The 144,179-nt window shown below is 43.0% G+C and overlaps 1 protein-coding gene and 1 long non-coding RNA gene across 4 annotated transcripts; one reads left to right on the top strand and one right to left on the bottom strand.

Moving 5' to 3' along the window:
- Positions 1–38,793: 38,793 nt before the first annotated feature.
- On the bottom strand, positions 38,794–137,419 carry TTC7B (tetratricopeptide repeat domain 7B). Of its 3 annotated transcripts, XM_083501587.1 has the most exons (22): positions 137,075–137,404; positions 125,180–125,334; positions 123,276–123,444; positions 120,240–120,370; positions 116,172–116,293; positions 99,145–99,223; positions 96,407–96,579; positions 91,918–91,981; positions 90,680–90,817; positions 85,873–85,956; positions 84,774–84,878; positions 83,654–83,771; positions 83,435–83,492; positions 81,380–81,452; positions 79,711–79,871; positions 75,637–75,753; positions 69,878–69,975; positions 65,873–66,040; positions 63,252–63,302; positions 59,078–59,218; positions 53,804–54,006; positions 38,794–39,864 (listed from the first exon to the last, which is right to left on the bottom strand). In XM_083501587.1, exons 1-22 carry the CDS (start codon positions 137,193–137,195, stop codon positions 39,643–39,645), a joined length of 2,751 nt encoding a protein of 916 aa, XP_083357713.1. In that variant the 5' UTR covers positions 137,196–137,404; the 3' UTR covers positions 38,794–39,642. The 3 variants fall into 3 exon arrangements, with proteins under 3 accessions (XP_083357713.1, XP_083357714.1, XP_083357715.1); XM_083501588.1 differs by lacking the exon at positions 63,252–63,302; XM_083501589.1 differs by lacking the exons at positions 63,252–63,302; positions 65,873–66,040 and having other exon boundaries at positions 137,075–137,419.
- Positions 54,013–65,862, top strand: LOC310707209. The gene is made up of 3 exons (XR_014526389.1): positions 54,013–55,335; positions 56,893–56,996; positions 63,435–65,862. It is a non-coding gene; the product is annotated as an uncharacterized lncRNA (long non-coding RNA).
- Positions 137,420–144,179: the final 6,760 nt, after the last annotated feature.

Genomic DNA, 144,179 nt, shown 5'->3' with positions numbered 1-144,179 from the left:
ATGATAGCAATAAAGGAGCATGACACACTCTTTAGACGCATTATGTTTTCGGAAAGGGAAATGGTGCCATGGGGGAGGGGAACAGAATTTGTCGTGGCAGATTCAGGGCTGATATAAGATAACCTTTCAGGTCAAGCCAAACTGGAAGATGATGTGTTTGGCGTAATGTTGGCTCAAGTTGATTGATGGCTATGTCGTTCCCATTCTCCGTTGGGTATAAATGGACACTTCTTGGTTTCATGAGGTGTTGTAAAAAAAATCTTCCCTTATCCCCTTATGGGGGACACAAGAGCCCTTATAGAATCCTTTGTAGGTTCTCCATCAGTAGGAGAAAATAACAGGGGCCAACCAGAGAATATTGAGAAGCAAAGCAGCTAGTAAGCCTGATCTTTATTGCAACAGGGTGCTCCCCTCACATGCAGGAGATAGGAGGAGGACCCAGAACCAAGGTGTGCCTGCCCTTATATAGACATTTTAAATTCCCTGCCCTGGAGCTCAAGACCACCCCTCCATACATCATACATACATCACAGAAGGGGTGTAACCCAAGACCACCACCCCACAAACATCATACCTACATCACAGAAAAGGCGGTCTACAACAGAAATTTGAATGTTGTTGTTTTTCCTGTCTGCCAGGTTATCTGATAATGCCTTATCTGATTGCCTTTCCTGGTAGTCTGGGCATTCCTTTGAGATGGTGAATTCCCGAGACAATGGGAAGGTTCCCTCACACCCTCCCTCCTTGCAGAGAAAACATTTGGTCAGTTTGGGAGTCAAAATGGTTTCAGGACGGTCTTCCTGTGCTGCTCCGGACATGTGGTCCACTTATCTATTTACGTGCTTGGTTGGTACATTTATGAACATTTATTATATATATAAGACCTTGATATTTTTTTATTTCAGAGGATATCTTTTTTTTATATTGTCGTCTGCACATCTGAGTGATGAGATCTCCAGGGAATTATAGTCACTGGAGATAATGTTGGTGTTCTGGGATATAAGTTATATTTACATACATTTACAGGTTGAGCATAAGGAGGAGATTCACAGGTGCTCCAGTTTTTGCTGCTCTCCAGCTCCTCCAGATTTCCTCCAGAGAGCAACTCAGCCTTCTACGTCTCCTTTTCTCAGCCTGGCTCAGTCCGGACTTGCCACTTCTTCATCCCTTTGCAGGGATGTGGAAGTTAGAGGAAGACAGGCATGTCCTCTTCAAGAAGGAACCTGTGATGGCCATCTCCTCAGTTATGCAAAGGCCAGCTATCGGGTGGATCAGTGCTGATCCTCCCAAGAAAAGGGAACCTGCCAAGCCATACTGGTCCAGCCAGTTTGACCCACTGCCTGTTTTTGCAACCAAATGACAGGTTGTGGGAAATCTTTGAGGAATCATTCAGACCAGCTCCCCATCTCATTTCAAAACGTTTTGACCAGGTTTGCACACATTTCCAAGTGTGAAAGCTTGTTGTTAAGCAAACACTATGGGCACATCCGGTCTGTCACCATTTTGGGGGATTTTACACACCATAAAAACTGGTTTGGAGCTCTTGCACAACAAACCCATTTTGCAACAAGGAAGGTGATTGGGAAATGCCCTGAGGACAACACTTGCCTTGGCACAACATCATCTAGTCTCCCCACAAACAAATCAGGCTGAAAGTTCATTTAATTGCCAACATCATCTAATCTCCCTGCAGACACATCAGGATGAATGCTCAATAAACAAGTCACCTGGAAATTACCTCTGTATCAAAATGCAAATACAGTACGGTTTTTCTGACTACAGTTGTCATTTCCTAGGATCCTTTGAACCACTTTTAAAGGTTTTTTCCCTCATTTCTAACTGTACCTGGAGGAGGCAGCCATACTAAGCAGTGCGGATGCTTAGCAGCCTGTGAAGAAGGCAGCTGTGTTATATGCTCAGAGAATTTTTATGAATTTCCCAGCTCAATGACAGATCAAAAAAGGCTGCAGTCACAGCACCTGAAACTCGGCTTGCAAAACGTTTTCTAAGCATATTGATGAGCTTACCACAGACCCTTCTCCCTGCTGCATTCTCTGTGGGAAATGCTACTATAATGAAAGCTATTGAAGCTTTCTTCTGAAATAGTACTGAACAGATTTAGTTTCCACTTGCATACTAGGTCTGCCATTATTTCAACAAGGTGCAAAATGGAGACCTTGTAAGGGTACCTGGGCTGGAAAAGAGAAGGGGCAGGTAGAGAAACTCGGTTTGTTTTCCTTTACTGTTCTCTTTTATCGCAAAGAGCCATGGCTTCTCTTTAAGACATGCACTCTCTCTCCTCAGGCCACAAACCTCAATAGCCCTCAACTGCACCCTCCTCGTGTTTTGAATGGTCTCCAAAGGTATAGTGTGATTTTAGTATGGCTGGAATATACAAAGGTAAGGGTCGCGTCTTTCTGCCTTGGGCCTCCAACCCCCACTCTCATGTGGTCCCCGGAACATTCTCATCTAGGGAATGTGGCCTCCAAGGCTGAAAAAGGGGCCCCAGAGTGAGGCCCCTGGTTTTAGGTGTCATGACAAGGTGCAGTTGGCTAGTCATTTAGCTGATTCTTCACAAACGTTTACTCCCAGGGAGAGGCACTTGTGGGATTTTGTGCCTCCGGTGTCAAAATGTATTGGCCAGCCCTGGGTATTCTGCACATTGACTTTGGGTGGGAGCTCCATTTGCTGCACTGCCTCAGGCAGCAAAATGCCTTGGGCCAGCCCGGAGCTCACAGTGAGTAAGCGAGCAGAATTAAACCACACCTTTGCAGGGTCCACAAGGTACCGTACTTTTCCATGTATAATCTCCCCCCTGCTATTTTTGGGGACTCAAAATTAAGAAAGTGGGGGGGGAGATTCCCCCAAAGTTGTTGAGCTTTTCGGGGAGGGGAATTGCACAGGATAGTTGAGCTTTCTGGGGGGTTAAAAGCAGCAAATTGACCACCCCATTGCTGCAGCGACAGCCAATCAACAACAGCCCTTGCAGCAGCCACCAATAACAATCTCCAACTCAAACCTGCAACCCATACCACGGCCCCACAATGCACTACCCATGTATAAGTTGACCCCTAATTTTGAACATGATTTTGGAATAAAAAAACATAGTCTTATACACGGGAAAGTACGATATAAAATTTTCCAGACTTACAGCACAATCCTAACCATGTCTACTCAAAGGGGCTTAATACCAGGTGAGAAGGGGTAAGATTGCACTATGTGGGTTTGGCATTGCTGGTGCAGCAGCAGTTTCCTGAGGTTACAGGAGGTGGCACAGGAACAAAAACATGGGGTTACCCAATGGGTTAGGAAGCTGATTCTCCCCACTTAACGTACCAAATGTTTTCCTCTCCTGTGTTTTGTTTCACAGTATGTGAAACAAAACACACAGCCTTCCTTTGAAATCTGCACTGGTGTAAATTGTGCAAGGCAGTTAAAAAAATATATGTACAAAAATTAATGCATATACAGTACTAGGGGGAAGTGTGCATAAATGCACATACAGTGGTACCTCGAGTTACAGACGCTTCAGCTTACAGACTCCGCTAACCCAGAAATAGTACCTCAGGTTAAGAACTTTGCTTCAGGATGAGAACAAAAATTGTGTGGCGGCAGCAGGAGGCCCCATTAGCTAAAGTGGTGCTTCAGGTTAAGAACAGTTTCAGGTTAAGAACGGACCTCCAGAACGAATTAAGTTCTTAACCCGAGGTACCACTGTATTAATGAAGATAACATACAAAAAAATGAAATACGTTAACAGAAAACTGCTTTGCAACAATATGCATATCAAGCAAAAATTGATATAAAATGTGCATATTGGGAGAAATACACACTAAAATGCTGGTTTAAAACTTTTTTAAAAAATCCAAGTGATGCAGAAATGGGGCGAGCTAAACTTAAAAGCTAGAAGAATCAGACACCTAGAGAAACTGAAACTGGCAGATTTGCCTGTCCCTAGTCTAATTGCACCACAGGCAGATGCTTCTATCAAATCTTGGGCTGGAATATATGGTTAGGACAACCACTGATGAAGAGCATAGTCCGCCCTGCCTGACACTCTCCACTCCAAATAGAATTTTCTTCCATTAACCCAGATGTCCGGGTTTGTTCAAATAATATGATCAAAGGCTAACACGATAATGATTCTGTGGAAATATAAAATGATTGTCTGGTGAGTTGATAGCAGCTTCAGATCATCTTTGAGCAGCAGGGTGGGATATGGCAACAACCTTTTCCATAGAGTAGCTGAGGTTCCCTGCCTTGGTTCCTAGCATGTTGGCTGTTATATGCTGGTTTCATGACAAAGGGATCCCTAGATTCTTGTCCAAGGACCATTGTCCTTAGTATGCAACATATTACAAAATCCTGTCTGGACTCAGATGTGTAACAGAGTCAACTATTTGGACCTGGTAGGCTTTTTATTATTATTAGTGGGTAATTTTTAAAAATCAAATATTCAAAAATATAGGAATACAAAACAAATCAACAATAATGAGAAAGCAAAACCTGTTAAGTCGTGGGTTGACATAGCAGCCGGCACAGCGATTTCTTCAAGTAGCTCTTTATTCTGGTAAGCTGGAGTAGAACTGACAGCGAACAGCTCAGCCGGCCTCTATTTATAGGGAGCCGGCTGTCAACATTGTAACCACAACAGCCCAGAGTTCCCGCCTAAAATAACTGCCGCGGACCTGAGTGAAAACTATCTACAGACCTGAGTGAAAACTATATACAGTATCCCCCTGTTGGCCCAGGGTGAAACTACACTACATAACACCCCTCCCCACCGAGATAAGGCGTTAGTTACAATCGTAATGGTTTCCTTATATACAGCACTACGCGTAATGGTTCAATTAAGCACAAAAGCATATCGGTTACATTTCCCATACTTAGACCAACAGTGGTACCTGTCCAACAACATAGTCCTTTAAATAAGTTGGGCGCTTGGAAACTCTGCCAGACCGCCGGGGACTGGTAGCCAAGTCCGGAGAGCCACACAGTTCTCGCTGAGGCTGTGGTGCGACCCTAGGTGGCGTTGGAACCAACTCCCCTGGATCTGCTGCTGTGGGTGGAGCCTCCGCAAGTGGAGTGGTTTGAGTCTTTTCTGAAACGACTTGGTTCGGCTCCACGCTGGCAGCTTGCGAGGGAGGTGTAGGTGGGGCCTCGCCATCTGTACGTGTCTCTTCTGGAGCCGCAAGCGCAGTTGGGGGCACCTCGGTAGTGTCCAAGTCCCCAACCCTGCGCCTAAGCTGGTCTATGTGCCGTCGCCACAAGCGTCCGTCTTCGAGTGCCACCAGGTACGAGCGAGGTCCAGTGACTCCCACTACTGTGGCTGGCACCCAAGGGATGTCCCCCACATAGTTCCGGGCAAAGACCTGGTTTCCTGGGACAAATGACCGTGGTGCGTTGGCACAGCCTGGGGGTTCAGCCACGGCAAAGTCTGGGTGTAGCCGGTCGAGCGGTGACCTGAGGCGGCGGCCCATAAGCAGTTCAGCAGGACTCCTCCCTGTGGCCGCATGAGGGGTGATGTGTTGCACGAACAAGTATTCGGTGACCCGCTCATGCCAGTCTCCCCGGTCCAGGCGCGCCAGTGCCTCTTTTGTCGAGCGCACCATTCTTTCCGCTTGCCCGTTGCTGGATGGATGAAAGGGTGCCGTTAGGGCATGGCGGATGCCCAGTCCCAAAAAGATACCGCTCAAACGTGCCTGACGTGAACTGCGGTCCGTTGTCTGTCAGAGACAAGGACATCAGGACACCCATGTGTTGCAAACAGGCCTCGCAGCACCCGGATGACAGCTTCGGTAGTGGTGGAGGGCATCAGGGCGACCTCCAGCCATTTGGAATAGGCGTCCACCACTACCATAAAGGTCCGGCCGTGAAAGGGGCCAGCCAGATCGATGTGCACCCTCGACCAGGGTGTCTTTGGCGTCTCCCAGGTGTGTCCCTTAGCTGCCGGTGGTGCAGGCCTCGACTCCTGGCACGCTTGACAGGCGGACACCCAGGCAGTGATGGCATCGTCCATATTAGGCCACCAGACGTAACACCGAGCCAACGCCTTCATTTTGACAATTCCCGGGTGGCCAACGTGCAGAGCCTCCAGGACGCGCTGACGGAGTCCCTGGGGAATCACGACGCGGTCTCCCCACAGCAGGCAGCCACGATGAGCTGAGAGTTCATGTTGTCTGGTTGCGAAGGGCTGGAACTCCGATGCAAAAGGCCCTTGTGGCCACCCCCTCCACACCCAGTTGAGCACCCGGCTGATGGTGCGATCCTGGGCAGATGCGGAGGCCACAGTGGCAGCCGATACAGGCGCTGCCGGAAGATCCTCAATCAGAAGGAGCGATGAAGCTGGAGCCGGGTCTTCCACAAATGCTGGAAGAGGGCAACGGCTGAGGGCGTCGGCATGGCCCATCGATTTCCCCGGGCGATGGATGAGCCGGTAGTGGTAGGCAGCCAGGAAAACAGTCCATCGCAGCATGCGTGGTGAGAGGACCGGTGGAGTTGGACGATCACCGGCGAGGAGGCCCAGGAGTGGCTTGTGGTCAGTGATGAGGTCAAAAGTCCTGCCATAGAGGTATTCATGGAACCTCTTCACTCCAGCCACAAGTGCCAATGCCTCCTTGTCGAGCTGGCTGTAATTCCGTTCCGTCGGAGATAGTGTCCTGGAAAAGTAGGCGAGCGGTGCTTCTCTTCCATCTGGAAAACGGTGACTAAGGACAGCACCGATGCCAAAAGGTGAGGCGTCGCAGGCAAGGACCAGCGGCCTGGATTCACTGTACTGTACCAGCACACTGTCTGAAGAAAGGAGAGCCTTGACCGCGTTGAAGGCCGCCGTCTCCCGATGACCCCAGGCCCAAGGCGTCTTAGTGCTAAGGAGTCGGTGAAGAGGCTCAGCCACTGTGGCTTTGTGGGGCAGGAACATGTTATAAAAGTTCAGCAGCCCCAGGAATGCCTGCAACTCCGTTTTGTTCTTTGGGGTGGGGGCCTGCTGGATAGCGCGGATCTTGGATGTGGTTGGATGAAGACCGGAGGCATCGATAAGATAGCCCAGGAACTCTACCTGTGGAACGGCGAGCTGGCACTTCTCCCTCTTTACCTTGAGCCCGGCCTCCTGGAACCTGGTCAGCACGGCACGGAGGCGCTCGAACAGCTGCTGGTGTGAGTCTGCAGACACCAAGACGTCATCAAAATATGGTACCACGCCCGGAAGCCCTTGCAGGAGACGCTCCATAAGGCTTTGGAAGATGCCAGGAGCCACACTCACCCCGAACTGCAACCGGCGGCAACGGAATGCCCCCCGGTGGGTGACGATCGTCTGGGCTTCAGCAGTGGCATCATCGACTGGCAGTTGTTGATAGGCTTGGGCAAGGTCCAGCTTAGCGAAGACCTTACCCTCACCCAGGGAATGCAGCAGGTGTTGGACAACAGGAACCGGATAAGCGTGCTGCTGAAGTGCCTTGTTGATCGTGCACTTGTAGTCAGCGCAGATTCTCACCGACCCATCTGGCTTGACAGGCGTGACGATGGGGGTTTCCCACTTTGCGTGGTCAACCGGCTCCAAAACTCCTTGGGCGATCAGTTTGTCCAGTTGTTCGTCCACCTTAGCCTTGAGAGCAAAGGGAACCCGGCGTGGCTTTAGCTTGATGGGGGCGACTTGTGGATCAAGGAGATGGGCGTACCTGTATATTGGCCCAAGGTGCCGTCAAAAACCTCGGCAAAGTCTTTGACCAGACCCTCAGTCTCTGCGTTAGAGATGCAGTTGATGCCGGTGACTTCCAGGCCGAGGGCATCAAACCAGTCTAGCCCTAGGAGCCTTGGCCGCTGACCTTCGACCACCACCAACCGGAGCAGGCCCGAAAAATCCTTGAAGGCCATCCGGAACCGGCCAACGCCTACCACGGGAATGTCGTTTCCCTGGTAGTCTCTCAGGTGTACGCGGTGAGAGTCGAGTTGCCTTTTGGACACTCTGGGTACCAGTCTTTTGATGGTGCTCCATGACACGATGGACAGGGCAGACCCGGTGTCGATCTCCATGTCACATGGAGCTCCTTCAATGAGCACCGTGACGTTCAGCTTGCGTCGCGTAGGCGAGTCGGTTTGGCCAATCGTGGTTCCAGACGGGCAGCGGCAGTTGGTGAGAGCGAAACAACTTTCCTTGGCAGACTGGAGTGAAGACTTGGACTTGCGAGTCGATGAAGGGGGGGTGTCAGACGGAGCCGATCGGCAGACCTTAGCGATGTGGCCCCTTCTGGAACACTTCCTACAGATGGCGTCTCTGAATCGACACTTGGCACGGGAATGGTTGCCTCCGCAGCCAGCACATTCCGGTTGGCCCTTGGACTTCTGTTGGAACTTCCTGCGCTCCCGCTTTGTCTGGTGCACGTCATCGTCTTCACTGGAGGATGCCTCCTCACTGCTGGCCTCTTCATGATGCACCGGAACTGGCTCCCTAGCCAGACGCGGGCTGCTGGACTTGCGGATCTCCTGGGCGGAGCGTTCAGCAGCTTCTGAGGCCACAGCCTCCTCAATGGCTTTCTGTAGCGTGAGGTCTGGCTTGGCTAGGAGGCGCCGTTGCAGATGGATGTCCCGGACCCCGCAGACGATTCGATCCATCAGGGCATCGTCTAAGTCTCGGAACTCACAGTGCATTGCAGCCTGTCGCAGGGCGGTGGTGTAGTTGTTGATTGACTCCCCCTCTGCCTGGTTCCGGTGGTAGAACGCATGGCGGGCAGCAATCTTGGACGGCTTTGGTGCGTAGTGGTTGCGGAGCTTCTCTTGGATCGTGTCCCATGGTGTTGCCTGGACTGCTTCAGGCGCAACCAACGCTCGGGCCGTCTCAAACACCTCAGGCCCACAGAGGCTGAGGAATAGGCCCCGCTTCCGATCCTTTGATACTGCTGTCAGCTCGTTGGCTTGGAGGTAGCAGTCGAACCGAGCGAGGTAGGAGTCCCATGATTCAGAGGCTGGCGCAAACGGCGGTAGAGGCACAAGTGAAGCCATGATTCCGATGCCGGCGTGAAGGGCGATGGATGGAACACAGTGCTCTAGCCAGAACAGTCAGCTCTGAATTGGTTCTGCCCAGTGATTTCGCTCAGTGATTTCGCTCTGTGATTCAGCTCAGTGATTCAGCTCAGTTCAGAGGCTGGCCGCATCTGGCTGTGCTCTGATGTCCATCAATCCCACCTTCGTCGCCAGTGTTAAGTCGTGGGTTGACATAGCAGCCGGCACAGCGATTTCTTCAAGTAGCTCTTTATTCTGGTAAGCTGGAGTAGAACTGACAGCGAACAGCTCAGCCGGCCTCTATTTATAGGGAGCCGGCTGTCAACATTGTAACCACAACAGCCCAGAGTTCCCGCCTAAAATAACTGCCGCGGACCTGAGTGAAAACTATCTACAGACCTGAGTGAAAACTATATACAGTATCCCCCTGTTGGCCCAGGGTGAAACTACACTACATAACAAAACCAGTAACCATTTATACAATTGTCTGGTCTGTCTACTGCACAGCATATTTATGCCTGCTTTTCTAACATATACTCCAGGATTAGGAACTGTCTCTCCCGTCTATTGGGCAAGAAAGCATGTCGCATTGGGACTTTTCAAAACTCTCCCCATTCCAATGTAAATTGAATAAGATTAAACCATACTGAACAGAGCCTGTCTTGTTTTGTCTGGCGCTAAGCAAGTGAAACTTTGGGTCAGTTTTTTTCTGATCTAGCGAGGAACTCAACCTTCTACTTGCGTCTCCCTTGAGATGAACGGGGGATTAGTTTCCCCAAAGCTGAATTTACATCCAGCTGGATCTTTATGTGAGTGAGACAAGCTCAAGTGTACAGACCACAAGAGCTACCTGTCTTTAACCTCTCCATTAGTAATACCCACTGCAATGGGGCGCAAACAATTTGCTCTCTCTGTAATTGGACAAATACAATCTGAAGCACATTTGCGCTTGCTGAGTGCAGGGTAAGAAGATTAGAAGTGGCAAGGTTACTTACAGCATAACATCCGGTTTTATGAGTAATAGCTTAATCTTCCAGAAATAATCAATGTGTGGTGCTGCTCTGATGTTGTGGGTCTATCCAAGGAAATTTTATCTAGAAAGGTTTCAGTTAGTCAGCAATCTCTGTACTATAGTCATCAGAAATTCAGGTTAATCTAAAACATGTGTGTGTGTGTGTGTACTTGCCTGCTTTGTAAAATATTGGTGCTCCTCCTTCCGTTTTTTTTTTTTTTGGGGGCGGTGGAGATTACTTTAAAATGCTTGCAGGACAGCTACTTAAAAATGAAGTCAATGCTTTTGGCCCTCTGAATTGTCATTGTGGCATTATCATGCAGCCAGATTGGCTATGTGGCATTGTGATAGTGAGACAGAGTGTTCACTATGTGGTTCATCCAGCGAAAGGTTATGGCACTTTTTGCAATAGCAGAAAATGGAAGCAAGCTACCACACACGATGGATAAAAAGGGGTCTGGGGATAGGAAACATTTGGGGCCTCTGAAAGTTCCCTTTTGACCCTGAAAATGAGAAAATATTCAGCTCTGCCCTACCCTAAAAGAAACTAACAGTTTTCCCACCTGTCACTCTGTATTCCACGACCCTGTCCTTCCTCAGTCCTCATTGTGGGAGTGGGTGGGGTTGTCCCCTTGACCTTGTTTTGCTTTTGCTTTTTTGTACTTCTACAAACTTCTGGGTTCTCTCAAGCATGGTAATATCTCTCTCTTCTTTCTCACTGGCCCAATTCTGCCACAACTCTATCAGCACTCTTTGTCGGTACAGTGGTACCTTGGTTTTCGAGCGTAATCCATTCCAGAAGACTGTTTGAGTTCAGAAACGGATTGTGTTCGAAAACCGAGACGCAAAGGGCAGTCTGCAAATTTAATAGAGAAAACTGAGAAAAATAACTCAGTGGAAGCCGTTCGACTTCCAAGGCATATTTGAAAATGGAAGCATTTACTTCTGGGTTTAAAGGTAAAGGGACCCCTGACCATTAGGTCCAGTCGTGACCGACTCTGGGGTTGCAGCACTCATCTCGCTTTACTGGCCGAGGGAGCCGGCGTACAGCTTCCGGGTCATGTGGCCAGCATTACTAAGCCACTTCTGGCAAACCAAAGCAGCGCACAGAAACACTGTTTACCTTCCTGCCGGAGCGGTAGCTATTTATCTACTTGCACCTTGACGTGCTTTCAAACTGCTAGGTTGGCAGGAGCAGAGACCGAACAACGGGCGCTCACCCCGTCGTGGAGATTCAAACCGCCGACCTTCTGATCGGCAAGTCCTAGGTTCTGTGGTTTAACCCACAGCGCCACCTGGGTTTATGGCATTCGAAAACCAAAACGTTCATCAACGGAAACGTTCGAAAACCGAGGTACCCCACTGTATTTGCTATTAGAAGGAGTGGTTGTTATAGGCTGCTGGGTAGACCCAGAAAGCCTATCAGATTGGACCACGGGTGTACCACAAATGTTGCAACCCCCATCCTATGGTAGAAAGAGGAATAACAAGGGGGAGGGATAAACAGGATTATCTTGGAGCTACTTACAGTGCTTATAGTATAATTCTGTGCACATTTCCTCACAGCTAAATCCAATCCCAGGAAAGTGTGACTAGGATAGCAGCCTAAATTATCTCCAGGTTACAGTAAAATGTCAGTCTGGCCTTGTTGTGTTCTACTGTGCTTTTTGTCAGTGAATTTATGAAATCAAGTCTTCTGGCCAAGCGACAGAGAGGAGGAGAGCAGTGATCATATCTATGAAAATAAAAAGAGATCAGGAGCACATGTTCAACTGGAAGATGGCAGTTGTTTATTCTTCTTCATGTTGTGGTTATGTTTTAATAACTGTAATTATAAGACACTGACATGGTAAAGCCACCGAGCTGCTAAGTTCCTCAACTGAATTTCATCACAACAATTAAAAGTTGGAGCATGTTCCTTAGTTCTAGGCTGCATGCTCTGTTCACCATGGAGACTTGGCATCTTCTTGGAGAGTATCCCACCCACCCTCACAGCTGCACGGCTCTGATTCCTGCTCCATGCCGATGGGGGTTACTAGGTGGGTGGTTGAGGAAATTATTTTCCAGGGAATTGGCTCTAGTTTATGCAGCAACTGGCATTGTGGCTGTGGGGAGGGAGGAACAAATCTGTCAACTGTGGGTTCTTCCAGGTTCTCACTTTTCCAATCATAAATGCAGTTTGCCACATTTCCACACAAAATAACAATCAGACATTCCTAGGGTGGGATTCATTTAATCACACAAGTCCTGGTGGAATGATCAGAAGAGTGTGACATTGAATTCCTCCCCTAATGAAAATTCCTCAGTATTTTAGTGCATATAACATACATCTTTTTGTATGCAGTATTGCCTCACATTCAATTTTTTGTAAACAATTTCCCCTGATATAATGTATTTTTATAAGCTATTTTCACAAATATAGATTGATTTTTAGGTATACTTTCCCCTAATATATACATTTATTGTGCAGATTTTTGAGCTGGAGGCGTGCTCTGAATAAATAGGAGAAGTGCAAATTTTGAAGGAGAGCTGCACTTCAGATTGTGTATTCTTTTGGGAAATATTCATCTTAAAATATGAACCAAACCAAATCTCTCCCCTATCCCTAGCTGTGTGTGTGTGTGTGTGTGTGTGTGTGTGTGTGTTGGAGGGGAAATTTGTCCCAGAAATGTAACATGTAGCCTGGTCCTAGCTAGCGGCTTTTGGAATTAGTAGCTTTTGCCCACAATTAATCCAGTTCTGTGTACACATTTTTGCACTGTTCCAGCAGAGCTGCTATATAAAGAAGAGTTCACAGTCTGACTGATGCAGAAGAAAGTTAAGCCATGTGTTTGGGACAGCGCAAATGGGTCTATTATTCACTGATACACTGAATGCGATTGTCCTTCGGAAAGCTCATTGTCCTTTGCCGCAGTTTACTGCTGCTCACTGCTGCCACCTCTGCCAGTCTCAAAGCGCAGCACGCTTATGTCTCTGTGTGTGGGAAGAAACTTACCTGAGGTAAAGAAAACCAGTGTGTTTGTCAACCACAACTGCAGCTTACAATGTCCAGCATTTGTTTGCTTCAGGACTTTGCAAAAAGTGGTTCAAAGCAATACCGTGGTGCCTTGGGTTACAAACACTTCGGGTTACAGACTCTGCTAATCTGAATTAGTACCTTGGGTTGAGAACTTTACCTCAGACCCACCTTGGAAGAATGGCAAATGAAGGTGATGGACTATATGGAACTGGCAGAAATGACTGGCAGAATCCGGGACCAGGGAGAAGAGTCGGTGGAAGAAGACTGGAAAAAGTTTAAAGACTATTTACAGAAATATTGTAAAATTAATGAATGTTAGAATGATGTTGGATAGAAACAAAGTGGTTTATAGCTGTAATGTTATAAGGGAATATGAGAAAATGGACTATTAACAGGTAAAGATCCAATGTTACAATATTTTAAGATTGAAGACTAGAATAAACAAAGAGGGAAGGGATGGAGGTCCAAGGGTGAGGAGGTCCGGGGAATAAGCAAATGAAAGATAAGTCATTGAAAGATTGAATTGTTTTTAACTATTTTTATTTTGTTTTTTTTGTTTTTTTCTTTTGTAATATTTTGAAAATCTTAATAAATATCTTTTTTTTAAAAAAGGGAACTTTACCTCAGGATGAGAACAGAAAACGTGCTCCAGCAGCGCTGTGGCAGCCGCTGGCCCCATTAGCTAAAGTGGTACCTCAGGTTAAGAACGGACCTCCGGAACGAATTAAGTTTGTAACCAGAGGTACCACTTTACGTCATTCAGAATGGCTAGAAGCGATGGGAGAGTGGTTTGCCAGTGCCACAAAAGGAGTCTATGATAGCAGCTGCTTTCCCAGCCAAGTAACACAGAGACAGGTGTGCATTGGGGACCCAACCTCACCATGATGCTGCAGCTCACCGCATTGTGCTTGCAGTCCAAACAGACTGCCTCCATGTTTCCAGCTGGTCTCCCTTCCAGGCACTGAAGAGACACAGGTCTGCTCAGTTTCAGAAAGGCTGATGCATTGCACGCCTTCTGGTTCTTCTCTCCTATATTGTGCTTATATATACTGTATACATAAAGCTATAAGCACAGCAAACAATCTTTGAATCCACTGCTTCCCTGGGACAATTTGAACAACTTCATGCATTTATATTTCACCTTTCTTCTCTCGTGGAACTCAAGCAGTTGGTCCCTTACCTTTCCCACCCCGACCTGGCCACAGTGATCCATGCGATGCTCATCTCCAGGCTTGACTACTGTAATTTGCTCTACGCGGGGCTGCCCTTGAAGCTGTCCCAGAAACTCCAGTGGGTGCAGAATGCTGCAGCGAGGCTCCTCACGGGGTCTCTGCCATGGGAGCATATTCACCCAGTGCTTTTCAAGCTGCACTGGCTCCCGGTAGAGTACAGGGTCAGATTTAAGGTGCTGGTTTTGACCTTTAAAGCCCTTCACGGCCTAGGACCTTCGTACCTACGGGACCGCCTCTCCCAGTATGCCCCACGGAGAGCCTCAAGGTCCATAAATAACAACACCCTAGTGGTCCCGGGCCCTAAGGAAGTTAATTAGTTTCAACCATAGCCAGGGCCTTTTCAACTCTGGCTCCGACCTGGTGGAACGCTCTGCCTCATGAGACCAGGGCCCTGCAGGATCTGATTTCTTTCCACAGGGCCTGTAAGACAGAGTTGTTCCGCCTGGCCTTTGGCTTGGAACCAATTTGATTCCCTCCCTCCCTCTCTTTCTTTTTTATTTTCCTTCTCCTCCTGCAATGAGGCTACATTTTAATATTTTAATGTTCCATTATTTTAATGTTGTATTTTATTTTTGTTTTTAAGTTGTAATCATTCATCTTGTTTTTATTATTGCTTGTAAGCCGCTCTGAGCCCGGCCTTGGCTGGGGAGGGCGGGGTATAAATTAAAAAATATTATTATTATTATTATTATTATTATTATTATTATTATTATTATGTGTCCCTAAATGGCCTCGGCCCCATATACCTGAAGGAGCATCTCCACCCCCATCGTTCTGCCCAGACGCTGAGGTCCAGCTCCAAGGGCCTTCTGGCAGTTCACTCGCTGCAAGAAGAAAGGTTACAGGGAACCAGGCAGAGGGCCTTCTCGGTGGTGGCGCCCACCCTGTGGAACGCCCTCACATCAGATGTCAAAGAAATAAACAACTATCTATTTGACTTTTAGAAGACATCTGAAGGCAGCCCTGTTTAGGGAAGTTTTTAATGTTTGATGTTTTATCGTGTTTTTAATATTCTGTTGGGAGCCATCCAGAGTGGCTGGGGAAACCCAGCCAGATGGGCAGCGTATAAATAATAAAATTATTATTATTATTATTATTATTATTCATGCCTCCAAAGTTGTTGGGCATTGCCATTCAAATGTTGTGTCTGCACCATGCCCTGTGATCAATTATGTTGGGTGAGGCTGGCCTCCACCCCATATTACCCCCCCCCACAATATTTTATTCAAGTTGGCACCCCTGGCAAGAGGGCTGTATTGCTGTTCCTTGGACTAGATTTTGGAATCAACATGAATATATTATTTGACCCTTCTTGTGCTTCTCAGCCTTTTCTTTATCAAAACCTTGGAATGATGCCCTAGTTTCTCATAGTATAGACAACTCCATGTGGAGAAACCAAACAGCTGCGCTTCCAACCCATCACTCTGCAGGTCCACACTATTCTGCTTTCACATCTCTCATCCTTTCATCCTTGTTTTGCTTACTGCATCTTTCTGCCAGTTTGTGCCCTCTAGGTGCGTTGGACCACAACTCCCATCAGCGCCAGCCCACATGGTCAAAGATGATGGGTACCAGTTTGAGGGAGGCTGTCCTGTTATCTGCAGTTTGGTTAATCCACAGTCTCTTGTCCTTCAATTGATTAGTTATGTGTCAGAGTCTATTAATAGATCTTCCATTGCCCTCAGCTGCTCAGCAAAACTACAGACTGGATAGTAGGTTATGGTAGTTCCGTTTTAATTTGCCAGTTGACACACAGCCATTTTTGACATGCAAACACTGCTCCTTTTATTCTCTTCCCCCCTCCCCCTCCTCCTGCACCTCCGTGGTTGGGAGCGCGGTGATGGTACAGGGAGAGAATAGAAATCAGGCGGAGCATGGTTCTGCTGGGATTTAAGAAATGGTGGATCTTGTTTGCTGGGGGGTTTCCTAGCCTGTGTGAAAAAGGATTATGTGGGTTTTACTGAGAGCAGAGACAAGAGAGGGAAAATGTGAGCTTACTGTTAATACCTTGCAAGATGTTGGCTTTGCTTCTTTCCGAAACAATGGAAACAACTTCAAAGAACTTAGCCCAGAGCTTTGCTGTGGAGGAGGAGCTGGGTTTGGCAGATTGTGCACTGATTCTGCTCCAGCTCTTTTACTTACTTACTCACTTACTTTCTTACTTCGAAAGGAATCCTTTAGTGTAAGCCCTTGAGACCTTTCTTGCTGGCCCTCAGCAACATTTGATGGCTACCCAATGGCTAAACAGGGTGCAGTGGCGTAGCATGGGTGGTGCAGGGGGGCCTGGCCGCACCGGGCGCAACATCTGGGGGTTAGGGTTAGGGGGCGCAAATCCACGGGTTAGGGGGCGCAAATTACTTGCCTTGCCCCGGGTGCTGACAACCCACGCTACGCCACTGACAGGGTGGTCCAGCTTTTCATACCAAGTGGCCACAAGAGTATTTCAACATGGAACAAGGATGTCTTCTGCTGCTCCAGAGTGCAGGATCTGAACCAGTGGATGATGATGATTAATTAATTAATTAATTAATTAAATTTGTTTACTGCCCTATACCCGCAAATCTCAGGGCAGTTACAACATAAAATCATAACAGAAAAACACGGAATACATAATAGAAACAAACAAACAAACAAACAAACCAATAACCTAATATTAAATTATTCAAATTACAAGAAAAGAGATTCCAGCTAAACATTAGGAAGATCTTTCTGACAGTAAGAGCTGTTCAGCAGTGGAACGGCCTCCCTTGCGAAGTTGTGGACTCTCCTTCCTTGGAGGTTTTTAAGCAGCGGTTGGATGGCCATCTGCCATGGGTGCTGTAGCTGAGATCCCTGCATTGCAGGGGGTTGGACTAGATGACCCGTGGGTCCCTTCAACTCTTCAATTCTATGATTCCATGAAAGCATTAGAAAGAATAAATAAAATAAACAATAAGCTAAAAACCAAATTAAAATGCATGTCAACATTCTACATGGCTGGATAGCCTTCCCTAAAGAAAAACCTTTTAAGAAGGCACTGAAAATAGTACCGTGAAGGCGCCTAGACCACAAGTGGTGCCAGTTCACACCAATGTCTTCTGACATGATCCCCACTTTTGATAGAAGCCACATGTGTGGTAATATCAGGAGGAGAAGTGTTTATATTAATGGTTAGCCAGTCCTATTTAGCATGCATGGAGCACGCAAACCAAACTGCTTGCAAGGATAAACGTATGGGATACTCCCCTCCCCTTTATGGAGATCTTTCAATACTTCTCAGTTCAGCAGCCAAAATCTTTTTTAGTCTTTTTTTGTTGTTGTTCCCTAGAACTGTTGGAGCCCTTTTCCTCAGCTAATTTGTAATCCAGTTCAGTAGCTGCTTCTCGTTTCTTGCGCTTTCAGAATTTGTAAATGGTGCTGCTTGCTTGACTTGCATTCCTGACAAACTGGCTGTGCTGTTTCACCCCAAGGTGGTGTGGATCTGGGAGCTGAACAGCTTTGATCTCGCTTCTCTGGAAACTTCAAGCTGATGCTCTCCATCTAATTCATTAGAGCCAAAATATCAGATAATGCAGCGTTTTCACTCCTACACTGACTAACGGAAAGAAAGGACATTTTATTTGAGGTTAAAAATTAAGAGTGGAGTCCAGTTGGTACTCTGGAACTCGCAAAGGAGTTTTTTATTTTATTTTAAATCCATTAGTAGAAGGAATGGTGGAATCACTGTCTTCCTGCAGCCCAGAGGAATTGGCTCCGGAGAATGGCAGGGCCCTCCAAAACAGAATGATGTCACACCCTTTACTGCCCCTGCTTCATATCGTTTTTCATTGTTTTTGCTTGGCTGGAATGTGTTCATCAACTCTGACAGTGCCTCCTGCTTCCCTGGGGTGGAGAATGGAGGAGTGTGTGTGTGTGTGTGGTACAAAGGTAAAGTGCAATAAAATTGGGGGAGGAAATTTCAATGTGTGCAATGGAACCTCCCCTGCCCACGCCATGACAACCCCAAATATTCCCAGAGGGTTGGGGGGTGTCCCCTAGAGCAGTTACAGGGTCCCATAGAAGGGAGGAGAAGGGGAAAACATTCAGTTGCACTAGGGTAAATCTTTGCACTGAGGGAATGCTTGTTATATTGAATTCCACCCAATATGTATATTAAGGACCGCTTTTGCCTCAGACTCCACCTACCTCTGGCATGTGGTCTTCAGAAGGTTGCTAAGAAGATGCTTCGGCCCTCAGACTGAGAAAGTTTCCACACTCCTGATAACTATGTTTGTGTGTGTTCACTAAATGGAGTTTTCCACAGTTCTTCGTGGTAGTTCAGTTTTCTCCCTCCTCTGAGCAACATTTATGTTAACCAAGAACGCTTCATTCAGTCTCCTTTGGGCCAGCTGATACCACAGGGGTTTGTTGCTGGGCCTCTTCTCTTCAGACGCCGTGTGATAGCAGCGGATCACTGGGGAATTTTCTTTCCCTCCTGTTTACAATACTCTCGGTTCCTGTCACAGCCTGGCATGTTTATATCTGCTGCTCATTCTTCCAAAGCTTCCAGCCATCCTGTTTCCACATCATTCCCTGTGTTGCCCCCACCCAGGAACACGCTTTGGGTGGGCACATGAGGAGCAGTCCATTCTTCAGGCAACGTTTCCTCTTAAATTCCAGCCAACCCTGGAATTTCCTTCTACACCTGTGATTTATACTATAATTATGGTTTGTGGGTTATTAATATTAATACAATTGAATTTATCAATAAACTGTTGGTTTATTAATTAGTTAGGCCCCTCAAAGAGTGAACAACATATCCATATAAATGAAAGATGCAATAAAAGTGAAATAAGTCAATCAAAACAATATAAAATAGCACACATGCCAGATACCCACAAATCTCATTGGTGAGCATCTGAAAGTAGCCCTGTTTAGGGAAGTTTTTAATGACTGATGTTTTAATGTATTTTTAATCTTTTGTTGGAAGCCACCCAGAGTGGCTGGGGAAACCCAGCCAGATGGGCGGGGTAGAAATAATAAATGATGATGATGATGATGATCTGCTCTCCAACATTCCACATTTTATTTGGAAACCAGGTTTTCTCTCCCTGGCCCTCCTTCCCTTCCTCTCTCCCTCTCTTTGTCTCATAGAATTGTAGAGTTGGAAGGGACCCCAAGTGTCATCTAGTCCAACCTCCTGCAATGCAGGTATCTCAACTAAAGTTTCCATGACAGATGGTTTCCTTGTCTCTCTCCCATCCACAACCAATTACCATGAAGGAACGTCCTTACCCACATTATGTCCCAAAGGAGCAATTCCCATTGACGTTGTTCCCTTTGGAGCCAACCCATCAGTGGCAACCCACTGATATATCTTGGTCTCCAGATATATAGTGTCCCCTCTCCCCAGAAAGCAGCCACAGTTGTGTCAAAGTTCTTACTCTACAGGGGTAGAGATAAATAGCCAACCCTTCTGATTCCTCCAACAGGCTGTTCTTCCACAGTTGCAAGAGAGAAGGGCTGAGGAGGCTAAGATGCTCTCCATCTGACAGCCAGCAATAGTCTTACTTGTTCCCTGCTTCCTCTGTAATGACCACAGTACAACCATGATAGCAGGTGGTCTCTATGCTGCCAAGTTCAGCAAACTACAGTTCCCAGGATTCTTTGGGGGGGGAGCCACATGCTTTGAATGTTTGGTATGCATGTGACAATTCTTTCCCTCCCTCTCTCTCCCCATGATAGTTCTCCTCTGGTTCCTCATTTTGTATCATCCTGTCTCCTTTTCATGTTAACCCTTCCCACCCACCTCAAAGCTGTCGCTCCTCCTGCAACAGCCGCCATGTTAAGATTGGCAGCGGTAACTTAGCATGACATATAATAAATGGGGGGGGGGGGAAATCATTCACAAATCTTCTCTTAATTTCCCCCCCCCAGCGACTGCTTTAGATGTCAGGAAGAAAGACACTTCTGTTCACAAACAATCCCTTTGCATCATCCATCCTCCTCTGAGGGCAGCAGCCAAACTCCACGAGTTTCAGGGCATATTTTGCAAAGCAGAGTCCTCTCTGGAAAAAACAAAACACAAAACGGTGCAGCAAAAGGATCAATCCGCATTATCAGCATTCCCTTCACTAATTAAAAGGTGCCATTTTTCCTCCGTTTGAAAAGCACCATCTCCCCATCACCTCTCTCTCTCTTTCTTGCTGGCGGCTTTGATCAGAATTGGGCTGTACTCCAGAAACTCATTAAAAAGAAAGTGCAGCCAACTCTTACTTTAAAAGAAAGTGTGTGTGTGTTGGCGGAGATGGGGGGGGGGGAGAGAAGATTGCTCATCTGTCAGAAGAAAGACAAACAATGTCATACGATTGGCTGCTAATTTGCTGTCCCCCAGGAGCTCTCCTTTATTTTAACTTTTTAAAAATATATATATAAACACAGAAGGGAGCTGAGCTACTGAAAGATGCTGAGTCAACCTGGGATCTGCTCAGCTGAAAGCACTTTCCTTTCTTAGAATGGGCAGGGAAACGACATGCAAAACTCTCCACGGCAACACCATGTGGCCAAAGGTGCCTAACTCTCCTCCTCTTCCTCCTCCCATAACAAAAGCTTAGGAATGAGGAATTTTCCTGGATAACACCACTACCTAATGCCACTGCAATGGAGTGTTGGGTGCATTCTGGGAAGTTTGAGGTCCAAGAGACACAGCCACTTCCCCTTATGAGCCAAGTGTGTGTTATGTATTCAGTGCTCTGTATTTGCCTAAGCTTGAGTCTGGACTAAGGATTCTGGGCTCCTGTGTGCTGATTCGATACATGTTGTCCAATCACAGAACATTCCAGGATTTTAGCCTCTGCCATTGGCCCTTGAACTCTGAGTCGTGATTGGCAGCTTGGAAGTGTAGACAGCCAATCACGTTGGGCGTGGGAGTGGCCCAGGCTTTCAGAAATGTATATAAGTAGTTGCTTTGCCTCTGTTTCCCAGTTATGTAGTTCAATAAAGGCTCTTGCTGTTACCACTGTGTCTTGCCTCGTGGGAACCCACCCACACTTCAGTGTGGGTGCTGGAACCAGTGGCGTAGTGTGGGTTGTCAGCACCCGGGGCAAGGCAAGTAATTTGCACACCCTAACCCATGGATTTGCGCCCCCTAACCCTAACCCCCAGATGTTGCGCCCGGTGCGGCCGGCCCCCCCTGCACCCCCCACGCTACGCCACTGGCTGGAACACGACCCAGAATCCTTTGCAAACACATTGGCATTCCATGGCTGTTGTGCATGACTACAGGGCTGGGGTCAAGAGTCAGCTTGGCTGGGTGCCTGCCAAGGACTCACTCCCACTGGCATGAGCCTCCTGGACTTGCTCCTCCTCTCCAACACTGCAGCCTTGCTCTAGCCCACAGGGGATGAACGACTAGGTCCGGGATGATGGCAACTACTGCTCAGTAACATCTGGAGGTCCACAGGTTCTCCCCACCCCTGCAGCACCCACAAGGGAGTCCAAGGCTTTTGTTCTTCCAACAGCTGCAAGGAATAGGGAAATTTGTCAGGTTTAATGTCTTGTGTTATAACTCTGTAGGAGAGGCAAGCTGCCCCTGTGAGATCTCCAGCTCCCATCAGCACCAGCCAGCATGGCCAAAGTCGGGGGATTGGAAAGGCTGGTCCATCAACATTTGTGCTTAGCGGGTGGCGCTGTGGATTAAACCACAGAGCCTAGGGCTTGCCAGTCAGAAGGTCGGCGGTTCAAATCCCTGTGACGGGGTGAGCTCCTGTTGCTTGGTCCCAGCTCCTGCCAACCTAGCAGTTTGAAAGCACGTCAAAGTGCAAGTAGATAAATAGGTACTGCTCCAGCGGGAAGGTAAACAGCATTTCCATGTGCTGCTCTGGTTCACCAGAAGCAGCTTAATCATGCTGGCCACATGACCCGGAAGCTGTACGCCAGCTCCCTTGACCAATAAAGCGAGATGAGCTTGTCCAGAGTTGTCCGTGACTAGACCTAACGGTCAGGGGTCCCTTTACCTTTACACCTTCAAATATCACATGAAAGACTTTAGGACAGGGATGGATGGAACTGGGGTCCTCTGCCGCTTCCGATTCCATGCTATATAGGAGTGTTTGTTTTTGAAAAGGTCGGTGGGTGGGAGTGCCTTTTTATTTAAAAGTCTTCTACATGCATGCATGCATATTGAAATCCTGTTAGTGTGGGAGCTTTTATTACTCATGCTCCTTCCACAGGCTGCAACTGAATAAGACAAATGCAAATTACAAAGTGTCAGCGACTTGGCCAAGGGTCAAAGGTAGCATAGAGGAGATGAGTGTGGTTTGTTATACATCGTTCCAGCATACAAATAATGTCAGGTGTTACATTAATGAAACAGATTCATGAATCATTGAGTTTGTTTGTTTGTTGAACAGGATTTCCATTTTGTGAAATTTAGCTAAACCAAATAGTGCCCTTCCATCACCATTGCTATACAGAAGGAGGAGGAAGACATTTTCCAGGGCTAAACTGGGATATACACTCAGACCTCATAAATGTGGATGGGAAGGATAACCACGTAGCTCTTGGACTGCTGCTTTGGAAACCTGCCAGTGGGTGTAGCTTGCAGGAAATCTAGTTATCAGTTATATATCTGCAAGATTGCACCATCTGGCTGACCGCAGTGGGAAGCAGGATGCTAGAATTGCTGGACTATTGAACCTATGCAGCAAGGTTTTTCAGATGCTTTTATGACATGGCACTACTGAAGATGTAGGTTTGCTGTGAGGAGTTAACAATTTTATTTTGTTTAAGTGTTTGCTAATGGATAAATCAAAAGGATCTAGACGTGGAACAAAAGAGGGCACAATGGTGCTTGGTTGACCTTGGGGATTCTAGCGTGTGCTGAAGAGAGTGCTTGGGTCATCTGTTATCGGTGCTAGAACTCTTTGGCTAGTGTTAATAGAGTATTAGAGACATGATAGCTGAATAAATTATATCTTCCACTTAGGGAGAGCCACGTTCTTTGTAAACATTAATTGAAGACTAGAGACCTATACTGTGTACTGTATTTATCTACATTTACTGTGGCGCTGTGGGTTAAACCACTGAGCCTAGGACTTGCCAATCAGAAAGTCGGCGGTTCGAATCTCCACTACGAGGTGAGCTCCCATTGCTCGGTCCCTGCTCCTGCCAACCTAGCAGTTCGAAAACACCTCAAAGTGCAAGTAGATAAATAGGTACTGCTCCGGCGGGAAGGTAAACGGCGTTTCCGTGCGCTGCTCTGGTTCGCCAGAAGCGGCTTAGTCATGCTGGCCACATGACCCGGAAGCTCCGCAACCCCAGAGTCTGTCACGACTGGACCTAATGGTCAGGGGTCCCTTTACCTTTACCTTAACTAAATGTATACATTGCTTAATCGATGATGACATCTTAGTGGTTTATTAAGTACAATCTAATCTAAAACGTTCATTAAAAATAACATGATCTGTCTACCTATCAGATCAACAATTTTAAACTGTTATAAAACAATGACACCTAATAAAAGTACATGTTAAAATTAATATCTCTCGTGAATCTCCCGCTGTTTAGGTTCATTGGATGACGTGGGGTTCTAGTGTCACGAGCAAAACTTGCATGATCTTGTGCCCTTTTCCCTTTCACATTCCCGCCCCCCCCCAAAAAACTTAAAATAATAGACTACCTTCTTGAATTATCTACAGTGAAAACCCAAATAAGACATTTCTGCTCGTTTGTACATGCTGTCTCCATGCTGTATTTTTTCTGCAAACCAGATTTTATCCGCCATTAGATATCAATGGTTATTGAACAGTGTGCAAATCAGAACTTTGTCCCTGTACTATGTGTCTGTGCCCACACATTTCTAAGCCTTTTCCTCAAAACCATGAGGACTACAAACTCCTCTTTAAAGGGAAGAATGAAACCTCAGATTGGGACAGCAATAGTATTCTGTTATAGCATGCTCAAATGGCAAGCTGGAAAGCCTTGTGGTATATTCCAGGGTGTGCATGGATATAGGATTGGGTCATCATCAACAGCTGTTGTAGGATATTAAAAATACAGAATAATTGTTGGAATATGAGCCTCAAATCACATGGTTTTTTTGTGATTGCGTCTTAGTGTTTCTCCCATAGTCCAAGGTTTCCTGCAGTTGTTTCCATGGAGATCAGGCCTAATGTGGCTGCTGACATGGAATATTCTTAGCCAGTTTACATCTGATAAAGAAAACTCTACTTGCTTGCTAGCTCTGAAAGTCACACAAAGTGGTGATAACTAAACTCAGAGAAAGAATGAGGAGGAAATCAGTGTGAAGGGAGAATATGCACACACTCTAAATTCACAAATTACACTATGCATATAAAAACCAAAGTATTTTTGGATTTCTCTGAATTCCTTGGCAGCGCTGGGCACTCCCCAATATTTGAGGGGCTGGGGTATTGTTTTTGTTTGATATGAAGTTATGGATTTTTTGTGTTTTTATATTGATCCTCGGATGCCGGGCAGAATAGGATTATGATTAAAATGATGCCTGGTCTCTGGAATGCCGGGGGAGGAGTTGCTTTAGTGAAAGTATTCCAGGTAGTTAGAAACCAGTCAAGAGGATCTGAGGGAGAGTGTGAGGCAAGGCCTTTTTTCAGCCGGAACTTGCCGGAACCTCTCAGGTGGGCGCCATTGTCATCCTAAGGGAATGAGGGAGGTGTTCACAGTGAGTTCCTGCATCATCTCTTTTTTCTAGAAAAATAGCACTGGTGCGAATCTGAGCTAGTGTCATAGAAATCAGGAAATACAGTGAGGATAAGGGTCAGCATAAAATGAAATTAGGGATTAACGAGGTAATCTAGCTGTTGTTTATTTGTTTGTTGTAAATTTGTCTCATTAACGTACACAGAAGGACTTGTCAATTTTGGTTCTTTCAGTTTTCCATTTTCTAATCTTAAATTCGGTTCTCCACATTTTGCTGACCACTTGATCATTGGCTGAAACAAGAAAAAGAATTCCTTCCAGTAGCACCTTCAGATACCACACCTATCAGCCAGTCACCCATTCCCACCACCCTTCTGAGTAATACCCCTCCCCACCCTCTCACTATATATAAGGGTCTGGTGGCTTCTGCTTCAGTGTATCTGAAGAAGTGTGCATGCACACGAAAGCGTATACCCAGAACAAACTTAGTTGGTCTCTAAGGTGCTACAGGAAGGAATTTTTTAAATCTTGTTTTGACTACGGCAGACCAACACAGCTACCTACCTGTAACTTGATCATTGGCTGTAGTTTACAGTGGTTCTCCAACCAGAGCCAGGCTGCTGAGTCTAGACACTGTTTTAATTTCCCCCAAAGCCAGTTGTGGGGGATATGTATTTTAAACATATGCAACTCTTTCCCTGGGGAGATCTGACAAACTCCCTCCCTCCCTGTTATTTGGTGGGTATTGAAAACCTTTTTTTATTCATTCCAGAAGACATTTTATAATTGATTCTGCTGTTTTTATAGACCATCTGTTGTTGTTGTTGTTTTTAACTGTTGGTTCCCACCCACCTCTAGTTGTATGACTGCTCTGGTTATAGTTAATGCTCAGTGTGTTTTTGTTGTTATATTTTACAATGGTACCTTGGGTTAAGAACTTAATTCGTTCTGGAGGTCCATTCTTAACCTGAAACTGTTCTTAACCTGAAGCACCACTTTAGCTAATGGGGCCTCCTGCTGCCGGAGCACAATTTCTGTTCTCATGCTGAAGCAAAGTTCTTAACCTGAGGTACTATTTCTGGGTTAGCGGAGTCTGTAACCTGAAGTGTATGTAACCTGAGGTACCACTGTATTGTATGAAATTTAGAGAGCTGGTGTTAAAAATGAGATATTGATAACTAAATAAAAACATGTTGTTTGATACTGTCCTTTAGCCTTAAATTCCCTTTCCTAAGTTTCTAGACATTAATATTTCAGTGTGTGTGTATGTGCTTAGGGTATACATGCTCATTTATATTTATATTATTCTACCGTCTTTTTTGGCTTTCCTCTTTGTGCTTCTGTGAGAGTCTCCGGTGAACGATTAGATGTTTTTATTAAATTCATAAAATACCAGGGGCTGCTCTCCCGCTTGCTCTGCTCACCAACGTCTCTGCCATTCCCCCCTAGAGCTTTTCCTTACTACCCCATGCAACTATTAAGCTTACTTTTCACCTTCCCAGCTCCATTTCTGAAGCCACCTTTCTCTTCTAGTCTCCTGACCATGTTTGCCTACCTTTTCACATACAGACCCCATTTTCCAGCAGTGTTTTGGGCAACTCAGGGATGGAGAGACACTGGAGTTTTGTTTTTGTTTTTTTAAGGAAAAATGAATTGACCAGTTTTAAGGAGAAATATCAGAGATGGTTGCAACACAGAAGCTAATATCAAAAAACTAACACATCAAAGCCTTCCCAAACTCCCTTCTCAATGTACTCATATCTTGTTTTAAACTGCCACTTCTGCCCCTCAATGTCACTCCCTGCTCACTCTACACGAACATCTGACATTGTTTAAAATCACTTTTTCCTGTCAGTGTCTCTTCTTCTGTGCTTTATTCAAATCTCTGCTGCTGTTCAAAGCGGCCACATTTCCCTCTCAGCACGTATCCACCCCACCCCCCTTTATTCAAACTTCTGAGATTGTTTAAAACAGTTCCTTTTCTCCCTTTCCATGCCCTGGCTGTATTCAAATATCTCCTGCTTTCATTCCTCAGTAGCTTTATGTGTGAGAGAAAAGATGCACAGCTCTCAAATATTAAATAAATCAATTTTAAGAATAATGATGCCGTGAGCAATTTGGAAGAAAGGTCAGAAATAAATGTAATAAAACTACATCAAAATTATGTTTCTGTATTATGTCTTCAAATGAATTCCTCACATGAGTGAACATATGAGGGTAAGGGAAAGGAGATCTCCAATGTTGGTGCATCTTCCTAATCACACTCCCAACCACACACAAAAGGCCACCAACCCATTTATTTATTATGCTCAATGTCAGTAGTAGGTGGCTGAGAAATTTAACAAATAAATGTAAGTTATTAATTGCTTCCCATGGGGCACCTCAAAGTGATTTACAATATAATAAAAACATATATAAAATAGTTACACATGTAAAAAAAATTAAAACAATTGCACATTTAAAATAATTGTTAGAAACCGTCTGTGTGTGTGTGTGTTCTTGAAGGCCTTCCCAAATGTTGTGTTTGATTATAATGTTTTGAAAGAAACGAAAGATGAGCTTGGCGATGGAGCACCACTCTGTTTTGCTTCATCTCCTGCCTTCTCTCTGTCTTTGGCTGCTCTGGGCTTCAGGTTGGCAAAGAGCCAGGTTCTACTCGGAGACTGGAGAACTTCCCTCCATTTGTAGTTGGCATCTTTTATCAGCCAGATTTCAGCAGCTCTCCTCTCTGCTTTCCAGGCCAAAAGCCAGTGCCTGGCAGCTGAGGTCAGGGAATGCAAAAAATGTTATGGCAGGATGAAACCCTGAGAAATAAATTTATTCTTTTTCCTCCTGTCCTCCCTTCCTAGGAAGCTAGGCAATATTTATCTGTGGCTGCCATCCACAACACAGAACAGACGGTGCAGTTCTTCCCATGCTCCATTCTCACTCTCACACTCTCACTCACTCGCTGGGATGGGTGACTGTCAATTTCGGTGTCTCAGTTTCCCAATCTTAAGTTCTGTTCTCCACAGTGTGTGTGTGTTTTGTTTTGTTTCAAGTTTGCAAACTGTTATGGCAAAGCCCTCATGAAAATTCACCAACATTTTGACACCAATATTTCCTAATATGCACATTTTTATATGCAGTTTTCCCCAATGTACACATTTTTGCAAACCACTTCAATATAATACATTTTGTATGCTATTTTCACAAATATATGCATGTTTATGCATAAGTTACCCTAGTATGTGCATTCTTGTACACGTTATTTGACTGGAGAACTGCGTTGCAAAATTCAGAGAAGTTTGAATTTCGAAGGATGGCTGTGTCTCAGTTCTAAGATTGCTATGGAAAGTGTGAATTAGGTAGGCTTTTGCTTGCCCACAAGGAATGTGCTGACGGCAAACATCTTGTAGGAATTTCCCCGCATCTATTTCACATAGGCTGTCACAAATGCAGGCGGAGAGCTGCAAGTTTGTCATATTAAGGCATTTTTGTCTGCATGTGTGAAATTCTGCTTGTGATCCTGTAAAACACTCAGAACTGGTGGTCCAGGAAAAACTAAGATCCTGCATTCATGTATATTTTCAAGGGAAACAGATCAAATATACACAAACAAATTCTTCATACTTACAGCTTAACTGTACTCATGTTAACTGTTGATGACAGGGCCATATATTTTTGCACAACACATAAAGTGAGTGTTGACACACATGATGCAGACCCTGCATAAAGGCACTGTTCCACATGGTACAGGCAGAGAAAGGCTGCTCTTACTCCTGCTAGGCAAGGTGAGGCAGCCATTTCAGCAGGCCAGTTTACAGGTAGCACAGCAGGGGAGAAAATTTGTCTGTGTAAGCCCCAATGCAAGAAGCAACAGTTGCACAAGAACCCATTCATTTCATTAAGAGGTTCACAGGAAAACGCCCCGCTGCCCGTGTCCTGTGTTGATTTGTGAAACTGCCATTTGGATTTGCTGGCGGCAAAAATGTCTTACTCAGCCATGAGGGAAGCATTACTGTAAACCAACCAGAGCCAGATTGTGACTGTATTCAAGAGAGCAATCTCAAAATTACCGTATTTTTCGCTCTATAACACGCACCTGACCATAACACGCACATCGTTTTTAGAGGAGGAAAACAAGGGAAAAAATTCTGAATGAAACAGTGGATGTATCATTTTTGTGCTTCATGCTGTGGCCACAGACATGTGATCTGATGGTGAATTTGGGGTAGCTCAATGCAAAGATCCTGAGGATCCATGTGGATCCATGCTTTTTAACCACATTTTTGCACCATTGCAGCCCCAGGCAACAGTGGGTGTGTGATTTTTGGGGGGCAGGCTGCTATGTGATCTGATGGTGAATTTGGGGTGGCCCAATGCAAAGATCCTGAGGATCCATGTGGATCCATGCTTTTTAACCACATTTTTGCACCATTGCAGCCCCAGGCAACAGTGGGTGTGTGATTTTTGGGGGGGCAGGCTGCTATGTGATCTGATGGTGAATTTGGGGTAGCTCAATGCAAAGATCCTGAGGATCCATGTGGATCCATGCTTTTTAACCACATTTTTGCACCATTGCAGCCCCAGGCAACAGTGGGTGTGTGATTTTTGGGGGGCAGGCTGCTATGTGATCTGATGGTGAATTTGGGGTGGCCCAATGCAAAGATCCTGAGGATCCATGTGGATCCATGCTTTTTAACCACATTTTTGCACCATTGCAGCCCCAGGCAACAGTGGGTGTGTGATTTTTGGGGGGCAGGCTGCTATGTGATCTGATGGTGAATTTGGGGTGGCCCAATGCAAAGATCCTGAGGATCCATGTGGATCCATGCTTTTTAACCACGTTTTTGCACCATTGCAGCCCCAGGCAACAGTGGGTGTGTGATTTTGGGGGGGGGCAGGCTGCTATGTGATCTGATGGTGAATTTGGGGTGGCCCAATGCAAAGATCCTGAGGATCCATGTGGATCCATGCTTTGTAACTACATTTTAAGTGGGGAGTGAAGGAAAAACACAGAAGGGACAAGAGAGCGTTGTGCAGAGAAGCAGCTGGCTAAGAAAGCAGGAGAGGGATTTTACGGGAGGGAGGAAAGAAAGGCAAAAGTTTCCACAAACCGAAGCCAGCTTTCTCTCTCCTCCTGCATGTTTTCTGGCTGCCTGCGAGGAGCACAGAGAGGAATTACTAGAAGGAAAGACCTCTGCTTTCCCCTCTGCTTGCCTGGAGGGGAGGGGATTTGCCTGCTCTTTGTTCCGTTTGAGCAAACAAAGCAACGAAACAGAGGAGGGTGGGCAGTAAGACCCTGAGGCAGAATGCAGGAAAGCTGCAACTTCCTCTTTTCAGGTTTCCCTCTCGGACACAACGCACGATTGATTTTTGCTGATTTTTGTTCCTGCGCTCCCCTAATCGGCTCCAGGGACCCCCCACATTCGCTCCATAACACGCACAGACATTTCCCCTTCCTTTTTAGAAGAAAAAATCTGCGTGTAATAGAGAGAAAAATACGGTAGTTGAAGCCAGCATCCATATACAACAGAGCTGCATTTCCCCCTTGCGTACCAGGGCCCAAGTCCTGGGGAAACCCAGCCATTATTATTATAACCTGGTTGGTACACACTGTCAGAGAGAAAGAAGCAGGTTTACCATGCCACCACCCTATCAGGTACAAACATAACTCATGAGGTTTTCTCAATCTAGAGGCTTGTGTGCTGTAATCATGAGCAAATTAAGAATGGCTCATTGCAGACACTGTCATTTGTAATCACAAACAAGTGCTTTCCCGTGTTTGGAACTTGCAAGGGAAAAAACACAACCAAGTAATTAACATTCTCCCTGTGTACCTTCTATTCGCTTGCAAAACAAAACAAAAAAAACCACCCATCAACGAGGAGGCATGACAAAGTGTTTGTGCTGAGTCAAATGAAGTCAACAGCAAGGGCCGTGGCTGTGCCCCAGTGAGCTTTGTGCTCCTTGAGCAAAAAGGCAGAGGGCATGTCTTGGAGGATTCCTGAAACATGCTTGAAATGCTGAACAAGCACTATAGGAAAACTTCACTGAACGGGAGTTGAGAAGCGTCGCCAATACTTCCAACTGCTGCCAGGATATAACAGAAGGGTGAACGAAGCCCATGAATCTGACGACGTGGAGGTGCCCCTGGAAGATGTGCATGCAATCCGTGTTTACCCAAAACAGCCCTGGCTTTTGCTACCTGTCCCAGGAAAGTAAGGGTTCCTTGCTTTGTCCCTGTTTTGCTATTTGGCATCCAGATGAAAATACTGCAGTGTGGGAGCGCTCCTGTTCAATGTGCCAGCTAGGCAGCCAGCCGAGCCCTACCCAACATTCCCATCTCTCTCACCTGGCAATTGCACAACAGTCAGCATTCCTTGACCACTCAGTCCAAATTGGGCTGTGTGGGGCAGCAGTTGCACACCGCAAAGGTTGCTCATTTCCTTGTTGTGGTGGTTGTGTTTCTGCAAACCTCGATGTTCCCCTGAGCATTCTGATACCCCCTCTCTTCTTTCTCCATGGCCTTATTTTGGCTAAAGTCTTGTCTGTACACACCAGCTGAGCTGGCTTCAAGAAGAAGCAATTGTGGGGTAGGGGACACCTTTCAAAAAAGCTACTAAGGTTTCCATTTGACATTATAGTCCCCTCCATTTAGTCCGTGGATGTTAACTTGCCTGATGAAAAGCTGGTGCATTTTGTCTCTGGTACTTACATGCGTCTCAATGTGCACGCATGAGCAGTAAGGCACGCTGCTTGTCATTTAATGCGCTGCAATAATTCTGCAGCTGGCAGAATTTTGACCGATGCAGAGCCATCAGGGATGATACAAGGCAAAGCCTGAGGGACGGCCGCATTCCTGAGGTGCAATCTTTCTTCCTGGCATGCCTTCCCTTTCCCTTCCTCCCTTTCCCTTTCTCAGTAGGCTCTGTTGTGTCACATCAACATAATAACTAGATGCAAAGGGCAAACTGTACAAAGAGGAGGCTGAACAAAAGATCCAAAACTTGCTCTTCTTTCAGATTTTATGATGAGCAACACTATTATTTATGGAGCAGTCAAGTAATTTCGTTGTCCCTGAAGGGGGCAATGACAATAAAGTATTATTATTATTTCAACATTCTATTTTGAAAGATAATATTCATCACCTTGGCCAAGAGTGATGCAGGGGCTTAAGTCTGCCTGGAACTTCCTCCTTCTGAGCTAGGAATTCTACTCCCTGGTGATTTAGGGCAGGTTGGCTTTGCTCATTTATCAGCAATCTGCCCATGCTTATGCTGGGGTTGATCTCCTGGCAAGTGGAAATAAGGACCATCACTCAGTGGTAGAATATCTACCTTTGAAGCAGAAGGTCTCAGGTTTAATCCCTGGCTGTCAGTGTAGACAATAGTGAACAAGATGGACCAACCAACTGACTCCCGTGTTCCTTTGTACATAGTGCTGAGCCTCAAATGAGAACTGGCTCAAATCAAGGATAGATGTTTGACATTACAACAACTCTACAAGGTCTATCATATTTACCAACACTGAACTCATTATCAGAGTGCTGGTTATAGCCAAAAAGGCACCATTCATGAGCAGGATGGAGCTGTTAGAGGACTCAAGGGAACCCCAAGGGTTGCAGAGATACAAAAGGGGGGAACCCTAAAAGACACCCCCCAAAAAACACAGCCTAATGAGAACTGAGCATCTTCAGTGCCTACAGAATGCTGAGCGCTTGTTGGGGGGAAGAAAAGGAAACGGAGAATGCCTAGAAAATGTTATGGCAGGCTGAAACCCTGAGCAGGACAGCTCTACACTGCAACATTTTGTTGCAGTCCTACTTATCACTCTTATTTGAGTTGTGTAGCAGGGGAACAGAAATGGAGAGACATTAGCTGCCCGATGCCACACCATGACCCCATGGCAAATGTTGGTCTATCCCACCCAGTTGAAAGATGCTAAATGGGGCCTCCATGTAGAGGGGCAGTGTACCTGCAAAAACCAGATACTTCTGGGGACAAACAGCAGCAAACGGCACTTACTTTCAAGGCCTCCCTTTGAGCTTCTCAGAAATATAGTGCCAGCTGCTGTTCAAAGCAGGATGCAGCAACTTGGGCTGATCTAGCACGGCAGTTCCTTCTGTTCGAGCCAAAAAGTCTCTCTCCATTGCATCCCACTGGATTTCAAGTGAAATTACATCACTTTGACTTTCAGCAGTGAGCAAAACTCCTCCAAGATTTACATGCTGTATAAATACCAAACAAGAATGCTGCTTCAGAACGAATCATCTCGCTTCCAAAAACACACACACATACTTAATTTCCATGACTAATTCATAACGGAGTAGCTTCTGCATAACCCGACTGGGGCACAAGGCAGCAACCGGCTCCTTCGAACAACGTCATTCTTGCTGAAAGCAAGGAAAAAAGGGAGCATTTGATTCAAAGCCTTGTTGCTGTTTCTCCACTGTTACCAATGACAGCATGGCTTTGCAGAGCCTATGGGGGAAAGAGTGCTTTCAGAAGAGTGCTGCAAAGGTCTCTCTGGGGCAATTAGGTTCGCTGAAACCAGAAACCTGGGATGTGCAACGTTTATTTGGGCAAAGAGCACAGTGCATAAATGAGACAGTGACGTCATGAAAAGGCTGTAAACAGGTGCTGCTTCAGTCTTTCTGAAGAGGGAGACCTCATAGAGCTTCCATTTTGCAGCGTTTGGGTGGGTGGTGTTTCGACGATCTCCAAACCTTCCCCAACCCCCTTGACCACTTGAAAATTGCTGGGCCAACTAATGATTTCCCCGCCTGTTCTAGCAGTTGGAATGGGCTGCTCTAGATGCTGTATGATTTTTTCATTGCATTTTTACAGAGCAGCTGAATGAAGCTCATCGGCCAGTTTGGAAACCCCTATCTAGAAGAATATCCATTAAGAAGAAGAGGAGGAGTTTGGATTTGATATCCCGCCTTTCACTCCCTTTAAGGAGTCTCAAAGTGGCTAACATTCTCCTTTCCCTTCCTCCCCCACAACAAACACTCTGTGAGGTGAGTGGGGCTGAGAGACTTCAAAGAAGTGTGACTAGCCCAAGGTTACCCAGCAGCTGCATGTGGAGGAGCGGAGACACGAACCCGGTTTCCCAGATTACGTGACTACCGCTTTTAACCACTACACCACACTGGCTCTTTCCCCCTCTGTCGCTTGAGGGCCACATTCCTTTGGGGGCAATTTGTTGGGGGCCACATGTTGGTGCTGCAGGAGCCTGTGGAGGGCAGGGCTGGTGCCAAGGGAGGCAATTTTAGGGTAGTACAACCAGTGCAGCTGTATTGGGTGCTGCAGGAGGTGCCACAACAGTGCTGTAGAACTGAGCACAAGAGGTAGGGGTGCCAGATTTTAGCATCACACAGGGTGCCGCTGAATTTTGAGAGCCCAAAGTGCACCACGCTCTCCTTCTGCCCCATGCTTCCTCTTGTTTGCCTGCTGCTTGCCCTTTGCAGGAACCAGGGCCATATGCAATGAGGCTGAGGGCCACGTAGAGTCATGGGACTGCATACTACCCAGCCCAGCCTTAAAACACCTGAGGATTTGATTTCTCTCCCACCTTTTGATAAATAAAAGTGATCTATGTAAAAAAGAAATCTCATACAACTACAATGCCCCCTTGCAACACATGGCAGGCACCGCTCTGTGACAGTCACCCATTCCCCAAACCCAGTTCTCATTAGGCTGTTCCACCTCAACTGACTCTCATTCCAGTAGATTCCTCCCATGGGCTGGTATATGGGTGGTCCATTGCCTAACTCTGTGCTCTTTACACTGATCTTTTCTCTGTCTTAAGAGCAAGGAGGAGCAGCAGCCAAGTGTCGCAACTGCATTTCTCACCAGCAATATGCTGCAGCGAGTCTCAGGCTGGGGCCACATTCAGTGTTTGGGACCCACTGCTTCCTCATACACTGTGAAGCCTCCCAAAATAAGACTCGGTGAGTTCCACTTGTGCAGGGCTGGCTCCAAGTTTGGCAGGGTCTGGGCCACATGCTCTCTGGTAGGGGAGACCCCTGGCTGAAATGCTAGTGGGCTGCTGCCAGTCATCACAGGGACAACACTGACCTAGAGTCATAGAGTTGGAAGGGATCCTGAGGATGTAGATTAACCCCCTGCAATGTAGGGATATGCAGCTGTCCCATATGGGGATTGAACTTGCAACCTTGGCATTATCAGCACCACACTCTAGCCAACTGAGCTATCCAGACCTAGGTGAGCCAAAAGGTCTGTCTCAACATAAGGCAGATTCCTCTGTTCTTATGACTATGAAATGGAAAAAGGTTGCCTTACCTCTGGAGCCAGAACCAATACACCGTAACCTCTACTCTTCTCTGAATTTGCCCTACCAACAAGCAGCTATTTGGGCTGCTGCTGAGCAGCTGATATATTTCAGGCACAGCCTGGTCCTCTGAAGCCTGCTTTCTTCTAGGAACTGGAGTACAAAAAGCTACATGAGCAGAATGCTTAGCAGCTCGCCATGAATCATGGAACTGAAAAAGGGGGAGAAGTCAGTGTGGAGCATCAGTTCACGCTGTCCTCTGTCACAGATGCTTCCCTTAAAAGTGTCAGAATAGATGACCTGGATGTAGGGAGCAGAGGAAGGGGAGGGGAGCCGACCCTGGTAAAGACCCTGAGCATCTTTTCACTGTATCATGGAAGTTGCAGGCATCTCACACGAGGGTCCTACATTGCTGCTTCTCTTCTGCTAATCCTGTTTAGGCAGGCATCATTTAACAATCTGGGCTCCCCCTGAAGGCTGAAGCAGCCAGCCAGAGGAAACTGCCCTGTCAATCTGAAAGGAAGCTGAAGGGCAGCCATGGCGCTTGTGTACAAAGCAAATTTTGAGCCGGGGGCACGCAGATGCAAAAGAGAAGTGCAGAGCGAAAACGCAGGGACCCACAAGAGCGTTAACCCCATGGCCTGCTTTAGACAGCGATTCCCCTCTCAGCCTCTCCCCAGAGAAAAGCAGCTGCTTTAGCTCTGCCAAAATGTCACCGATCAACCTCTTCTTTTCAGCAAAGCAAATGTTGCCTCCCCATTCTCCAAGTCAGCACCAATCCAGATAGCACAACCAACAGTGCGCCTGCCAGAGTCTCCCAGAAAGTAAGCAAAGCGGTGGGCTGGCAGGGGGAGAAGTGAGGGGGTGGAGAGGAAGAGAGGAAAAAGCTGGAAGACGCTTGTCAAATCCCAATGCCTTTCTGTGTTAAATCTGTAAGGCATCCGAAAGATCCAATATGAGAATCTTTTGCTAGGGAGACTCAAGGGAAATTCCAGTAAGTTGTAATACTGAGTACAAGGCAACAATGCAAGTCAAGTTCCCTGGAAAGATGATAGACCTTCATCAGCTTAAGATCCATCTGTTTAAAGTTAGAATCATAGAATAACAGGCTTGCAGAGTTGGAAGGGACCCCAAGGGTCATCTAGTCCAACCCCCTGCAATGCAGGAATCTCAGCTAAAGCATCCATGACTTTTAATAATAATAATTTTACTATTTATACTCCGCCCATTTGGCTGGGTTTCCCCAGCCACTCTGAGCAGCTTACAGCATATCTAAAATGGCCATCCTAACCTCTGTTTAAAAACCTCCAAGGAAGGAGAGTCTACAACCTCCTTATGGAGTCCATTCCACTGTCAAAAGGATCTTACTGTCAGAAAGCTTTTTCTGATGTTTAGTCAGAATCTACTTTCTTGTAACTTGAAGCCATTGTTTTGAGTGCTACCCTCCAGAGCAGGAGAAAACAGGCTTGCTCCATCTTCCATGAGACAGGTTTTTCATTGTGTCCCCCACGTGTATGAAACTATTTCAAGTCAATTGCTCACAGTGACAATTCTTAATTTCCTTCCACAAAGTAGGGGTGGGTGTGCACGTTTGGTGCAGGTGGGGTCCTTTAGTGCAAATGGGGCACTGCTCCATCAACCTCAGTCTGCCCCCACTTGCCTTCTGCCTTACTTACAAACAGTCCAGAGGATGTTACATGGGCTGCCACCTTCCTCTTCTTTAGCTGCCATTGTAGAACTCAGCCAGTCATTGGGTCAAGCTCTGCCAATAACTGATCTAGCTCCGCCTACTGTTGACCTCTCTTCCTTCTGCCCTACTGGTCCCAATGGGCATCAGTCACCACCACTGCTAATCCAACAGTGGGGTGGGGTGTTTCTTACAATTCTGTGTTGCACTCTTCCCTTTTGTTTTTGTTTTAAAGAAGTGCACTGTTACAGATCATGTGCGGAAGTTAACTTACAAGGGCTACAATCCAAGTTGGATAGTTTCCTCCCAGGGGTTCCACAACACAACCATAAACTAGTGAGAAATGAGTGCCGCGTCAAAAACACTCTTTATAGCTGTTGGTTAAGCTACAATTCCGGGCTTGTAATGCAACTTTTATAGATTTTGCAGTGTTTTAGCCAGATTTTTTAAAAGGCAGGATATTAATGTTTTAAAGGACAACAGAACCTACTTCATTGCCCTCCATCCAGCTGCTGCCACATGGCCAAAGCCCTATGCATGATGATCAAGCAAAAGGGAATTACAAGTAGGAAGGCATGTTTTTAGTTAATTTGCTAATGGCTACCCACATTGGTTCCATTTTCTGTAAATTACCAATTAGACCTGCTGTGTCTTGTTTTGATCAAGGGGTCTGTACAGTTGCTGGCCAAATAAGAGCTAATTCTTCAATGCTCCATAGCATTTGCCATCTCAGGGTCCAACAGTGGCTTTAAGTACCTTTTAACAAAACAGGCCCAGCTCCCCGTTGGAGACTAATTCAACAGGAATTTCCAGGCCAGTTGGATGAAGTTTTTGATTCAGCTGTGATCAAGGGCTGTTTTCAGACCCCAATTTAAATAGGAAGACAAGCTGCTTGTATTAAGTATTATATAACTCAACATAAAAGTGGTCTATTGGTTTACACCTTCCATATACTTATGTGCAGCAAATGAAAAGACTGCTGGACAGCGAACTCTGAGCAAAGGGAAAGTGTGGTCAACAACTGGCAGCTGTTTGTCACGGAGATTAGCCCATCTCACATGGTATGCTCTAAAACCACTTCTTGGAGGATTCTGACATGACTGAAACAGCATGCTATGTGTAAGCCCAGTTGAGCCCCTGATTTAATGGTGGATCTCGACCTTTTCTCAGATCTGGCATTTGCCCTATATTTTAGAATATTGCAAATTACCGTATTTTTCGCCCCATAGGACGCACCGGCCCATAGGACATCAAGTTTTTTGGGGGGGAAATAAAGGGGGAAAAATTTATTTCCCCCCCCCAGGCGCTTGTGAGGCCGGCAGCGGGGAGAAGCGCTCTTCTCCCCGCCACCCGCCTTGAGATCAGGTCCAGGGACAGCAGGAAGACGCGCTGCGCCTCCCAGCTGTCCCCGGAGCTTGTGGGGCAGGCAGCGGAGAAAAGCGCTCTTCTCCCCGCCGCCCGCCTTCAGATCAGGTCCGGGGACAGCGGGAAGACGCGCTGCGCCTCCCCACTGTCCCCGGAGCTTGCGGGGCTGGCGGCGGGGTCTCCCCGCTGTCAGCCTCCAAACCACTTCGGGAGACAGCGGGATGGCGGCGTTCCGCCTCCCTCTGTCCCCCAACCTTGTGGGGCTGGCACTGGGGCTCTCCTGAAGCCTGGAGAGTGAGAGGGGTCGGTGCGCACCGACCCCTCTCGCTCTCCAGGCTTCAGCGAAAGCCTGCATTCGCCCCATAGGACGCACACACATTTCCCCTTCATTTTTGGAGGGGAAAAAGTGCGTCCTATAGGGCGAAAAATACGGTAGATGTTCTTCTGAGCATCTTTTTGTAAAACAGAGGTATCTTCTACTGTGGCTGTGTTATGGTACAGACTGCCATTTTGGGGCAGCCTGATTATTTTCATCCAGCTCTCAAAACGAAGGACAAGCACTATATCCATCCAAAAATCATTTTTATTATTAACACAATCTTCCCATTGAGCCAAGTGGGTTTATAATGCATAAGGAATGTCGGTAAATATTCCGTCTTTAGCATCTTTTTACATATTTCCATTGATAAATAAACTCTGAATTCACATAAAAAAGTTAAACTTAAATAACTAATATTTTCTTTTCATTTCTTCTTCTTCTTTTAAACAGGCATACATTGGTAAAATATAAATATTCTTGTACACAACCTCTCTTCTAAATAAAGGCGATAACAATTAGCTACACATCACAGTTATAAACAACTAAAAACATAAACCTTTCGGTTAATTTGTCTGCCTGGACTACTGCAGAGATGGAGCACAGCAAATTTCACATTTTGATTCCGGGCCCAGAGAGGTTGAAAGACATGAAGAGAACGGGTCTTTGACAGGCTTGGTTAAAAATAGGCTGCTCTGCCGCTGAATTTTAACTCGAATCTATTATTCTACAGTTGGTGTTTGATTCTATTTAAAGTTTTACATAACACTCAGATGTCACCTAATAAAACATGGCACAATACCCATTTGAACAATAGCGTCAGGCTTTAAAACTACTATGGGGCGAAGATGCAGGTGATACACGGGTGGTGGCGTGTGTGTGGTTCCCCCACACTTCTGGTTAGTTATTTCTCTGCATTAACAATAAGATGCTGTATCACTTCCGCAGTCAGAATCCCCCACGGTAATGAGCAGATTGCCTGTTTTGTTGCATTACCTCTCAGCCTGAAGAGCCGCCCTTCGAATCAGGAGGAAGGCTTACGCAGCATGCTTCCTAACATTCTCACATGATGATTCATCAATTTACCCGGACAGCCTTTCAGAGGACTCGAGGGATGATGGTGAAAGGGACAATGGGGCTGCTGGCCTCGAGCTCCAGCGCTGTCAGGAAGCACTCGGTTGCCGCATCGTCATTGCCCTGAGCTTGCAAAACCACCCCGAGGCCATTCCAAACCTCGTGAGCCGTGGAGTTCACCTGGACAGCGTCCCTAAGGATCTTCTCAGCCAGGCTGTACCTTCCAAGCTGGTGAAGTATCAAAGCCTGCAGCGGGCAGAGAAAAGAGTGCCATGGGAAAGAGGTTGAGGGAACGGCAATGAAATACTGCAAATTTAAAAAAGAGAAGAGCACATTCTTCGGTCAGGGCAAATGAGAAGACCATGGCAACAAGGCTGGGCCGTTACCAAATCCCAAAATATTTGGATTCTGCGCTCTGGGCAGATTCTGTAAGAGGAAGAGCACATGCTAAAATGGAAAATGAACGGAAGATGGATGTGTGCAGAGGCTGAGCCTCCGGTGATTTAGCTGAGAGGAACTCCTAAAGGGCGAGTGTAGGCTGTGCAATCCTGGAGGAAAAGGCAGCTATTCAACAGCACTTCTTGCAATTTTCCATTACAGTTAAGACAAGCAGTATGCATTCTTCATCAGCACACAAATAAACAGTTCAGTTGTACACATTAATGTGCAATTATTAGATTCAGTGGAAGGGAGACATTCCACCTCTGTGTCAAGCAATTGGTAGGGAACCAATTTTTTTTTGGAAGAGGGAAGGACGCCCCCATAAAACAGGATTATTTTTCCCAATGGGAAGTTTCCTCTTTGGTATTCCCAAATAAGGGCAAGCTTTTTAAACTCCTAGAATAATGAGATCATCCACCTATTAGTCAATTGAGGACTCCTTCCACTTCAAATTCTCAGCCTCTTCTCCCCTCTCCTTGGGAGTCCTCCAGGTAGCTGCTACCACCACCCCTGGCCTATGAGCTGCCCCCTCACACTGCCCCACAGAGTCCTGGGACTTGTCTGTCCATTCCCAACAGCAAGGGCTGGCAGACTGGCTGGCTGAGCTCCCTCACCTGCTTACTTGCTTACTCTGAGGCCGCCTCAGCTCCTGGCAACCAGCACCCCCTGGCCGGCTCCAGAGGCACCATTCGCCTGGGGAGCTTGTAGCCAGGGCCGCTGCAACAAACAGCTGTGCAGGCCTTTGGGAGGCAGAGATGCGAGAGGGCATCAGAGGAGGGAGGGAAGGAAAGAGGGACAGAGGCCAGCATCGCCCGCAACATCCGAGGGTGCCACAGCACACTGGTTGAAAACCACTGCTCTAAGGTATATAGAGGTGACATTTCCCATTCTGTTGATTGTTCTTAATAAGCAGAATGTACTTTAGTGAGCTCTGTTTATACACAGTATACCTTTAAATAAAAAGAGTTCTTTTCAGTCAGCCACTATAGCTAAAGCATCATTAGATTTTATTTATCCTTCAGAATTCAACCATACTGGATAACTAGCATTTTTAAAAATAACAATGCCTTTATAACAACTCTGTGATGTGACTCTGCTTGGAATATTAGTTTTCTAAATTAGTATTAAGGGGAGGGGTATTCCAGCTGTATCAGCTGCACATACAGAGAAAGGTACAGGTTTTGTACTGACTGTGAGGACAAGGTTAAAAGTATATCAGCAAATAAATGAATCTAGACATCTCCTCCTTCTTAGGGATTTTATTGTCTGTCTAACGGATTAAAAGGGTAGCAGAAGTAGCATGGCTGCTTCTCTAAAGGAAGCATGAAATGATCCAGGAAACTATTTATTAGTGCTTTCGTTTGAAGAAAGGGCACATGTGACATTTAATCTGTTTATTCTAATCAGGCAAGTGCTTTGGGCAAATGAGATAAAATCTTAAAAGCGGCATTCAGATTTGAAAATATGAATGTAGTAAAAAACAAACAAACCCAAGAGGGTTTTACAATGCAAACATTCCTTGCTAATCCTTCCTCTCCACCTGACTCACAATAAATGAACTTTGCATTCAAATAATAAAAACTGACAAAAATTAACGGGTAGTCAAACTATATTTTTGTGTAAGGTTAAGGCTATTGGAATATAATATCCATTCTACATTGAAACACAATATATTTTTTACATTATTGGGTGTTAGTGATCCTACTTTATCTAGGATCTTCAAGAATCCCTCTGGTCAATGGCAAAACTACAGCTTATTCAAATAGTTCTAGATTCTACAGCTAATATTTTGGGCAAAACTTCACCAGATAATTTATTTTGAGTTCTTTTACTGGTGGATTATTGATAAATATAAGGCACCATCTCTCCCTCCCCCAGGTCCAAATCCTAAATATGCCAGGAGAAGGCTATCAACAGAATATATTATTCATTTAGAGATGGAAGGGTTTCAAAACAGTTACTTGTTTCTCTTCTGAAGGAAAAAGAAAAGGATTATTTATTTATTTTTAAAAAGTAAAGTTTGCAAGTCCTCACAATAAAAGAATCGAACTGAAGTAGACAGTGGAACACTGTTTGTATGCAATGTATGTCTTGACTATGTTATTATGTTTGTTTTTCATGCCTGTTCCTGTCTATTTGATTGTACAATGCAAACTCTCTGGTATACTACATAAATGCAGCTGTGCTATAGTGAAAAGTCCAATCCTCATTGTTGTTACACTCCCGCCCTGTCGCCCTCAAACAAACCTTGGAGCTAAGGTATTGAATTGCTTTCCCTTGCTGCAAAACTCTTGTTGCTAAGGGGAAAATGCTCTTCTGCTTGGCAACAGTGTTTTCATAAGGTCAGCCGTGGTTGTTGCTACACGCTGAACTTTATTTTGCTCCAAAACAACAACAAATGAATGCATGAAACAAGTTAGTGCAATTCTAGAAGAATTTAAGAAGAAAGCAGCTCCTTGCAGAAGAAAGAAAAGCTTTGTAATGAGGAACATTTGAAATGGAAAGAGTGTACTGTTTGTTTTAAGCTGCAGCGCTCCAGAATGGCAAATATGTATTTTAAACATGACAATCCACTGATGTTTCCACTGATTTCAAGTAAACTAATTAAATCAATTTCAAAAGAAACTAAAAGGGACCTAGATATATTTAAAGTAAAGAATGTACCAGTGCCGTTTTAGGCGCACCATTGGTCTAACTGGGCATGAGGATGCTTGCTGCGTTAAAACTCATCCTAAATTCATACTAGCCATAACAGCTCGTATCAAATGAATAAGAGCTGGAGTGAAATAAAAATATACTTCTATTTTATTGTTACTGAATTCTAAATCATTCTCTTTCTTGCTGAGAAATCTTTGTTTATGCCTTAAATGCCATGCTGATAAAGGGAGGCTCATGCTGCTTAAAGAAAACATTTGCCTTCCCCAGCCTCAAGCCCTCCAGAGGTTGTCAGATGTTACAACTCTGCACAGTCCCTGACCATTGCTGAAGCTGAGGGAAGCAGTAGAGAAAAAAACATCTGGAGAGCACCAGGTTGGTGTGGGGGGGGGGAGCAGGGGCATAGAAGGGAGATGGTGGTGGTGGGGGGACCGCCCCGGGTGTCCTCACTGAGGGGGGTGAGATTCAGCCCGCCACCTGCCTGCGACTCCCAGGCCTACCCCGAGCCGTCGGGGTAAGGGGGGAGCTATGCTGCTTTGCTGGCGGCATCTCCCCCTTCTCCCTTCATTTTGACAGCTTTGGAGTTCCAGTGACTTGGGAGCCGTGGGTGGGTGGCATGCCGAATGTCCGGCATGGGCAGCTAGCTCCTCCCCCAGCTTCAGGGCACGCCACTGGGGGGAAGCCAAACTATTTATTTACTTATTTGTTTGGAAGGTTTACAGTCGTACCTCGGCTTCCGAACGCCTTGGGAGTTGAACGAACGATCGAAAACCCGGAAGTGTGTGTTCCGATTTTTAAACATTTTGAAGTCGAATAGACTTCCGGAATGGATTCTGTTCGACTTCCAAGGTATGACTGCACAGGCTGTCCTAAAGCAGAGGCTTACAACAAGGAAACAACTTGAAATTAAATAACAATATGGTAAAAGTATGCTACAGAAGAAAGACAAGTTGCAGAGAATTTATTTTTTAAAAAAATAAATCTTAAATAGATTAAAAGGCCTGGGAAAATAAAAAGGCCTTCATTTGGTAGCGAAACACCACCAAAGCAAGTGTCAGGCAAGCTTTTCTGCTGGGCATGATTCAGGTGATGTATCTTATTGGCCTAAAAATTGGGAATGCACAAAGTAGCACAATAGTCTACATCTTTTTGGCTTTGCACCATGGGCAGGTTGAAAAACCAAGCCCTGTGGCCCATTTTAACAAGATGTGTAATTGGCCTGCAGTACTGCCTCCAGGTTCCTACGGCAAAAGAACACAAGACCAACTGCTTGCTGCCCTTAGATATCTATTTCTGTTTAAACCATAACACTTCTCTTCAAATGCAAGTTGCATCCACCCACACAACTCAGCTGCATCAGGCCTGAGTCACACACGGTTTTAAAATGCATCTCTGCAACAGTCAGAGCTAGGATTTCGATCTCAGCAAAAGGAACAGGAAAAAAACCTTAGATTTTTCAGGAATCCAGCTGCACCAAAAAGCCAGAGTTTGTACAATAACAGGACACCTTTGTCAGTAATACTACCAGACAGACAGTTTCCCTTGGCCTCTTTTTTTTTTTAGCACATTTTGCTTTTACATAGGTTTTCTTGATCAACTCCAAAGCTCAAGCACATCATTGACAATTTTTCTGCTTTTTGTATCATTGCTCCATTTATCACCCCACCTCAGCAGGACAGTTATTCATTTATTTCTCAGTAACTAATGGCTGGCACAAAATGAACATGGTGGCGGCAGCAGCAGCAACCACAACAACTACTACTGTATACCACAATTATGTGCATTTGGATGAACATTTCTGCAGTTTAAGAGAATGCTGGAGCTGTAAAAAGGCTGCCCGACAAAGTGCCTGTATCTCTCTGTATGCACACAACAGAGGGCCCTCCATGAAGTGTGTGTTGCTTTCAGTCCTTTTTTTCTAAAAAAAAAATTTAGAGGTACTCTCATTTTCCTACTCATATTAAAATACTGCCCCTCAATGAGGCCAAACTTAGATTCACAAAATGTTTAGGGGTATGCGTACCCCTGCGTCCCGCCCCCCCCAGGAAAAAAAAAACCCTGGTTGCTTTCATAAAGGGTGATGTGAATCTGACATATATGGAATAAATTCACGTTGAATGGCAGTAAATCTGTTTTCTTTTGAAATTTGTGCTTTGTTACATCTGCACAAGTGGGTTATGTGCCAAGTCAAAAACACTTAAATCCATTAAAGTTCATTCTGAGCTGCCAAGAAAACAGTAACATTCATGGTTTTGAACCTGCGGTAAAGTGGGGGGGGGGGGGATCTGAATACAGGAAATGGAGTTGGCCCTGATGAGTCGAGTAGGAGAATTGTATTTCCACATTGGCACAACTTCTCTGTCCTTCATTTTTAAGCTTATTTTCTCACCTCCTGCTGGCCCTGCTGTGTATTTTACGAAGCCATTTATTTCATAGGTGTATAGATTCAACTGAATAGCTGTTTTTAATTAAAAGCAACAAAACAAAATGAGATACGATGTTTTGCTTTCTAGTACAACAATACTGGTTACTTAAGTCATCCTTCCCCAGTATAAGCAGAAATAATTACAGAGAAGCATTTTCAATCTGATATGAATCTAAACATTTAATCAGCGGAAGAGAAAAGTAAATAATACTGATACAAGAGCCACAAAACATGGCTCATACAAAAGATGATTGAGCTTTGTTTATGCAGGATAGATCTCTGGATAACTTGCAGTAGAGCACCAAGGATTTCCGATTACCAACTGTTTAACAACAGAAATAGCCTTTCTTTTCTATTTCCAAATTAGGCTACTGAAACAAATCAATTGTTGTTGTTTTGTATCTTTTACAGGTATTATACAGAACAATATAAATGGTGTTTTCTGAGCAGAGGGGGATCAAGAATCTTGACTGTGAACCCTGGAAGACCTGCTCCCTGCCTTACAGGCCTTTTCCCACCTGGCCTGGGAGGGCAGGGCCTGGACTGACTCCAGCTGCAAAAGCTGAGGCTGCTGAACAGAATATTCTTTAGGGGGTTTTGTTTGGGGGTGGGTGTTCCTGTTAATTTTCTGTACTTTCATTTTGAATCTTATGATTTATGTGGCAACTGTTCAATTTGGTTGTTTACTTTTTAATGTTTTCTTTATAACTACTTTTGCTATGTTTGTAGTCAGGTAATTTTTTTTATATGTTGTAAGCTGCCTTGAACATGGTTTTAGCTTTGGAAAGGCAGCATACAAATAAAATGACTGACTGGTTGAAGAACGGATTTTTGTGTGACAGTTCTAGTACAACCCCCCTCCCCCACGAAAAAAAATTCTAGGCAGAAGAGGTGCTCTGGGCATAAGAGGGCGTGTCTGCCCTCTTTTCAAAGCCACTATTTCAAATTTGGCTCCAGGTGATGAATCTCTGGCTGCTTAGAAAGAAAAAGGAGACTATGTAAGCTTCAATAGTACAGTAATATGTCTTATATAATTGATTAAATGTATCAAAAAATCTATTTTCAAGTCAAGGAGGGGCAGCTGCCCCCCAATCAATAAAAACCAATAAAAATACTTAGCAAACTTGAGGTTCTGCTCCCTCAACAAAAGACCTGCTCCCCCCAACAAAAATCCTGGCTCCACCCATGGCGATGGGTATTCAGGGGCACACCGCCTCAGACAGCGGAAACCGTTGACGGCCATCAAGGCCAGCAGCCTTCTCTCCTCTTACCACTTGCCTCACCTCAGTTGGCAGGAGGAGAAGCAAAAGCGACTCCCTTGAAAAGTCAAGCCTTGGGTAAAGAATATATACTTGGGGTTCTTACTCCATTATTAACTAGTTACATGTAAAACACATTTTTATCCAAAGCGAAAGTGTGAAGAAATGTGCGCACAGCTCCTGGGCTTCCTGTGCATGGTGCTTTCTAGCATCTCCCAAAGAGGACTGCATGATGCTTAAGCTTTTAGCTCCCTTGTAATGCTAACAGGGCCTTTTGTCTCTGTGCTCTTTCAAGGTTGGTGGTTTGCTAATGGTCTGCTTTGCTCCCCTTTTAAAACCTGACCATTAAGTGCTATAAAAGACCCTTTCTTCCAGGTCAAATGCTATATGCGAGGAAATGTGGCTTTGGGGCATGGAAGCTTCCTTTTAGCATGCCAAATCTTTGTCAGCGTAACTTCTCTGTCCAATTTTCCTAAGCAAAAGCCCCAAACAATGACGCAGAGCTATATTCTCAAAGACAATGTCAGGGTCTCAATATGTATGATCCGGATGCTTCCCTAAAAGCCTTGCTTTTTGAAATAATGCCACAATATAAACTACGGGTGCTCGGGACACAGGTGGCACTGTGGGTTAAACCACAAAGCCTAGGACTTGCCGATCAGAAGGTCGACGGTTCGAATCCCTGCGATGGGGTGAGCTCCCGTTGTTCGGTCCCAGCTCCTGCCAACCTAGCAGTTCAAAAGCACGTTAAAGTGCAAGTAGATAAATAGGTACCGCTCCAGCGGGAAGGTAAATGGCATTTCCATGCACTGCTCTGGCCACATGACCCGGAAGCTGTACTCCGGCTCCCTCGGCCAATAAAGCGAGATGAGCGCCGCAACCCCAGAGTCGATCACGACTGGACCTAATGGCCCTTTACCTTTACCTTTACAAACTATGGGTAAGCAGAAGATAGGGCATGGGGATCCAGCCAAACGCACTCAGAACCCCTCTTCAGACCTTCTTGCTCAACACAGGAAAAAAGCAGGTGGAGAGGTGGAAGCAGATCATGGAAGATCGAAGTCAAAATATTGCAGTGTGCAGAGCTCCTGTTCAGTGTTCCTTCCAGGCAGCCATCCTGTCTCCTAGAATGCTCCACCGAAATCTCCCCTCCTGGTTTTCCACCCCTAGACACTCTGCGTCCTGTGGCCATTGAGTACGCTCAATCCTTACTGGTTTATTTTGGTCTGAAGATTTTTCATACTTCAAAATGCTAGGGCTTCCCAGGATGTGCTGATACCTGCCAGTTTGGCCACACAAGGATCCACACTTGGAGAACAAGTTCATTATTACACACGGAATTATTTATTGGCCAAGTTTTTCTTTTAGACAGCTTAATTGATAATCGCTAAGCACTAAAAATCTAAAACTAATGTGAAGCAAAGAGCCAGAATCACTCACCCAAGGGGCACTCCTAGAGAGGAAGGTCTTTGGGAACCTTCTGACATTCACCAGGGAACTTGCCTGGTTAAACAGGTTTAACCAAGAGGAGCCACCACTGAAAAGGCCCTGTTTCTGCTCCCCACTCCTTTTATTTAAACAGGGCCAAGTGTCCAGATAAAGGCCTTAACATTCGACAAAGTGAGTAAACACGATAACTATTCTGCTGCATTCTGGTGCAGCGGCTCAGTGCAAGGAAAACAGCATGCTGTATTTAAGTATAGCATCTCACAAGGCTATGCAAATATTACAACTGTAGAACTAAACAGTGACAAAGATCAGAGAGAGAGAAAAGATATAGGCAAGCAGCAAAGAAAATTACTACTTTCACTGAATTGCCTGCAGCTCACCCAGTCCTTAAGGATCATGGGGGGTAACGGAATATAATCTAATCTCATTCAACGTCACATCTTCATGGCCAATTTTGCAGCAAAACTGATAATCAGTTCTTAATTAATATTATAACATTAAATTGCTTTAAGAAGCCTTGAATAGGAGAGCCACTCACCAAATTAAAAGGTAATACAGTGCATTATCTAACTGAGCAGACACTATAAACACATTATCAAGCTTCCTTACATTTTTATTTTTTTAAAGATGCACATTGTTCTTCTTCTAAAACCAACAACACATGCTATACTTAGTCAAAATGAAATTACCATCAGTTAATATTCAGGAAACAGCACTGCTACTGAGCATTAGTCATGATTTAATTGGCTAGCTGATTAATCAGTTGATTTACTAAAATTCTTAGTTGGATCTTTTAAGTTTCTATACATAATTATGTCTGGTTCAGAAATCATGGAACCGCAATTAAATTGGCCTATATACTAGGCAAATATTGATACCGATACATTACAAAAAAAATTGGCAAGCTGATACAAAATTAGTGTGTTGCCACACCAGTGGGCTGAAATGCAGACATTCAGCATCTCCTTAAATTCTGTGAAATAGGCTAGGTTTCTTGCATCCTCAAGAATTCTCTGCACATTCTTTTAAGGCAAAACTATATGTCAGGCTAAATGTGTTATTAATAGCTACATGAAGTCTTTAAAGCAATTTAATAGCAGTTTCACCAGGACAGCAGTGTGCACGGAGAATTTAAGTGTTTATTCCCAAGCTGTGATCTCCATAAGTCTGGCTATGAGTCTTAGGGAAAAGTTTGAAGTAGTTACTAAGGACACTTTTAGCACCATGTGTCATTTGTCCTAGTAAATCGGGGGGGGGGGCGCTACACCTTGTACATCATTATTATTTTAAATGATGAGCTCGGCTTGACCCTCATGACAGAACACTGTTCTCTGATATGCGCAATTTGACAAAACATTAAATAAAACATGCTATATAACTCTTTTGATTTATGGTGCTGGAGGAGACTCTTGAGAGTCCCATGGTCTGCAAGAAGAACAAACCTATCCATTCTTAAGGAAATCAGCCCTGAGTGCTCACTGGAAGAACAGATCGTGAAGGACAGATCCTGAAGCTGAGGCTCCAATACTTTGGCCACCTCATGAGAAGAGAAGACTCCCTGGAAAAAACCCTGATGTTGGGAAAGATGGAGGGCACAAGGAGAAGGGGATGACAGAGGACGAGATGGTCGGATAGTGTTCTTGAAGCTACCAGCATGAGTTTGACCAAACTGCGGGAGGCTATGGAAGACAGAAGTGCCTGGCGTGCTCTGGTCCAGGGGGTCACGAAGAGTCGGACACGACTAAACGACTAAACAACAACAACATATAACTCTATTGAAGAATGCACCTTGTTAGGCCAGTGAAGTTCAACACTAGCACTTTAACCAGATACAAGATGAGTGAATCGCAATGACATCCTAAGTTTGGCTAGAAATGATCTACTTACAGTGGTGCCTCGCAAGACGAAATTAATCCATTCCTCGAGTCTCTTCGTCTAGCGGTTTTTTCGTCTTGCGAAGCAACCCTATTAGCGGCTTAGCGGATTAGCGCTATTAGCGGTTTAGCGGCTATTAAAGGCTTAGCGGCTATTAAAGGCTTAGCGGCTTAGCGGCTAAAAGGCTATTAGCGGCTTAGCGGCTTAGAAAAAGGGGGGGAGCGAAAAAAAATTGGAACACTTGCAAGACGTTTTCGTCTTGCAAAGCAAGCCCATAGGGAAAATCGTCCTGCGAAGCAGCTCAAAAACGGAAAACCTTTTCGTCTAGCGGGTTTTCCGTCTTGCGAGGCATTCGTCTTGCAGGGCACCACTGTAGTTCAATGCAATTAGAAACACGAGCATGAAGTCATTGCCACAACTTGCTCTAGCTTGAGCACTGCCATTAATTTATATTTTCCAAATCACAGAAGTGCTTCTGTTTAACTGATAAGCAATGGAAAAGAGCATCTTTTCCAACGCTAACACACAAAGGAGACAATAAAATGGAAAGCTCACATGAACCTGCCACCTGACATTTCATCTTCAAAGGACCACTATAAAAACTGTTGCATTACAAGGCGGAAACTTTGTTTCAGTAACATTTTCCAGTAGATTTTTTTAAAAAATAAATACTTAATGGAATTATCCGCTCTGCCAACAGAAAGAAGAATATCAAACAAGATATTCTGACCACTGGCCACTCTCTTGCTCCTCTATGCTGTTCCGGGTTTCCTCCTGACCCCCTGAGCCAATTTCGGGAAAGGCGGGCTCACTATGTATGCATAGATGCTCAGCTGGAACACCAAGGAATGGCAACATAAAAAAATACACTGTAATTAAATGTTTTTCTTCTGGAGAAATGGGCTCTTGGAGCAGAATCTAACTCAAGTTAGCATAATAACGGAGCAGAACTGGGTGAGTTTGTTCAGACTTAAGTAAATGCCGGTTCACACAACAAGGCGGTGTACAGCAATATATACAATAAAATATAATCCACCATAAAAGCAGTACAAAATTACCAATAAAAGTGAATTATCACAAAAGTCCTAGCAGAGACACAAATAAAACCAGCATCCACCCAAAGAAAATTTTGCTATAGGAAGCTGGAAACACAGTCAAAAAATCCTCTCTTCAAAATTTTGGGAAGTGTGTACATAAACCTTATGCCACTGATCTCTTACTCATTCTGTTAATACTATGAAGACTTGTTATTCCCATTTTACAGACACAAGCCCTTAGCAAACGCAAACTGTGACTGCTCGCTTGCATATATTAAGTAAACACTTGACACTGAAAACATGTAAGTTTTCGGGGCAGCATAGGACCCATCCTGCTATAATTGGAGGGGCCCAAAATGTAAAGGGGAAAAACATAAAGGGAAAGAAAGGCAAGAGGGCATGGGGAGGATGGGGAAGAGGGCCACACTCTTGTCTAAATCTTAAAAATTTGTGTAACGTTTGTTATGGAAAGGGGGGGGGGGGAAGGAGGCTTCTCCCCAGAATTAAGGGAAGTTATCCTAGCCCATTTTCTATCAGCTGAGGACAAGAGTCTCTATGGCGTTCAGAGGAGTCTTTACGGGAAATATAATAGAAACTGCTTCTTTCAAGTTGAATTCAAGTGGGCAAGGCAGGGGATTTTAATGTGTGGCTTTTATTTTAACATAAGTGTGCTGCTTTCTGTCCACCGCCCACGCGCTTTACAAGGTACCTTTTAGCACTTGCCAATGTGCTTAATTATCTCGAACAGCCGGAGAACCAAAAAAGAAAAGTAAAAGAAAAAGAAACCTTCCCCTGTTCTGTGTTCCATTCTGGTGTTTTGCCTTATGTGCTCTTTTTCGGGATGCAGGGAGGAAAAGCCTCTCTGAATAATTTATAGGGGCCTAGGCAGAAACAAGCTCCTACTTTTGAATAAAAACGTTGGGTACAAGGAAGGGATTATAACTTTTCCACTGAGATCTATTTGCAGCAGAGGTACTTTGAACAGCTATGTTAAAATGGGACAGTGGGGTTTTGGTTTTTTTGGGATTTTTGCACAGCAAAGCTACGCTGAAAAGGCTACTCTGCAATACAATTCTAATGGAATAGATGAAATATACCATTCCTGCTGGCCGAAAGGAGATTCCCAAACTTGCGCCTATAACTTCTGTACCACTATGAGTAATTTACTAACATCAAACTAGACACTGCATTTTTTAGTCCATCATGGCTGGTTTTAATAAATAAGACAAATAAAACAAGACACACACACCCTCCAATAGACTTGGACTGTGTTGTTGTGGAATGAGGCAGAGAGAGCATGAATACCTTGCCATCCTGGGGTGCCTTCTCCTAAGTTATTACATTTATTTCTTTATATCACAGGCGGTTGGGGTCCCCCCCCAGTTTTGAAAGGTTAGCATTCTAGCCACCATCATTAAACGAACTACCGTTTCCAGGTCTTCTTCCAACATTATACCTCTAAGATATCCAAACAAAATTACTACTAGATCCCTTGGAAGATAATATCAAAAGTCCTGCCCTCCCCCTTTTTTAATAAGACAGTCTTCCAAAAGATCTGCATTGTAGGATATTCCCATATCATTGGAAACATATTTGCATTGGGTGTCTTATATCTTTGTCTTGAATTGTATATTATATATTGGGAGGTTGTGTGATTTTTGGCACCATCCACATGTTTGAAACTATATCAGGTATCACATTTATTAGTGAGAAAATGTAGAGGAAAACCAAGGGAATTTCACTGTTGTGCCCCAATATTTCAGACTCCCCTTCCTCTGTTAATAAATGTGAACACACACACAGCATTTAGAAAGAAAACTTATTACAAAACCTGCAACCACTTGAAGAACTGAAAAAGAAATTTGAAATCAATACTAATTTCCATCCATATGAAGCAGAAGACATGAATAGGAAAGAGGTAAAAATATTGAGTTAAGTTGTACGAAAATCAGATGCAGCGAAATGCCCTATGCAGCAGTTAAATGCCTTATAAGTAATTCATACTGTGAACAAAATCAAAATGAGCATGTCAGCAGGTCCAGTGTTGTACTGCAATCTGGGAGAACAATCAAAGCTACGCTAACATCGGTGCAGAACCTACAGCCCACAGCCTAATTAGGCTCACCAAGGCAGGCATGATGGTTTGGGCTTAGTCAAGCCACACCCACCTAGGCCCACGCAGAGCAGGGAACAGCCGGGTACATCTGCCCGGGTCTCAGAGGGCTAAGCTGACAGGGGCACCTGGGACTTGCTGCTTTTTTTGTTTGAGTTTATAACTTCATTCTAACAAGACTCCTGCCTGCACCCACCTGCCCAAAATCTGGCAGCATATAGGACATGAGCTTTTGGGCAGATACGACACATGGCTGGCCCAAATGTGGCTTGTGGAGTTTGCTGACCAGCTGATAGGTGTCACCTGCAGAACCCTGCGCTTAGTGTTGCATGGGGCTCTTGGATGCTTGCAGAGAGCTGTGTTCCTGTTGGGTTTTCTAAGCACGGAGCAAAAATGGATCTCTTGACATCAGGTGATTGAAAGGGGGACACCCACCCCTCCTGGCTGTCTCACCTCGCCTCTCCTGGGTGCCCTGGCTGACCCTGGGAAAGGCCCCTCTGGGCAAAAGGTCACCATTGGCAACTGCAAGTTGTACGAGTCAAACTAGCAACCCCAAGAGAATTCCCCCCTTTACTACCTAAATGTGGCTGGTGTTGCAACTGTGAGGTGCATGGGTGGGGGGCTGCCAAGGAGCAGCACTGGAAGTGGTTTGTTCCTTGTTTATTATTTTTACCAATGTGGTTCTGTCCTCTCTTTCTCTTCTTCCACTGCAGATAGCCTCAAAACAGTTTTGAAACCAATGCCCTAAGGCTCCACATTAACTGAACTTACGAAACATCATTGTAGACTGCTCAACAAATTTCTAATTATCCAACTGTTTGTATAATTGGGGCGCAATAATAATATTAATCACAGAGCACTTGACATATGCAAAGTCTTTTCCAGTGTTCAAGTGCTTTCGCATGCATTCTGCGGTACAAACAGGACTTACCAATCTCTGCATACTTTTGACATGCGTTGGGCTGATGGATAAGGCCTCTTCATACCAGCGTTTGGCTTCATCAATATTTCCCCGAAGTTCTGCCACTTGACCTCTCATGTACAGAACGTTGTGAGACATTGGAAAGAGGTTAGCAGCTTCCTGAGTACATGCTGTGGCTTCTGCAGGCTTTCCAATTCCTATGTATACTTCAGCTGTAAGGAGGAGGAAGGAGAGAGACGAATGAATGGTCCTCCCTAATTAACAGGGGAGGAAGGGAAAGGAGAATGTTATCCGCTTTGAGGCTCCTTCGGGTAGTGATAAAGCGGGATATCAAATCCAAACTCTTCTTCTAATATACTCTCCATTGATTGTTTTATGGCTAAGTTCCCCAAGGAAACTACCTCAAGCAAATATTTTCTCTCTCAATTATATATATTCCAATCTTCATTAATTCTCTTGAGGCACCAGCTTTTGTGAATCCAAGAGTACAAAGGGTAGGGTGGGAAAAGAACAAAGGGAAACTTGGGCTTAGCTCTGATGTGGGACAATAATGAGGTTGCATGGGTTGTTTCAGGGCTTTTTCTCAGCTGGAACTCGCCAGAAATCAGTTCTGGCACCTCTCAGGTGGGCACAGTTGCCATTAGAAGAGAACAAGGGAGGCGTTCATGGTGAGTTCCAGCACCTCTTTTTCTAGAAAAATAGTACTGGGTTGTTTCCATATGAAAGAAAACAACCTTCAAACCTCTCCCATCTCTATCCATGCTATTTCTATCTCTATGAGTGTCCCCACCCCCATCATTCAGCCTGGACACTTAGGTCCAGCTCCAAGGGCCTTCTGCCAAATCCCTCACTGCGAGGTTACAGGGAACCAGGCAGAGGGGCTTATCGGTACTGGCGCCCACCCTGTGGAACGCCCTCCCATCAGATGTCAAGGAAATAAAACAACTACCTGACTTTTAGAAGACATCTGAAGGCAACCCTGTTGAGGGAGGTTTTTAATGTTTGATGTTTTATCGTGTTTTTAATATTCTGTTGGGAGCCGCCCACAGTGACTGGGGAAACCCAGCCAGATGGGCGGGGTATAAATAATAAACTATTATTATGTTATTATTATGATCCTTGAACTTTTTTAAAACAACAACAACAACAACATGGCCCTGGAACAGGAGAATTCAGACAACCTGCATGAACTTTGAGACCCTTTAAAAACACAATGAGTGGGATTCAACTAAACTGTCATGTGTACTGAACAAAGTCCAGTCACACAATGTGACCCCCCCCCCCAAAATCCCCTATATCAGCTCCAGGTTGGGGCAAAGAATCAGGCAACTAGTTCCAAATACTCAGGGGAAAGTTGGACTTTTATTTCTAAGAGAGCAACCCCTCTCTCTACGATAGCAACCGCTTTTGAAACCGAGGGACAGTTTCATAAACTGTTAGCAATATGGGATGGGGAAGTGTTCAAAGGTGGGGGTGGGGAATCTGAGGAGCACATGCAAGCCTTTGGGGATTCTTAAAGTAGCTGTCTGGATCCCAGCCCAGTAAGTAAAGATTATTTTAACCAAAGGTGTGAAGGCATATATTAGCACTTCGATCTGCTGGGAACCAGCAGAGGAAGAATAAAGGAAAATCTGAAAAGTTTGATGAAGCCCTTCCAATAATTGCATAAAAACATCAAGGACCTCATGAAAGCATTTGATAATTTTAAAGCCAATGTTTAAGTAAATTGCAGCCCAGGCTACAGAGCAAAATGCCTTATGATTAGGCTCAGACGGGCACTCAAGTCTGTCTCCCAATGAGATATTAATGATGAGGGACTGCATGCAATTTGTTTCCACTGACACTTTCAGGCATTTTCTCTCCCTCTCTCAAATTTTGCTTGATATCATTCATACTGCTGTGAACTACCTCAGTTTTCACAGAAGCAGTAAAGATGCTGATTTATAAATTCCCTATATAGCTCCCCTTTCCTGCTCACTTGTACTTTAATAACCAAACAACATCTACATGCACACGCGCACCCATCGCTGTAAAATAATGTGGTTGATATATAAAAAACTGCTCCCATATGAAGGTTTTTAAATAAGCGCTATTTACTATCATCAGCATGATAGAAATAAGTGAAAAAGTGACAGCCAGGATCCCAAGGGCCATTCATTCACAGGGACATTTACTTACCGTACTTTCCACTGTAATAATAATAATAATAATAATAATAATAATAATAATAATAATAATAATAATTTATTATTTATACCCCGCCCATCTGGCTGGGCTTCCCCAGCCACTCTGGGCGGCTTCCAAAAGAATATTAAAATACTATAATACATCAAACATTAAAAGCTTCCCGAAACAGGGCTGCCTTCAGATGTCTTCTAAAAGCCTGGTAGTTGTTATTCTCTTTGACATCTGGTGGGAGGGTGTTGCACAGGGAAGGCGCCACTACCGAGAAGGCCCTCTGCCTGGTTCCCTGTAACTTGGCTTCTCGCAGTGAGGGAACCGCCAGAAGGCCCTTGCTGCTGGACCTCAGTGTCCGGGTAGAACGATGGGGGTGGAGACAGTGCCTTACAACAGTAACAGTGCCTTACAACAAAACAACACCACACCACACTGTACTTGTCAGGCCTATCCTTCTGATGACAAACCACCTCTTACTTTCTTTCTCTCCCACCCGCCCACCAACCCCAAATATTATGGGACCATCCAAGGTGGCGCTGCATACAATGCAAACAGTGGGGTTCTGGCATTAAAGTTGGAACCCCTTCTCATCAAGGTGTGGAAGAGAATTATTCCGGCAGCCTTTGACTGGTGTATTTTATCTTCCTTGTTTAATGTTTTCTCTTTGCATTTTATTGTGCTTTATTTTATTTGTATTTCATTGCTTTTGGCCACCTTGAGCACCATTTGAAACATGCCAACCAACCAAAGTACTTCATCTGTTTAAAGGCCACTGTCTCAGGCATGAAATAAGCCTCAAGGCTTTCTGAGGCTTACATAAAAATAAAATAAAATATATGAAGGACTGTTGTTCCAAAAGAAAAGCTCCCCAAACACACAAGAATGCATGTGCTACTATGTCATCACATTTTTATTGTCAGAACTATTGGGCATACCCAACAACCTCCACTAGTTGGAAGAAGTCAGCACAGAAAAGGCATTAGACAAGTTTGATCTTATAGAGGACTAAAGAACAAAACAAAAAGTGAGTCCTTAAGCTGCCGTAAGACTCTTGTAACTTTTTGGTTGGTTCTAACAAAGGTATTGATCAACTATGGATTTATGAGTTACCTTTGTTTTTTAAAAAACCTAAACACAATCATTCTAATACAAGGGGGAACAAACAGAATTTGGAATATTTAAATATGGGCAATGTGCAAATAATACACCTCCCACACTACTGCTCCAATTAAAAAGGAGCTTTCAAGTTGAAAAGTATGGTGGAAGACCCAAACACGTATCATCCACATTGTGACTGTTTTGCACTATGTCTGTCTGGAATTAGTAGGCAAGCATCTAATTTATTTATTTTGCCTGATAAAACATAATTAACAACAAGATGTTTTACAACATAACAAAGTTTAAACCAATCAAACTGTTTTGTAACTCAGTACCATAAATTGCTCCTATTTATCTGTCCCCTTTATATAGCATAAGAGATCACACCATACATCTTTATATTTCCAACCTCAAGGCTCAGTTCAGATCTGAGGTCAAGTACATTCTTTTCTTCCCTGCAAGATTCTTCCTTTCTTTATTTATCATTTTAGGAAGCAGACAAAGGCTTCTGTCCTAACCTTAAGTACCTGGGAGCACGCCCCACTGAACTCAATGTGATTCGTTTCTGATTAATATGCGTAGGATCACAATATACAGTTGCAAACCTATTGTTTTTATCATCCTACTACTACCCCAACTAAATATTTTGGAACGGTATTTGTCTGCCTGCCTGTTTTCTATGCATTTTGGACACTTCTTAATGAAATTTTTGCATGGTGGTTTCTGAGATCAAGAAGCAGGTATGGGCATCATTGGATGCCATTTTCAATCAAGTTGGCAGACCGAACTTTTCAACACCGCACTGAGTTTTTGCTTTCTCAGCATTCTGGAGCAACGCTGGGTACAAGGCTGCAGGGTTCTAATCTCTGTACCCTACTAATGCACTCAGGACAGTGTACATGTCCTGCCCCCCCCGCCCATACTCAGAACAACCTTATGATGAAGATTAGAGCAAGATGGGTTTTATGAATGAGTGAGTAACTAGCATTCTAGTTTCTGTATTTGCAGACAACATCTCATTTGGGAAAATAATCTGTGGATCTTATTCCTCTAACTTGCTGTCTAAGACAATACAGCGTAGTTAACAAATACATCATTTGGATCTTCGGCTGATTTGTTTTGGGGCAAGGTAATTTTACTTCTGACCTGTATTTCAAAAACAGCATCGTTTCTTGAAATAGGTACATTATAGTCCCTGATAATAGCTTGCCACCTCACTTGTGGGTTGAACTGCCTTAAACGTTATTCCATAACTCTGTAATATCGATATCTCAATATACCTCACGTATTTGAGCTTTAACACCAGAAGGTTCAGCCAACCTCTTTTACTCTATTAAAGCACATTCACATGAGTTTGTTATTGACACCTCAAGTCAGAAGAGCAGCAGGCTCTTAATCTCAGGGACTTGGGTTCAAGCCCCACGTTGGGCAAGAAGATTCCTTCATTGCAGGAGGTTGGACTAGATGACCCTCATGGTCCCAACTCTACAATTTTATTATTCTACATAAAAAATGTATTTCAGATTCTCCACCCCCTCCCGAAATTAGTTTTAGCTTGCTATTCTCTTTTGCAGTCTGAAAAGCATATAATTGCAGATGGCATTTTATCTTTTTTGCCGGAAATTCATAGTTTAAGCTGCCCAGATTAAAGTTCACCGAAACAACGTCACTCTTAATTTTCAATGAGGCACTTTAAATTTCCATGACTTAACACAACCTGAGCAGCGGATGGGAAGAGGGCGGCGGGGGTGGGGTGGGGAACTCAACCTCCTGACAAGGTTGTTAAATACTAAATGCCATCCTCCCCTAGACTACTGTTTCATAAATTAAGCATACAATGTTCTTGTCTTGAAATGTAACGAAATGCCACATTCCGAATAAGTGTCCTTAAAAGCTGTGCTTTTAGCTGACATACAATAAAAACATTCTGCCCCGCTGAAGGCAATGACTACAGATTCCTGTAGCTAATGAGGAGGAAAAAAGAAAACAGCAGCTGTGCCCTATTACCTGCATGAAGCCAGATTTGAGCCAGAGTCATCCAAGGATGCAGAGGACCTTGCTTCGGAGCACTGCTCTGCAAAGACGAGGCAACTTCAGACAGCGCCTGCTCCACTCTAGAGGCTGCTATCGACGTCGCATGGATCGAACCTGCGGAAATAATAGACATAGCTTGCATCAGTAGAAAGAAATAGAAAGCCTGGGCTTCAGCTGCTTGCTGTTCTTCATTTTAACTCTGTGCATGTAAAGGTGTTGCGAAACCTTAAAACATCTACGTTTGCCAGGCTCCCCCTTCCCCGATTATAAGGATGTTAGCGTTAGTGAACCTGCATTAAAAGCCTATTACATTACTAGCGGAAATGACAGGTGAGTTTGGAGCAGCCACTCGTGAAACACAAAGCTTTCGACAACCGACAGCAGGTATACAAGTTCCACGCACACACATACAAGCTGTAAGACTCAAAGAGGTTTGGGGATGATGCTTATATGATGTAACTCTTACTACTTACTCTTCACTGCTAGTTATCACTGAACACCCCACCTCCCTGGAGGGGTAATTAGAATACTATTTTAAGGATAATAATAGAGAGACTAAAATAACCTAAGAAATTCAGAATGATCTCAACGTTTCCCTGAACAGAAACCAATTAAGCTGCAAAGACTATAAAGTTCACTTAATCACCAATATTAGCAGCTGGGGAAGTGAACAGAATGAGCACTTCGTCCAAAATGGAGTTGATAAATCTAAGCAGGGAGGGGGGGAAATCTAACCAACAGATTATTCTTTTCCTTGATATTTTCCTATATGTTACTGTTTATTGCTTTTAGCCAATTTCTATTTGATATGCATGTACAAATAAACAAGCAACTCCTGCTATAATACTAGATATCTTCACATATCAGTTCTGCTGTAGTTCCTAAACATGTGAGACACTCACTGCATCTCTCTAGCGTGGTACCAATTAAACATGACCTTCCAAGACTTAAATGCACGCTTGACAAAAGCGGAGGACACCGAAGAATATAAACGAAGAGTGAAGCATCTGAAATGTTTGCAAGGAGAAGCAGAGAGACAAATGCCTTCTTTGTCAAGCTACAAATAAATTGGCACACTCATCTAATCACCTTCTAATATTTCCTTGACGGCAGTTTTGGAACAGAGCTGCTAAAATGTACCCCAAATAATGTCAGGTGTTTACACTGTAACTTCTTGTTCACACATAAAGTTATCGGTGTCTTAAGTCTGGCAAGAGCTCCTGGGTCTTTAAGACCTGTGTGACAAGCAGAACTTAACCGACTGAAACTTTCCCTGGCATGCAGAAAGGGTAAATGTCATCTGCTGAACTGCTTGCCCCACAGAAGCTCCAAAAGGAACAGCTTTAAAAGAGAACTAGACAAATCAATGCAGGAGAAGGCTGTTGTTAGATCTCTGGCCACAATGGCTACATTCTGCCTCTGTTGTCAGGAGTCAGTACAATCGTACCTTGGTTCTCAAACTTAATCCGTTCCGGGAGTCTGTTCGACTCCCAAAACGGTTTGAAAACCAAGGTGCGGCTTCCAGTTGGCTGCAGGAGCTTCCTGCACTCAATTGGAAGCCACGGAAGCTTCCAAAAAACGTTTGCAAACCGGAACACTCACTTCTGGGTTTGCAGCGTTCGGGAGCCAAAATGTGCAAGTACCAAGGCGTTCGAGAACCAAGGCACGACTGTATGCCTCTGAATACCAATTGCTGGAAATCCCAGGTGGGGAGATTGCACTCAAATCTTGCTTATGGGCTTCCCATGGGCTTCTGATTGGCCACAGTGAGAACAAGATGCTGCACCAAATGGGCCTTTGGTGTTATCCAAGAGAGCTCTTTTATTTTCTAATGACTGGAAATGCCATGGGCACCACAAATTCAAAATATTACATAAGTAATATGACTTCTCATTATTGAAAGGGGGACCGCTATGAGAGGATATTCATACGTTTTGGCACATATAAATGTGGTGAAGACTAACCAGGTCTTCCCCCCAAACCAGCTTTGATACCTGATTTAGTACATATATTATCCCTGGCATCTAGGATTCTGGCCCCTATAAAGCAGCATTCAAGTCAAGTGAGCCCCAACTGCAGTGAACCAACATAAGCCTGATATGGGCTTAGGGTCTCAGTGAAAATGAGGCCTATGTGGGAGACGGTAGGGATAAGGCAAACATCTCATCTCCAAACACACATCGATCACAAACAACTGTTCCAATACCTCCCATTTATGTTTTTCTAGTCAATTGCCAACTGAAGATTTTCTGCTATCAACTATGGCTTGCTTGTTTAACTAGAACACCCTTTTCATGGTCAGGGCTTAACTTTCTGAAAATAGCAAAAATCCAATATTCAGCTGTGGCTTCAGCCTCCAAATTTGCTGCCTCACTTCTTATTACACTACATAGCTATTTGTGTACCACTTCACCTTATACCCGTTCCAGGAGTCATTATAAACTTAACAAAAGTAACTGAGCTACTTTTTCATTCACTAGGATGAACCAGTGCTTTGTTTAAACGGCTTAATTTTATAGTGCTTTATTTCAGCAAGGGACACCTGCCACTATTTGAACCACCGACAAAGGAAGCCTGTCATTGTGACAAGATGATTATTAAATTTTCCAGCATTTTTTTGCTAGTGTTTACTTTGAGAAGGCCTTTTGTTTCTGAACAGCTGATAAATTGGCTGACTCTGGCACAAGGAGAAAAAAACCAAAAGAAGACAATTCTGTATTGCTTTTCTACTTGAACGTTTATGGGATGGGGGGAATCCCCTTCTTAATATGATGAGCATGTTGCTACTTCCCCTGTGTTTATCTTTAGGATTGCCAAGTGAATGATGAAATGGTAAATACTTGACAGAATGCAAATCCTTCAAAGGCTCACCCCTCTCCTTGCTGCAAAATGGAAAGTTGCTTTTCAATCAAATTTCATGAGAACAATGTCTTAATTAAAGGAAAGGAAATGAGCAAAATCATGCAAAGTGAAAATACAACCCGATTTCACATGCACACACAAAAAAAGCAGGTGCCAGAGCATGTAAGAGTGCCAAGCTGTGGTACATGCAGAGATCTGTATGCCGGTGCGAGTAAAACTCTCTCTAGATGAAGAGACAGTACATTCTGTAGGACCAAATAAAACATGTATGTGTACGTCTAATCTAGGGGTAGCCAAGTTTGTGCCCTTGGTCTAAGCCCATTAGACCAATCAGCATCATCAATGGTCTGGGCTGATAGGTGTTATAGTCCACAATAACTGGAGGTAATACCACACTGGCTGTCCCTGGGCTAATCCCACAAGACGGTGGGCAACACCCAATGATAGTCATACTGAGAGTAAGAACATTGGCATCAATAGTGTCCACTGATTTCAATGGATCTAGTCTGAATATGATGAACATTGTATATCACCCTTTATTAGCAACTGCAATAACTCGCCCCCTACCTCCAATATGTTAAAAGGCTCGTCGACGTTTTCCAAAATGGATGGTGTACATTAACGAAGAGGAGAGCCTGGGGCTTAAATCAACAAAGAAAACTTTCTTTGTTCCATAGGGTTGGTACATGAAACAAGTATCATGCGCTTTTTGCTAATTGATCGTACACTGCCATCAACATCATTTAGAATGGTGCCAAGACCACATAGATGGCTAATAAATAATAATACAGTATTAGGCGTAAGAATGCCAACAACGTATCTTAAATAAATAAATAAATAAATAAAGTGCTTTTTTTTTTTTTAGAATAAGTTAACCTTGCTTTATTTTCTTTTAAAATCTCTTTCCGCCCCTTATTCCTTCCAGCCAAGAGGCCAGAAAATGAACTAACTGATCTGGAGAAATCATAAATATGGTGGATTACGGATTTATGCAATGGATTTTATAAAGTCGGCCCCTGCTCCCAAGGACCTTTATTTGCAGCCCTCCAGAAATCAATACTGCCTCTTTAATAACAGAACTCTAGTCCTAGCTGAGGGCATTCAGATCTCATAGGATTGCAGCCTCAGGGGTGACTTGAATGGCTAAGGAGCAGCAGCCTCGCTTTGCACAATGTCAAACCTCCATGACGAATGGACACACATTTACATTCTGTGGTGGAGGGAAGGTGTTATTACTAAGCCTTTAGAAGTTTAAAAATAGACCTGTATAGTAAATACTACTTACAAACTGAAAAAAGGGAGAAAAAACCATGAAAGTAAGCATCTGGAGGGTTGCCTTTAAACAACAGATCAAACCACAAATTAAAATCACGAAGGATAACAGCTATAAAACAGAACCGCACAAAAAAAGCAAAATACACTTCTGATAACCTTCAAACTGTAAGCTCGTTTTCTTGTTTTTCCAAAGGACAGTGAACATTTCAAAATAAGGAGTTTAAAGTCATGATGAATTTCCGGTAAGAATTTGGAGAAAGTTCTTGTGAAATAAATCCCTTTCATGTCATGTTAACAATCAAATTGAATATAGAAAAACAACAGAGTATACATATTGAGAGCAAGAAAGCTACAGAGGGTTTGGACCAATTCTATTCATATGGATTCAATGGGGGGAATGAAAGTGCATAAACAACTGCTCTGAGGTCAAATAATCGAGGCTCCTACAAAACTGCCACATAACTATATTTCCCCCCGCCCTCATAAGATATTGCAGCTCTCGCTGGAGGTAGGAAATTCACAGCCTGCTTTTGTGCTTTCATTTCTGCAGCATCTCATGATTGGTCCTACATCCCTATGGAAAGCTAAATAAGTTCGCGGCTTCATCAATAACAATTTAATGCTACGTGGGCTATGCTCTGTAGAGGCTCTGTTTTAGAAAAGGATATTGTCTATCACACTTCCCCAGCTGTTAGCTAGCATCCAAAGTAATAACTAGTCCTGAATTTTTAAAGTGGTTTTTTTTTGGGGGGGGGGAATAAATCCCCAAAAGTTCATATCAGCACCCATATGTGCAGACAGCACGATTCCAACCACTGCAAAATGAATTCTGACACAGATCCATCAGAGACCAGTAGACGAAGACCAAACCACAAACTACACCTCACAGCAATTTTCTGGGCAGCACCATTTCAGACAGCAAAGACCTTTTTTCATATGCTCCCTCATGAAGAAACCCCACCTCACTTCAGGTAGTAAACTAACACACCAAAACAAAAATCTTTAGCACAGCATCCTTTCAGATGCACTACTTGACTGCCTGGCCTGCAGCCCAAAGTAGCAGAGCCCAGAATTGTATCACCTTAGCTATGGCCTCACTTTCTGTAAGGTGCAGTAGGGCTCTTAGGGAGGGGTGATATTTTTATAATGTCCCACTGAAGAACCAGGATCACAGAAAAGCCTCGACAAAACTAGTGGGAGCAGAATTAATACCAATATGAAAGCACAAGTGCTATCCTTTCAAACAGCATCTTGAATAGGATCCAACTACATTGTGACCTGATTAATTTGCACTCCTTTGCTACTTATTTTCCAGCACCTGTCATCTAATTCAGTGCCAGAGACAACGATTTACTCACTCTACTCTCCGAAACGAACAGATTACACCAATTTACGATAGAAAAAAAGAAAAGAAAACCAACCACCACAGTGCAAAAGAAATCTTTCCTGTCTTGAAGTTAGCTTCTAGGAATGAAAATTGTTGCCAATTATATTTAATTCTGTCAAATAAAGGTCCTAACATTTCAAAACGAGTTAATTGCATGGATGAGAACAAACTCCAGTAAAAAATAAAAAATGTTGCACCTATAGTACAAAAGGAGAAGTAGGAGCCGAGTTCCTACCACTCAAGAATCAGTATAGTACAGTGGTACCTCAGGTTAAGTACTTAATTCGTTCCGGAGGTCCGTTCTTAACTTGAAACTGTTCTTAACCTGAATCACCACTTTAGCTAATGGGGCCTCCTACTGCTGCCGCACCGCCAGAGCATGATTTCTGTTCTCATCCTGAAGCAAAGTTTTTAACCTGAGGTAATATTTCTGGGTTAGTGGAGTCTGTAACCTGAAGCGAATGTAACCTGAAGCGTATGTAACCCGAGGTACCACTGTACTGACAAATTTGGGCACATACTTATAATACTAACAGCGTGTTTTCCGAGTGCTCCATCACACATGATGTGGAGGCACAGGAATGTGGACCAAGAGTTGCCATGTCCTACAAGGGCCCAGGTTTTCTCCAGCTTGAGGCTTCAGATCCAGAGCTGTGAGGTGGGTTGGGGAGTTAAAATGGCAACCCCATTGCTTCTTCTTTCTTCTCCTGGCTCACAGCCAAGACATGGAAACCTTCCACATCCTGGTACACCCCCAGCGTTAATCCTCGCTCCACAGCACTGCTTCGACAATGGGTACCAATCCTTGCGCAACAGACTCTTGGAACAGCTGTGTCGCTGACCCATCGCAATATTGCTAAAATGCCTTATGGCAGCACTTAGTGCTCTCAGGGAGGCAATGGAGCCCCCTGGTGGTCCCTCGATGTAACATTTCATGAGCCTTCCAAGGGTATTGGAGTGAGGAGTTAGGAGACTGATTTAAGAGCATACCCACTTGAAACCATCACTGCTTACTTGAAGAAACATGGAGTATTGCAGCCTAAAAGAGTTTCAAATGCCCTAATGATTTTTTTAAAAAAATCATCATCATCATCATATAATCCAAACAGGTAGGTTGCACTAATACCAAATACCTTGATGTTCAACAACATTTCAGGGCAATGGATGCTTAGCAGTTGTGGAGATTATCAGAAGCACAAACAGAGCAAACTAGCACGCCTATCAGAAAGAGGAAATCAGTTTACAGAGTGGCGGTTCGCAGGGCCCAGGAACGAGGTCACAGTATGGATTGGTTGCATAGGGCCAGACAAAGGTATCGGATTTGGGATGAGGGTGAGGAGATTGAGGAGACATAAACAGGTGGAGAGGAGATTCTGTTCTTGAGAGAGGTGAAGATGTGGAGGAATCAGAAGCTAAAAAGTGAAAGAGAAAAATATAAAGAAAATGCCAGGAATAGGTTTTGAATGGCTTAATGGATGCCATGAAAAGAAAAGAATAATCCTAATAATGTATAGCTCTTTAACCACCACTAAAAAGGAAGCAACAGTTTACCACACAAAATATATTTTCCTACAAGCACTGCAAAAAGGTCACTTTCCTTGCACGAAAATTTTTTAAATGTTTACTGAGATTTAGTAAAACCAGTTTCAATCAAGTCAAGTTATTTTGGAAAGGAAAACTGTTATAATGGAAACATTTGTAAGGCAAACTATTTGGCACGTCCAATAGGAATACAGATGGCAAAAATTATTTTCTGAAACGGGGGTAGCCAAGGTGGTGTCTTGCAGATGCTTCGGACTCCAACTCCCATCAGCCCCACCTGGTGTGGCAATGCTCAGGGAGGAATGGTGTCGTAGTCCAACATTTGCAGAGCACCATGTTGCCCACTGTGTCCTAAAACCTGAGTGCCTGAAGCTGCCAAATGCTTGTCCAGGTTAGAAATAAAACACCAACTGTCTAGGTAAGTGATACTGAACTTCATTTAAAAAATAAATCAATCCTTGAACGACAGGAGACAGAAGATCCGCTTCATCACCCTGTTCCATGAAAGGAAGGAGATCCTGGTGTCATTTCGCTGGCAAAGCATCCTGGTTCATGTGCTCAGGTGCGACTCGAGAATTTGTTGCTCACACCCTCCCTTGACAATATCAAAGGCAATGTGTGCATTTATTTTTACTCAATCCAGTTCTTCCTCCCGAGAATTTACAGAGGCATATAAAGGATTATCCCCTTTTATGTAAATAAGCCAGGCAAGGCCTCAAAATAAAGAGTTGCTTCAAAGTAACTCCAAAATCCTCCCTATAATTCAAATTCTGTAGTGGAACTAGACTCCCTCTTGCTCTAGACGAGCCATTTTGCTTGAAAAGGAGGCGGGAAAACTTGTCAGAGCTGGTAGAAAATGGGTGGGTGGAGACAGCCTGGGTACGCTGGGCTGTGCACCACTGAAAACAGCTCTGCTGGATAACGCTTTGCAGAATGCAGTCACAGTTGATTGTTTTAAAGAAGAGATCTATGAAACAACTGGTCAATTGTCTATCAGCTCTGATCTAGTTACAAATGCTCATACTTCACTTTTTTCTTTTGGCTCTTCATTAAAACAAAACAAAACAAAAAAATTCCAGTACTGATGAAGCAGCAGGAGAAGTGGCTATTTTGCAGTTCATGCATGGATGGAGCAAGCCGTCAAGGATCAACTTTTACATTTGAACCTCCGGTTTGGGAGGTCCCTGAAGCCTCAATGAAGACCAGAAGAAAAGTGCGTAAAGAATGGCTAGCGTGCTAAAAGAAGCACAAGCAGGAGTTTGTTCCAGGTGGGCAGCTGGCCAGAGCCACTATCAAAGCAGCCTTTGACACATAAGCATAGGTAGGTTGAAAACAAATCAAACTTAATCTTCAGTTCTGTCCTAAAACCAGATTAGCAGCCCACAGTCTAAAAAAAAAGTCTGACTAAGGTCCACTGATGCTTGTAGTCTAAACTTGCCTCTAAACTATGATCTGGCTTTGTTGTACCTAGATCCAGAAAAGTACTTTTGACTCCGAAAATGGGTGAAGGGCATGGTTATAAGGTGGGTGGGAGGAATCTAGTAAAGGTAAAGGGACCCCTGGCCATTAGGTCCAGTCGTGACCGACTCTGGGGTTGCAGTGCTCATCTCACTTTATTGGCCGAGGGAGCTTCCGGGTCATGTGGCAAACCAGAGCAGCGCACGGAAACGCTGTTTACCTTCCTGCCAGAGCGGTACCTATTTATCTACTTGCACTTTGAGGTGCTTTCAAACTGCTAGGTTGGCAGGAGCAGGGACCGAGCAACGGGAGCTCACTCTGCCGTGGGGATTCGAACCGCCGACCTTCTGATCGGCAAGTCCTAGGCTCTGTGGTTTAACCCACAGCGCCACCTCCGTCCCCTGGGAGGAATCTAGACCAGTTTAAAAGATTGCAAAGAAAAAAGTGAAGGCCATACTAACTTTTAACGCATGGTCTACTATCCTCTGGCCTGGGGGAACACAGACATTTACCTTATACAGTCAGACCACTGGTCCATCTAGTGCAGTATTGTCTCTACACTAACTGGCTGCAGTTCTTCAGCATTTCGGACAGGGTTATCTTCCACTCCTACCTCTAAATGCCAGATAAGGACATGTTTGCTCACAGCAAATTCAGAGCCCACCCTCTCACCTTGGGGAGGGGCTGTAACTCTGTTGTATGCTGAAGGTCCAGTTCTGACCAGTCCCTGTAGCTCTTTCATCTTATACTGTGCAATACCTCCCTCTACCAACCCTGCCATTTTCCTAGTCCCAGCTTCCAAACTTGCCTGACATTTGGACATTGGACATCGAATGGGGGGAATGTGCAAAGGTCCATAACTGAACGTGAAATCATTGCTTTAACATCAGAGAGGTCCAGAGCGGCAAGAGATGGGCCCAGTTAGTGTGGCCTGATTCCACCACTGTGTATAGACAGGTACTATATCGCCTGCAAAGAGCTTGTGGAATTTTAGAACTGAAGCCTGCCTAAATAGCAACTCATGTAAATAACAACACAAAACATTTCAACTCCTGTGTGAAGACTGGGAAATGCACCTCATTGCCAATACCCAATTGGAAAGAAAAAGAAAATAGGAGACAGATAGTAGATTGGGTATCTTCATTTAGAACACTAGAAATTTTCTCTTTAATATGGAAACGTTTATGGCAACACTGTATGGCTTGGGAAGATCTAAAGTGGTTTTATATGCTAATGAAAACAAACAGGCATAAGAAAGAGACTGCACAGAGATATAGTAAAGACCAATATAGATAAACTATGCAATTTAATTTTGCCCTGTTTTCAATGATAGGCTAATGACTTGGCAGGTTGAAATATATATATTTTTATATATATTATGTGGCCATCCCTAAACTGAAGTATGCTTTCAATGAGCCAGTAAACTAAAAATAAACGAAACAGAAGTCATGCAGGAAATCTACTTATGATGAGTGGAACTGCTTACATTACTTTATATTGTGAAAAATATTAAAACTTTGTTCTTCAATATTGTTTACATAATGCAGCAAAAACATCTTTAGGTGTGTAGAAGGGCTTACAGGTGAAAAACAAAAACAAAATAGGGTTCTGCCTGAACTTAAAGACTTCATGAACTAATGTAGCTGGTTCCATCATGAGTGTACTTGTGGGAGAGATATGATTTTCAAACATCTGCTTCCCACATTCACCCTTTTTATGTCATACACTGAAATATACGCCTAAAAACAAATGTATGAAGACGTCTGTACCATCCAGTCCTGTGTTTACTTGATACTATGCCCCAAGGAATTCTGTGCTTTTGGCTCTACATGTGAGGCTGGACTACAAATCCCATCATCCATGGCCATGCTGGTCTGGGCTGATAGGGATTGGAATTAGTCACCCCTGCAATAGGAATTACTCTTCAGTAACAATGCAGAGGATTGTAGCCCAAGGCGCAAAGTTTGGATTATGAACTTTGGCCCTTAGTATACATGGATATTCATGTTAAGCATTTAACACAGGAGAGGGCTAACACACAACTCAAGAGTATGTGCCTGAACTTTTATTGCATATGTATAAATTTAATATGTGTGTGTGTGTAATATGAAACTAAACATAAAATAAATAAATATACCGCAGCAAATTTCTATCTTGCCTCAATTGCTTTGATATGTTTTAGATTAAGGCATCTAGCAGACAACACATATAGTTTCTGACACTTTATTGTTGTAGACAGTAATCCTCACCTGTTTCAGGGTCACTGAAGTCTGGCAAAGTAATTGTACTAAGTTGTCGCCTGTCGGCAATGGCTCTGTCTAACAAACTGCTGCCCCGTCCAGAATCGCTGTAGGAAACAATGAAAGGCATTTGTCATTTAAGGCTTTAAAAGTGACTATTTAGCTTACTGTACAGCTCTTCATATACAGAGTTCAGTGCTATGTGTACTTTATCTACCAACGGGATAGACAGCCCATATATCATATAAAAAACACTGCATTTTATGCTGATTAAAGTCTTTTCACACTATGGTTCAGATCACTTCAAAGCACTTGTTTAATTGTGAGTGGATGTCTACCCTACTGAGTCACTTGTGGCATGAAAATGATTGGCTCCACTTGGCGGATCTGAGAGACCAAGCTTAAAAAAAGAAGTCTTTCCATGAGTGACTTCCACAGAATGAGATGATGGATACCCTCCTCCAAGGGGTTTACAATCTAAAAACAGACACAAGGGAAACAACAGAGGGACGAGAGGTAAATCAAGGCAGGGATGAATGCCGGAAGAAAATGCAATGACTACACATATTTATGGAACGTCTTCCACTTTATGAATGTGAATACCGCCAGTGTCAGCTCAGGAAAAGGGAATTATTTCCCTCTTATTTTGGAAATGCAGTTGTACCTTGGATCTCAAACGCCTTGGCTCCCAAACAAATCTGCTCCTGAACGATCGAAACCCAGAAGTGAGCGTTCCAGTTTTCGAACGTTCTTTGGGAAGTCGAATGTCCGACGCAGGTTCCATGCCTTCCGATTGGCGGCAGGAGCTTCCTGCAGCCAATCAGAAGCCACACTTTGGTTTTCGAATGTTTTGGAAGTCGAACGGACTTCTGGAATGGATTCTGTTCGACTTCCAAGGTATGACTGTAAAGTATAGTGACAAAATGGTGAGGAATGATTATATGGATGATGTTATAATTGTGCCAGTTAAAAGCAAATACTATCCGTCCCTTTCTATAGGGGTGCAATGTTGCTTAGTGGCATCAACACTGCTGTCATCCCTAGTGATCTGGTTTTTGTTTTTGTTTTTTTATAACTTTTATTTCCAATATTCACTCTTTTAAAATCACAATAGGAAAGAAAAAAAAAGACATCGCAAAATAAACAGATGTAGACAATAAAATATCAAGCCGTAAATACATTTCTCCAAAAGTATTAATTATCATAACATCATTCTGACTTCCCTCCACCACGATTTAAGCTATATCCCATTGATACCCTTCTTGCAGTTCCTTCTTTCTACCTTTATCTTTACTTCGCAGATTCTATAATTCACCTACTGTTATTTTAATATTACCTAAGTTTTTCTCCATGTATGATATAAATTTATTCCAATCATTAATAAAGATTTTATTACTCTGATGCCTGATCTTCTGTGTCATTTTTGCTAGCTCAGAGTACTCAAATAGCTTGTTTTGCCATTCACTAATAGTTGGGATTTTAGATGATCTGGTTTTTAAAGTGGTAGAAATCCTCATTTCTTCACATCTATCCTAAGCTGGAAAATGGCTTCCTGGTTTTGAATCTGAATAAACTCAAAATTTCCTTTCGGTGAAATGTCTAAATCGAATTTTTAAGCAATGTGTTCTATATACAGAATGAAACTATTTCCTTTCTTTGTCTGGCTGCTGTTAAAATGCTACAAAAAACAAAAAAACTCTGTAAGACACCAACACAGCTAATTCCTTGTGCAATGATGCAATTACAATAATCCACAGGAAACAGAAGGGACCTTCCTTAGTCCATTTTATCAACCAATAACTATTACATCAGTCAGCACACATTTCCTGGAAACAGCTCTATTAATTACTTCCTTGATACATGAACAATGCTGTGCCAAACGTCAGTGAAGAAGAAAATGAAGCTGAAGGTAAATAACCTCTTGTGGAGGCTCGGCTGGCTAGCACAGGTCTCAGTTGCTTCCAGCTGGGCAGCCCAGGCAGGAGCATTAATGGGTGAGAAACATGAGCTGTTGTAGTCCATAAAGATGGTTTATTATTTGCTATGCACAAATCAGACACAATCCATTATAAGTGTGTGTAGTCAGTAATAAGGATTTGGTTGGTGTACCAACCACCGCACAACTGGTTCTGAATCTTGACTGACCTGGCAGAGAAGGTGCAATAACTGCATATTGAGACAGACTACTTGTTGCCACTGCCACCATATAACCCTGAGCCATCCCAATTTTCATTAAGCACAGGTACGTAAAAGCATTTCAGCACTAAAAGTGGAGATGAGCGCCACACCCCAAAGTCAAATTTGACTGACTTAACCATCCAGGGGTCCTTTACTGGTGATTATTAATTCATGTGATGCAGGAAAGTTCTCTTCTTATATATTCCACAGCCAGGCCCAGTATATTTGAAGGAGCGTCTCCATCCCCACTGTTCTGCCCGCACGCTGAGGTCCAGCGCTGAGGGCCTTCTGGCGGTTCCCTCAGTGCGAGAAGCAAGGCTACAGGGAACCAGGCAGAGGGCCTTCTTGGTAGTGGCGCCCTCCCTGTGGAACGCCCTCCCATTAGATGTCAAAGACTACCTGACATTTAGAAGACATTTGAAGGCAGCCCTGTTCAGGGAAGTTTTTAATGTGCGACATTTTAATGTATTTTTAATCTTTGTTGGAAGCTGCCCAGAGTGGCTGGGGAAACCCAGCCAGATGGGCGGGGTACAAATAATAAATTGTTGTTGTTGTTGTTAATTGTGTTTTACTTTTTAATAACTGAGTTCTTAGATTTATTTTTTTTAAGTCATCAATTCTAAACTCAAGGCAGAAAAAGCAATGTTACAACTGCACCCTAACTGACTTAGTAAGAAGCAAGGAAACTGAAACAACTAACAAATGATGTCATTTGAAAATTATATACAGTACTTTCCACTGGAATGGTATAACTTCTCTGGTTCATTGCAGGTCAAAATGCACACTGCTCTCCAGGATAATCACTACTAAAAAATATTTTTAGCCAAGAGTGCATCAAGCTCATCAGAAAAGCACTGGCCAAACATGATTAGATTCTGTGCTGACATCAAGCAAGCTGCAGAAGTTTGAAGGTTTAAACATATTACTGCAATTGTGTGCACATAGATATCATGCTGAAATTAGGTGTAAAAGGAAACTATCACCACACTGCTCAAATCAGCACTCTGGAAACTCAGATAAGCAGAACATTTTGCAAATACAGAATGGGGAAATAGCTTCAAAATGTGTTTAAGATGAAAAAGGCTGCTTCTGAATCTACTGATTCTATCAGCAACAGCAGCAACTATAATCCACTTTTTACTTAATCAAAATACAATTCGTAGACCTAGATATGACTGAAACCAACTTTTAAAATTTAGAGACGAGCAATTGATTTAACTATGTATTTCCCAGATACCTACTGAATGAGGGCAGGGTATTTTATTTTGGGGAACATTATCAATTATCAATCCCACACGTATGTTCTCTGAATTAAAAGTTGTGCACAGAAATGTGAAATTACTGGGAAAAATATTATTTACACAGTAGTACTGCATTATTATTATTATTACTACTGCTACTATCATCATCATCATTAACAACAATTTTAGTATTCTTATTAAAAACAGGCCCTGCCCACACTACTGCTGTGGTCATAGGCAGATGCTATAATACCTCAAATCACTCATAATAGGATGGGTGGCAGGCACAGAATAAGATGCCCTTCACACTTGGTTCATTGCTGTATCTGGTAACTGTTAACCAGTCATAAAATGAACCCTGGGATGCCCCTAAACCTTGCTTTAGAGCTCTGATTAAACTTAATACACTTAATACATCATTTAGCGGGATGTTGCAGCCCTCTCTGGTGATGACACCATCTGCACAGCCATTCTACTTCCTGTGTTTTCTTCTTCTCTCTACCTGCTGGAGGGTCATGGCGCAAACTGCACACAAACTACAGAATTTGCAGCCACAAAACGTGGTGATGGCCACCAACTTTGATGGCTTTAAAAGGAGACTAGGCATAGGGGTACCAATGGCTAGTGGTCATGATGGCTATATATTACCCTCAGGATCAGAGGCAATATGTTTCTGATCATCAGTCGTAAAGGAACTGGGAGCAGGTTGTTGCTCCAATGTTCTTCCTGTGAACTTCCCCAAAGTGCCTGACTGACCACTGTGAGATACAGGATGTTGGACTTGATAGGCCTTTGATCTGATCCAGAAGGACTCTTCTAACATTCATTAGGCTTAATAAACTTTTATGACTTGCCGCCCCACAAGGAAATGTAGTAGTAATGAAGGGAGCAACCAGGTCTACAGAGCCACAGCCTTGTAATCACATGTACCAATGACAGCATAGGTCCTTCCTAAACATTTTAGGAAAGCTGATGTATGAAACATCACGTATGCCAAATCTCAAATGGGGAAAAAACCCCAATTACCAGTGAGTTTGTCTTATAATAAGTGCATAATCCATAACTGGTAGGTTATACCTTCCCCTCTGCCTCATTTGCCTGCTTTGTGTGCTTAAATGAATCAACATTTTGAAGGGGTGGAGGGGAAGCCATAAAATCCACAGCCTTTATGCAGAACATAAATGTTTGTCTCATCTTGGATCACGCATTTGAAGTCTGACAGTGAATGACATCTGCAAGACTGCTGAAGTCGAGCTGGGCGCATATGCAAGCATTTACTCCGAGTCAGTTCTCACCTGGCATAAAGAGAGCGCCACATGAAGGTTGTTAACTCACAGCGGGGCCACAGCTATTACATGCTGGCTTTTACAGATTTGAAAAGAGAAATGTGATATGCTGCATGGGGGACCTTGCTGATCTGATAGCATCATACAGGATGGAATATTACTCTGATATGCCTTGCTGTGGCATAACGTCATTGTATCTTTTCATTTACTTGACAGGAATGTAGCAGTAGGAAATTGTAAAGTACTACCAGGAAAAAAACAGCGTTTCTACTCTCAAGATTCTGATTTTGCTTTGCAAAGCAGAATGAATCCTCTCTTTTTACGGAAAGCAAATCAGAATTTCTGCTACTTGTACTGTACTGCAACCACTCTATAGAGTTTCACTCACTCAAGATTTTCATTTCTTCTTGGAGCAGATTGAGCATGCAGGGGGACGGGGAAAAGGGAAGGGGGAAATCAAAGAAAACCGTTGCCCTACAATCTCAACTAATGGAAGCCTCTGCCGAATCAAAGAGCCCTCTGTCAGCAGAATGCCACAACTGGATACAACCCAAACTTCATTTTTGTTTACTATCTTGAAGGTCACTCAAGTGGAACAGTTCGGATTCTTTCCAGTTAAATAAAGAAATCAAGCTGGTCCAATGCACATACGCCACACCCATAACAGAAAAGCAACTAACATGGTAAGCAAAAATATAGCCACACAAACCTCGCATGAAATATAAACTGGAGTATGATACTCCCCCCCCAAACAAGCTATGAGCAGAATTCACCTAACCATCCAGCAAAATCCCAGCACAAGGACTTCCCATTGTGCAACAAGGCTGCCCTGCCTTTTCTTCCTCCTGCTCTCCCATTGGTGGGGGGGGGAGGGGGAGAGAATAGCCAGAACACAAAACGGTGGGAGGATTGTTCCATCTGGCAAACTGCAATGCTTGCACAAACAGAATGACTGGAAGAGGGTGGTGTTGAATTCCAACCTTTATTTACATGCAAAGGATTCGCTCCGACCCCCTGCACACACAAACAGAATGCGTTCCATGTTGTTCTGTATTGTCCTTACCTGGGGTTAGTGAGATTGTAACAGGATTTCCAGATCTGCAACATGTGTTTACAAGTGAGAAGCGCTTCATCTGGGCCCCGGCAGAGTGATTCCAATTTGACTTTTGAAAACAGTAATCTGAGAAGGAGAAGAAATCAAACTGTAATTCAACAATAAAGGACGCTGAAAACATGAATGCAGCCCTGATGGGCAGAGCAAAGGCTATCTACTCCATCATCCCACTTCCTCCAGTGTCTGTCCCAGATGCCTGTGGAAAGCAGACAAGCAGCCTTGGTTCACGCCAAGTGATGCTAAGACTTAACAAGCCTAGTGGATCCTTTTTTTGTGAACTTCAGTGCTTTCACAATTACTCTAGGTTACCCACACGAAAGAGTTTCTTTGTAGGCAAGTCAATATGAAAAGGGTTCCCTAAAGATAAAAGGTTTTAGATCACAGAGGCAGACGCTCTCTTTGAAAACAGCAAACAAGCATCATTTTTCTTCTTCACAAAGTAACTCATGAAAGTGGACTCAAAAACCAAGCCAACATATACACTCTAACTTTGAAAGAACTCTAGTCAGCAGCCAAAACTAACCGATTTTCTATTAAGCTTTATGGCAACAAAAAAGGAGCCATTACAATGCTGAAGAAATTATACTTGAATAATGCAACGGTTTATTCTGCTTACCAGTTTGTTTTGCTAAAGGTTGCGTGCCTCTGAATTATATTGGAAGCAATTAGGAGGAGCGAAAACTAACTGTTATAGGGGAAGCAAGTGTATTAGAGGTGTACCGAATGAGAAATGTGTTAAGTCAACTAATCTGTCAATTCCATCCACCAAAATAGAACATTTTGAACTGGTTTGTAGGCGTAATTCTAAAAAAGGCAAGCAGCCCAGAAACACGAGGAGGGGATTTGTGAGGGTTTTGCAAGTTTTGCTTGGAAGTGCACAATTGCTTTAAGCAATGGACAAGAAAGTGCCTGTGGGATTGTGTCCAGTCAGCTGGTCTGATCAAGTTTTAATTATGCCGTGGTAAAATGTTTTCAGAATTTCACAGCTGTTTTCAAACACTGAGAGAGATTCTGCACTTGACCGTTGCATCACTCTTTTGAGTAGATTTAAATAGTGGTCCAGTCATGTACCACCCCTTAACCAAAACCCTCTCTATTAGAGGGTATCAATTCTACAGACTGTAGGCTCCAACGAAAACACCAATTTGTTTATCAAAAGTATGTATCAGCCTCCAGACGGCTGTTTGCAGAATACAGTCGTAGCTAAATATATATATAAGTTACTCATCCAGATCTAGGACTTAACATATTATATCCCACCTTTCATATGAGAACATAAAAATGTAATAAAATAATACACTCAAACAATAAAAACAAAATAATAAAAAGCAGAAGATAAAACAATCAACATTCAGTTTCATAAGTTCATGATGCAGCAGACTTTTGACAAACAATGGCACTAATTGTGGATAGTCAACAGCTTGTGAATTCAGTCGTAACAGCAAATCACTGTTACATTTGCAACATTGGCAGCCCCTTGCAAACCATAGTTTGTAAGCTGGCATAATACCTAATGACAGTTTTGCTTTACAAACCATGGTTTGGCATAATGGCTGACTGCACTTGCAGTTTGGGACTGATCCTGTAAGTCCCTTCTCTGTTGTTTCAACAAGCAACAAACAGTATAGAAACTGGCATGGTCCCCACATAGATTGCAGGTGTAGAAATGATGGCTTTTTATTTTATTTTATTTTTTAAAAAACCTTCTCAAAAGAAGCACTCTGAGAGACAAAGGCTATACTATTTTCTAATTTATTTGACATTATTTATGTGGCACCACATTATGATGACTTATTCTCTGGCTGGCTCACAAAATGAAACAGCTTTAAAAACAATTATAATACAGCATTAAACAACTCCAAACTAGGATCAAAACAAAGTAAAAAAGCAAAGAAGTGTGTCCTTTCACGTGTGTACTATCATTACAACGCCTTATGCTGGATTAAAGATTCTTACTACAAGTCAGTATTTCTATAGTCCAACAGTAGGATGGAATATTTACTGGGCTGGTTTTTGGTAATGGCTATGAGCAGGCAGAAACTCTCAGCACAAAAGTCAAATAAACAACTGGAACACAAACAGAATGACTTACATCTTTAGCATATGCGAAGAATCTGACCCTGTTTTTTTGAGAAATTTAATACTTGTAGAAGGAATTTCAGGCACAACTAAAAACCAGTTAATCTTAATGGCCCTATTTCAAAACAGTTATCTGCTTACACGAATAAGGAAAGGAGTAATATCAATGAGAACCAACAGTGATGCCATGTAAATGTGCCCCTGCTCTGCGGTAATAGCTTTAGTGAGAAATCTTCAGTGTCCTAAAAAATATTTGAAAGCTATGATGGAAAGCAAATCATTACCCATTCTTTTTAACAACTATTCCTTTGCTTGTTCATAGAGACTTGGAGCAATAAAAACTGAAGTAAATAAATGTATTAAGGATCTTTTTAAAACAACACAAGCAACATCTGACAGATGTCTACTTGAAGCAGAGTTTGTAGTTTGATATTTGTCCACCAGGAGACCATATTTTTCTGATGTTCATTAGTAATGATGACCATATTTTCTGATAGTCATTAGTAATGAAAGAAGAAAAAAAATTAATACAAGTTTAACCAAAGACAGAATGCCATGATAATACTAAGATGGAAAAACAATAATTTCACATTAGAGTGGTTTATTTTCCAATCTCAAAGCATCAAGCTGTTTCCCTTCTCTCTACCAATCTCTAGAGATGCTGCCACAGCCAAATGATATAGTGACTTTTTAAACCCAAGAATCGCATATGGCCACTAAATAACATGCAGTCCTATACTATGAAGAGGTTCAATGGTGTAAGGAGAAACAACAGATTGCAGTTGTCAGGTCTGAGCCCAGAGTCAATTCTGAGCCGGAGGCCAGCAGAGAAGGAGAATGAGCAGATTTGGGCTTTGAAAGCTAACAGTGTTTTGGGGTCTTGGCTGTCTCACATTGGAGATCTGATGCTGCCGTTGGGAGCGTTTATGCTGTGCTCCCACGTATGTTCAACCTGAATATCTGTAAATAAACCCAAATCTTATAAACTGCCATAGCCCATCATTAGCCAGTTCCCCACAAAAAAAAAGCAAGCTTATGTAAGTACTGCACCCTGATCCAGCAGGGCTCTTATGTTCTTATACTGGGGTTTCCTGGAGCTCTGCCTGTCATGAAATTCAGCCCTGAGAAGCAGAAACACAGATTTACACTTGGGGGGGGGCGGTGTTTCAATATTTACATTTATTTTAATAGTATTACACTACCACCAGGTAGAAATATAACACTTATTCCTAAGCACATACATTTTTCTGATAATCATTACAACACCCCTATAAGGCAGGCCAATACTACTACACACAGCAGATTACAGGGGTAGAGAATAAAGGTGGAAGAGAGCGGCTTGCTTAAAGCCATTAAATGAGCTCAAAACTGAGTTAATATTTGAACCAGGAACTTCTGACTCACAGATCATGTTCATAACCACTCTGATACACTACTTGTTTTTACAGAATGATAAGAACCAGTGACATTTTAAGCACATTGATGTGCACACGTCTGCTGAATGAGTGCTATTTGCCACTCAGCTGTTTTGTGATGTGGCTCTTTATTCTCATTTATTTATCATGATACATTGAGAAAAGCAGCAAGATAATCCACTCTATGGAACCCATCAACTTTGCAAAGGGAGGTCATGACGTTTCTTTCAAAAAAAGAAAAGGAGAGGACGAGAGCTTGTCATATTCATTTTGTGTATCATGTAAGGTCTGTGAATATTACTTTGCTGCAAAAGCTAACCAATACAACAAAAAAAAGAATTGAGGAAGCAGAATATCACATTGCTATTCACCAAGTTTGAAAGCTATAGCCTTCTGCAACATGGAAAAAGGGAGAAACGCAATGCACAAAATTTGCAAGGCCAAAAATGGCTCAGTCATTTCAAGGGTTTAAATTTTGTCTCATACTAAGCACGCATATGCATAGAAACTACCAAAAAACCCTACTCACATAAAGTTCTCTGGGTATTCGCTCAAGGCCATGTCAATGATATTCAGAGCATCGTGATAGTGTTTCTGAGCTGACAGCAAGAGGGCAAGGAGATGCAGAGAGTTAGCATCGTCTCCTTGAAGCTGAAGAGCTTGACGAACATATCCTAAAGCTTCTGGTATCTATTTGAAAGAAAAGTTGAAATGGGTTATTCTTATCACATACAGTATAATTCCCCTGCTTTTCGAGATTAGGAAGAAATGAGAATGGAAAGTGCCTCCACCAAGGAAATATTCACTGCTAGGGGGAAAACACAGACAGACAGACAGACAGACAGACAGACAGACAGACACACACACACACACACACACACACAGAACTGTTCACTAAAGTGTCAAGAGGCACTGATGATCTTGCCGTTCACTGGCAATGAAAAGTAGCCAAAGTATGTGACTCCGATTAGCTTCCTAAAATAAACTTTAACATTTTCCCTTTGCACTCAAAACGCAAAGCAACTTGGAACAAGCTTTGGTGTTTCAGGCATCAGAATTTTTGCAACTTAACAGATTTTCTTCTGACTAAACAAAATTCAGCTTTGTCGCATTTTATGTAACAAATTAAAACATCAAATACTCTTCAAGAAACAAGCATAATTATACAGGGGGACACCATTTTGGCTGGTGTTGATAGTCATCCAAAAATTTGTCCTCAGAACAAACCTCTGCTGTCCAAAAGGAGTAGTGTGGTTTTGTTTCTGATGAACATGGAGTGGTTCTAACTACACCACATGGTTGGGGATGAGTGAGGTCTCAAGAAAAACACTGCTGGAAACATCAGTGGTGCCCCTTGCTTCATTGCTACCACCACTGTAACTGTGGAACATACATCAGGCTTTAATACAGAGGTTTTGCGCAAAATCTCTTTAGCACTCATGCGTAAGACCTCAGTTATTTAAAGGAGCAAAGATATAGAAACACCTGGACACATATCCAGAATGGAATAAAATAATGGTGGGGGAAGGGGAGACAAGAAAAAAATCCCACCCATATAAAAATGCCAAGCTTTAGACACTGGTATGGACAGCAAGAAACAGAGCAGCCATGAATATCAATGGCTGAAAAATGAGAATGTGTGGAAGGTAACATGACAGATGCACACTCAGAAAAATCTGATATGAATGACCCATTTGCAATAGAAGGCCCCCATCTGGAAGCATCCTACAACTCTCTCAAGAGAATGAGAGGGGCTTTCCTTAAAATAGAAAGGCAGCAAGGGACTGGATTTCATGTTGGGATGGGGATGGGTCAGAGAAGAAGGCTGAGTAAAAATATCAAAGCCTTTGTGCTTCTGGACTCTGAAGGCTAGATGCATCCCAGAGATATCTCCAGTTCTTCTTAAACATCTCAGAATAAGAGCCTTGTTTTCAAGGTACGAAGGACCTGAAGCTGTTCTTTGCACTTCTTGGTGGACGAAGAAAGTGTTTGTTCCACTTCTTAGAAACAGGAAGATCAAGAATAAATATGAACATACAGATGATCATTAACTAATACAGCTATTATTTATACTTCCCTGATTATCCCCCTGTAGGCCTGTAGGGATTTTTTTGCTGACCCCCTCCCCCACCGGCATATGGATTCTGCTGAAAAATATGGGGGGGGGGGACCCAATAACGTGACAATTCAGAACTCACCTGTCGGGATATAGCAAACTGTAAAGCTAGATAAAATGCTGCCAGGTGATCAGTTGGAGACAAGATGTGAGCCCTGAAAAATAGTAAACGTATTTAGACCATCAAGTCACTTTAGATGTCCAGGTTTACCTTTGTATTTGTCAATTTGTACTGCTGATAACTGATCTACCAGCGGAATTTTGTTCCTGAGCAGGAAGCTAACTCTGCTCCTCAGCCTTCCTAGCACCCCCATCTTAAACCAAACATTACAGCCATCAGCCTTATTATTAACAGTACAGTTCATGTGAGGAGCTCTGCTTTTATTTATTCCATAGTTTTGCATGTGGTGGGTGTTAAAAACAAAAAAGGACCAAACTGACAGGGTGTAAGGCTGGAGAGGCAAAGGTGAACTAGAAGAAAGAGAGTCCTCATATTTCTCATGACTCTCCACTGGGTCTTCTACCACAGCTTTGCAAAGTAAGTCTCTAGTTCAGAGTGGGGAATCTGTGGCCTGCAGATGTTGGAATATTTGAATACATGCATAAATGCAAAATCAAATATTTGGAACATCTGGGGAAGATGGGAGATGAAGGCACTTTCACATATTTTCCAGGGACCGTATTTCAAGGTTTTCATTGTCAAGTGCTCACGAGCAAAATATGCAGTGAAGTAATAATATTCTTGAAGTAGGAAGAATAGCTTCTGCTCTGAGGTTAAGGGACAGGGGACCTTTAACATTTTATTCTATTTTTAAGAAGTGAATTAAAAAACTGATAAATAGGCAGCTCATTGAATTAATAATGGGATACAGAGATTTTATCTTGTAGGTTACTGTTTCAAAAATCCAGTTAAAGCTAGGACTGACTTAAAGTTGTTACCATCTGGCAGCTGCCCACTGATCTATATGACACCCATCAATTTCAGACCTCTGTAAATAGCCCAGAAATAATCCAGACTTAATACTGCTTGCACAAATGCCTGCTATGGTACAAGAGATGACAGAGGTGATGCCATCTGTAGCAAGAAAGTGTATATGATAGCTAAATCCATATTTTCCACTGCTGGAGGGTCATGAATAGAGTCAGAAAGGAATTTCTCCAGAAGCCTTCTAACTCAGAACAATTTTTTTTCCATTAAAAAGCATGTTCACCCTGTCCTGTAGCAAACATTACAGCCTAGTCCTTATGCCTTAATTTCAGCTGTGCTTTACTAAACAATTAAAACATCCGAAAGAACAATTAAAAGAATTAGATCAGAAAGTTCAAGTTCTATCAGATGTGGGGCCTCTATTTACATAAAAATGTAAATTTATTTATTTATTAAGGGGACGAATCAGTCAATCACTATATTGCTTGAGGTACAAATTAAATTTAGAGACGGCTCACAATCATGTTACTATCGAATGGATCTGCCCTAATTCTCTGCTCATGCAACTATTCTGCCTGTGTACATAAGTTAAGGAGCTAGAAGTTGTGATTGAAGATAATATGTCTCTAGGAAGCTAATAGAGAACCAATAACGCTTAAGTTATTAAAACACGATTGAAGAAATATACTATTTTCATCCTTCTGCTTTATGAGAATTCCTGAGCCACATTACAAGTCACAGTGAAGACATTGCATTTGCTCATAACCTCTTAGAATAAGAGGGTTTAAGTCCCTGAATGAACAATAAATTCTTTAAACCAATCTAATAAAACAACATCAATATCATATACAGTATATTCTGTCAATTTTGGGAATGCTATTCAGAGCTACATTTTCTTCTTCTGGAACGAAATGTGTATTCAGACAAAGAGTCATTCTTTAAACAGATGTTGCGCAAACATTATTCTCTACGAGCTGATAACAAAAATATCTTTAATAATGAAATCAGAGGAAATCCAGTCTGATTCCAAAGGATTTGCCAGCACTACTTGATGAAGCAAATGTTAACGCAATATGTTCTGTACTCATGCACGCAGACTCCCAGAGGTAAAATCCACATTACATAATCATTTATAAATATCTCTTTTAAAAATACACATAAGGTTTTTTCATTATCTACAGCTGAATGAAAAGATTAACACCCACTCACCTTTGAAATGCAAGAAGAGCCTTTCGCTGCAGGACCTCTTGTATCCCTCGCAAAGAAGCTAAAAACAGGATTTAATTAGTCATATTAAGCAGAGGCTTCAGACCAAGCATTTTTTAAAAATAAAAAAAATGGACATACAATGAATCCTTTTGACTGTTTGACATATTTCTAAATGCTCTATGTTGTTGACACTTTACCCTTATAAACTGATATACTTACCATCTGTAGCCTGTAAGCTGTAAGTCAGTCCCAGGGCTAAGAAACCTTTCGCTTTGAATTCTGATGTTTTGTCACCCATATCAACCACCATTCTGGCAAACCGTTCTGCTTCTTCTAACTAAAAACAAAAGCACAGATTTATACAAGACTAGTTAATAGACAGAACTGTGTTCACTCCCAATGGTCACTATCTATTTCAAATGGGGTCTGCTTAAATGTTAGATTAATTGGACTGCCATCCTCAGTGATGAATTAAGTATAGAACAAGTATAGAACAGGGTATTTATAGAAGGCTGCCAGGGTGTTTTTCTCTCCCGACTTTATCAATCAGTTTTGGTCCAGAATCTCCAAGTTGGAAATGCTTGCATCCACCTTAATGGGGAGGTGGGTCAGAGTATGCATCATGTAAAAGTGGCCTTTAAGAAAGAAAATCTAGCTGACTATGCACAGAGGGATGGGGTCCTACCTTGTGAACAATAAACCAACTATGAAACAATTTTGAAAACTGCTACTTTTTTTGGAGATTATTCTCATATGGTTGGTTAATTGTGGATGATCTGTAACAGTGTGCTTGGTGTGGCATGCATTTTTTAAAAAAACTGATACATTTTTATTAATCTTTTGAGCAATCAGATCACAACCTTTGCCTGGGCAACACAGAATGATAGGGTTATCTAATCCAACCAACATGCTGCTTCCCAACTTGCGCACCCCAGTTCTTGAGAGTATTCATGTATTCCAAAGAGTCGCACATGCACCATAATTGCAAGTCAATTTACAGCTTTTATCAACACATATATTTTAGCAACTCCAATGCTACCTGCAATTAGCAACCCGTTTCCAATCTGAACCAAGTTTACCCATCTTGACACTCAGCTCAGGGTGCTCAAAAATTCTAAAATTATCGTGGCAGTGGTTGGGGATCTCAACACTCTTTTGAAAGTATATTCTTTTCAATCTGATATATTCTTGGAATTTTGATATTTTGACCTGGCAGAAGGAATCACATTTCCGTTGAATATAAATCATACTGGATCAAAAGGAGCAAAGCAACGGCATGTGTGCATATTTCTTTAAATACCCATTTTTCTTGACTCAAGAGAACTAATAAACTACTTACCCAATGAAGGGATCCCATACATAATTTGGCAGCAAGAAGTGGGATTGTGGCATCGTCCGGTTTCAACCGTATACACTCTTTCAAGACCTTCACAGCTCGAGCAGACTGTACAAAAACATGTCTCGGGATAAGACAACCAGGGTAGTGGAATATAGTAAGAATTTTGCATTTTGCCATTTAAGCCCCTTCCAAGCTGTAACAAAAGAATTCTAAACAAATTTCAAATAAAAGGCATTAGTTTAATTCCATGATAGGATCAATACCCACAAATCTGATTGTGAGTATCTTTCTTTTTAGAGAATGGAACAGGTATTGCCTCCTGTGCAACATAGCCAGGCTATCAAACATGGTGGGTCACAGGCTACATGTCTAATTTCCAAGCCGCAGATAAGCCAGAAAGTTGTATTTAAGAGATGGAGGAACACTGCCACACTGGATTAAAATAAAATAGTCTGGTTTTTTAAAAAATATTATTTAATAATATTACCAAATATTAGCAAGAATATTAGCAAGAACTACCACCAAATATCTCCCCTTTATGGCTGTTTTCCCCCCAGCACAACTTATGTTCCATTTTTCTCCCATTTATGAGTGAAGAGGCTGCTCTAAAGAAAAGGGAATGGAGGGGAGGGAATAGTTCAAAACCAGGGAACCAACGAATGCCATTTCATATTTCTATCCATCTAGTTATCAACCTTTTTTCTCAATTAAAAAAAATAGGGCAGAATTTCTGAATAATACATTGGACAGAGACAGTGACTGAAAACACACCTCCTGCAGGGATTAATTTTAGCAGATTATTGCTAAAAAGTTTCAAGTCACTTGAAATAAACAAAAAAAAATTGAATTCAACCTCTTTCAGCAGAATGCTAAGCTTAACATTGAGCATATGAAAGTGCTTGCCTTACTGAAATCATATTCAGTCTTGCACAAAGACAGTAAACGTGACTTAAAGTTCTTTGGTGTTAAATGGAGTTAAAGCTACAATCCTGCACCCAAGTACAACCCCCTAAAACACCACCGGTTTAGCATGTGCGGGATTGCAGCCCATATTATAAGCAGCAGACCTCAATAAAACAAAATCTGCAAAGAGACCTACTTTTCCTGCTGCCATTAAGGACAGTGCAAACTGATACCAAAGATGGAATTCTTCAAATGCAAATTTCATTGCTCTTTCCAAGCACTAAAACAAGAAGAAACAACACCCAGTTTCAGTTAAAGTGATAGCATGCATCTTTCCAGGAAGCCTGGAAATAAATAAAAGTTATAAGGCACTTGGCTTTTTGCAAGTGCTATATAAATGAGCAACAATTAAACAAACCTCTCAATAAAATAAAATTGCAATAAAAGTAATATTGCCGAATGCAAAAAACTAAGGGCTACTTTTACATTTTTATGACTCATGAAGTGCACATTGCTGCATTAACCCAAAGAAGGCAAATTTATTACAATTGTAACTTGGGATTTCCTTTTTTTCACGTTTTCTGCTAACCTATTTTTTTCTCCACAGCACAATATGAACCCATCTCTCAGGTCTCCTTCCACAAGGTATTGGGCTTTCTTTACATACCAAAGAAATAACTGAATAACTTCAAGCCATGGCTTAATATTCTGGCTTGTTTGTAAACCATAGGTCTCTAGGGTTGCACGTAACGGTTCAGCCACTTGTGTGCTGGAAGGAACAAACCAGAAGGGTGTCTTCATGTGGATGCACATAAGCCATGAAGGAAGTTTTGTGCATGGCTAGATCACTGCTTTTTCTTTCTGTGGGTTCTACTTTCTCAGTGCACAGAGATGAAATCTTAGCCAATCGCTAAAAATGGAAAGCGTAATGCTGGTGGTCAACAAAAGAGGTTTAAAGACTGCCTCGAGGCAAATCTAAAAAAACGTAGTATAAACACTGACAACTGGGAAACACTGGCCTGCGAGCGCTCCAGCCTTTACCAAAGGCTTTGAAGACACTTGAACTCAGGACGCAAGGGAGAAACGTGCTAGGAGGAAGGCACGCTTGGCAAATCCACACACTGATCAACTCCTGCCCAGAAACCAATGACCCCACTGTGGAAGGATGTGTGGATCCAGAATTGGCCTCCACAGTCACTTATGGGCCCATTGTTAAAACCGTGTTTATGGAAGACAATCTTACTCGGCTACGAGTGATTGCCAAAGAAGAAAGATATAAGTCAATGTGCAAGAGAGAGAATGTGATGCGTGAGAATGCAATGTGTGCAAGAATGGGGTGCGTGTTTCTTGTGCCCCCACCTACTCTGGACATGTGGCCCCTAAGCAGTTTCTTCCAAGGGTATTTGGCCCTAGCATTGGAGATAGAAAATGGATGGGTTGGGCATACTGCAGATCTCTTGCCTGGGGCCCACAAAATATGGAGTGAAACCTGCTTTCTGCTGTTATTACTTTTATTTTTATTATTACTATTACACTTATTATCCACCCTTCCCCAGCAGCTCCCAGGAGGGGCTACAACCATTTAAAACAGTAAACACAAATTGCAGCCCTAGGAATAAGGCAGGTCCTGAATGCACATGTATCAGGTGTCAGAGGCAATGAGTCTTCTGCACTCCCCAAAAGCTGTACAGTGGTACCTCGGGTTAAGTACTTAATTCGTTCCGGAGGTCCGTTCTTAACCTGAAACTGTACTTAACCTGAAGTACCACTTTAGCTAATGGGGCCTCCCGCTGCATTGCCGGAGCCCGATTTCTGTTCTTATCCTGAAGCAAATTTCTTAACCTGAAGCACTATTTCTGGGTAAGCGGAGTGTGTAACCTGAACCGTATGTAACCTGAAGCGTATGCAACCCGAGGTATCACTGTATAGGGAAAGTAAAATACACATCTCTGTGGGGAGGGAATTCCACAACAGAAGATGTCACAGAAAATGTCTTCTTCCAGACTGCCACTCCCCCCCCAGCTTCTGAGAGTAGAACAACAACCAAGAGACCCCTTCAGCTGCTCTTAACTCTCAAGAGGGTCTGTGGGGAAGGAGGTAGACTGGTTTGAAGGCTTTAAACAATATACTACTCATGCCTCTCCTTCCTCTTCCCTCTTTTTGGGGGGTGATTCTGTAAAATTACAGTGGTACCTCGGGTTAAGAACTTAATTTGTTCTGGAGGTCTGTTCTTAACCTGAAACTGTTCTTAACCTGAGGTACCACCTTAGCTAATGGGGCCTCCCGCTGCCGCCGCACGATTTATATTGTCATCCTGAAGCAAAGTTCTTAACCTGAGGTATTATTTCTGGGTTAGTGGAGTCTGTAACCTGAGGTACCACTGTATGTGCAACTTAGCTTCTCTTTATCAAAGAATGCAAATCCTCCCTTCTTTTGAAAATTTCACATTTAAAGTACAGTAGTACCTTCAGTTACAAACGCCTCAGGTTACAAACGCTTCAGGTTACAAACTCTGCTAACCTGGAAGAGTTACCACAAGTTGAGAACTTTGCCCCGGGATGAGAACGGAAATTGTGCGTCGGTAGCGCAGCGGCAGCAAGAGGCCCCATTAGTGAAAGCACGCCTCTACTTAAGAACAGTCTCAGGTTAAGAACGGACCTCCGGAATGAATTAACTTCGTAACTAGAGGTACCACTGTAAACCCAAACTTAATTTTCCCAAGTGGAACATATTGTTCATAGCATTGGGAGGATCCTCTCTCGTGTCTCTTCTTCCCTCCCTCTCTTTCCCCCTTAACTCCTAGCATATTCCTTAAGCCACTTCATAAAAACTCTTCAAGCTGAGAGTGATGCAGCTGGGGGGCGGGGGGGGGAGCCTCTCTCAAACACTTTAGGTCACAAAGTCCACAGCTTCTGAAATCTCTGATTTATTCCAGTTCAAAAGCTCTACTGATCAAGACAACGGAATCAATAGAACACAGATCAGGAGGACAAAGCACAAGCTGGCTTTATCTGTGTCCGTAAAAAGAGTAAGGTAAAAGGAAAAAGTCAAGGGAAGTGTAACAATAAAGTTCCAAAGTAGGTTCAAGGTTACAGATACGACCTTTCAAAGCAACAGTGCATGATCCAAATGGGGAAAGTGAGAAATGTAGGTCATCTCTTTGCAAAAAGGAAACCAGCTACTGTAACCACCATGGTGATCTCCTGGCAAGTATACTCTGAATATTTTCATGCAAAGTTTTGCTTGAGTTGCTCAGTTCCTCACAGCTGCACGCATCAGTCCAATTTCTGCATCTACTTGCTGTGAACCATTGATTTGTTTTTAAATGGCAAGATTAAAGTATTTCCCCTCGCAAGTATTTTCCCTATATTGTTTTTCACAATACAGTGGTACCTCGGGTTACATACGCTTCAGGTTTAATAATAATAATAATAATAATAATAATAATAATAATAATAATAATACTTAATTATTTATACCCCGCCCATCCGGCTGGGCTTCCCCAGCCACTCTGGGCGGCTTCCAAAAGAATATTAAAATACTATAATACATCAAACATTAAAAGCTTCCCGAAACATACGCTTCAGGTTACAGACTCTGCTAACCCAGAAATAGTGTTTCGGGTTAAGCACTTTGCTTCAGGATGAGAACAGAAATCGTGCTCCGGCGGCACGGCAGCAGCAGGAGGCCCCATTAGCTAAAGTGGTGCTTCAGATTAAGAACAGTTTCAGGTTAAGGACGGAACTCTGGAACGAATTAAGTACTTAACCCGACGTACCACTGTATAGAACTTAAAGTTAAAATATTTGATTCACCAACACTCAGCCATAATAACAAAACAACAACAACAACAAAAGCCAAGCTAAAGTAGTGAACTGGGACCATTCAAACTTTCTGACCTGATACAGTCATTTCCCCACATCTTCATCTTCTAGGTAGGCCATTTATTATGTAGTCACAGAGAGAAGTTCTAGCATGAGTAACAGTACTATGTTTTTACACAGTTGTTAGTAATAGCATCCCTGATGTGTGTACAGCATACCATTTTCCTCCCTTGGTTTGAGAATTCAGGGGAGTTAAATAATTTTCAATTGGTCTATATATATTTTGGAATATCTATTCATACACACACACTTAACTTGGCTTTTTAAATAAAAGTCGATAAATTTTAATTTATTTTTAACAAATGCTAACTTAAAAGTTACTTCAAATACCCCAAAACAATTCTATACATGTCTATTCTGAGGCAACTCTCAGGTAAGCTTGTGTAGCATTGTAACCTTAGAAAATAACAGGACTCTGCATGTGTATGATTTTTTTCTTAAAACAAAACAAAAACACCCTAAGAATTCATTCACAATATTGTTTTTATCACAGAATCTAGTTATAAGAAGGCAATGAAAGCATTCAAGTTGGTTTTGCCTAATGTGATGGCGACGTTTTCTTCAACCAGGCTTTGAATCACTCTCATAAAATAAAGGTTGGACATACAATGACTCATTTTGGCAGCAAGGAATCAGAAAAGCCTATCAAGGTAAAATGGTTTCAAAATCTCAACTTTCAACTCACATTACTTTTATAATGTGCAGAAACTTCATTGAGGTATACATGTTGACACTAGCCAGAAAGAGAATTCAACTAACAATCTATGGGGAAAGCCAGAATGTAAGATACCTAGGTTCAAAACCATTTAAGCATTTAAAGATAAAATTCAGCAGTTTGAACTCAAAAGCCATTGGAGTTGGCTCAATATTAGTAGTAAAGGGTCTTTAAAAATTGGCTTCCGTTAAGCTGTAGCTGCTAGACAAAAGCATTCCTGTTACATACAAAAAAAGATAGTACTTGTATTATATCCACCAAAGTCAACATTCAGCTGAATGATACACAGATTGTGCCATGCTATGCTGAATTGGCGTGTTAACTTTCCATATGCTCTCAACCCAGAATGTCGCCTAGGTTGAACCTCTGGGCCTTGGATTCATTGGTCAGCTGTCACAGCTTACCTCTGATAACATTTCATATTGACCTCTTCTTCCCAAAGCAATGGTAAGCAAGTCATAGACTACAGACGCACTTTGCAAACTGATGATGCGATCATTTTTATGTTCTGGTATTCTGCTCAGCACAGCATCGCGATTAGCCTGGATAGCAAGACCAAAAACGAGAAGAGAGGATCAGTGAAGCAAAAACATAAAACCCAAGTCCCATGCTTGGGGTTCTCCGAAATGGAATAGCAAATTCAAACTTTCGTTGCTGTGGATGAAGGAACTGCATTTCTCAAGGGATGCTGCATCACAACTACCATAATACCTGAGATGCAAAATACCTGAGATGTTTAAAAAAATTAAAAGACGCTGAACAACCTCTCTCCACCAGAAGAACAGTGCATATGGCATTTGTTTATTCACCTGGTGGATGCATTAAACAATAAAGATGAATTGCTCTAAATGTATTCCTCTGTAGGGTTTTAGATATAAATTAGTAGATAATTTACTTTTATATCCGACTAGGGGAGAAAATCACCATGTCCTTTACTTTTCAACACGACTTCACACTCATAGTTGTCTGGCTTTTTTTAAAGACGCTGATGATGCCCAATGAGAGCCAGTGTGGTGTAGTGGTTAAGAGCGGTAGTCACGTAATCTGGGTAACCGGGTTCGCGTCTCCGCTCCTCCACATGCAGCTGCTGGGTGACCTTGGGCCAGTCATACTTCTTTGAAGTCTCTCAGCCCCACTCACCTCACAGAGTGTTTGTTGTGGGGGAGGAAGGGAAAGGAGATTGTTAGCCGCTTTGAGACTCCTGAAGGGGAGTGAAAGGCGGGATATCAAATCCAAACTCTTCTTCTTCTTCAATGGTTCGAGTCAATAAAAATAAGTGAATCAAGGTAATCAGTCACCAGGGTAGGTTTTCAAAGTGGCCGATAAGGAGCACTCTGCTTTTAGAAGCTTAACTACTCATATATTGCCTTGATAGATCAAGAGTATAATTCCCCTTGAACAAAACTGACATTTCCTTTCAGCCCTGGAACTTCTGGCAGCTCAAAAACATACACAGTTGCAGACACCCATAATGGCAATGCCAGCAGCAGTACGGATCCTACAGAGTGCCTGAAGTATGGTACAGCATATGCTCGTCTTCAAAATGGAGTAAATCATGGTGCGAAAAGGTTGACTAAGGTTAATAATGCAACAGCAGGAATGTAAATGAGGGTTCCTTCATAAAGAAAAATGGCTCACTTACCATAGATTCACTAATCAGCAGCAGCAAGAGTGCTTCTTCAGTGTTCTCTTGAGGACAGAAAATGCTGTTAAAAATTGAGTATTCATTACCGTAAAAATCAAGTTATTCAAGATTCATTTACATACAACAATTAACTGCTGTGTCACATTTTGTGCTATTAATGATTTACCGAAACGTTGTTTATGAAAACCTATTTTGGGTCTCATATCATCAGCAAATCAAATAATGAAAATACAGCTATTTTTAAAAGATGTTTTGAAATTTAACAAAACTGCAGTAATTAGGATCAACAACTAACAGCTCAACCCAATTTGCTATTTTTGACAACTATAAATTGTCACATTGCATTTGTGCTCAAAGGCACCACCTTCGTATTTCTGGATTTACAGCAATACACACTCAATAGCCAACACTAAATTTTCTTTCTAGGCTTCTTATATTTGGATCATAATACCTTGCATTTTTAGTTGCTCTCCAAACCCTTAATAGCATTAATTTGCTTGAACCACTTTGCATTATTATATTCTTTCTTAGAAGATCTACAATGCCAGATATTCTTCTGCTTAATTGGGAATATGGAAGGTTGGCAGGAGCAAGGGGAATGCTCCTGAGATAGACAGAACTTTGTGGAATGCCCACTGAAGAAACAATAAACTCAGATTAAATTACATGATGATGTTTCTCCTCTGCCCCACATTACTGAGTTTTTATAGGTACAAAGCCAATTCCTTTTATTGAATGACTAAGTGATTTAGGGAAGGGTCCATAACTCAGTGCTTTGCATCACTGGTCCTAGGCACTTGTCAGTCACTGATATCTCCAGTTTAAAAAGATCAAGAAACAGGTGATGGGAAAGACCTCTGTCTGAGGACCACTATATTTCTGGTCCACGACAATTTTACATGTGTTTATTCCTGTCCATTCTACCTCATTTCTGCATTAATCTGAACAGTAAAAAAAAAATCTGTATGAAAATTGGTATTCAACTACAGTAATACCTTGGAAGTCTAACGGAATCAGTTCCGGAACTGATTTTGGAAGTCCATTCGACTTCCAAAATGTTCGAAAAATAAAGTGTGGCTTCTGATTGGCTGCATGAAGCTCCTGCAGCCAATCAGAAGCCGCAGAAACCCCATCGGACGTTAGGCTTCAAAAAATAGTTTGTAAACCGGAACAGTCGCTTCCGGGTTTGCAGCGTTCGGGAGCCAAAACATTCGAGAACTAAGCTGTTCGAACACCAAGGTACGACTGTATCTACTTTTATCTTTATACATTATTTAATGTATAAAGATAGGTCCAGACTCTGGGGTTGCGGCACTCATCTCGCTTTATTGGCCGAGGGAGCCGGCATACAGCTTCTGGGTCATGTGGCCAGCATGACTAAGCCGCTTCTGGCGAACCATAGCAGCACACGGAAACGCTGTTTACCTTCCAGCCGGAGCGGTACCTATTTATCTACTTGCACTTTGACATGCTTTCGAACTGCTAGGTTGGCAAGAGCAGGGACCGAGCAACGGGGATTCGAACCGCCAACCTTCTGATCGGCAAGTCCTAGGCTCTGTGGTTTAACCCACAGCACCACCCGCATCCCATACATCTTTTAGCACAACATAATATTTATATATACATCTTATCTCAATGTGCACATTTCTAAATTTATTTTATTTATAAAATATGTATAGGCCACTATTTCATTAAAAATATCAAAGCAGTTTACAACAAAAAGACACAAAACTGTATTTTGAAAAGTTAAAAGCAGACATCAATTAACTATTGTGGAAAGATGTATTCTTAATTGCTTGCATAGGCCTGGTGGAATAGAAGTTTTCAACAGGGGTTTAAAAGTTAAAACAGAAGGCAGCTGTTGAATCTCTATTACCTGAGTATGCCGCAATCCTGGGATGACGGCACTAAAGGCTCTATTTCCTGGTATTATCAAGTGACCAATGACGCTGCTGCAGACGATTTATCCTAAAGTTCATAGCTTTTAACTCATTTTTGTATGGTTATGAAGTGATAACTATATCACAAGATTTAGAGAAGTGCAAAATCAGAAAGGTAATTGTACCCCAACTGCGTATCAGTGCATGAGGTGCAAACAATTCAAAGTGTTGGTGCTGACCTTTAAAGCCCTAAACGGCCTCAGCCCAGTATACCTGAAGGAGCGTCTCCACCCCCGTCATTCAGCCCGGACACTGAGGTCCAGCTCCGATGATCTTCTGGCGGTTCCCTCACTGCAAGGTTACAGGGAACCAGGCAGAGTGCCTTCTCGGTAGTGGCGCCTGCCCTGTGGAATGCCTTCCCATCAGATGTCAAGAAAATAAACAACTATCTGACTTTTAGAAGACATCTGAAGGCAGCCCTGGTTAGGGAACTTTTTTTAATGTTTAATGTTTTATCGTGTTTTTAATATTCTGTTGGGAGTCGCCCAGAGTGGCTGGGGAAACCCAGCCAGAAGGGTGGGGCAATAATAATAATAATAATAATAATAATAATAATAATAATAATAATAATATTTAGATCAATTCACTTGAAAGTGCAGCCCAAAATGGTTTTCCACCATTCCTACTTCTGCCCAAGATCCTGGAGAGATGCTACCTGCCAGAGTAGGCAGTATAAGGCTTCAATGACAAATAGTCCTATCCAGTGTAAGACCTACTTTCTGTACTTCTGTTCTTCTTGCTTTTTCTTCCCTTCCCATAATATTAGGAAAGATCAAGGGATGCAGCTATTTAGGAATCCTCAGAGGTATTAAATATAGAAAACAAACTTCTTTATGTAATAAGGAAAGGAAGACCAGAAGAACATTTCTTCTTCTTCTGGGAATTTACTTTTGTTACGCCTTTAAGGAAATGCTTCACTAATATTCTACTCTATGCATAATTCAGTATATCAAAAAAGTCGGATAAAACAAATTTCACTCCACTTACCAGGTCCAAAGTGCCAAATGATAGCAAATGCAAGTGAGTGCATTTAAACATGCTCGGGGAAATCTTTCAGACCAAAGCTAAGGGAAATGCTTAGAACCAATTTCCCCCTGCAATTTTCTGCATTTGAAAAATCTCTACCCAGCTCAAAACAACATAAATACAGGTCCAGTCTCTGTACTGTAAGAATCGTTTCTGGAATGGCTTTGCTAACTATTCTTATGAAATATTTTAAAACACACATTTCAATGTTGTCATTATCGCTAATAAGAGACTGGAAGCATTGTCATTTTAATTGCTCTCCCGCTGTTCCGAAACAACGCCTAGAAAAATACAGCTACACATCGGCTTTTCTTTTCTTTTTTGAACTTGGGGACCTTTTCATAAGCACTGTGGGTGTAACTCATGGGTAGGCAAACTAAGGCCTGGGGGCCGGATCTGGCCCAATCACCTTCTAAATCTGGCCCGCGGACAGTCCAGGAATCAGCATGTTTTTACATGAGTAGAATGTGTCCTTTTATTTAAAATGCATCTCTGGGTTATTTGTGGGGCATAGGAATTCGTTCACCCCCCCCCCAAATAGATAGATAGATAGATAGATAGATAGATAGATAGATAGATAGATAGATAGTTCGGCCCCCCACAGGGTCTGAGGGATAGTGGACTGGCCCCCTGCTGAAAAAGTTTGCTGATCTCTGGTGAACTCAACGCTGTGCTCTTCCAGTCGTTCCCTCTGCACAAGCCTTTCAGCCTGCCAGACAGACCAACCCCCCTCTCCTTCCTGCTCTGTGTTGTTCTGGGGTTCTCCCAACCTACCAGAGCCAATCTGGGAGAGGGGTGGGGGTGGGAGGAGAGATGGGACAGTCCCATTGCACAAGTGGGAGTCCTTGCACAAGGCTTCCTCTGATGGGGCTAGTTAGGTGAATCCCACCCTGGAACTTAAATGCTTTATCATTTTAGAAAGCCTCCTACATGCTACTGGAGCAGGTCACAGCACATGAAAATAATCAACAACATTGCACTACAGCAATAACAATTAGAAATTTAAATATTGGATTGTTTCATTACTTCATGGAACAAAGGCTCACGGCAGGTAAAAATTCTGAAGCTCCAAAAATAGTTCTAAGGCAGGAAAAACTTCTGCATGATGTTTCAAAAAATGGTGGGACCTGCCAAGAAAATACTTCTGAAGATGTTCGTGCTATTCTAACTTGACAAGCAGGTGACTGGGAGGCAGGAGAGATTCAAGCTACCACCTTTTGGCAATTTTAAAGAGAGAGAAAGAGCAGCCAAGACCATGCCACTGGCTGGAGGACTCCAACTTCTTAAGCTAATACACTGCAGCCCACTTAAAGCATCTCTCAACAAAACAGGCATAATATCCAAATAGCTTTAACACAAACCAGAAAGTATGAATTTTGTTCTCCACCATTCTTTCACTCCTATGCGCACTGGCACAGTTTAAGAGTTGCATTCCTACACTTTATCAGCCCAATTTATATACTGTTGCAATTCATAGTAACGGATTAAAAGATAATCATTATCATAAACAAAAAGCTTACTTTTCTCCAGAGTACACCCGTGGTCTTCTGCTAAGCGCATAACTCTTAGTATTTGCTCCTTTCCATAGGGGATCATTCAGGGGTGACTCGTGAGGAGGGTCATCCAGTGGATTCCAGTAACTTTGTTCACACATACCTCGTAGCAAGATTTCGGCTAGCTGCCTTGCTATTGTCTGTCAACAAAGAAAAGTATTTTCCCGGAAGTTAAGGGTGTACAAAAAAAGGGTGTACAAAAAAACAGACTGCAGCAGTAGGGACGTAAGTAAAACTGTGTAAAATTATGCTTATGAGCATGAAGCAAAACAAGCAATTGCAACACGTAACTTCGGTACAACAACCGAATGTGCCATCAACATATTGCATTTTGCTCAACGTGTTCTATACCTTCGTACAATAGTACTCAAAGCGATTAACATAAGATGTCACTGTAATACATATTAGAATGAAACTGGCTAACAAAAACAAAGTTCCCAACAGAATCAACTGAGGTTTAAAAGAGCAGCTGGTGAAAGGTAGCTCATTCTCTGAGTGTGGATCCTTACACAGCTAAGAGGTCACTCTACATGTGGGTAGAGATGGTTCCAGGTTTGAGGAAGGCCCCAAAGACAGTGCATTCCATCCTCTGGCCACTCCATCCTTTTCCCACCTTACCTTTTTAAACTTTCCCGCGTTTGAGTCAGTAGTGGTGGCCCAGAACATCTCCCTCTGTGCCTGGCTAGCTAGCTGGGTGAGCAAAGCTCGCAAGTGAAGCAAGACTGATGGATGGCACATTGTGAAGCGCTGTGCTGACCAGATCCTTGAGGATCCATGCGTTTCCTAACTCCCACAGGGGGAGAGTGGCAGCAAGTTCAGCCAATGAGATGTCAGCTTTGGAGTTGTGGGGCTCCCGAGGCCATCTGAGTAGCAAGGGGACAGGCCAAGTCTCATCATCCCACCCACTTCCTGCTCTCATTTGCCTCAAAACCCCAAAGGTGGAATCTCATTGGCTGAGCTCACACCACTCCTGTCATGGGCTCATAAATTTTAAACATCAAAATGGGAGATATCTAGCACCTCTGGGGCATGTCCAGGGCTGTTCAGGAGCTCCTGGGGTGTGTGGGGCCCCAGAGTTGTGCCCAGAAGTCCATCCATAGTAGTCCCACTATCAACAGGCGTAGGACAACCTCAGGATTACAAGAAATACAAACAAAAACAAAAAACTTAGCAGGAACACTCCCCTCCCAGCAAAAAGCAGGCCACTGAGAATTCACAGAGGCTATGAATGGTTACGCTCCACTTCTAGTTTTAGAGGCAGTTGGCTGGATTCAGCTACCCTGTTCCAAAAGTGGAAGCCACTGCAAGGAGTTCCACTAGTACAACAGGGCTTTCTTCCTCCCCACCTCTCCCCAAATCCTCTTTGGAGGATCAAAGATCCCCCGGAACGTCACACACAGAAGGAGGAGAGGGGAGATTGTTCCGCCAGGCAAGCAGAAATGCTTGCACTGACGGAACGATCTCCTTAGTCAGGGGTTGGCAAACTAAGGTCTGTGGGCCAGAACTGGCCCAATTGCCCTCTGGATCCGGCCCACGAACGGTTCTGCAATCGCCGCTTGGATTGGCGCGATCGCCATTTCCCCCCTCTTTTTGGGGGCACCATTTTTTGCAGTCCCCCCCCCCGCAGTGGCATCTCCTCCCTCCCTCTTCCTGGCTTCTCCCCGCCCTGCGGAGGAAGGGGGCTGGGCTTTGATAGGAAGCCTCGCCGCCTGCCTGCTGGCCTCTCCCCATGGCTGTGTTGAGGGCTGGAGCTTGGCGCACCTGCTAGCACCACGCCTGGCGCCTGGGGAAGCTGGCCCGAAAAGGAGAGGCGCCGCCGCCACCGCTGGCTCCCAACCGCAGGCAGAGTGGCAGAGGAGGTAGGCCGGAGGAGAGAAGGGGAGAGAGAGAAGCCCCCACCGCCGTGTGTGTGCTCCCGCGCGCACAGTCCGGCCCCATCACTAGGTCTGGGGGACGGTGAACCAGCTCCCTCCCCAAAAAAAGTTTGCTGACCCCTGTCCTTGGTGCTATGAAGAATTCCACCCAGAATGGGAATTGCAGGTGGAGGGGGGGAGTGTTACTGCATCCAGGTCCAGTTGTGCACCTCCCATAGGTACCTGGTTGGCCAATGTAAGAACAGGATGCTGAACTACATGGGTCGTTGGCCTAACCTAGAAGGGTTTTTCATGTTTTTATGTAACGCTCAATGCGCATGAAAAGCTGGCTGTTGGGAGAAACAGCCCAGAAAGTCAGGGGATGAGAGTGAAGGAACGGCGTGGCTAGAAACATGAACAGAAGCACTTCACACTGTATGGTTATTTAATTTAACAAAATTTATGTACCGCCTGATTGTAAATGGAGCCTCTTAACAGTTTATAAATGCAGGTCCCACTTGTCAAAATTCTAATAAATAGTAAATGCTGGTCAAGGTTCTTCTCTGAATTGTTAACTTTTATTATAAGCTTGCATAGGCAAGCATGTTAACCACCAATTGTAACATAATATTTTTATCTGCTGGTTACAGCAAGGGTCATTGCACTGCAATACATCAAAAATTACTACAGTGCATTCTTATGAAAAGTCCCACTTTTCAGAAAATGCCCCACTTTTCAATGTGTTCAAGAGGGGGTTACTCCCAAGCAGGAATGTATAAAACTGCAGACTATAATAATCACTAATTATCAATTTTTAACAATCTGTAGTTAATTGTAGTTATGAAAACTTACCATGCGTAAATTTTGTGTAGTTCTTGTTTCAACAGCTCGTAGGATCTCTCTAAATCTACCGACTCCTCTTGTCAAATTCCTGTATGTATACACAGAATTCCACAGAAATAGTATTTCCAGCTAATATGTTAACATTTAATACTTTATAAGAAAGCATCAGTCCCATCCCGCCCCCCCTCCAATGCCAGCCCAGTTACTAAAGTTGATTTATCCACTTTTTACTCTGGATCACAAAAAATACTATTTCCTCAAATCCAAAACATAACATGTATGTTTCAGAGAAGGCAAAAAACACTAACACAAGAAAGGCCAAATGGTTTGTTGACATTTCAGCTTTGACAGTCTGCATCCCAGATATGCCCAGATTGCAATTAATTTGTCACTGGACAGCAAAGCAATGTTTGTTATCTTCCTCCTGTTGCAGCTATTCTTCTAGTAATCCAGAATATAAATCTGGGCTGAACAAAAATCCCTCCCATCCCTCAGAAATGTAAAGGAACCATAATGCTGAGACGGAAAAGTAAAGAACTGGATGGCATATCTTTAATATACACTTGTTCTGAAAGCAACTTTACAACCCACTTTAATTTTCAACAGTACAGGGTTTACAGGAGAGGTAGCAAGTTGAGCAGAAGGGTACCACAACATTTAATTCACTATTCTTTCTTAAAATGAGAATGAACCTCTCGTCATTTTTTCTCTCATAAAAAATGCATTCCCATTACTGCTAAATAAACGGAAATAAATGAGGGACAGAATGAGCGCAAGAAGTGCATGTCTCAACCATATAAAAATAGCCTTTTCTCCAAGGTCAAATAAACCTGAGCAACAGTAACATGAAATTAAACAGCAGGATTGACAGCAGACTTGGACACTGGACTTTGCAGTAAAGCTGCAGTACACAACTTCACGTTCGGCTTGTCAGAATGTGAAGACTTCTGCAGTGCTCCGAACGATTCACAACAATCCATAAATGGAAGCTGTATATGACAGAATATCCTGTACCCACCCCTGCTAATTTACAAACCGTTTCCCCTTTCAAACAAAAGCATTTCCCCCTTCTAACACACACAATCCCATATCAGTTTTAAAAAGGAAGTTTAGTTCCTCCTTTATTGCAATGAATCATCATCCTAAATATTATATATTCATTATTATGGGCTTCGTAGCAACTTATCACCAGCACTTGAATCCAGAAGATGTCATCATATATCACCAAAATTATCCATGAAGTTCGTATGGATTATTGTTTTATGCCTATTTTATGCCCTCCAGCTGACTGATTTCTACAATATTCCCATATTAGGAAAATACGAATAGTTGCCTTTCCCTGCTTATGGAAAGTCCTTAATACTTGCAACCATGTTCATATTCATTTACTTGAAAGTTAGACCCTACTTTGTTCCATACAACTTGCTTCCAAATAAATGTGCATGGAATTGCAGCCTCCAATTAACCAATCATGCTCAGTATCCTTGCATGCGTACAGAGCGCAAAAACTGGCTCCATGTTTTTGTGGGTCTTGAGGACCACATCACCATTTGCCCCACCCAGAGTTAGAAACTGAGATATGAAAGCTAGGAGCTAAATGGCACCTTAAACCTAGGGTATGGGCACGACAACAGAATGTCTAGGCGCACTTTTTTTACAACAAGAATACAAAGCTGAAAATGAATGAACTGCAGCTAAAATCTTACGTTCATTTTTCACATGGTCTAGTCCTCATCGGAAGACTGCAAAAAACAAAGCCATGTTTCCCCTGCCTGCCCCACTAATACAGTGGTACCTCGGGTTAAGTACTTAATTCATTCCGGAGGTCCGTACTTAACCTGAAACTGTTCTTAACCTGAAGCACCACTTTAGCTAATGGGGCCTCCTGCTGCTGCCACGCTGCTGGAGCACAATTTCTGTTCTCATCCTGAAGCAAAGTTCTTAACCTGAGGTACTATTTCTGGGTTAGCAGAGTCTGTAACCTGAAGCGTCTGTAACCTGAAGCGTATGTAACCCGAGGTACCACTGTATTCTTAAGAGGCCCTCTTCTCCAGTCTTCAGAGAGTGGCTGGAAGTGGGGAGGCCGAAAAAGGTCCTCCTTTCCTTCCACTCTGCAGTTTTAATCTGAAATCTTAGGCGCAATACTGTGTGCCCAGAGCTCAGAAACTGCTTGCACTAATGAAATTCCCTGTCGCAAAACGCACCTAGAACAATGGGAGTTTTGAACGCTCGCCCCACCTTCCCCCTTCCCTTTACAGAAGCTGCAACTTTAGTTGATTCTCCTCGTTGCCTCACTGGCATCAATAAAGAAGTGGATGCTAGATGAACACCCTCCATTCTTCTCCTCATTGGATAATAGAAGATCATCCTAGAAGCTCCTATATCAACATCACATTGTGCTCTTTATAGCCCCACAGCAAGTTAAGCTCTGCTACCCCCAGGTACCTCTTTGTAAAAATGACCTAAAATGACCTCTAGTAAAGCAGAGACTTCTGGGATGTTTTCCCGCTTCTCAGCAGGATATTCCAGAAGAGAACACAATTAATTCTCTTACACTCCCTTTAGCACTAGCTTAAAAGGAGGAAAATTTCCCCTTGGAAAACTGCCCAAGAGTTTTGGGGGCAAGTGGAAGGGATGCCTTATATATCAACATAAATAAAGATGTAACTTAACACTGCAATTTCTCTGAATTACACGAGAGAAGAAAAGCAGGAGAAAAAGAAAATGCTATTGACACAAATAGAAGATCTGAGAGAAGAAATTGTATTTCCTGGAGTTATCAAGAAACAAACTAATTATGCAAATTCCCTATGCTAATTCTAATGTTTGTGCAAAACATGAAAATTCAGACACTCTCGGCATTATAAAGATGGCTATCTTGATTACGCGAACCAGGCAGATATCAAAATGGTGCAGTTTTGTAATTCAAGAGAGGAAATGCAGACTTTTGCATCAGTTAACGGTCCAGCTCACCAACTCCATTTGGCTGAGACAATTACACTCCAGCATAATAAATACTGATTTACATTGTGCCAGGGCACCTGTGACCCAGGCAGTGCACTGATGCAAGATTAAAATGCACCACAAGTTAGTTAATCAGCACTTTTGCCAGGATAAAAACAATAATTTTGCAGTGCAGTGCACTTTGGCGTGGCGTCAGGGCTTACAATATTTTCTTCTGCAGTGTCTCTGAATTGCTTCATTAAACTTCCTAGTGCAGAGTAGCATAATATCTGCAGATCATCAGACCAAAATACTTCTACACTTAACAATAGAAATAAAACAGTGAAATTAACCTGCTAAGCATCTTCTCACCTACACTGTCTCTTGCTGCCTGTTCTAACCTCCTGTCTGAGATTTTGGGCACTGTTTATGGAAAGGGAACAGAAAACCAAGGGGTTCAAAAGAACCGAAAACCAAAGCAGAAGTACGGAGATAGTAGTCGCCAAATCCAGTTTTACAAAACATTAGTCATTTCAGCCCAGGCAATAGCTAAACGAGCAGTGTATGAGCAATATGGAAAATTCAATACTGCCATCTAAACAAAAGTGGTCTCTAATCTAAGCTGTCCCCCATTCTGAAGGTTAGCTTCTTATCTTAGATCCCAACTAATAATAATAATAGATGGCTGTGTATGTGTGTGTGTGTTTGTGTGCGTGCGCGCAATAGTTGCAAAATACAGTGGTGCCCCGCAAGACGAATGCCTCGCAAGACGGAAAACCCGCTAGACGAAAGGGTTTTCCGTTTTTGAGCTGCTTCGCAAGACGATTTTCCCTATGGGCTTGCTTTGCAAGACGAAAACGTCTTGCGAGTGTTCCGATTTTTCTCCGCTTCCTCCCCTTTTTCTAAGCCGCTAAGCCGCTAATAGCCTTTAATAGCCGCTAAGCCTTTAATAGCCGCTAAACCGCTAATAGCGCTAAGCCGCTAAGCCGCTAATAGGGTTGCTTCCCAAGACGAAAAAACCGCTAGACGAAGAGACTCACGGAACGGATTAATTTCGTCTTGCGAGGCACCACTGTACAGGCTTATATATCTTCTTGAATGTTAAACAAAATAAAAATTAAAAAGCACCCAAACCAAAAGTGCAGCTTCTAGTTTCCTACTGCTCTTATAAAGGATCGATCCTAGCTCAGTAGCAGAGCTGTGCATGCATGTTTCAGATTCAATCCCAGGTATCTCCAGGTAAAAAAGATAACGTATTAGGTAGGTGAGCCATGACGCTAAGGGGCTGGTCAAAGGCAGCTTTCTATGTTCCTAATGGCTTGCCAGAAAGCTTTCTTATTTCAGCTGGGACTCCCTACATGATCCATGCAAACACATATTGTTGCTGCTGGAATAGATCCTTGGATGAAGGGCGGTATAATAATAATAATAATAATAATAATAATAATAATAATAATAGATGGTTCCAATATTACCTCAGTGAGATGGGACTCAATATCAACTTCCTGTGCTACTCTGCTACATCACAGGTTCCTGGTCACATGGAAGGTATAGCTTCTTTCAGAACCATAACTGGCCCATCTTCTCGGAGGAGCAACATTGGCAAAGACCTGGGGTTTCTGATATTGCCTGAGTGGTGCGGGAAGGAGACACCTTGTAGTACTATCCATGCTGCTGAGATAAAAGGCCCTATTTGGAAAGGGGCGCCATGGAACCAACTCTGCAGCTGCTTCTACCCTAACAACCAACAACTCCTGGCCACTCTCTCTCAAGCTGCTTTGGGATTGGACGGAGGGTTATATGCCAGTTTGGGGCGCATCTAGGCTCCATATCACTATGGGAGCATAGAGGGAACAAAAGGGTTTTGGTGATGAAGAACTAATGCAACTACAGTGGTGCCTCGCAAGACGAAATTAATCTGTTCCGCGAGTCTCTTCGTCTAGCGGTTTTTTCGTCTTGCGAAGCAACCCTATTAGCGGCTTAGCGCTATTAGCGGTTTAGCGGCTATTAAAGGCTTAGCGGCTATTAAAGGATTAGTGGATTAGCGGCTAAAAGGCTATTAGCGGCTTAGCGGCTTAGAAAAAGGGGGGGGAGCGAAAAAAAATTGGAACACTTGCAAGACGTTTTCTTCTTGCAAAGCAAGCCCATAGGGAAATTCGTCTTGTGAAGCAGCTCAAAAACGGAAAACCCTTTTGTCTAGCGGGTTTTCCGTCTTGCGAGGCATTCGTCTTGCGGGGCACCACTGTACTTTACTATGTAAGATGTACTATCAATTTTTGAAAAGGTTTAAATATGAATCAGCGTGCCACAAAAGGGATTGTTCTGTGAGAGTACTTTATTCAAATGGACAGCCATAGTGGCTATTGAAATAGAGCTTATTGTTAAAAAATAATAATTCTGAAAACTAGTATACGGGAACAAACATTCTCTAATTTAGAAGGGACTTCTGGAATCAAACATTTGGCTTCAGGACATCAATGTACTCTAAACTGCATCCCTATCCTGCGCTATCATCCCACACAGCCGGTATTTTTAGATATTTTGGATTTGAGGATTTTAGGAAGAGTAGACTTCATTTTAAATGTACCCTGGCAACGGAAATGGAGGGTAGCTATAATTTGTGTTCTAAAGAGTCACATCACACTGGCCTGGTTCGCCTGTCACATTAAACCACTGTTCGAAACAATGTTTTAATGTGAATAAGAAATATGCATTCTACTCAAAAGTTCCTGTGACACTCACTCCCGATTCCTGTTGCTGCCATGCCATGAGTGAAGCAAGCCAGAGTCTGGTTTGTTGTACTGTCTAAACCCAGGTTCACAATTTGTTTCTCCCAAACAACACACAAGCAGTTAGCAAAGAACAAACCTTGGTTGCGACTCTTCGTTTATTTGGGAAAACAAACCAGAAGCCCGCTTGGATGGCATGACATGCCAGTACAGTGGTACCTCAGGTTAAGTACTTAATTCGTTCCGGAGGTCCGTACTTAACCTGAAACTGTTCTTAACCTGAAGCACCACTTTAGCTAATGGGGCCTCCTGCTGCCGCCACGCCGCCGGAGCACAATTTCTGTTCTCATCCTGAAGCAAAGTTCTTAACCTGAAGCACTATTTCTGGGTTAGCAGAGTCTGTAACCTGAAGCGTATGTAACCCGAGGTACCACTGTATCTGGCTTGTTTCATTTGTAGCAAAGCAGGAACAGCAGGATATGGGAGGAACACCATGGGAACTTTTGAGTAGTTTGCACCAGCAACATTGTTCATTCAAATTAAAACATAGGCTGTTTTAAACCATAGTTTAACATGGGCTGCCGTCGCATGGTTCTTCTCGTGATAATACAGTTTCTGTTCCTTACACAAAGCTTGCAAAAGCACAGTCACAAATGTACTACTGTAACAACTGGGACAAAGGTCATTTTAAGAGGTTTTTAGTACAGGAATTTTCAGGAAATCTGGTTCACCAGATAAACTCTCTGCTAATAGATTTTCCATTTAAAAGGAAGCTGTGAATCAGTTCGCATGTTTTCATGCTCACTTACTGCCAGGCTCCACAACTTCTAATGAAAAGTGGCCCACTCTGCTTACGTAGGACCCTAGAAACAAGAATGTGAAAGTGGGAGTTTAAACTTTAAAGAAAGGATTTATAACCCCATGAGTTTAGAAGTTCAGAAATGCCTCCAAGGTTACCATCTATACAAATGTACATCCTTCGCGATGAAGCAAAATTCAATATTGCACAGGGCTTCCTCTAAAGGGACTTATTAGCTGAATCCCACCCAAAGCCATCTAACAGTTTCACAAATATACAAATATGCTGCTTTTGTTTTCAAAATCACCAAAGGGTCCTGATCCGCTCACCTTGCTTAGCACAACAAGCCCCTCAACAAGGTGAGTGTCCATGCTTTCTCCTGTATATGAAGAGTCTCCACCCTCTCATGAGCTTGGACCTGGCGAGGCAGGCAGAGATCACTAGGAAGTCATTCTGACTCTGAAGGAACACCCAGGACTTCTAAAGCTCTGCTCTGAGCCTCCACTATTCCTCCAGGCTTGGAGTCAGGAGCAGGCCAGGGGATTATCCCTGCCTCCAAAGCCAGGGAAAGGGATCGTGGCAACCAACGACAACCTAAATCTGGGGAAGTCCTGACCAGAGGGAATTTTAATACATCACTGAGATGGACTTGTAATCTGCCAATGGCTCAGTGGACATCGGAAAAGGAGCAGCTGCTCCCCGCAGCTAAATGGGTGGATCTGGATATACAGCACAGCATTATGTGGACTGCGCATGAGCAGCCTCTGTCTTTTTGTTTTAAAAGGAAAGAAAAGGGGGGTGAAAAAGTCACAGTGCAACGCATACAGCATGCAAGGAATTATGGACTCCTGCAACATGCCTCTAATCCAGGAGGCTCCTTGACCTGAGAAAGTAGCAACTGATCAACCTCTGTCCTGGACTGATATGGCAGAAAGTAGTATACAGTGGTACCTCAGGTTACAGACGCTTCAGGTTACAGACTCCGCTAACCCAGAAATAGTACCTCAGGTTAAGAACTTTGCTTCAGGATGAGAACAGAAATCGTGCTCCGGTGGTGCGGCCGGAGCAGGAGGCCCCATTAGCTAAAGTGGTGCTTCAGGTTAAGAACAGTTTCAGGTTAAGAACGGACCTCTGGAACTAATTAAGTTCTTAATCCAAAGTACCACTGTACTCAGCAAAACATTACAGTGCATGTTTGTTTTGGGTGCAGTGGTGGAACCTAAACCTTAGATTTGGTCAACAACTTCATTTTGAAGAACAACCACCACCTGCTTGTCCAGATGTCTGATTGTTCCACATACTTCACCTCACATAAAGATATCTACAAATGCTTCCCCGTTTTTCCATCCTGCAAACTTCCTGAAAATTGTCTACAGTCACGTATACAAAGGGGATTAGCGTAGCAGGGTAATTCTCCCCTTGGATTGGACATTTAACCTTGTAACCTCATTAGTCCGGTTTGTCAATTCTGCCTTCGACTGGGTGAAACGCCCTTTCCACCCAGTCAATGGAAACATGCATTTGCCATCCATTTTACGTGTTTTTGTTTTAAAGAGAGGGAAATGGTGTGAACTAGCTAGATCGCCTCTTGAAAGGAAAACAAGCTGTTGTGTTTTTTCCTTTCTAGGGCTGGTTTAGGATTTCTCTGCAATGGGGGCACATAATTGACAGAGAAGGGATAGGGAACCTTCTTTTTCAGCCAAGGACCACATTTTCTTGTGAGTAACCTTCTGGGGGGGCACGTTTCAGCAGTGCGCAAGACCACAGGTAAAATGGGCAGAGTATGGATGCCACTGTTCCCTTTCTAGAGCAGGCTACAGTCGAGACTCACAAAAGCCAGAGCTTTCTACACATAAACCATTTCTCCATCCTCCACCAGGCAAGCAAGAGGCATTATTCAAGCACACATTCAATCCCATTAAAAGCAGTGTCTCCTTTTCCATCTTTCAAACGCCTGTAAACTCTCTCTCTCTTCATAAATTTACCCTTGTCTAAAATAGTTTAATTCTACAGCCTAGCCCTACGCACCGACCACATTGCCTCATATCACAGAGATTGAGTTCCTTGAGAAGTAATTTTGTCCCCCCAGAATCACTTGAGCCTAAGCAGAGACATCACCTTGCCAACAAAGGTCCGTATAGTTAAAGCCATGGTTTTCCCAGTAGTGATGTATGGAAGTGAGAGCTGGACGATAATGAAGGCTGATCACCGAAGAATTGATGCTTTTGAATTATGGTGTTGGAGGAGACTCTTGAGAGTCCCATGGACTGCAAGAAGATCAAACCTATCCATTCTGAAGGAAATCAGCCCTGAGTGTTCACTGGAAGGACAGATCGTGAAGCTGAGGCTCCAATACTTTGGCCACCTCATGAGAAGAGAAGACTCCCTAGAAAAGTCCCTGATGTTGGGAAAGATTGAGGGCACAAGGAGAAGGGGACGACAGAGGACAAGATGGTTGGACAGTGTTCTCGAAGCCACAAACATGAGTCTGACCAAACTGCGGGAGGCAGTGGAAGACAGGAGTGCCGGGCGTGCTCTGGCCCATGGGGTCACGAAGAGTCGGACACGACTAAACAACAAGTGCTTTTGGAGAGCCTCTTTGAAAAGTAGGGTGGCAGCAGCTCTGATGCCTTTGTAAGCTAAAGCGAGACCCTGAGAAGACTTCAACACCTCAAACAAAGCAGTGCCTTTCAAACTTGGAAGCTTCTAAGCTGGAAAAGCAGCAGCAATGGCACATAGGGGAGATGCAATTAGGCAATCAGAGCAATGGGCTGAGAGCCACTTCTAGCCTTAATCTGTATTAATTACAAAAGAGTCAGAAAGCTTTCACCAAAATTGCAAAGATTTACTACCTTGCCATTTACAAACAAAAACGAAAAACGAAAAACAGCCTGCAACCTCTTATTGGCAGATGATTAGCTGGAAAAAGGATACAAGATTGCTTTATGTAGTACTGTCATGGACTTGCCACTCTTATTACAGGCTATGTGGTGGGGCATTAACATTTAAATTAAAAATACTTAAATTGGTGTTTAGGGCATTTTACAAACTTCAATAAAAATATATAAGCACTCAAAATGCAATTCCAATGAAAACCACAGTGAATACAGAACAGAGAAAAGTGAGTATAGGAAGAAATGATGTGCTGAATTAGAATTAACCAGTCCCCTAAAAACACTAGGAAAACAGAAGTGCCTTCGGACATTTTTCAAAAGGTTAGAATGAAGGAGCAAGTTCAAAAGGGCCAAGACAGGTCTGGTACAGGGTCCATGCCATCTGCAGCTCTAATAGCTTGCAAACTGGGAAGCAGTCATAGTACACTTGCTCCTTTTCCTTTCCTCCTCCCGTCTCTGGAGTAATATCCTCCCTCCCTCTCCAGCATTAAACATTGCTTCACAGTGGCTCAGTTCATGCTCAGCCAAACCATGGCTTAACACGAACATGTAAGCGTGTGGGTTCCTGAAGAAGCGATAGTGATTGCTACACTCATCCCCTGGTGCTGCCAGGGGATAAGCCAAGGTTTCGTTAGCAGGCCATCCAAACCGAGCTCATGGTTTGACTCCTCCTGGCAACCATGGCTGTCACATGCAAACCAGGTCACTGCATGCGTACCAACATAAATTCTGGTTAACGCAAACCAGGATTCCCCATTAATCACGGACTGAAACAAGTTCAAAATAAGTTTGCAAACCATGGTTCTAAAGGATCAGAGTTTGAGATAACCATAATTTTCAACAGTAAAATGACAAACAAACAAAGCGAGAGAGATGTCACTCGTAATGATAGAAGTGCAAATCACCCTGCGAAATCTTTAGAGGGAGGAACAGCAATCTGTTCACCATGTAACTAGAGCTATAGTCCACCATCTACCCTTACTGTAGGAGGTGCCACATAGCTAGCAGTCTCAAGATGGAGGCTACTGGTTCGCAACCATTCTACTTGAAATAAAACAGAAGATCTTGCTTTTTAAATAACACCATTGCTATTGCTTAAAGCATATCTTGTTTCTTCACAGCCTTTAGAGAGAACCCCAAATTAAGTCCATAGTGTCAGCCAATAAAAGACTTTTACAATCCTACTGAGCCTGCACAACAGCAATTTAACACATTTGCAGGTTCAAACTATTAACCACACAAAAATGTGGAAGTCATTCAAACACTGAGCATAAACTTGGTTTAAAAGGTTAGAAATTAATGAAAGGAAATTCTGTTGTTGTTCACTTGACTTTATAGCAGAAATGCTTCATTCTGCATTTAAAAAATACAGTGTGGAATTTCATTGTGAAACATCTAGGCATTATAGTATAGAAATTTCTCATTGGTATTCCATTCCAAAATCAGCTTCAGACAACACTGAGAATGCATGACATGGTACAAGCAGCTTTAGGAGATGCAAAACAATATCCCTAACAGGTTATCTTCCCTGAATGTCTAAGGAGATGTTCTATTCCCTTTGATTCAGACTTATTTTTCTGTTCACTGCAGTTCTAATGAAAGCATTACCCATTAAGGCAAGGGAAAACAACTGATTTACTACCCTTGTTAATAAACCAGCCTAAAAGTTGCAGGGAGTCAGTCCAGGTATATAAAGTCATACCCAAGGATATAAAGCAAAGAGTGATGCGATCAGAGCAATGAGAAAGAATGATGATCATTGCAGAAAGAGATTCCAAGTTAATTAAAAGAGAAAGGCAAGGAAGGAGGTAAATGCCAGTGAAGAGTAGTTTGCAAAAGATAAAACAATATGGCTCTCATTCTCCCCTTGAGCCAATTAATACAAGTTGGGCTATGCCTGAATGCTGAAGTTGTTGATAAATTGTCACTCATGTGAATGTGACTGCAAAGAGTAGCTCTGCACACTTGGTCATCAGCATGGTGATAAATGAGTCCGAATTCAGTATAGAGAGATAGGCATGATATTCTTCTGGCCTCACGTACATTACCTCTACATGGAAGGATCCCTGCAGGGCTCAACAGAGCTCCCATTTCCTCTCTCACCGGTAAATGAACAAGAAGCAAACTAGGAAAGTTGTGGGTGACTCTCATTTGCCCAATCCAGGCTTCCCTTTCTAGGGGGTGGATATTATGATGAACAGAGCTGCGAGGCGCATATAGATTTCTCGTTTTCTGGATTGGTGTATTATTCCCATGTGTATCCAGCAGGAAGGAGACAAACAGGGTTCTACTAAGTCCTGTGGAACTCCAAAACTATGACATCCCTTCCTTTAAACTGTAAAACAGACCTAGCTCTGACTTGGTGCCAGGCACTGGGTCTTCAGATGATTAACTAGATATTCCATTTGGGGAGGAGGTGGGGTATTCTAGAACCAGTGCTGAGGATCACCTTGATAGGTCTTCTTCTGGAAGACTAGTTGAAGACCCCTTGGAACTGTCAGAGGGAGACACTGGGCCACCCAGTTGTCCTCAAGAATGCCAAAAGGCCAGGGCTAGGCCCAAGAACAACAACATAGCATAAACATATGGACCAAGATTTGTCACTCCACTTGTGAGGAAACAATCCTTGGGTTGGTATGGGTATGGTCTAGGAGGCCACAGTATATCAGGTCTCGCTCTTGAGTTTGCCAGTTGCTGGAAACAACATAGGCCTCTAGTTCCTTTTTCTCCATTCTAGTTACCTACCTTACTGGGATATTCAACCTGTGATATATCAATGTGACAATGACCTCTTGACTGTTTCCTGATCTTGCTGCTGGATCACATTGTGGACTTACAACTGATTCTCCGTGCCAGACTTTGAACCCTGCTCTCTTGGAAAAGTGCTTTGATAAAAGACTTTTACCACTTTGGACTGAGGGTCGGAGCAAGACCCCCTGGGCAAAGTGACAACTGGATAAGCAACAAAAAAAAGTTGCTTATTATGAATAATAACTCTGTTCATAGTCGAAACAAAATAAAATAAAAAAATAAATTAAAAAATTAAAAAAAATCCTTCCAGTAGCACCTTAGAGACCAACTAAGTTAGTTATTGGTATGAGCTTTGCGTGCATGCACACTTCTTCAGATGCCATAGTCTTTAATGTAATTTTAATATTCAGAATACTGTTATGAAAGAGAGACTACATTTGCATATTGGCACCAACCCATAGTTTCATATGATGTGCATGAGCAGGAATGAGTCACCACAATCCTTGAACTCACATGATCCGCTCTTCCCATGCAGTCAGGAGAGGGAGTCTGGAGCTTTCCCTTCTGCTGTGATTAATCCTAACTATGTTTAGTTTAAACAAGCCAGCTTCAGTAACTATAGTATGACAGTGACAGGATGAGAGGGACAAAGCACACAAGCCTGAGGCTCACTATGGCTCAATCCCGCTTGAGCATGTCATACTAAACTATGGTATAGCATGACATGCGACCGCAGCCAGTGAATACAATACCGTTATTTTTTTTCATTTTTCTCTTCTTTTGGGGATAAGAAATTAATGACAACTTGAAGTGTACAAATTATATATGGTTATAAAACGGGGTCAGACTTCGAGAAGATAATTGATTTTCCATGTCTACTTGCTGTTTCAGTTTACCTAAAAGGTAATGGATCTTCAAAGTTTCATTAGTGTCTCTAACAGCAGGTTAACATTCCTGTTTAAAAGAAAACCTTCACAGAAACAGCTAATAATGGAACCAATTAAATGGATCACTTGGTCCACCTTAAGATAAATTATTCTGCTTCAATAAGCAACAATATACAACACCCACCAGTGCGATGAGTCTAACCTTTTTTACAGATGCTAGTATCTTTGCATATTTTCCAAGTAGTCTTTTTCTCCCACTCATACACACTCCCATAAACACAGCAATAGTGATCAACATGGTGAGAGTGCAATCATTCACATTGTTCAACAAAGTTCAAATGCATTCAGACAGACTCAACTGCAGGGCCTTTGCCCAAAGAACTCTGGAAGCCAAATCTGTGAGAAATGACAGAGTTTTCACTCCTAACTCAACCCTGCATTTAATGCTTTTAAAAGTATCTCTTTACATACAATCAAATTTTCACACACGAAAGCTCATACCAAGAACTAACTTAGTTGGTCTTTAAGGTGCTACTGGAAGGATTTTTTTTTATTTTCAGTACATAACAGTTTATCATTTATGAAAATGCTAAAGCTGTGCCAAACTCCTACTTCCATTGCAACCCTTTCCTACAGACAGCTGGAAAACACACATTTTAAAAAATCTAACATGTGTCACAGCTGTGAATACAAAGAAGCACCAGCAGAAAGTGTATGAAAACATCCTAGGATTTTCTGTGTTTCGGCCCATTTTATGTTGCACCCAGGTAGACAAGTTTGCCACCAAGGGCACACTCAACAGGGAACCACAGTCAATAACTGCTCTGTGACACATTTACTGCATTCACATAATCCATTTCAAGTGTGCATTTAAAACAGATGAGTTGTGCAGCTAAAAAAATAATGTGTGAAATGGCCCAAAATATAATATGTTTTTTTCCCCATTAGACTGGCCATGTATGAAAAAAGAAAGCAATGACCATTTTTATAAGGGAAGACAATGAATGGGGTATTTAGGAGAAAATAAAGATTCCTGCACAAAGGGATATCAAAACAATGGGGCCTAAATTGGAATAGCCAAACCATGCGTCATGACTCTTCAAGATTATCACTCAGAGTAAGGATTGAAGACCTTCAAAAAAATTATTTGTGTTTGCACTATGGCAATGAAAATTGTAAGTTACAAAACAGATATACCTAGAAAAACACGCTACAACGAGTCATAACTGCAATGCATAACCTCAATTCCTGGAATGGTGTACAATCCTAAATGATTGACATGCTGGCTAGACCAGGTGATGGAAGCCAATGGGTCTCAAACCCTCAGTGAGTTGGGAATTTTCCCTGCATGCAAATAAGGGTTCAAGCAGAACGAGCAGATTGAGACCAAGAGAGGGTCCAACAGTCAAGAAGGCGGTTTCTGCATATGCTGTAGAGGGAAGTGAGGGACAGATGGAGCTCACCAACCTGGAGAAGTAGCCCATCTAGGAGAAGGAACACTCTAAACCTGCACTACCTTTTAAGATATCTTTGGGAGAAGAAAAGCCTAAGGTGTAACCCCTACACAAATCCAGAGTGGAGTCCCTAAGACAGTGGGATGGCGCCTTGTATGCTTCCTTCCGGCATCTCCTGCAGCCAAGCTGGTGCCAAACAGATTATTCTGCTTTTCTTTGGAGCACATCAGCAAGACGGGGGGGGGGGGAGGGCTTGTCGTCTGTGCAGCCCAGGATCTCCATGCACACTGCCCAGGCTTGCATCCCGTGGAGGTCACTTCCACGCAGAGGTTTGATTTCACCCCCAGAGGTGCACTCCATTGTCTCTTGAGGCAGATGGATTCCAACAACATATAAACAGCATGTTATTTGGTTGACATGCCAGTCATTTGACTAGTCAAATATTTTCAGCTGACCACTTATTATTTGACCATAATCAAATACTGTGAAATATTCCAAAAATGGAATGGAATTGTGTAGATGGTAACCTCTCCCTCGCCCTCTCTTCCTTCTTTCTTTCCTGTAATGATGGTGTAATTTGCAAGGGCAGAAGCCATGGGCAAATATAGCAGCAAAGCAAAGCTTCTCCTATAGCTGCAAACAAACAACCATCAATGGTAAAAGACACTGCCTAGTGAGAAGATGTCCGACTAAGATCAGGGAGAACAAGGTTCGTGCCCACTTTCCACCCTGAAGCTCGCTAAGTGGTGCTGGGCCAGTCACACACACACACACACACACACACACACACACACACACACAGGCTAACCTGCATCAGGTTGTTGTGTGGATAAAATGGGGGAAAGGGGAACCCCCTTCAGGTTTCGGTAGAACAGAATAAAAATGCAATAAAATATACAATTCACTACATTTTTAGAATTAATGTAATTATTTTACAATAGCAGCTGTGGTTATTTGTGTGGTTAATTTGCAATTAGTGCCAGACCAGCATATAATCTTATTTCTTGCCATGATGTTGATACTTTAAAAACACATGATCAGGCAAATGTTTTTGAAGAGGTCAAACACTCAACCTTCGCCACTTATATTGGTAACATATCTACAAGCCACTTCTAAATCTAGCATTTTCACGTAAGATTGCACCAAGTTACTTCCAGAATGAAAACTGGATGGTTGAAAGGGCCATATTCATAGATCTTGGGTTAATTAAGCATGAAACCTTCACTCTGAGGAACAAACACAAGAGTGTAGGAAATGGCCTTAATTCTTCAGAACAGAAGCCAGCTAGTAATTGATGTTTTATAGGAAGAAATGAATTCTCAGGGTGAATAATTTACCAAGTAGTAGCCGTGATAGTCTGTTTCTGTTGCAGCAAACACAACAAGGAGTCTTGAGGCACCTTAAAGATTAACAAATTTATTTTGTGGACCAGAGTCCACTACTAGTTTCTTGAACTGGAATAAAACTAGTTCACTATGATCAGCCCACCAACCCTAAGCCCAGACTACGCAAACTATCTGTGTACTTAAATAAGAAAATTCCTATATTTCTCCTGTGCAAAGTTTTAGGAACATGCATTCTGTAGCTCATTCTTTTCCAGTATTTCCCACTAAAATTGAAATAGAGCACAACATTTCCTTCCTCACCTTCCCCCCTGGCAACCTTATTTACTAGGGGTACTTGAAAAATGAAATCTTAATATTCCATTTTTCGTCCAATTAAATAATGGCATCAGAACTACAGTACAACTCAGAGGCCATGCATTATTCCATATTGGTTCTCAAAACACTAAAAATGGGACCTATAAAACTCAAATGAGCAATTACATGCTATGTTTCAAAACTTGGAGTGCTTTTCACCATCTACAACATTTATATCAAACACAGTTTACCAACACAGCAGGATATTCTACTCTTCCTATAAAGGTTTACTTGAATCTAAAATGTTATAATAGTCACATCTTTCAGAGGGTTGTGGGAGTAGCAAACTAATCTAAAACCTAGTGCACCAAGTTTTGAAGCCTTCAAAAATGAACAGAGGCTTGAATTCCTTTCTTCATTTTCTGTAGCATTTTTGGATTTCTTATATACCTTAGTAAACTATTCTTAGGGAAGGTTATTGCAAAATTATGGATGACCTGACATGCAGAGTCTACAAGGATCTACGGAGTAGTCACAAATGGAAATATGCATATACATACTGTTGGTCTTCATGCACGTTTATCCTGCAGCACAATATTAAAATAAGTGGTAACTGAAGAGATTTGGAAAAGAAGTTTTAAGATCAACAACTCTTCTTTTTCTAGCATTCTTCATTACTAAAACTTTACCACCAAATGGGGAAATCTTTAATATTTTTTTTTTTTGTAACCGATTACATTCCCATTAAACATACTGAAGGATCTATTTTGCACACAATTCAAATTATTGTGCAATGAAAAATTGACTGTCACGAAGGAGTTAATATTTTCAAAGTATCTATACTTTTGAAATATTAAGACATAACCCAAGGCTGGCCTACTTCACTTCCTGGCAGATTCTTAAATTTATGATCAAGGAGAATATTGAACTAAGTCTTACCCATTTTTGAAGTACAAGACATGGGCTCTCTGAAGTCCTGTTTCTAAAAAATATCCAAGTTCTTGTTCATGTGCCGCAGGCCCTGGCTTAGGGCTTCTGTTCTGTATATTGGCCATGATTACCTGGGTGATCACACAATGGAATAAATCGAAATTACCCAAGTTACTACCTTTCTCCCAAGTCAACTTACACACACAGTATTGATCTTCATACGTTCCTTTTATTCATCTCAATGTCTATTTCACGTTCCATATGTGACAATAGTGGTGGGTGCCCAAGAGAGGCTCTCACACTCCCTTCGTTGCGCAACTGCAACACAACAGTCCTGGTGTGCTGCCAGTAGGTTTTACTCCACAGCACAGGAGTTGCTGCCACCAACCTCCCACTTACTCTTGCATCCCCAGATGGGAGGGAACCTGGGAGGCACTAAAGAAATCACTTTTTTAAAGGTTCTGAGCCACTGTCCCAGCACTTCTTCGTTCAACCTACACCTTTGGGGCTTACTGTAGAGGCAGCTCACACTCTCTGAGTCTTTCCCAAACCTCGGAAGAGTGTGCTGGTCATTACAACTCCAATCCTAAACTTCTACTGGCCTGAATATCAAGTATGAGTATGTGGGGATTCTAAAACCCTGAGCTTGGCAACCACACTCTCACTCCAGCAGTCAACTCTTGGCTTAGCATTACATACCAGCTGCAGATCTTGGTTAACAACAAAGCACTGGTTAGTTGCTAAACTGTGCTCCTAGTTAGCTGCTCCTGTGCTGACCGTTGCTTTGTTATAAACCACAATCCTCAAGTCATCCATAACGCTAAACAGAGATTCTTTGAAAGTGAAACTAAACTAAATGCATGAGCCCCATATTTTGCTCAGGCTCATGGAGTCTCATCAAGTTAGTGCTAAACCACGGTTTAGCATTACTTTCAAATGGGCTCACTATTTAGCCTTTGCCAACCTGAAACCCTCCTGCCAACCTAGCAGTTCGAAAGCACGTCAAAGTGCAAGTAGATAAATAGGTACCGCTCCGGCGGGAAGGCAAACGGCGTTTCCGCGCGCTGCTCTGGTTTGGCAGAAGTGGCTTAGTCACGCTGGCCACATGACCCGGAAGCTGTACGCCGGCTCCCTCGGCGAATAAAGCGAGATGAGCGCCGCAACCCCAGAGTCAGCCACGACTGGACCTAATGGTCAGGGGTCCCTTTACCTTTACCTTTAACCTGAAACCACTCCAGATATTCTGGACTCCCAACAGCATGGGTGCGGCCCCCTCCCCCCCCCCGATCAAGTAAAACAATGTCCACTCACCTCCTCACACGGTTTGCGACACCGCGTGGGATTACCTGGCCAGGTGCCACCCACCTGGTTACAGGGTGGCCATCGCCCTGCCCCCATCTCGGCAGGAGAATGGGCTGCCGGCTGGGGGTGGGGCAAGGGCCAAGAAAAGGCCGATGCTGTTCGGCCCAGACTCACTTGCTCTTCTTCCTGGAAGAACTCCAGATATTTTGGACTCCCAACAGCATAGGTGCAGCTGCCCCCCAAGTAAAACAATAGAAATACTTAACCAACTGACCAATCACGCCAGTTATGCCCCTCCTAACGAAGCCCTGCCCCCACAACAAAAATCCTAGCTACTCCCATCCCCAACAGCCCCAACCAGTGCAGCTGATGGAAGTTGTAGTCCTAAACATCTGGTTGGCAAAGGCTAATCTAAACTGCTATAGAACTCAAAGCTACTTCCATGCCCATCCTGTTCTCCCTTGCCTTTAACTGCATTTTATGTTAATGTGATTCCATTTAATGGCCCAATTTGCTGCTTTCATCAATTTTTCACTTCCTGGTCCCACTGTCCTGTTTTTATTTTACGCTTTCTGTAACTGTTGCTTTCTTACTCTATTTTAGTGTTTTATACCTAACTTTGAGGCTAGCAAAATGTTATAAACAAAGATAGCAAGAACCCAAGTTGCTTAAACAAGTGGTAAACAGCTGTTGAGACCACTGAGGAAAGAATGGATTAAAAAGTTCTTTCAGAGGATTTTTATGTTTTAGAAACCAGATAAACTCCAGTACATGCCTATGAAGTCAATTTAACAAGTTGGGAAAATGAAACACAAGGTCATAAATAAAATCCAGGAGTCTGCATATACTTCAGGACTAAAAATTCTGTGTTATAGTTTAAGATTACACAACCAATAAGCCACTCAGGCATGCCAGCTTTCATTAAGAACAAAGCTGCAACACATTTTCCACCACACACTACTGGTACATTTTTGGTGAAAGATTCTTTTTACCACGTGAACCCTTAGGAGTTTTCCTGTGAGTTACACAAGCCACACTGTCATAACCTTGAGACAGTGATAAAAAGTCACAGCATTCTGAACAAAAAGTGCTGAACAGCACATGATGTTGGATTATTTTCAGCTGGAATGTGTAAAGAAATGAGCCATCAATAGGAGCTCAGTTCCAGCAAATAATGAGATATCCTATTCTGGCATGAAGCCAGATTTATTAAAATAATGCACACAGGGGTCAAGTAATGAGTTATTTAATCTTCAGTAAATGTCTCCAAATAGTGAATTAGGCATTAAAGCTGTAAATCAATGCTTTACTTAAAGAAACAAGAGGTGCTCTATTTTGGATGGCACACAAGTTTCTGGAAATTTCAGGAGAAATTAAAGTGCAGAATTGCATTGCTGATCACAATATGCTGATATTTTTTTTAATCAAATTCATGCATAAATCAAAACTGGCATGCTCTGAACATCTCACCCAGGTCTTTCTCTTTTCACTAATACCTGGAATGCAAAAGCCAGGACAGAATGACATCCTCGAAGTAACCTTTTGAATTTATGGCCAAGGTAGGTTTTTAATCAAGATCGGTACCATACTGAAGCATACCAACACTGCTACTTTTCCCTGAGGTGGTTCAGGAATCACAAGAAACTACTGAGCTACAGCCCTTCTCAATGTGAATATGTCTTATTAAACAAGAAAGCTTAATAGCCTATGGTTTGAAGCTGGTTTGCATAGAAACTAACCATGGTCCGTTGTAAACCGGGGTCTCAGTTTCTTATGTAACACCAAGCAGACATTCTCCCAGCAATGCAGAAGGCCAAGGGGATATGTCTAATGCTTTGTTTAAGTGCATCACCCATCCACACAGCACAAAACCATAATTTGTCATTATATGCTAATGTGACTTGTGTGAAGGAACATTTTCTTAGCACAAGTGTTGGCCTAATGGAACGATCCAGTCCTTTCCAGCTCTATAGTCCTCTTTCACAAACCAAAGTATGTACATGAATTTCTACAGTTAAAACTAGTCCAAGTAAGTAAACATAAATTTAGTTTATCGATCTTTAGGTTTCATGAATAAACATGATGGCCGATACTGCCCTAAGTTATATAAAAATGATGTTAACAGCATTTTATACCAGTGAATATGTGCAATGTGCTTTATATGTATTTTCTGCAATCCTTATGAGAGAGAGAGACAGTTGACTTTCCTAAGACTGTAAATCCATGCATACTTATCTGGGAGTATGGTGTGGTTTTGTGGCTAGAGCAGGCATAGGCAAACTCGGCCCTCCAGATATTTTGGGACTACAACTCCCATCATCCCTAGCTAACAGGACCAGTGGTCAGGGATGATGGGAGTTGTAGTCCCAAAGCATCTAGAGGGCCGAGTTTGCCTATGCCTGGGTTAGAGTGTTGGACTCTGGGAGTCTAGGGTTCAAATCCCTACTCAGCCATGAAACTCATTTGGTGACCTTTAGCCAGTCACCAAATGGTTTTCAGTCTAACCTATCTCACAGGGCTGTGATGGTGGCTGTTATTATTATTTCTTACCTGCCCTTCAACCTAAGGTGGCAGGGTTGGTTACAACAATAAAAACACAATGTTAAAAAAAGTTTAGAACAACGTACATTTTAATGTTGTGAGCATTAAAAGGGGAGGGGGAGAACCATGCCTATCACCTTGAGCTTACCTTGAAGAGGACTGCACTAGGCATTACGTCCTACTATGGAATAAATCACATCCAATATTTCAACTGAACTAGATATTCCATCTTACCCTTTCTATCTCCTGGAGGTACAGAAGGGCTATATCCCCAGCCTTCTCATAGCACATAATAATTTCTTGTTCACGATCTGCGTGGAGGTTACTTGTTGAAGAGGAAATTGGCAACTTTTCTAGACAAAGACCTAAAAATAAAAGATATTTCAATGAAAATAAAATAATCAGGGGCTAAGGCAGTCTGCTTTCACTGGCCAAGCAGAGAAACCAATACAATAGTTAATTGTGCCGTAGTGTCCTTGTAAAATGCTGTACCTAACGGAAAAACCAGGGGTATATCTGATTTGAGAAAATCCATGGATAAAGCAAAGCACGTCTTCCCCCCGCTGCCACCTTTTTCCAGACTGTGGAAGACCTGCTGTTTGGAAAACTAAATTAACTTCTGTGCATGTAGTTTATGACTACATACGTAACAGTATCCATTATATATTTTGGAAGGTGGTTTCTCTGTTCGCTATGCATTTGGACACCTCTAAGGAAACCCTTACAAAATTGTGCATGATGGTCCCTGAGATCGAGGAGCAGGTTTTTGTCTATGTTCAGGTGGTGGTCTCTACCTTTCAAAACTGACCTGATTTTTTGCTTTCTTAGAATTCCGAAGCAATGCTAGGTACAAGGCTGCTAGTAGGTACGTTTGTTCTGATAGAGGTAAATTCTTCTATACTTACTGAATTCAGGGAGGAAGATACAACACTGGAGAAGGCAGTACTGGGCTTAGTAAACAACAAACTGTAAAACTGAATTCGTTACTCTTTATTTATTGAATAAAAGAAGGCTTCGGTGCTTAATAGGCTAACATTTGTTTCTGGTAATAAAATAAGCATTTTTAAATCTATCATAGCAGCGCTAAGAGGTAAGAAATTGAAAATGATGGGAAACTCAGTAACACTTGTTCTCATCGTATTTGGACAGGAAAGTGAAGTGGAGTAAAAGGCCAACGGCCTCTTAAGGCCAAGAGACAGATGGACGGAGGTTTCTCCAAGTGTGCAATCATCATGGTTTACAGGCAACAGTGGAAAGGCTGGAGGGGGGAGCACTTAATGTGTGACATAGGTCTCTAGACAGCCCCTAGGAGCAACACAAGTGAAGAGAGCTGTCCTCACCCTATCTGACTGGTGCCAAGCTATCTCTGGGCATCAATCCATACCTGTGGTACCCAGACGCATTAGGGAAGCGGCTGTCAATTAACAATGCCCTATTTGACAATATTTTGGTTCCCTGTGACCCCTTATTAAGGAGCAAGTCTTCCCAGAAACCTCCCTTTTGCTAGCATGTCACTGCCAATACCTCATTTTGCTTGTTGCAAGTACAGTTGTACCTTGGAAGTCGAACGGATCCATTCCAGAAGTCCATTCGACTTCCAAAGCGTTCAACTTCCAAAGCGCGGCTTCTGATTGGCTGCAGGAAGCTCCTGCAGCCAATCGGAAGACATGGAAGCCCCCTTGGACGTTCGGCTTTCAAAAGAACATTCAAAAACCGGAACAGTCACTTCCAGGTTTGGATCATTCGGGAGCCAAAACGTTTGAGAACTAGGCTGTTCAAAAACCAAGGTCTGACTGTATAAGGGAGAGTAGGTTTTCAAAACAACTTCGCAACGTTAACTTGTCTGCAAAAATCTACTCATTTCACTCAAGCCAAACAATCCTTTCGTAGGGTGACTTTTACCTTAATCTTTTTCCTAGATCAGAGACATTTTTTAAAGCATTAAAATTAATTTTAACATCTACCCACCCCTTCAAACTCGAATACTGTTATATAGGAAGCCTATCAAGTATCCTACACTCCTACCATGCTAGGCAGCAAAATCTCTTCACTGCTATATGACTAGCAGTTGGGCTGAACTGTGCAATGCATGCAAATGCTCAGATTAATTTTAGACATTATTTAGAATCAGTTGTCATTGCTGCCACTGAGTCTGCTCTCTCTGAAGAAAAACAAACCACATAGATGGCAAATGTTTGCTCTTCCAGACAAAAGAAGCAATTCCAAATGCATCAAGGCATGAAAAATTCTATACCCCAATGCACAGAATCTGCTGTGTTCTCAAAAGAATGACCCAGCTTTCTGTTATGCACGCACACTGCAGAACACATCTTGACGCTGGGGCAACACTGCCACCTATAGAAACTACATCAGTATTGCACAGGGGGAAATGACCTAAACCTATCATTGCCCGTTTTTAACTTCTAGATGCTGTTCATAATGATAAAGTACGTCAGAATGAATATAGAAGGAAGATACTTTTGTAGAAGGGAACATCATGACATATTCCAAAAAGGAGTTATCTGAAATCAACATCCCTGACAGGATGGCTGTAGGAAGCCTTGAAAACGTACAATTCTCAGCTCAATGTTTTTGCTGGGGATCTGGGGTATATTCCAAAATCACAGATGAAGGTTTGATTAGACAACCTACCCAGCCAGATGGGTGTGGTATAAATAATAAATTATTATTATTATTATTCAGGGCTGCCTGAATTTGAGTTCCTTTGCTGAATCAAAAGCATGTATCTAATCCAATGAGTTTTCAGCTTGTAGTTTTAGTGAACTTAAACTAAATTAAGCATAACGTTCCTCAAAAGTATTTCTGATAACATGATCAAAATAACTGCTTATAAATGCCATCTACTTGCGTGAATAGTGTAAAGTCGGAGCCACAGAGATGGAAAAACCAAAAGTTGCAATGTACCAGTTTGGGGGAAGAGAAGGTGTGATCTGGTGCATTATCTATGGCTCCAAGATGGTGATCACACAAGTCACAGCTTGCTTGCTTGTTAGAACCAACTGTGGTGCCTTTTGAATTAACAGGTTAACACTGAGAGTGGGACATACTTTGACCAATATGTGTATGCATTTAATCTGAATTACTAGTTTTCTTATCTTTGCTTCTTGCAAAGAATCATGCTTCTTCCTATGCAGCCAAAATGTTAACAGAAACAAGCATCACCAAGTTTCAATTTGGTCACATGTGCAATGTATTTTATTTGAAGGGGATGCGGGAGAAAAATCACGGAAGAACTGAAAGTCGTCTTACCTTTGGTAGAATATGCTTCAGCTATCATCCTCAGCCGATAAGGAGGTACAGCTACTAGCTGCAAGCCATCGAGACCCACTCTCGCATATATGTTAAGAGCTTCTTTGTAATCACCTTCCATATAGTTTGATTTGGCCATAACCAAGTTGGCTTCTTGTAAGAACTCTGACTGGAGGAAAGAAATTGCATATATTTACTCCAAGAAAACACAGCATTATCTGCATTCTTACTTTGTCCAAACACTCTATCTAGCATTGTGTATAGTTTTATATTCTAAAGATGAGGAATCGTTGCAACTGAAAACACAGGAAATAATTACACTCATGAAATTTATTTTTAGCACAGTCGCAAAAACATCCTGGATAACATTTCACCTTGCAGCAAAAATGCAGCTGTGAAAATTGCATAACCGAAATAAAAATACCAAGCAAGAGGAAGAAAAATGAACTAATAATCTTTTTCCCTATATGAATGGTTGCTACCATTAACTTTATTATTTCAAAATACCAGCTAAATAGCACTTGTTTCCAGCTCCTTTCTGCACAGCACAGCCCTTTATCTGCATAGCCCCATCCTGGGTTTTATTCCTTTGCCCATTAGTGTGCCACAACACTGGGGGTGGGTGGGGGAATGCTGGGAATTTGCTGTTAGATTGCTGGATGAAATGGTAAGGATGAAACTGTAATAAAATTTAACAAATGACCATTAAAGGTAAAGGGACCCCTGACCGTCAGGTCCAGTCGCAGACGACTCTGGGGTTGTGGCGCTCATCTCGCTTTATTGGCCGAGGGAGCCGGCGTTTGTCCACAGACAGCTTCCAGGTCATTGGCCAGCATGACTAACCGCTTCTGGCGAACCAGAGCAGCGCACGGAAACACTGTTTACCTTCCTGCCGGAGTGGTACCTATTTATCTATTTGCACTTTGTCATGCTTTCAAACTGCTAGGTTGGCAGGAACAGGGACTGGGCAACGGGAGCGGGGATTTGAACCGCCGACCTTCCGATCAGCAAGCCCAAGAGGCTCAGTGATTTAGACCACAGCGCCACCTGCGTCCATTATTGGACACCAAATACCTACTGTAAATAATTCTAAAGCGAAATGAAGCCTGATGGGCAGAGCCATCATCATGATTGCTCCCACTCCGTCCTCAGACAGCCCAAAACGGAGCTCCTGGCAATGAACTGAGCCAGCCAACAGGTGGAGCTCAATTCTTGTAGCAAATACAACAATACACGAGTGAGAGCACACAACTGAGCCTATCAGATGACATAGGCAGCAAGAAAGCCTACTTTGCTGCATCATCAGTGAACTGCCCAGCAGAGCCTTCTTGAGTGGTGAATGGGCTACTGAAGTCCAGGCAGAAACAGCCAGTCACCCAATAGCCTTCGGTGATAGATTTGTAAAGCCCTTTGAGGTGTCAGGTTCATATGCATTTGGAACTCAACACCACAATTGCTGCCAGTCCAGCGGAAGTTACTCAATCACCTTTTCGTCATATTTTGTGGAATCGGTTTCTTATAGTAACCCAACGATGTGGACAGGGTGCTTGCAGGGGTCAGGCAAGCCATGCACTCTCTTGATCCTTGCACAACATGGCGGGTGAGATTCAGCAGAAAGGGATAGACCATGTGGGTCCAGGAAGTGGTTAATGCCTCATAATGTTATGCGGTGGGTTAACAGAAAGTTTGTGCTTTAAGACATTTTAAGGATTGTGTACACTATTCGGAGCTCCCAACTGGGAACAAGGGAAGTATGGAAATAAGAATATAGAAAATATGTCCACCTCGCAAAATCCAAACACAGCAATGGAAAAATATTTCCCAAACCTGATTCCAAAAGCCTGATACAGACTTTATATGTTAACTCAAAAATACCCAGATACTGTTTTAGAAGTGGCAAGTACCTTTAGGTTTCCTCGGTCAAGCGCTGCAGTGAGGTGCTTCCTGACTTCAATTAACTTTGGCCGGGGACCACAGGGGCTCGCGCCCTGCTTAAGAGGGTTCTCCTTTAGAAAAAGTTCCAGCTTGGATTCGCCAAGGAGGAGCTCTGCCATGTCATCTATGGAGAGAGACAAGATCATTAAGCAGATCAATGGTCTGCACATGCTGCTAACACCAGACACCAGAAAGCCTACAGCCATGTTTGTGAAACACACAGTGGCAGAAATGATTTTCAAGAGAGTAAAAAATAAATAAAAAATGCTTTCATTCCCATAGCTTCTCTTGCAGCACAAAACACTTCTTTGAACAGAGTTCTTGACTCATAGTCCAAAAGGAATGTTGCGTGTTACGTATGTGCAGTGGTAGCCCACGAGCCCTTATAGAACAGGAAAAGATTATTTATTAATTCGTTAATTAAATGTGGATACTGCCCTATACCTGCAGGTCTCAGGGTGGTTCACAGGATAAAATCATGATATAAAAACACAGAATACATAATCAAAATGAAAACAACAACAACAACCCAATAACCCCTACACACACACATTTTAAAAGGGCATTGAATGTCAGTCAACCAAAGGCCTGGTTAAAGAGGAACGTTTTTGCCTGGTGCAAAACTAGATGGAACTAGATGGAGAGCTCAAGGGGAGAGGTGATAATTAACGTGCTGTTTCCCAACTCCAAATTGCCTCTTCCCAAGTGTCTACCCAAACATTCAGAGAATTTCATGGTTTTTTCCCTGCAGTGAAAAACGTGGCTTTGGGGGGGGGGGGAGGCACTGCAACAGAGACACAGCAAGAGGGAAAATGCCACTCTCCCTTCTCTGCTCTTGTGTCTCTCCCCTAGGAGTGGCTTTTCCTGTTCCTTATAAAGGATGTCAGGATATCAGTAGTTCTATATTTAATGCGCCATTTGGACTGAAGAAACCTTGTAAAATGCATTTTCATGGGCGAGGAGGGTCGTGCCCTTACTTCAGTTCTCTTCTTCCCTTCTAACTTCATATATCTTCTACACTTTTTTACCCGCCCATCAACTGCCAAGTTACAACCGTGTACTTTTGCAGCAGAGGACCGCACAACACTGTGACCAACAGCTTGCACAGCCCATATTGATTTAATGTATTTAGGCTCCTTTAAAAAATTCCACAGAAAAGCATTGATACCTGAATTTGGTTGCCCTCCTCCTCATGGTTTTCCGCACAGTATTGCATCTATTAGATAATGAGCCTTTGGGCAGGTTTTGTCTTATCCTTTAAAATCTCTGCATTGCATTTAAGCAAATTTTGGATGCTTTATACAGTGACACATAATTGCTGTACAACAACTTTCAGAATTAGGCATGCATAACAGAATTAGTTATGTATGCAAAATAGAATAGGGCATGCATAACTATATGTATGTCAAATCTGCTTGCTATACCAGTAGCATTGTTCTAAGTACATTGGTTCTAGGGGTTTTAAGATTCTAGACAGAAAAAAACTCAGAAATGAATTTTATTCGAGTCATCTTCGACCAGCATACAAACAATCTTGGTTAACTGTCTGTAACCACACACAGGTGACAGACACTTTGAGAACTTCAACTGTCTACTGCGTGAACATTCATTTAATGAAAACTGTAATACCAGAAAGATTTATGCCCATGTCTACTTGCCAGGAATCTGGGAGAGGCACATTCAGCAAACTCCTATCTGATTTGTGGGTAAACAAAACCGTAAATCCATCTTGTTAACAGTGTGCATCATAGCCCTAAGACATTCTGCTATGCAATAATTACCAAAGTAACGGGAACTGCTGCTCATATATTACTGAAGGAAGGAGTGTTCTACAGCTTTTGTAAACATAGTTAACATCTCACTCTGGCCCATAAGCCATAGTTATAATTTCTAATAACTGCTTTGCCCAAGCAGAAATTATTAACATGAAGAACGCGATGTTCGGCTCTAAGAATGAGTTGGGGAGCTCCTGGCATAAGCTTGGAAATCAATCATTCCAATAGTTAGGACCCCAAGAGCCATAGCTAAGTGTAAATTTAATCTAACAGCTGCTTCTCCTTTGCAAAGGGCCTTCAGGAGGCAGAAGATTTGCAGTGGTTGGAGGCAGGAGGCTTGATCCTGCTAGCCCATTTGTCCATTGAATTCACTTCTCTACAAATGCCCTGACCTATATTTACTCTGCAGACAGGTGCCTTATCCAAAGGAGAAAAGCAATTGGGAGGGCAGTTTCAGGCAAAAGGATTGATTCCCCCACTAGTAGTGGGCCACAACAAAAAGCCAGGCTATCATTACATGCAGCTACAGTTGTAAATGTTTACTTTGGACCCTAGACAGTTTGAAAAGCCATTTCCACTTTGAGACAAAAGGAACTGATTTGCCTTACTAACTCTTAGCATTTCTAGGTTGTTGTTTATTAAGTCTACATTCCAGGCTGTGCGCAGCCAATAGCTTTATAGGGATTTAGAGGAAGATTGTAGAGCCGTCTTTCCTATACATATTTCTGTGGCCTCTGGTCAATCCTGTTTTGCACTCCAAACTGCACCCTAGTAAAGCTGAGCTAAGCCCCATGACAACAAAGCAGGGCTGTTGCAAGAAATATGATTGTGGCCTATTAAATAATACTTTTAATGACCAATTCGCTCCCCTACAAAAAAATAAAATATAAATCCCTGTATCATTTTGTAACTGTTTGAGGCCAAGCTGAACTACAGTCGTACCTCGGAAGTCGAATGGAATCCATTTCAGAAGTCCGTTTGACTTCCAAAACTTTCAGAAACCAAGATGCGGCTTCCGATTGGCTGCAGGAAGCGCCTGCAGCCAATCGGGAGCCGCGAAACCCGTGTTGGATGTTCGGGTTCCAAAAAACGTTCACAAACTGCAACACTCACTTCCGGGTTTGTGACATTCGGGTTTGTTTGACTTCCAAGGCGTTTGACTTTCGAGGTACAACTGTATTTGCATCCGCCACAAAAATTTCCCCTCCTTCCAGCTCTTATTTAGATAAGCAAAGGTGCAAAAATTATCACAATGTGCCTTCCTCCTCAAGCCCCATTCAAAGAGAAGTTAACGCTTCTAGCTTTGACTCTGAGTTGACTTTGTGATGTCATTTGAACGAATCTGACTGGTTAGCAGCATGATGTCATTGAACTTGCAAATGTAAACCTCAATTGGCTGGGATAATTTAAGCAGAAGAAATCAGAACCCAAGGAACAGTAAAGAGATGGAACACTGGGACTATGAACAGGATGGAAATAAAGTAACTTCAGGAAGTTTTCAGTACTGTGCTTGACATTATTCATACTAGATCAGTGGTTCCCAATTGGTAGTCTGTGGACCCCAGGGAGTCCGAAAAACGGAATCTTCATTACTGAGCTATTTGGGAACCACCGTACTAGATGATAAACTGTAAGTACCTAAAAGTAACCAATAGAGAGAGAGAATTATTAACCTGGAACAGCCAATGAAACTTGTTTCATGCGATCATGGTATAAAGGCCATTCTTAGACACCACCTTACCATATACTGGAAGCTCAAAACACCAAAAAGAATCTTCAAAGAAGTGATTGCCAAAGAGTGAAGTCAAGAATTAATGAGTCGGGGAAATCAGCGGCTAGTTGTTATAGGGCATGAAGTTAAAGACTGACAAAATGTCTATTAAGGTTTCATACTTTACTTAACTTAAAAAAAAAAAATCTTAACCCATTGCTGATTTTGAATAGCTTGGAAGTGGCCAATTTCCTTGTATACTGAATTAGATAACCAGAAAAATCCGCAATCAAATATTTATAGAACAGCATAAGGAGTCGATTGTTTAGTTGCACAAGAAAGCCAGCAAGGACAGAAGGCTACCAATACTGATTGCATCACTTGCGAAGGTTAACAAATTGCCACGTCTCAAGCTTTAGAATTGCTCAAAAAATGCATGTGGCATTAACAGGGGAAAATACGTCTATACCAGCAGTGGCATTTTCTCCCTACATACTACATGACTACTTTTTATGGAAACCACATTGCTGTCCCCTGCCTTCCTAGTCAAGTGAGGTTTCCTGACATTGCATTTTCTGAAAAGCAGCAAAAACACTTTAAGATATCCACTCTGAGAAGACAACAGCAATGAGGAAAACAAGTCCTGTAACAGTATTAAGTAGAGAAAAACAGGATTATCTTCAACACCAAAGAATGGCTATACTAGAGAAATTGCAGTTCACTCTAAGGGAGAGGCATGGATGGAAACTGAAGTAAGCAATTTGCACCAATGTTCCAGTGCATAGGTGTTATTGAATAACTGCCTGCAATTCTGATTACTTTAATATAATTGAACCAGAGAGAGGCAGGGTCAAGAAAACTGAACAAATCCATGTTTTTATCATGCGCAAAAAAACACAACCACTTTAGGGCAGTCTACTTATGAGATTAGTTGCTAAGAGATCTGCATAACTGCTTCATAATGCTATTTAGAAAAAGAAACAGGAATATCACAGAAGGTTATGGCAACAGCTAAGCAGCAAAGGAAGGAAATTCTTACCAATTTTGGTTCCTGGTATAAAAGAACTACACAACATTAAGGTGAATGCTGCTGCTCATATCCCTAAAATACTGAAAAAAGATCTTGATTTGTATAATTATCAAGAAACAATAGATTTCAATAGCCTTGACAATAGATTTTAGGGCTGTTCAGCAATGTCCTGCAGTGGGGGGCAGTATGGGGGGGGGAGAGACATGCAGACAGACAGACAGACAGACAAGGGAGTACAGGGGTTTGCCAATTTTGCACCTGCAGATTCGCATGTGCCCATAGTGTTCCCTGCCCCTTCTGAAATCAGGACTTTAAATAAGCATTTATTGTAGTTAATAGAACAGTTTGCAGTGTGTATGGCACCTAACATACTTTCTAGGGAGTATGATTTTATTAAATTTCTATGCCACCCTTATTGGGGGGGAATGGTTTGTCTTGTCTGCCCACCTGTTTGTTCTCTGCACGTTTGGATGCCTCTTGAATATAATGTTGCTAAACATAGCATGAGGGTTCCAAGGTGGGGCTGACGCACTTCATCCATGCTTGGACGCCCATTTAATCAAGATGACAGGCCAAAATGTTACTTTGCCATGATTTCTCCCACTTTTTGGACATAGGTTTGGCCACCTCTCAAGATATTGTTGCCAAACCTGGCACAACAGCTCCCCATGCACCCTCAAAATCTCCGTAGAATCCCAGATTTTGGGCTATGCAGCAGCAGCAGCAGCAGGAGGAGGAGGAGGAGGAGGTAAAACCCTGTTTGATCTCACCCTAAGGCAGCGTTTGAAATTCGCCAGGCGCCAGGCACATTTTGCACCTGGTTACCAGCCAGGTGCATGCCTGAGGATCCTTGGGTCTTGCTTGTTTTCACACACTAATAAGGCATCCTTTAGAATTCTACCCATGAGCAAAATGAATGTCAGGAACCAAAAAGTCAAAACAAAAAATACGACTTCCGAGCTGTCTGGCCTCAAATGGCAACTAGACATTCTGTTTTGGCGACTGTAACCCTGGTTTAAGAAGCCATTTGGCACCTAGCTTATATATCTGAGTTTCTAACACTGCCCTAAGGCTATATCCTATACCCACTTATCTGTAAGTAAGTCTCTTTGAATTCAATAGTACTTACTTCTGAGTAGACATGGTTATGATTACACTGGCAGAGTAATATCCAACATTAAGCATACTCAGAAATCAGAAATCAATGAACTTACATAACTTAAATTGGTTATCACTCCCAGGCTGTAATTCTGTGTGTGTGCAAGGGAGTTAGCAATATTGTATGTGAATGAAAAACTTTGTGGGCTTCCTTTCTCAGATAAAATACAGATGGTGACCATTTTGTGCACCTTCAACTGATGTGCAACCACCAATGCTGAGGTCCTTCTGGACTCAGAACAGGGAGGAATGGGGTGGAAGATGGGCAGGGCAGAATGTGGTGGGATTGTGCTCACACACACACAGGGGCCAGGAATGGAACCCCCTGCACAAAATGGTTGCTGCCTGTATGTCAAAAGGTTAAGCATTGGATATGGCATGTCCTCAGTTTCTCCTTTCCATTTTCAACTAACCACAGCTTCACATGAAAAACTGTGGTTAGTTTCATAGCCAAAACCAGCAGTTTATTTCTTCTATCTCAGCCAATCCCAGTTTGTCACCAACTATGCAGTCCAAGAGGAAGTTGTAGCCAATCACAGCCAATCCTTAACAAACATGTAGCATGCTTTTTTAAAACACTGGTTTGTTGCAACTGTGCTTTCCATTTGGGGGGGGGGGCGGGCAGTGAAGCAGCCCTCCTACTCTAGTACTTGTTTCATTTCTTCTAGCAACCCAACAAAACCATTTCTCTGACAGCTTCTCAGTCATAAGAGTTCAGCACCTTCCAGATTTAAACTTCACCCTATGGTCCAAAACTCTTTGGTGTAAATAAATATATATTTCTTAGCTTAACACCTACAAGCAAATTCTGCTGGTATGGTATGTACTCTCAAATAAATACATTTAGGACTTTATGTCAATCACATTGCTTTTTAATCCGTGATAGCCACTGGCAGCAACAACATACCCCATTCTTTAATTGTAGTACACCACCATATCCTGGAACCATGCTTTCCCTTACTCCAAAACATAAACAGAGAAGCTTACTTAAAAGAATGCCTGGAGGGATATCGTAACTAAACAGGCAGCAGTACTGGAATACCACAGAGTGCTTTGCTACAAGAGAAGTGTGGTATCTCAAATATCCTCTAAAAGCCTTTAAAGCCATTGGTATGAGAATTGCTGTTGATGGAAAAGCTCTCAATACCCCTCTGCAGATAGTACTACTAATAACCACAAGCCTGGAATGCTTCACTAAACCAAAGCACACTGGAACTCAAAATATCAAATGCACACAATCAATGAAGATAGGTTTAATGACATATTCGTATCCTCTAATCTTGTCAGCACACTTGGTGTTTTTGGCTTTTTAAACAGTTAACAGACTTGTTTACAAGAAATAAAAGAGTTAGTTGGGGAGGGAGTAACATGTAGATATGAAGATGTAAAAAAATATATGATCAAATGCTATGGAAACCTCATTCAAGCCTTACTCTTTTTTGAGCAGAAAACTGCCTCCTTCTACATAGAGATTCATAAGTTATATATTATAATCTTCAGTAGTAACTACTGTACTTCTTGGTTGGTGGCAAGTGTGTAGGACCTCGTGAGTGCACATGTGAAAAGACCAACATAGCTTTAGTAAAGCTTGTTAAGTTGCTTCCAAATGACCAGTTTATTGGACATTAATCCAGATTTATTTGCACATATTTGCAGGAAGGTTAGATAACAATAAATATTTAGTTGTTCATTCATTCCAATTTGTTAAGGTTATATTAAGTTATCCCATTCATTCCAGTGTCGTCACCCCAATCACTTTCCTTATCACAAAAAGTCTGATTTGGGGGCAGGGATGCAATTTGAATTAGCCGGTACATGATTGAAGGCCAACCAAAAATAATGACAATCTGTAATTTTAAATAATCATGTTAACAGAGGTTTGTGGTTCAACTGAAGTGATAGCTGCAAATGTTTCTTTCCACACTAACATTATTTTTATAGATTGCAGCTGCCCACTACAAATTATTCATTTCAGTAAAACTTATTTCCAAGTATGTACATATAATTAGAGCCTGTCTGATCCAAACATGCTTATTCAAAAGGAAGTTCCACTTTTACTTCCAAGTTAATTGTATAAGCTTGCAACCTAAGTCTGTTAAACAAAACACGTGGACTGGGAAGTAAATCCCACTGGAAAAAGTGGGACTTACTTCTTTATATACATGCTTAAGGTTCTTCTTTAAAAGTTGTTCCTTCTTATTTTATTATTTATTAAGAATTTTATATAGCTTCTCTTTCAAGAATCCCACGGCTCCCTGTAATGCATTCTGAAAGACACTGTACTAAAGACTGAAAGTACTACACCACAAATGTTCACAGCAGTTAACGACCACCTTGAAATTTATAACAGCAAATGCTACATTAACATAGAGGATTTTTTTTTAATTTAGAAAGGATTATTTTCAGGACTTACAGTTGCATATAACAACACACTCTTAACCATAGGGCTGACAAGCTGTGCAACTGACCAGTCTAATATTGTCAAATACAGTGGTGCCTCGCAAGACGAAAATAATCCGTTCTGCGAGTCTCTTCGTTTAGCGGTTTTTTCGTCTTGCGAAGCAACCCTATTAGCGGCTTAGCGCTATTAGCGGTTTAGCGGCTATTAAAGGCTTAGCGGCTAAAAGGCTATTAGCAGCTTAGCAGCTTAGAAAAAGGGGGGGAGCGGAAAAAAATCGGAACACTCGCAAGACGTTTTCGTCTTGCAAAGCAAGCCCATAGGGAAATTTGTCTTGCGAAGCAGCTCAAAAACGGAAAACCCTTTCGTCTAGCTGGTTTTCCGTCTTGCGAGGCATTCGTCTTGCGGGGCACCACTGTATTCCAAAAATGCCACTGTGTAGATGGCAGCTTACATGTAAAAATGTCATTATGGTGAAATTAATCGTTATGGCAGCAATCATGGGCAAGCCTAGAAGCACCACACAACTTCTCATATTAGCTCCCTGATATAAATACAGGTACATAGTCACCTTTGACCGGACTTAACCGTCCAGGAGTCCTTTATCTTTTACCTTTTTACACAAATCCTTATGTGCATCCTACTTGTGCACAACTGCATTTATGCAGGTCGCTGCAAAATGAATGAATGAATGAACAGGCCTTTCCTTACTTGGAGAAGAAGAAGAGTTTGGATTTGATATCCCGCTTTATCACTACCCAGTGTCTCAAAGCGGCTAACATTCTCCTTTCCCTTCCTCCCCCACAACAAACACTCTGTGAGGTGTGTGGGACTGAGAGACTTCAGAGAAGTGTGACTGGCCCAAGGTCACCCAGCAGCTGCATGTAGAGGAGCCGGGACACGAACCCGGTTCACCAGATTACGAGTCCACCGCTCTTAGCCACTACACCACACAGGCTCTACTGGAGTAGCACCCACACTGGAGCTATTGCCCTGAAGTTGCTCAGGGGAGGGAAGGCGGCCTTTGATCAACCAGCAGTGCGGGGCAGGAGGCTCCTTCTCCCCATCTCTGCTGCGCATCCACACCCCCATCCTGGCACCAGTTTTGCTGGATGCCCTTCTCGGCGTTCTCCCTTCCAGCCAACGCCACATGCAGCAGCTCCCCATAGACAGGCAGGCAGGCTTGGGACAGGTTGAACAGTGGCCCCAAGCGATTTCCAGGATGAGTCTCCTCTCTCTCTCCCCCACCCCCACACACCCTCCCTATTATACTGGGAAGCTCCACACTTTAAGCGATTTCACTTATGCATGTGGGGGCCTGGAACATAAACCCCATGTTAAGTGGGAGGACGCCTGTATAGGCATATTCAAACAGGGACACAGCTATAGGTGGCAATGGCCACAGCATAGTGAACAAAGGATGAGGCTGGAACCAGGGGGCCATAGGCTTAAATCCTCACTCAACCATGAAGCACATCAGACAGTGGTTAGACTAGTCACCTACCCAGCCTTAGTCTAAGCTACCTCACAGGGTTGTTGTCAGAATAAAAGGGCTCCATAAGGTATCATGAGCTTCTTGGAGAAGGGGTGGAATAAACATGAATTAATAATTACTGTTTTACAACAACAGCTTTCTCTCTCTCTCTTTTGTAAGAAGCTTATATATGAAACCTGTTGATAGTTACCATCTTTGTTGATCCCATACAAAGGTTTTTAAAAATGCATGACCAATATTGGACCAAATCTTTTTAGACTGATCAAATTCCCAATTCCAGTACCCTGCTTACAGAAAGAAAGACCATTTTACGTCATAGCTCAATGCATCAGAATCCCATCAAGGGGTGTTCAGTATTGTATTCTGTTTCCACTAGGACACAGATGGCGCTGTGGTCTTAATCACTGAGCCTCTTGGGCTTGCCGATCGGAAGGTCAGTGGTTCGAATCTGCACGACAGTGGTGAGCTCCTGTTGCTTTGTCCCAGCTTCTGCCAACCTAGCAGTTCAAAAGCACACCAGTGCAAGTGGATAAATAGGTACCGCTGTGGGGGGAACGTAAACAGCGTTTCCGTGCACTTTAGCACTCATCACGGTCCTCTGTATGCCAGAAGCGGTTTAGTCATGCTGGCCACATGACCCGGAAAGCTGTCTGTGGACAAACGCCGGCTCCCTCGGCCTGAAACAAGATGAGCGCTCCATCCCACAGTCGCCTTTGACTAAACTTAACCATCCAGGGGTCTTTTACCTTAACCTTATGTTTCCACTTTTTATTAGTTAAAGCAAACATTACCCAACACATGAAAGAGGAACAGGTTTGTCATTGTTTCCTCATGTTAAGTGAACAACTCATAACTTTCTTTTTATAGGCCCTGGCAGTACAACCTGATAGAAGTTTTTGGTTGTTGTTTTTAGGTATTGCTTTCCCCCTACAACTCTTCAATGAATGTATTCCTATTCTAGGGCTCATAAAAGTCTGTGTCTATATAATTTTATTGTTCCTCAGTATGAACATTGTCAGATTGTCAATATTAGTTATACTATATCAATATTAGTGATACTATGAGATCAATTTCTCAAACAGCGAAACCATTTAGAGGGCCAGTCAAAATGAGCAGATCCAGCCACAATTTCTCTGTGTGGGGAGTACTGAAATTATGGAAATTGAAGCTAAGGCATGAGCAAACCTTGGCTTCTATGGAGCTGAACAAATAATGAGCCCAGGTTAACACATGACGCTAAAACAAACCATGGTTTAGCTCCTGGTATTGCAGCAGTACCAAAACCAGGGGAGGAGTGAAGTGGCTGTGATTTCCTCCCAGCACACTCACTCACTGATGCTATTGTTACTTGCCAAGCAAGCCACAGATTCTCAGGCCTCCCTGGAAGTCCTTTTTGCTAATGCCAAATTATGGAGACACTAATTCTGGTTAAGTGGCAGGAAACTCTACCTGGTGTTCAGATGAGATGCAAGCTTAAAAAGCTTTAGCCAGAAGTCCTTAGACCTCTATTTGATAAAATCACACAGGTGCACGCTGTTTCAGCACCATCGTCAAAGACCTGAAGGCATAAATACTTATACGCAACTCCTTGCATGTATGAAACAAATAAAACGGAAGCATTAGAGCATCTGACCAATAAAACAAACAAACCAGAACCATCAGTTCACACCCTAACGCTGCTCTTCGAGGCTTAAATTTGAGGCTGGCCTAGCACCACAGCATTAACCGCAGAAAATTCCCTGCCAGTTTTCAACCCAAGATACTTCAGACTTTATGCCAGGGGGCGATATTAAAGGAGAGAGAGAGATACCTGAGAGCATGCACAGACTACCGAAATCACTCTGCAGCATCAACATGCAAAAACACAAGGCACCTCAGGTGACAGGGTACCACCCACAGCCTGGGGGAAGGGGTCACAGAAGTGCCACCCCCCAGCCCACTCAATTGAGCACCCAGAGCTTCCTCTGTGGGGAAGGGCAGGACGCCGACGCCGTCCCCTCCGACCTGGGAGCCTCTGCCCTCAGGGGCGCTCATGTGGCCCGGCGGCGGCGGAGGGCCGCATTCTGCACATGCCCAGAGGCGCCCCTCTTGTTGTTGTGCAACCGATAAGGCGGGCTGCCCGCTGCCACGCGAGGGCACCCATCCCCTGACGCACCGCGGCTGCCTACTTGGGGGGAAGCTCTGCCTCCACCGCCCCTGCGCCTTCCACCCTCGCCGGAGGAGGAGCAGGTGGGTCAGGGAGGGGGGTCCGGCCCCGCGGCTTCCCTTCCCCCCGCCCCCCCCTCGCAGGGCCGCACCGTTCGCGATGAGCTTGGCCGAGAGCTGCTTGACGAGCTCGGGGATCCTCTCCCACTGGCACTCGGAGCGGCACCTCTCGATCTCGGTCTCCAGCCGCGAACCCCCTTTCTTGGTGGCCATGGCGGCAGGGGGAGGCTGGGCGGCCCCCGGGCGCCGCGGGGGCCGGCCACGGGTGGGGGCAGGGGGCGCGGCGGCGGCGGCGGCGGCAGCAGCAGCAGCAGCGGCGGGCGCCTTTTCGGCGGCGGAACGAGCCCGGCTGCGGCCCCGGAACGGGAACCGGAGGGGGAGCCGAGCGCCGCTCGCTGCAGCGCCACCTGCCGGGCGCTCGGAGGAACGAGGCGGGGGCGGCGGGCGGAGGAGGAGGAGGAGGGAAAAGGAGGAGGAGCGGCTCCTTGGGCGGGAAAAACGGGACCGGCGGGAGAAGAGCTCAGTCGCCAGAGCGGCTCGCTGCGCTCGGCTCCTTCCTCCTTCAGGGCTGGGGGAGGCAGCTAATACTGACCATCTGACGGTGTTCATATTGAGAAAGAATAAAATTATATAGACACAGACATTTATAAGCCCTAGAATAGGAATACATGCCTTGAAGAGTTGTAGGGGGAAACCAATACCTACAAACAAACAAACAAACAAACAACTAATAATAATAATAATAACAACAACAACTGGATGCCTCGGTTCAGTACATATCCTCCAGCATTTCTCAGATGAATGAATGAATGAAAGCTTTATTATTACTGCTAAACAGCCAGCATAGCATTTCTCAGATTAAAATAGGAACATCTTATTCTATTATTATTATTATTATTATTATTAGTGCTTTTTTCTAAAAAAAATTATTAGGGGTACTACCATTTTCATACTCATATTGAAATGCTGCCCCTCAATAAGGCCAAACTTAGATTCACAAAATGTTTAGGGGTATGCATACCCCTGTGTCCCCCCAGAAAAAGCACTCCTTATTAATACTAATAATAATACCCCCACCCATCTGACTGGGTTGCCCCAGCCACACTGAATGCCTTCCAACATATGTAAAAACATAATTAAACATTAAACAACTTCCCTACGCAGGGGTGTCTTCTAAAGGTTATATAGCTGCTTATCTCCTTGGTTCAGGGGGTTGCCTAACTCCATACCCTCCCAAGATTTCTCCAATGAAAATAGGGACGTCCTAAGGAAAAGCGGGACATTCCAGGATCAAATCAGAAACCGGGACGGCTTCTGTAAATCGGGGACTGTCCCTGGAAAATAGGGGCACCTGGCAGTGGCGTAGCGTGGGTTGTCAGCACCTGGGGCAAGGCAAGTAATTTGCACCCCCTAACCCGTGGATTTGCGCCCCCTAACCCTAACCCCCAGGTGTTGCGCCCAGTGCGGCCGGCCCTCCCTGCACCCCCCACGCTACGCCACTGGCACCTGGAGGGTTTGTAATGATCACCAGAGTCTTCCCTTCCTTCTCACATTACTCTCATCCCCCCCCCCAGAGGGGTAGCTGGGGGGGAGTTGAGCCTGCTGGTTGCAGCATCAGAACAAGAGGTTCTCTGGCCAGCTTAAAAGGCTGAAGACGCAAGCCTCAAAGCACCCACCAGAACTGCCCTCGCCCACCTGATGCCTTCCAGATGCTTGTGGCCACAACCCTCACCCTTACTGGCTGTTGCTGACGCAAGTTGTCGTGCTTTGAAAGGTGGCTTGCTGGTAAAGGCTGCAGTGCGATAGCCACTGACCTGAGGACACATGGACTTACTTAGAAATCATAGAATTATATAGTTGGAAGGGACTCCAAGGATCATTTAATCCAACCCTCAATGCAGAAATATCAGCTAAAGTATCCATGGCAGATGGTCATCCAGCCTCTGCTTAAAAACCTCAAAAGGAGGAGAGTTCACAACCTCCTGAGGGAGACTGTTCCCCTGTTGAACAGCTCTTACTGTCAGAAAGTTCTTCCTGATCTCCTTTCTTGCAACTTGAATCCATTGATTTGGGTCCTACTCTACAGAGCAGGAGAAAAGAAGCTTGCTCCATCTTCCATGTGAACACCCTTGAGATATTGGAAGATGGCTATCATATCTCCTCAGTTTCCTCTTTTTCAGGCTAAACATACCCAGCTCCCTCAACCGTTCCTCATAAGGCTTGATTTGCAGACCCTTGATCATCTTGGTTGTCTTCCTCGGTACACGTTTTAACTTGTCAACATCCTCCTTAAATTGTGGTGCCCAGAATTGGACACAGTACTCCATACAGGGTAGATACACATGCTGCCTACAGTGGTGTTGCATTAAGGAGAATTCTGGCCATTACAAACCCAATTTTGAATTGGACTAGTATTAAACATCCAGTAAAAACAAAAACTTGAATGGCAAACACCCTGAACTGGTGCTAGCCACAAAGCCCTTGTCCCCATGCATTGGAAGGGGACAGTTATCATGTCAGGTCATAGTCATGCTGTGGTAGAAACAGAGTCCATAAGGTAAAGATTGTACTTCTGGCATAAAACTAATTTTGTTTGCTTGTTTATATATAAACACAATATCCAGGCAATGCCTTCATAGTAACAAAACATCTGCCAAGCTGCTTGTTAATGGTACTCCAAAATCTGCTGCCTGGGGCCTGCATGAGAGTGCCTGGCCACCAAGCTAGATGACTTTGACAAATGCATGGAGGAGAGAGCTATCAGAGGCTACCAACCATCATGTCTATGCTCTGCTGGAGGCAGCAATGCTTCTGAATATGAGTTGCTGGAAACCACAGGAGCGGGGAGTGCTCTGGTGCTTGAATCCTGCTTTTGGGTTTCCCACAGCCATCTGGTTGGTCACCAAAGGATATTGGACTAGATAGGCTATTGGCCTGATTTAGGAGGCTCTGCTTATGTTCTATTTTGTTTTTAACCACAAGGGCATGTTTCCAAGCCCTAGGCAATGTGAGCATGCAGGGGCAGGAGGTTACCCTGTCCCTTTAATAGTTATGTATATAAGGAATTTCAACAGATGCAGGGTATTTTTTATATATAAACAAAGCCCCTTTGTATACCACATTGAGCTACTTTGCCAGAAGGAAGTGGTTGAGAAATATATACCTAATAAGTTCTTAGTAAGGACGTGGGTGGTGCTGTGGGTTAAACCACAGAGCCTAGGACTTGCTGATCAGAAGGTCGGCGGTTCGAATCCCCGTGACAGGGTGAGCTCCTGTTGCTCGGTCCCAGCTCCTGCCAACCTAGCAATTCAAAAGCACGTCAAAAGTGCAAGTAGGTAAATAGGTACCGCTTTGGCGGGAAGGTAAACGGCGTTTCCGTGCGCTGCTCTGGTTCGCAAGAAGCAGCTTAGTCATGCTGGCCACATGACCCGGAAGCTGTACGCCGGCTCCCTCGGCCAGTAAAGCGAGATGAGTGCCGCAACCGCAGAGTCAGTCACGACTGGACCTAATGGTCAGGGGTCCCTTTACCTTACCCAAGTCCTTAGTAAGTCTAGCACAGGCATAGGCAAACTTGGCCCTCCAGATGTTTTGGGATTACAACTCCCATCATTCCTAGCTAACAGGACCAGTGGTCAGGGATGATGGAAATTGTAGTCTCAAAACATCTGGAGGGCTGAGTTTGCCTATGCCTGGTCTAGCAGAAGTCTAGTTCAAAAGCAACTATCCGTAATAGGTTGGAGGGTTTTACCCATTCTCCGAAGAAAGGAAGCATTTAAGAGAGGCATCACTTTTCTGCAACACTACCCTACTCTACTTCCAGTTCACACTGGAACTGGGATCCAAAGCTAATGTTGGTTTCACTCAGTGGTATATCACTGATGAAACCGCTTTGCTCCTGAGCCCCTCTGCTAGCAGCGCAACTTCATCCAGAGGGACTCATAAACGCAGCACAAGCTATATACCATATACCGTTGAGTGAAACAGACATGGCGGTCTGCCCTCATATGGCTCAGAGGGAGAATCCAGCTACAATAGTCAAGGAGCGGATACACCTTGTTCCTCCCTCTGCATCTTTAAACTACTCGGTTTAGGATCACCTGGTTGCTGCTCCCTTCAGGCAAGCATTTAACCCAGTCTGGCACTGGCTTGCCCAAGCCGGCAGCGGGGTGGGGGCTCCGCAAAACTGCTCCCACCATCTGAGTGACCCCGGTGCCTCAGGAGCATTGGATCACCCAGCTGGGGTGGGGGGGGGGCTTCTTCTACGCCCCAGCTGAGCAAAGCCTGATGCTGTAGAGGTCTTGGGCTTAGCCCATCTGGGGTTGGGGGAGCCCTTCTGCCCTCTAGCTGAGCAGCAGCCTGGGCCAGCTGCATTGGCCCTAGCCTGCAAGGAACTGGGGTGAAAGGGCCCTAGCTCCAGCAGTGATGAAAATCTAACGTTTTCCACCCCCAACATCTGGTTCTTAGTTTTAGAAGTGTAAAGAACACTAGTATTTCAGCAAAGTGTACACTACAAAGAATACATTGTTGATAAATTAACAAACTGATGACACATGTAGTACTTTGTACACAGACAAATTTATTTTTTGAGGGTAGAACAAATATATTTGAACATATGCACAGTTATGAAATTGTAATAAGCCCTTACTGCTTTTAAAATTTAAATCCACACATAAAACATTTCAGCAAACTTCAAGACTTTTTTTTTGACAAATGCAAGTTTCAACTTTGTTGCTTTTTGAAGTTGATACAACTCATTCAAGACTTGCCAAATAAAGGGAGACCAAATTAAAGACATGTAAAAAGCATGCATCTTTGTTAACATTTACACAAATACTTGTCAACACTGACAATTAAAAGTAAATAATATAAAATCCCTTAATTTGTGTACAGTATTTAGAAACTGGTGAATGGCAGTATCGACTGTAACAGTAATAAAGCATCCAAGAAAGATTAACACAGCTTAATGTGTGATATATATGTAACCCTGGGGATTGGGATGCTGGAGGAGGAAAAACACATACATTTTTCTTTCATCAAAATAATTCTAAAGGAGCCTATGTTCCACTGTACACAATAAGTTAGCAAGTTCTAGCCCAGCTAGAATGAAACAATCCCAACATTTTAAAACTACTGTTAATTGTTTGCATATAAACCATATAAATATTACACTTTGGGAAGATGTCTGAATAAAAGCCTTTATTGTATATATTATATTTGCATGAAAAAAAGAAAAAAACCTATTATATATCTAATAAGAACCTGTAAATTAATAATTAAAATTAAAATTCTATCATGGTACAAAGTTTGCATATTTAAAAAAAGATATTCTATGGATAGATATGTTTCTACCATAGTTCCCAAAATGTTATATATTAACAACTTCACAAATAGAAAGAGATAACGTACGAAGGAAGTATACATTTAAAATATCAGTAGAGTGTTAAAGTTTACAAAACAAGCAGGTTCTTTGTGAAAACCACAAAGATCTTGCTTATTTGATCTACAGTTAAATGTTTAAAAATAGTTATCTCCTTAAGCAAAGCAAAAGCTTGTGCTTCACAATGCAATCCTCTGTCAACAGCTTCCAGCTTAACTCAGTACTTCAGATGCACCTTGTTCTATTGTCTTCCCTTTTCCTGATGTGTTTTCCAATATATAGTCACATCCATCAGTTGTACCCATAGTAGCCTCAGCATGAGAAATTAGTCTCAAGTTTAACACACACCATTAAACACACTTTCAGTGCAACCCTAGCCAGGCCTACTCAGAAGTAAATCCTACTGAACTCAATGGGGCTTTCTAATGGGTAATTTAGATTAGGATTGCATATTTCTATAATAGTACTTATATGCTGCTTTTCAGGGCAAAGCCCTCCCAAGGCAGCTTACAAAATATAATTAAGACCGTAAAACAAATGTTCAAGATACAAATAAAGCAATCCAATTACAAAAGCTAAAAACAGCAGTGGTTTAAAGCAGTCAGGTGCCCTACTCAGACTCACCTAGAAGACTAGTGGAATGCACTTGCTGAATTACCAGAACTCCCATACGCCCCTTTCCTGATGCAACAGAGCATTCATAAAGTTACATGAGCACAGCTGATCAATTTGAAAGCCCAACAGCAAAGGGAAAAATTATTATTATTCCCTGATCCTAGAAACTATACAACCATGATGATCAAATAGGTCTTCATGCCAAAGCTGCTTTTGTACTCAAAATGGGCAGAGTTGGTTATGGGGAGGAAGCAGCCTGACAATCCCTTTTCCATGTTTCCGCAGCATTTTATCGAATTAGGATATATGGATTTCTTCCTAAATTTAAGGCAGGCATATATAGATGTCCATGCATGCTAGTCATCTGCCAAGCAGGCGAATCATGGGTTTACCAGCTCAGTCCAGGCTCCCATTTCCTCCAGGTTATTGGTGCTAGAGCTGTCCATGTTTTTTTTAGTTGCTTCACCTTGGCTTCAGACCTTTACAGTCAAGGATTAATTCAGGTGCCTCTTATCAAGCTAATCTGCTACATAAGGACTACAATCCTGTCACTGGATCAGGGTGTGGGAAGGACCCACACTGATTTCCATGTTACACGTGTACTTTGACTCTACATATGTTTTAATAGGAGATAAGAAGATAGTTCATTTACAGAAAACCCCCACTATTTATCCTACACTGCTTTATTACATTTACCACAATACACTCGGAAATGTGTTGTGGGTTTCAACTGTACATTATACTTAAATACAGATACAATAAATAATACACTATCTCCTAGAACAACACAAATAGCATTTGTTAATAAAGGATATCTGGAGAACTCTGACTAATGTTGTGGTATCTATTAGGGAGTTATATCCAAGTGCTTTCAGAAATAAAGGAGTAAGAACGCAAAGGAAAGGAAATAAAATTGTTAAGAAACCCATTCATTTTAGAATAAAGGGGGGGGATTATATTCAAGGGTACACACCAAAATTGTGCCTCATGTTACAAATGTAAAAATAAGTTATTTAGAAGTGTCATTATTCTTGGGTGTAACCTTTAAAAATGAAATGTCATAATTTAAGAGACAAGCTCTCTCTCTTATAGTACTACTTTTCCTTTCATTTCTTATTTTTCTGATTTACCAAATCTATAAAATCTTTAAAATCTATAAAACCATTATGGAACACTATTTACCCTGATCTGCCAAGTAGGCGAAC

This window comes from Podarcis liolepis (genome assembly GCF_965112155.1).
Source record: "Podarcis liolepis genome assembly, chromosome: 1".
Lineage (NCBI taxonomy): Eukaryota > Metazoa > Chordata > Lepidosauria > Squamata > Lacertidae > Podarcis > Podarcis liolepis.
Note: the sequence above shows the minus strand (reverse complement) of the source record. Positions and strands in the feature narration are given on the sequence as shown.

Excerpts from the sequence above, each read along its gene's own strand:
- TTC7B (XM_083501587.1), bottom strand. The coding sequence starts at position 137,195 with ATGGCCACCAAGAAAGGGGGTTCGCGGCTGGAGACCGAGATCGAGAGG. Across the intron at positions 123,445-125,179 it reads TTGACCGAGGAAACCTAAAG|TCAGAGTTCTTACAAGAAGC; the intron begins GTACTTGCCACT and ends TCTTTCCTCCAG. Across the intron at positions 81,453-83,434 it reads GCTCTTCTTGCATTTCAAAG|GGCTCACATCTTGTCTCCAA; the intron begins GTGAGTGGGTGT and ends ACTATTTTTCAG.